This window comes from Triplophysa dalaica, chromosome 14, assembly GCF_015846415.1.
Source record: "Triplophysa dalaica isolate WHDGS20190420 chromosome 14, ASM1584641v1, whole genome shotgun sequence".
NCBI lineage: Eukaryota > Metazoa > Chordata > Actinopteri > Cypriniformes > Nemacheilidae > Triplophysa > Triplophysa dalaica.
Window position 1 is genome coordinate 21,646,336 of NC_079555.1, and position 144,179 is coordinate 21,790,514.

The 144,179-nt window shown below is 41.4% G+C and overlaps 5 protein-coding genes across 6 annotated transcripts in view; 3 read left to right on the forward strand and 2 right to left on the reverse strand.

The window, feature by feature from the left end:
* Nucleotides 1–25,318: 25,318 nt before the first annotated feature.
* On the forward strand, nt 25,319–69,326 carry dmxl2 (Dmx-like 2). 2 transcript variants are annotated; one of them, XM_056765615.1, is made up of 45 exons: nt 25,319–25,681; nt 34,371–34,496; nt 34,768–34,839; nt 38,746–38,824; nt 38,946–39,093; nt 39,679–39,745; nt 40,486–40,658; nt 40,744–40,918; nt 41,645–41,819; nt 41,891–42,085; nt 42,170–42,432; nt 42,601–43,306; nt 43,499–43,620; nt 43,709–43,798; nt 46,863–46,974; nt 47,083–47,202; nt 47,309–47,539; nt 47,798–49,474; nt 51,861–51,971; nt 52,282–52,451; nt 53,534–53,631; nt 53,724–53,889; nt 54,749–55,013; nt 55,194–55,930; nt 56,192–56,482; nt 56,562–56,753; nt 56,834–56,910; nt 57,003–57,133; nt 57,209–57,457; nt 58,967–59,160; nt 59,265–59,407; nt 59,504–59,589; nt 59,672–59,873; nt 59,957–60,074; nt 61,397–61,462; nt 61,775–61,861; nt 63,476–63,597; nt 63,674–63,812; nt 65,410–65,470; nt 65,555–65,682; nt 65,966–66,043; nt 66,806–66,897; nt 67,183–67,235; nt 67,459–67,676; nt 67,866–69,326. In XM_056765615.1, the coding sequence occupies exons 1-45, from the start codon at nt 25,595–25,597 to the stop codon at nt 68,073–68,075; spliced, it is 9,102 nt and encodes a 3,033-aa protein (XP_056621593.1). In that variant the 5' UTR covers nt 25,319–25,594; the 3' UTR covers nt 68,076–69,326. The 2 variants fall into 2 exon arrangements, with proteins under 2 accessions (XP_056621593.1, XP_056621594.1); XM_056765616.1 differs by lacking the exon at nt 61,397–61,462.
* Nucleotides 69,327–69,422: 96 nt separating this feature from the next.
* Nucleotides 69,423–74,992, reverse strand: gldn (gliomedin). The gene is made up of 10 exons (XM_056765617.1): nt 74,385–74,992; nt 73,877–73,928; nt 73,765–73,791; nt 73,406–73,504; nt 72,882–72,983; nt 72,634–72,753; nt 71,985–72,050; nt 71,776–71,901; nt 71,533–71,683; nt 69,423–70,986 (listed from the first exon to the last, which is right to left on the reverse strand). The coding sequence occupies exons 1-10, from the start codon at nt 74,832–74,834 to the stop codon at nt 70,521–70,523; spliced, it is 1,659 nt and encodes a 552-aa protein (XP_056621595.1). The 5' UTR covers nt 74,835–74,992; the 3' UTR covers nt 69,423–70,520.
* A 4,310-nt stretch (nt 74,993–79,302) lies between these two features.
* On the forward strand, nt 79,303–82,781 carry LOC130435397 (aromatase). Its single transcript, XM_056766004.1, has 9 exons — nt 79,303–79,510; nt 80,006–80,156; nt 80,436–80,590; nt 80,682–80,858; nt 80,939–81,053; nt 81,140–81,251; nt 81,332–81,494; nt 81,708–81,949; nt 82,545–82,781. The coding sequence occupies exons 1-9, from the start codon at nt 79,303–79,305 to the stop codon at nt 82,779–82,781; spliced, it is 1,560 nt and encodes a 519-aa protein (XP_056621982.1).
* Nucleotides 82,782–99,821: 17,040 nt separating this feature from the next.
* Nucleotides 99,822–118,445, forward strand: tnfaip8l3 (tumor necrosis factor, alpha-induced protein 8-like 3). The gene is made up of 2 exons (XM_056766263.1): nt 99,822–100,110; nt 117,238–118,445. Exons 1-2 carry the CDS (start codon nt 100,065–100,067, stop codon nt 117,792–117,794), a joined length of 603 nt encoding a protein of 200 aa, XP_056622241.1. The 5' UTR covers nt 99,822–100,064; the 3' UTR covers nt 117,795–118,445.
* Nucleotides 118,446–130,491: 12,046 nt separating this feature from the next.
* The window catches only part of acadl (acyl-CoA dehydrogenase long chain), a 28,772-nt gene continuing 15,084 nt past the window's right edge, over nt 130,492–144,179 (reverse strand). Inside the window, exons 9-12 of the mRNA XM_056766181.1 lie at nt 132,572–132,699; nt 131,947–132,033; nt 131,695–131,827; nt 130,492–131,486 (exon numbers count right to left, since the gene is read on the reverse strand). Coding sequence (XP_056622159.1) covers nt 131,734–131,827; nt 131,947–132,033; nt 132,572–132,699 — 309 coding nt within the window. The 3' untranslated portion in view covers nt 130,492–131,486; nt 131,695–131,733. The remainder of the gene's footprint in view (nt 131,487–131,694; nt 131,828–131,946; nt 132,034–132,571; nt 132,700–144,179) is intronic.

Genomic DNA, 144,179 nt, shown 5'->3' on the forward strand with positions numbered 1-144,179 from the left:
CCTGGTGGAACATTCTTCCATACTCGTTCCGGTCAACCACATCTATCACAACATTTAAAAAATACTAAAAACGCATCTCCTCTGTGAATACTTGAAAGATAAATGAGGGAATAAAAAAACACTAACCCTCTCTCTTTCTCTCAACAGGTATTGTTCTGGCTTTTGTTGAAACTAGTAACTTTGTAATAGAACCTATTGTATTATTGTTCCTGTAAGACATATCGCTTTTTGCTCCCTGAACTCTCTGTAAGTCACTTTGGATAAAAGCATCTGCTAAATGATTAAATGTAAATAAGAGGTCAGACTATATCAGAGAAAGCACTTCGGGGAGAAACCTCAAAAAGGTCCTTGATCAAATGACAGGAGAAAGTTTCCTTAGATTCTAGACAAAATTGGACTACACTGAAGATACTACTATATATAACAAGTTATATTTTTTGTGTACATTTGTTAGGCACAACTTAATTCTTATAGTTTTCTTTTCTTTTTCCACAGTTTTTATGAGCTTACTATTATTCTGAAGTGTGGGAAAAAGTCAGTAAATGTTCTAGAACCTTTGATGCTAATCAACATAAAACCCAGAATCGAGGCAGAAAGGCAGAATCGAGACATGAAAGTAAGCGTCCTTTAGGTTGTTTTTCATGAACCAATCCTGACATCTGATAGCACTTCTGCGTGAGCATCCTGAAAGGCAGCTTGTGTAGGTGCCTGTTCAGGGTACGCAGATCAAGGGTCGCAACCCCCCGCCTTTCTTGGGGACGATGAAGTACGGGCTGTAAAACCCGTTGTACGTCTCGGCTAGAGGGATGGGCTCAATCGCCTAACGGGATCATCCCTGCCTCTGCTGAGGTTGAGAGGATGCCTCGAAACTTGGGCGGAGGTCTGGCAAATTGGATCGAGTAGCCGAGACGGATCGTTTGCCGTAGCCACTGTGACGGTGTGGGAAGCTCGAGCCAAGTGCCCAGGGACCATGACAGGTGGACTAGAGGTATGATCTGCTTCATCTCCCCGCAGGAGGTGGTTCGATGGCTAACAGTGCGGATCCCTCACCGTGGGGAGGCCTCCGGGGAGGAGATTGGCTCTGCTCACGAGTACAAGTGATGAGTACATCCCAATGATCAAAACGGCACATATAATTATATATAATTTAATTTTAAACACATTCAATTCATTTGAGATTTAATCTGTGTGATAAAAATAAATGTTATGCATAATTTAAGTAATTTTCTATCCAACTTTGTATAATAATAATGTATAACGTTTAATAAAACTTAGCACAGCACTGTACATCAGCATTAGACATGCTATTTAGATACTGAAGTAAATTATATAAATAATCAAAGACTTCAACACAATTGGCTATTGAATTTTCAAGGCAGATTGTTATGGTCAGAGATGAATAAACATTATCTTTAAGCTTAACATTATATTCTCGTCATTAAAAAATCTGCATTCTCCACCAGTTGTGACGGGCAAAGCAAAGGCACGTACTCGGAAATAGAGTGTTTAACCCCCGAAGGGTATCTTTAATGAACAGAAAGCAAATGGCGGACTGTATCCCGTTTCCCTGTAGCTCAGCTCTCCTGTGGATAGGTGAAAGGCGTCCGTGTTCCTCCAGGAAATGTCTCGGTAAGCTTGCGTCTGTGATTGTTCCGGGTTGACAATGCGCGGTCCACACGGCCGTTTACTCGTCCGTGCCTAAGGGTACACAAGAGAGACAAACTCAGCATAAGAATATCTGAGGGAGTCGTAGCTCCCCGTATGATCTATGGCAGCGGCTTTTAAAGTCCTCATTACTTATCAACGACCGGCAGGTGTGCCGCTCTGATGACCTGTGTTTCCATGGCGACACTGATTGTGCCAGGGGTGACTCGTCACAAAACACTACTAGGAGCACATTTACACGCCTCTCTTATGTGAATGTGGCCTATACACGAGGAGGAACTGCATTCAGTAATAGAGAGTGCCATTTTGAGTTTGTGCTCGCTGTTATCCCTGTTTGGATTTCAGACGTTTCAGAACAGCTCATAGTTTCCTTTATTCGTGTTCTACCTAAAAAGAGAGATTACCCAGTTAATTTCTACAACTCTCCATGGCCTTTAAGGGGACTGTTTGAAGTGTTTTTTCAAATGTGATGTGGCAAAGCCTCAGCTCTCCCTTTTTCCTGTAGTGGTCCAAAGTTGTGTACAGTCAAGGTGGTGCTTTCATCTCGGGGAGAATACAAATTTATTGATATGTTCTTTAATATTTGGTTAAAGCCAATGTGGCTGTTGTGAAGAACTCAACGCGCAGTAGTGATCACATTGAGTGTGTGGTCAAAAACATTCACGGCTAGATTAAAACCACACTTTGCGCCCCAGCTGCTCCTAATGCAGATCATAATCTTTTGCAGGTAAATTTTTTAACTTGTCTTTCCTGGATATTTGGTGTAAACTTGCGAACGCCCCCAAAGAACATCTAAATGGCCCCCTTTCAAAGATCTTGCTTCCATAGCCCCCAGAACGTTCTCTGAATGCCCACTAAGCGTTCGATTTCTTGCAGCATGAGCAGACAGCGTAGCCTATGACATCACAAAATAGTTTTTTTTTTACGCTAAAGCTGTTAGTAAACTTGGGCCTTTATCTCGGTCTCTAAAAATGATTTTCACTGTTTAGGCTAATCTTCTAGAGAAATGCTAAGGTATTAAATATTTCAATATCTAAATGAGTTGTCATTCAGTAGACCCAGCTGACACCAGATACACACTCGAAGCTTTACTCCAGCTGTGTTAACGTAAACACACACAGTAATCTGTCTTTCACTCGCCAAGTGTTTTGAGGTCATTTCACATTTTAATCTCTGGACGGAAACAAGCATTTATGGCACAATTTAAAGACACGTAACACATGATTATTATCATCTGTGGGCTTGAATGAATACAACTGCAGGCAATCCTTGGTAAAAAAAAATCCTGAGCTTTCAGAGTGCCTTAAAATTAGCTTTTGTTTGGAAACAGTTCTAAAAGTGTAATTATAGAGTGTGTTTGGCCCAAGGCTGCAGGTTAATGTAAAACAGCGAATGACCCTGACTTGCCCTGCAATTTTATTAACCACCCCTCCCCAAAGCCCTCTCATGGCCTGCTTACACCTCTGAAGCCCTCTGAAATCCATTTACCCTGCTTCATATAGCACTATGCACTACATTCACACCACCGTCTGCACGAGATGCACGAGATGCACACGAGATGCTCATGTGTTTCTGATTACACAAACCCTGTATGTGTGCGTGTGATTTCAAAGGTGTTCAAATAATGGGCTCTTGCTCTACAAAAAGAGTGTAAAATTGCAAATAGCATAAAAGAGCCGAGGGCTTGTTGAGGTGAGGTCTGCGATCACACATACAGTTTCACGTGCTGGATGACAAAACAGGCACAAAATTCCCTTAGATATACATGTTCCAATTCAACTCAATGACCTCCGAGCTGGTATTCATCTCTGCTCTGAACTTTGCTGTTCCGCCTCACATTTGTCCCATGTGTGTCCTGCTTCTCTCCCCCGGGGTCCTGTGACCCGCCCTAATTGTCTCCACCTGTGCCTTGTTTCCCCTGATTGGTTGTCTGTATTTATAGTCCTTGGCTGAGAAGTGCGCCACTATATCTTATTAAAGTGCACTATTCGATTGGGTGTTGTCTGAATTTATTGAGTGCACTTTTTCAATCCCATGATTCATTGCAATAAAGAGTGTGCACTGCTTCCGGAGGGTCGAATTTCACTCGCTCATTTTCATTTGCTTCTTCAAGGAGAGTGACACCTTACACAAAAAGACATCCATGATCATTTAAATCCAAATCGTCAATCATTTGTCTGCAAATCTGACCATGATACACTCCCTATGGTGTGCAACTGACCTAAACTAATGATCAAAATCTCACAAAGCATTCTCCCTTTTAGATGTCCTCAGGGAAACACTTTCTGTTGACCCAAGGACAACATATTTAAAGATAAACCTAAACCTACCCCAAACCCTAACCATCACTTCACTTTATTGGTGGAGAGTTGCCATCTTGGATGAGGCATGACATTTGTCTCTACACACAGACTGTTACACAAGTATCACCACGTGCTGCTTAAATCGGGTTCTTTCAGACATTATTCAGATGCTGGATGAGAGCGACAGGTCTGAGCTCTGACCCACAGAAAAGAATTGATTCTTCTGCTGTTTAGCCTGTATGTAAAATTTTTGATTTTAGTCAAAGCCTGAGATCCCATGGCCAACACGACTGTAAATGAGAGAGAAAGAACTGTTCAGAATTGACTGAGGAAAATGCAGGTTGTGGGGGGGGGCATATTGCCAGATGGGCATGGTTCCTTGCATCATATTTTGTGTTAGTTTTGGCAGAATTGAAAGTGAGTTTGACTGTAACCTCAGAATACCATAAGAGTGTCTTTGGTATAATTTCAGAATCTGAATGAGTATTGTGACGTCTGTCTGTAGCTGTACAACTCAAGAGTGTCCAGTCATCCTTAGATTGTAGTCAGAGTATATGTGCATTACACACACCACAGGGAGCTGGAGGGAGAAGAGAAATCTTGCCACCTGCTCAACTCTCTGTTTCAGGATAAGATGAGATGACATCATGCTGGTTGACCCGCGATGAATCCATGCCATTCCTCAAAATGAAAAAAGCTGTGAAGTTGAGTGCATTGCGTTGTAGGATACAATATACAATACAAAGTGTTCTGTGTTTCACACACAAATCATGTTTTTAACACACAGAAATATTTTTTTAATGAAATATTCTTTTATGAAATCCTGATGCAATATTTCCCCATTCCTCCGCCTCAGGCTCAGCTCACTGCTTATCATTATCTTTTCATGATGTTTGAGTTATGATCTGTCTTCCCTCATAAACAGACACAGATCTATTACATACACAAGAGATGAACAGTGAATCAGAATAGAAAAAATCACGTGTTAACACAGACAAATGATTCCGATGTTGAATGTATTATGCGTATTGTTCACGTAATATTATTGTATTATTGGCGATGAATGCAGATGAAAGAACATTTGAGTGCTTGATTGTGGGCGTGTAGAGAGATGGAAATGTCAGAGTGCTTAATGTATCCTCTATGACCTCTGATCTGACTCTCATTAAAGCTGCTGGACTTTTAACTATTAATATGGAAATGAGGGCAGAGGTGGATATCTGATGTCCTTCTGTGTGTACATCAGCGTTTCTGGACATCTATCTGATCACAAGCTAAACAAGGCAGAACAATGCAGCGTTCAGACAGAGACAAACTGCTCTTTTCAACACAAAAGCTCTTTCTGCACTCACGTGTCCATGAGATGAGCTCTAGACATGGGTGGAGGGAGTGTGTAATGAAGTGTGATCTTTTACATGTTTCTGTGGTTTGTGAGTGATCATTGAGATCCTAGTAGCACAGGATAGCACTGCTCTTAAAATACTTGAATGTTGATCTGTACAGCACCGGATGAAGTCAAACGCTAAGAGGTAGGAAGTACCACTAGGTAAAACTTCTCTGGATTTAAAGATTGTTTACATATGACATACTTGTGCCTTTAATTGTGCCTCCTAGTTCTCAGCAATCTCTCAAACTGTGCTCGAATGTCTCTTCATTGCACAGAAATAGAATAAGAGCAGAGAAGCAGCAAATGGGGAGGAGGAGGAATGCTGGAAGAGCTGATGCTGGGGCGGCATGAATAGTTACGCTTAATTACTTAATTTATTTGACTCCTAAATTTGACTAAATGAGCATCCATGCTCCTCCAACAAAGATAACACTGAAATGACCTGATAACAGAATTAAAATTTGAAACATTTACAATTGTCTTGAACTCTGTCTCACGCTCGACCACACCCCCTGTACCAGAGCTCTCCACTAGCTACCCACAATCACACTCACCAGCTTTCTAATTACACCTGCACCTGTTCCACATTACCAGAAGTCTATATAGACTCACCTCACGCCACACTCTGTTGTCAGGTCTGGTTGTTGCTTGCTGTTGTTTTCAAGCTAGTACCCAATTGTTAACTAACTGTTTACCTGTGGATGATAACGAATCAGCTGGCTTCTCATTCAATTGCTTTTCTCTGCCGGTTCCTGTTTGTAACAGACAAGCTGACCGACAAACCATGAGCACTGAGGGTCTCCATCATCCTCTGACCCTTTCGCAGAACTGGTTTTAATCCTCCATCAACAGCTTACACCCTCTGCACATCTGGTTCATAATGTCACCACCGGTCTCCTATTGCCATACCCAACAAGTTCTCAGGATCGGCCGTGTAATGTAAAAGGTTTATTCTTCAATGCAAATTATACTTTGAGATGACATCAAAGGTGTCATCTCCTTGTTGTCCGGTCAAGCCCTGCAATAGGCGCATATGGGATAACGGCTGGAGGGCCGGTGACTAAATGGAGTCTGTGACACGGTTGCTCTCAACCATGCCCAATCACGATAGAGTACGATTCTACCTCCTGCTGCTGTTTCTCGATCTTATAGTACTCACTGATGTTAAGGTAATTTCTCCTTCAACGTCTGTTTCAGGGAACAGGGAGTTACTGGCCATGAAGCTGGCCCTTAGACAATTGGCGTCATTGGCTGGATGGCGCAAAGTTTGCTTTCACTGTCATTACTAACACAGAAACCTTGAGTGTCTGAGCGATGTTTAACATCTAAACTCCAGACAGGCCAGGTGGGCAGTGTTTTTAATCACTTTAATTTCTCTAACTTATCAACTAAGATCACAGAATGTGATGGCAGAAGCCTTATCACGAGTTCACACCTTTAACCCTGAAGCATCCAAGACTGAGCCTGTGGATGTTTACGAATAAACTGTCGTCTCACTCTCTGCTCTCCTCCGGTTCCTTTTTGTAACAATTAAAGGCCATCGTGATTAGAAACACATTTGCCAAATGTGTTTGGAAACACATACTCAAGAACGCAATGAGCAAAATGTAATGCAACAGATGGCAGCAACAGCAATGATGGAGAAGACAGACTCACACACACACACACACACACACACATCTTTCTACATACGAGGAGCTTCTTGTATTTAAATGTCCTACTTCTCTTGAAGGTAAAACAAACAATCTGGAAGACAAAGAAAGCATGAGACTCCTGTTTAGCCAGACAGAAATAGAAGTTCATGGAGATGTAATTAAACACAAGTAATACATAATGTCTTAGCAGTTTACAAGACCAAATAAATTGTGTGTGTGTGAGGTAAATGGACAGATTCTCAAAGTAGCAATAGTACAGATAGTGGCATCTTACACTAAAGTAAAACAGTGGCATGACATCAGGTGCAGACCAGCTATAAAGTGCATTATCAATGGCTTTAAATCATGTGCTGTGAATGGCCACGCCCTGTTTCATTCACCTTGGGCAGGTTCAAGCTCAAACCGGTGCGTAACGTTTTGCTATGGTTTCCGGATTGAACAACATGTTTCCTGGAAACGGTGTGCAACTGGGTTTGAGATGTGGTTTCTCTAGTTTGGGGGGTGTGTCAAGAATGTCAGCCCAATCAGCAGCAACATGTACATAACCCAAGCGGTTAGTGTGTTAACCTGTTTAGCGTCTCAGTTGATGTACAGTAATATAACATCAGTGTAATTCAGATATTAGTGTATTCCCAGTACTACACACCTGTAAAATTACTGGAGAAATGAAGAACAGAAACAATGATCATCTGACCACTAGTAAATAAAGACAAATCAGTTTTTCTAAAAGCATCTCATGAATTTGTGTTTCATGGAGAGAAGAGATTGACAAGTGATGTGAGAAAGAGAGAGACAAGTATTGAGCTCTTTATCTCTCACACTGACAGAACTGATATTCTGATGGATGTGTGTGTGTGTGTGTGTGTGTGTGTGTGTGTGTGTGTGTGCATGCGCTGTACACAACTGGAGCTGTTTCTGCGTTCTCATTCTCTACGGTAGATTAAGGAAAAGAGTTAGACAGGCAGAAATGAATAATGACAATGTCAGCAAGACTGAATTCAGTGTCTCACTGCACTGTTCACAAACACACAACATTCACAATCAATAGAAATGAGAATATGAGAATTGTGCTGTGTCCTGCTGTAACGCCTGTTCTTTACTCTGTCTGAGTGTGTGTGTGTGTGTGTGTGTTCATGGTAAACTGTCACTGTACAGGGTGGTTCAGAACCCAAGCGCAGGCAGGTGAATGTTAAACAAAATACTTTATTTAAAGAACACAAAAACAAACACCCTCGATGGGGAAGAAGCACGAAACATAATAAAAAACTTAAAACTGAAAAGCTCCTGCAAGGGGAACAAAACAAACCAGGCAAAAATGGTAATCCAACTGATAAGTCCAAAAACACGAAGGCAACAATAAACAGGAACAATGTAATCCGACACGAAGAGACAATGTGAAACAAACAATGAACCGACGATACGAATAGTGAAACGGAGGTGCTTTGTCTTTAACATTTTCATATCAGCTTGGATGCACGTCCATTAATTCTTATAAGTTCTGCGTTATGTTCTATGTTGTGCTGAATGAAGGAAGGACCCGGACTACGACCAGCTGCTGGTTGCTCTTTTAATGGAGGCAGAATGGTTGATTGTCTTTATAGATTAACAGAAAAACACATGAGGCGCTGTAACATGCGGTCTCCTCCACACAGCACAGAGGAATCAAGCTCCTCTCAGCTAGTCTGGCGCGGACTGCACATACATACATGACTCATAAAACTTAGTAGTAACAACAAAAATACTTTTAAATAAAAATGTGAAAATGAATTACATAAACACTAACATTTTACATGCATAAAACAAGGTTTAAATAGTCCAAAAACCAAAATAAATGTTCAAAAATGACAAGCAAAATAATACATTACCTCCTCTCAGCTAGACTGGCACGGACTGAGAGAAGCATCTAAAATGACGGCATAAAGCCTGCTACCTCTTAAAGTGACAGTACAGGTATTAACACTTGGCTCTGAATACAACATTCAGGCATAAATATCGGCAATAGAACACATTTTAAACATATAGAAAACAATATTCATCAGGATCTGGTGACATTTCAACTGTTAAAGTAAAGATATAATTTCAACCCGGTAACATTCACAGGAAGTCGCAGGACTGCAAGGAGCTTAATACGGAGCCTGATACGCAACACAACACTTGGCCCAAAAAAACCTTATCCGATAAAAACCTGATATCCTTAGGACTCAGTCCTAAGTAGAACAAAAAGCATGTCCTAATAACTTTCTTAACATTAATGAACGCTGATCTCTGCAAAACAAGTAGAGTTATCATGAAGGCTCCCAAATAAAACGTTTGAACACCTCGAAAATGGTTTCTGAACTATGGATTCTATCAGTCTGTTCACCGATTTCACTACTCTCCCTGCACATGTTCTAACATGACCATCAGCTGCAGTGTGTGCATGCGGGTCAGTGTGAACCAAGGCGCCAGCATATGGTGATTATGAAGTATCTGATTGTGGTGCAGGTGAGATGGATGGACAGTCAGCAACGGCACCAACAGGACTGTGCACTGGACTAGACTGGACCAGCTCTTGTGAATCAGTCTCAGAGTCAGATTCAGGTGGGAATTTAGGTTACAAAACTGCAAGGCTATCACCACCTCTGGAATTTAATAGGTTCTGTGCACTGTCATCTTGAGTCAATAACTCGGATGCAGAAACTGTATCATCACAACAGTCACAGTCTTCCCGATCAGACTCCTCGTTGGTCAAAGACTGATCATTTGCATGGGCATTCTGGCTCTCATCCATCCCAGAGAGTGGAAAGAAGTCACGAGAGACGTGGCGTTCAGGAGTATACAAGAAAGAATCTTCGACCAAGAATCGAGTGAAAGTTTATGTTGTTAATACGGGGCCTGTTGCTGTTGCTCAGTGGAAGAATGTTTCAGGAAACCAGGGACTTGGCATACGAGTTATGGTCAACAACTCCTGGGTCGCTCAAAACCTGCTTAAACAGAATATCCACCGGCAATCTAGGAACGCGCTTAAATATCAAGTCCAAAGGTCAAATACCAAAGATGTCCTCCGCCGAGCAAAAATCGATGCACAATAACTCTATTGGGGAAGAGCTCTTGATGCTTTCCAAGGGCTCACGAGCTGCGGGTTCAGGCGATTTCCCAAACACCCATCTTTGACAGCATCTGACATATGCCCTCACATCCCTATCCATATCAGGCCAGTAAAATCGCTGCCTTGCCAGTGAGTGTACACAGTTGCTGGTAATATCCCAATATCCATGTCTACAAAATACAGGATGCAGAGGGACACACAAGAGTTGTGCACAGGAATCTTTTGTTGGAGGTCAACAGTGCCCAACAATGCCTTTTCCTTTAGACCCAGAGGCAACACATACTAAGATCTTCTCCGCTTTGACACGGGATCTCTCGTCACCTGATATAACATCCCGTCATGGACTTCCAACTTGTCCCATTGCTTAAACAATCTGAGGACCTTCGAGTCAGCACCATGCCTTTCACGCCTAGAAGGTCACTTCCTTGCTGCAATGAAGGGCAACACCGTTGAGATGCAGGGGTCTTGCTCTTGACTCAACTGCAGTTCCTGGGCGGAGAACATGGGCGGAGCATCCTGACCACTCGACAGCTGTTGTACATTTTGGGCAAGACAGAGTGCTCTGGATTCTGCTCCATCAATCCAGTAACAGTGTGCCTGACAAAGAGCTCTGATCTCGGCTGGATCACACGCCACCTTGGATGTTGGATGGTTCCCTGATCTGTAGCTTTGAGACTGGCAGCTGACCCTGAAAACATCCTGCACTGAATCCTCCTCTATCCCCTTAGCTTCCTGAATCAGGGTGGGATATGGTTCCCTCAACAGTCTCTGAAAAATGGGCTTTGCGAAGAGGTCACGACTCAAGGCATCAACCACCACTTTCCTTTACTCGGGCAGGTGTCTGAGATCAAATGAGAAAGATGCAAGCTTAGACACCCAGCGGATTTCACATACGTCAAGCTTTGGCTTTGTCGGAAGGTAAGTAAGTGGAAATTCATCGTCCCACATGAGGTTTCATACCGTCATCTTGTTGATGACCTCCCCTTTGGCAGGATCGACAGCCACACCCTCACCATTAATGACATGGCAAAGGAATCCGACTTGTTTTCAAAACAGATGGCACTTCTTCTGAGACAGTTTCAAGTTGTTCTCTTGCAACCTCTGGAACACTGTGCGGAGTCTGGACAGGGCCTCATCCTCTGACGATGCAAAGACAAGAACATCGTCAAGATAACATAAGAGTTTTGTGAAGTTCATGTCCCAAAGATCCCAATCATCATCCTCATGAAGGACGCTGGACTGTTACACAGTCCCTGTGGCATGCGATTATATTCATGCAGTCCAAGGGGGGCCGTGAAAGCTGTGTACTTCTTGTCGTCTTTGTGCATTGGGATGTTGAAGAAGCCAGAAGTGAGGTCTATCGTGCTAAAGAGGCAATTGCCACCAAGAGCAGCTAAACAGTCAGACTGGTGTGGCAAAGGGTGGGCGTCCTTTAAGGTTCGGGCATTCAGCCATCTGAAATCAGTGCAAATCCGCAACCCACCGTCTTTCTTCCACACCATCACCAGTGGCGAAGCTTAAAGTCTTCCTGCTAATCCCCTTTTCCTCCATGTCAGTGAGAACCTGCCTCAACTTCTGATAGTGGGCAGGGTGGACTCTTCTGTACGGCAAGCGAAAAGGTCGATCATCGGTGAGATGATCACCACAGTCCAATGCGTGCTTGGAGAAGATGTCTTGATATTCAATTAGTAGCTGTGTGAGCCTAGATTTTCAATCTTCACTGACCTGAAATGAGTCTATGTTAACGTCACTAAGGCCCATCTCTGTCAGGCTTTTAGCCAACAATTCGGCAAAATAGGCAGTGGGTGAGGTGTCAGGTTGTTTGTTGTCCGTGTCTGGTAGTTTCTCTGAAGCCACATGTAGACCCTGAAAAACATCTAGATCCTCGATGGCCAAACATGGAAACACATCAGCCAACTTGCAATTTCTCTTCAGTGTGATAGCTTTGTCAGATGGGTTCACAACCGTCATCGGCACCCATCTATCACCCCATAGAGGTGTAACAAGACGGCCCACTAGAACACCTCGTGGCATGGCTTTGGAGTTGGTTGACTCTACAACAACGTTGCTTCCAAGTGACAGCGGCACGCTAGCAGGGAGTCTACCCCAAACTAAGTGTTCATGCCTGGGTATAAGTGTCACTGCTTGTGTCAGCTTGACAGTGCCTATTTTGTCAGGAACCTCAATCCCTCTCCAACACTCGACATTAGTGAACATCGACAAGAACTGTTCAATATCGGGGTCAGACCGATGCTTAGGTCTGGATGCCATCTTACAATAGTCATTATCACCCTTCAGGACACGAATCACGTGTTTGATGACATTTGAGCCCAAGATGAGATTGTCATGCTGACCAGAAACAACCAAGGTAGGTAGGATACAGCGAGTGCCGTAAAGATGTATTTCCAAGTCATAAAAACCCTCAGGTCGGGTCTGCAGACCACCACAGCAAATCAAAACAATATTTTCCTCAGGTTGCTGCTTTTAATGCAAAACACCAGCAGAGCTGAGTTTCTCTACTGCATGTTCACTGATGCTACATGCCATAGAGCCAGAATCCAACATGCCTTTAAGCTGCAAAGTGTGATTGACAAGGACAGGGGCATAAAACAACTCACTGAAAGCTTCAATCTTCTGCGTGGCTTGAATGACTATTCGGGTCCTTTTAGGTGCTTTGGAACAGCAATCCTCATATAAACGAGCTGGATCATGTGTATCAAAGAGGGATTCATCCACAATACCCACACCGCCCCTCCCAGGAAGCGGGTTTTCTAGTTTAACTGTATGTTCTGTCCACCAGCGCTGTCAGCAGGTTGAGGGCTGCGCTGGTTGGTCTGATCAGGGCAGTCCCTCTTCCAGGGACTGAAACAGAAACACCTGTTCTCTCGCTTGCAGTGAGACAATGTGGAATGATGAGAAGCCCCACAAACCCTGCACACCTTTTGTGAAGAGTGTGGCACCGTTGCTTGAGCCCTGGGGTTAGCTGGCACTTGTGTATGCTGTGTTACGAGTCAGTCTAAGAAGTTCACCAAACTCCTCATGCAGAAATTGTCAACACTCGCAGTAGTCATGGGTACCGGAGATGGCACAGACGGTGCAGTGGTGTTTGGGACTGGTGTATTATCAGCTATAGGCGCATGACACTGGCAATGGATTTTGTGCTCTACTGTGCTCCGCTTAAATGACCTAACAGTTATAGCTTGGGCTTTCTGTCCCTGCATGTGCTCATCAATTCTCTCTTGGATCTCACATGCCGACCATTTCTTTGCAGACTTAAGCCTGAAAACACTTGCAAGAGACTGGTCTGGGCAGTGTTTGATAAACATCATACTGACTTCATGGCCTGGGTCATCGATGCTTCGGCCTTGCCTTTTTAGATATTCATCCGTAACGTCAACTGTTTTATTTAGCCTTATCCAGTATTCCATAGCATCTTCACCTGGTATGGGCAGCGTATTTTGAAAAGTCTGCTAAAGGCATGCTTGAGTATGTCAGTTGGCTAAAGTGTTGTTTCCGAATATCTGCACACACACACATTTGTTTGTCACCAGCACAGTAAGCTAAATCTTACAAAACTTCAGATGGGGGACATCTGTACCTCCTCGTTTAGACAAATGGATTGGATTAATTGTTTACTTGTTGTTGTTTTCTGCAAAACATGTTTATTTTAGGGGTGTGGCAGGACTATTGTAGTGTTTTAATATTCAGTATACATCTAGGTGATTAATATCACATATGCCCTCATTTCAGTAGCTAAATAAATGTGTGTTTGAATTAAAGTTTTATCTACATTGTTTGAACCAAAATGTCCCAGGGAGGATATTAAAACCTTAAATCACGCTCAACAACCCTCACAAGCAAACCACTGTCATAAACAGAGAGAATAATGCCTTCATGAAGAGTCACCGATACAAAAAGGTTTGTGTGAGGACAAGAGATCATTAGCTCCATCATTGAGCTAGACCAGAGGGACCAGACGTCAAGCAGGGTCACATCTTAAATGTCTTACATTATGGGGATCAGTCACCAGCCTCTATGAGGAAAACAGACGAATAAATCTAAAATACAAAAGGACAGGTTTATTCTCTGTTAAGGAAAGAGGAGAGAAAATATCAATGTAAAAACAATAAGCCAATCGAAAATATGCGTATGTGTGTGTTTGGTGCTTAGCACTTTATGTTGCAGCTCTTACAGAAATCGTTCTGTTACTGTATCTAGAGACTGTTTCTGTTGGCTTGTGCTGCCCCCTGTCTGTTATTCAGAAACACACACGCTTAGCCTACTTAACTATCAAATGAAGACTATGCCTTAGACATTTATTGTTTTTATACACAGCTAGAAAAATAAAACTTTCCACATTTTCACACATTTGGAAAAGCTATATTTATTCTGTTTTTATAGTGTTGTATAGCCTGGTGCAGCTGCTGTAATGTAACTTTAGAAAAGGACTGATGCTCAAAGCAGCTAAAGGAGAAAATCTCTCCATCTTCACCTCGGGTATTTCTTTTCAAGTCCAAACAAATTCCAGTGTCAGTGTAATATATAGCTGTTTAATGTTAATGTATGGGTTCTTTCGGGGCCGCAGGGATGCATTTATCTCTGCTGTGTCTCCACTGCTATTGTGTGAATTGTGTGAGGCAGAGATAAGCCAGCCTGTGGCTCTGTGCATGAGATGAAGAACCGCAAAATTCAGTGAAAATGATCAGATCTATCTGCTATTTAAAGCCTGAAATCACATTGCTCTTGAAAACACATACACAGGCCTCTATACAAAGATAGTAAAATAAACAACAGTACACGTTCTCAATTAAAAATGTAACTCTTTGAACAAACAAAAATGTGTGTGTGTGTGGCCATGTTTTTAGATCCCGGTGGGGACCCAAACCTAAATGCACACCAACACATGGGCATTTGTGTCACAGTGGGGACCTAAGATTGAGGTTCCCGTTCGCAAAATAGTATATAAATCGTACAGAATAATCATTTTTTTAAATCTAAAAAAACTGAAGGTTCTCTATGATCTTTATGTTAAGTGGTTGGGGATAAAGTATACAGTTTGTACAGTATAAAAATCATTACGTCTATGGATTTGTTATGACATAAACTCACTGATGTCGGCACATTTTCTCTGTTGGACTTCTTTCCTGAACATTCATAAGTAAACAGAATATTCATGACTAACATGTATAAAAGTCCCATATAAATGCTCTGAACTTATAACTTACGCCCTTCGTGAACAACTACGTTTTCTAAAACAAAATAAAAAATTCAAATGTCTATAAAGAAAACAGTATGACAGTCACATCTGAGCTAAGTGACTCTCTGAGTGAGTTTGGAATTAATGGTGTTGTTCTTCCCTCTGGTGGCAAACGGCATACAGCACAATCTATAAAAACAGGAATTTACTGTTACCCTGAGCCATGCCATCTGAAAATAAACCTTTGAATTATTATTCACTCTTAATACCGAACTGACACACAAATGCGTCAGAACGATCTTGCAGGTATTTCAGAGACACAGAAGCTATTTATTTGAATGTGACCTGCTGTGCTCCATAGAGAACACTGAATCAAATATAAGAAAGATTTCAGTCAGTAGTTTTGAGCAGCTCTTAACACACACAGACAGGTTATAACCACTGCTTTTAAACACAGAAGTGGGTCACAAATGGACTTTTGTTGAAAATGATGCTTTTAACATCTTTATAGAAGCTTTTACATTTGCTCTGTCATTGTTCAGAATATAGACACACATGAATCATATGGAATTTGTTGTATGTTCTTTTTAAGCTTGAAAGCCATATAGGTATGAACGGCTGTCTATAAAAGAACAATAACTGTATTCCCATTTTATTCATCATACTAATAAAACCATACAAATGAAACTTCCTAAATCACAACTCATAAACTCTTTCTTTTCTTTATAAACGTTTACTGAATAACTTTCAATCATAGTCACTGACTGTAACAGGTCAGAGTAGATCTGGTCCTCCCGGCTGATACTGATGTCTCCCAAGTCCCAAGTTTTTTTTCTCCATTTATTTCTCATTGGAGTTTGGGTTTCTCGCCACAGGGTCGCGTTGGCTTCCTCATGGGGAAACTACATTTATTATCTATCATTTATTATTTATAAGAATGATTTCCTTGTTCTATAAACACCATGCCCTGTGCTGTATTTGACCTTTTCTGTGTTTTTCTGTTTTTCTTATTTTTTCCTGTAAAGCTGCTTTAGAACAAAAAAAGGGGATTGTCATTTTTGGCTGACTATGTTGTTGCAGAAATGTATCAAATGTTTTCGACCTTTGGCCTCCTCAGGTGCTCCTTGGCCAGAGGTCATTTGATCATGAGGATTTCAAACTGGAGGGTATTGGGCTTTATCTTTTGTGCTTTTATCTACTCAAGCAGTAGTTCTTTAATGGGATTAAATCATATGACAGGACAGCAGGTCAACTCTGATGACACACTCATGAATGGTGTGAGGATCCTGACATCATCATCATCACCATCACACAAGCACGCACACACAATCTTCTGTTACCATCCACGCCGAGCGAGTTAATAGCATTTTCCCACCTTTCTTTAAGATTACAAGTCATAGACTGCAATACTCTTACACCAGTGCATGGGTTTCACGTGTGAATAATTCACAGGTGCTGTCGCTGTATGCCCTGAGTTTAAAGGTAAAGCGGTTAGTGGTTATACTGGTTTAATATGATCTCTCTGGCTTCATGTAGGACACTGAGGGCTAAGAATGAACCCTGCTTCAATCATTGAAATATTTATTAACCATGAGAGCGCAGACATCTCTGACAGCCGCCCATCTGTCTTCACACATGCAGACAGAGAGAGAGAGAGAGAGGGAACATTATTGCGCTTTTCTATCAGGATGATGTGACCTGTGATGTGATGAGAGCTGGGGGAGACGATGATAATTAACTTTTATTCTGTTATGACTGATGTGCAGGTAAGAGACGAGAAATAAATCCTCAAAATGAGAAAACAACCCTATAGGCAGCACACTCGTCTTACACACTAAACAAAAGAGAAATGTGAACGTCTGCACTGACATCAGAACGTGAGATGTGAGGAAAGAAAATCATCCACATGTGCAACAAACACATCCCAGATGAAAGTGTTCACTGCTCTGAGGTTTAGTGCTGTTTGTAGCTCGGCAGAGGTTACATTTCATCTCCTCAATCTCTTAGAAAAATAAAACAGACCTACCGTATAAGCAAGCGAATGGTGCTATCAAACGGAAAAGATAATTTTATCTTGAAACTCTTGGTGAAATCTTGTTGAACTCGTCAAATTGGTCAAGCAAAGCTCAAGACATTGTTGAGATCACTGAGGCATTGGAGAAGAGAGTGGTTTCTATGGTTGTCCAACCAAAAAGGAAATGTGTACATCAGACTTCTCAATAGAAAGTGTTATCTCTTGCATTACAATACAACATCAGTTAGTCTACATTACTCCAGCCATAGGTCTTCTGAAGCGAAGTGATGCGCTTGTTGAAGAGGAATATCCATATTGACCAAATTGTTGAAAGCTCCCACACAGAGGAGACTGTCTCCTTATCTACCGCTTGGAAGAAAACATATAGGTGGTTTTATAACTCCGACTGCATTATTATTCAAAAATAAAGTTATATTCAGTCAGCATGCCTTGAGGGAGAGTAAAACATGGGGACATTTTGATTCATGGCTGAAATATCCCTTAATGACACAACCTCGATTGCGAACACACAATTTGTTTAATCATTTGTAAATATAATGTCATGTTTTTGAAAGACATACTTATATTGTGTAATATGAAACTGTGCCTGTCAAAATGATTTGCAGCATCTGGGTTGCACACGATATGAGTTTTGAGGACGTTGTTATCTAGGAATATCAGACCTTGGAATGTAGCGATTGGCCAATCAGAATCAAGTATTAGGGTACTGGAGAGGAGAATCCGCCCAATGGTAGAACCTCGGATTCAGGAGGAACAGTGTGGTTTCCGTCCTGGTCGTGGAACACTGGACCAGCTCTATACCCTCTCCAGAGTTATGGAGGGTTCATGGGAGTTTGCCCAACCAATCCACATGTGTTTTGTGGATTTGGAGAAGGCATTCGACTGTGTCCCTCACGGCATCTTGTGGAGGGTGCTCCGGGAGAATGGGATTCAGGACCCTTTGCTAAGGGCTATCCGGTCCCTGTACGATCGGAGCAGGAGCTTGGTTCGCATTGCCGGCAGTAAGTCAGACTTGTTTCCGGTGCATGTTGGACTCCGGCAGGGCTGCCCTTTGTCGCCGGTTCTGTTCATAATTTTTACGGACAGAATTTCTAGGAGCAGCCAGGGGCCGGAGGGCATTGGGTTTGGAGACCACACGATTTCATCTCTGCTCTTTGCGGATGATGTCATTGTGCTGGCCCCATCAGACAGCACCTTCAGCATGCACTGGGACAGTTGGAAGCCGCGTGCGAAGCAGCTGGGATGAGAATCAGCACCTCCAAATCTGAGGCCATGGTTCTCAGTCGGAAAACGGTGGCTTGCTCACTTCAGGTAGGTGGAGAGTTCCTGCCTCAAGTGGAGAAGTTCAAGTATCTGGGGGTCTTGTTCACGAGTGAGTGAAGGATGGAACGGGAGATTTACAGACGGATCGGTGCAGCTTCTGCAGTAATGCGGTCGCTGTACCGGTCTGTCGTGGTGAAGAAGGAGCTGAGCCACAAGGCGAAGCTCTCGATTTACAGGTCAATCTACGTTCCTACTCTCACCTATGGTCATGAGCTGTGGGTCATAACCGAAAGGACAAGATCCCGGATACAGGCGGCCGAAATGAGCTTTCTCCGCAGGGTGGCTGGGCGATCCCTTAGAGATAGGGTGAGAAGCTCGGTCACTCGGGAGGAGGTCAGAGTAGATCCGCTGCTCCTCCACATCGAGAGGGGCCAGCTGAGGTGGCTCGGGCATCTTTTCCGGATGCCCCCTGGACGCCTTCCCGGGAAGGTGTTCCAGGCATGTCCCACCGGGAGGAGACCCCGGGGAAGACGTAGGACACGCTGGAGGGACTATGTCTCCCGGCTGGCCTGGGAACGCCTTGGGTGTCCCCCCTGAAGAGCTGGAGGAAGTGTCTAGGGAGAGGGAAGTCTGGGCATCCCTGCTTAGACTGCTGCCCCCGCGACCCGGCCCCGGATAAGCGGTAGAAAATGGATGGATGGAATCAAGTATTCCAGAGCACCACATCATAAAAGGAAAGAAATCCCCACTGTACTCCATGATGTATGCCTATATGTATTCAAGCTTTATTCATTTTAGAAGCTAGAAAGTTAAATATATATTTTAATAACATGACATTATTTTACAAATGATTAAACAAAGTTGCCTGATTGTGACATTTGAACGTCATTTCTTACATTAAAACCAAACTTTTCCTCACTGAAAGTCTGCATTCATTAAAAATTAGTTAATAAAATATTTCAAATTCACATTTCATGTCCAGTTCTTTTCATATGTGGCAAGTAGCTGTGTAATAATCAGGATAATGACAAGCAGCCTCCACTTTGCATTGGGTCCTGATCACACTGTCGGGGCTTATTTCTGACTGTACATTATCCCTTACTTATTCATTTATTAGACACTTTTATCCAAAATGACTTACAATACAAATGAAAGAGCAATTCATATTTTGTCAATGAGCCATGAACAAAAACTGTAGTTTACCAAGCCATGTCTATAAGAAGGATAATGGCTGATGAACAACAAGAAAAAAGGAAAATGTTTAGAAAGTAGACAGTTAGTGGTGGATTGTGAACAGGTATGTTTTCCGGTGTTTTTGAGGGTTGTGATGGATTCTGCACCTCATTCCTCATTCCACCAGAGAGGAACAGAGTGAAAGTAAGTGATTTGGTCTCTCATCTTATGGGAAATAATGGCTTATCTGTTCACACGGCACATCATTATTTCTAACATTCATTTGCACTTGTAAACATTAAGCTCCTCTTTCCTTCTCAAAAACATCTCTTAATATAATACTCAGAAAAGGGCTGAAATACTGAGTGTTCAGTGCGAACCGGTAGTGTGTGACACCGCGTGTCCAATGGGATTGTCGTGCCAAATTGTCGTGAGGAGAACACAAAAGACTGTAAACTGGCATTCATTCATACAGGGTATCTGCAGGTTTCTGAGAGTTATATTTATGACATTTTGAGACCCTTTTAATACCATGCAGAATGAAATTCAAGACCAATTCATAGCAACAAATTTGCACTTCACCATGGCTAAAGCTCTAACTTTTCTCCATGTGGAAATGTCCAGTCCACTCATCTAACAAACCCCTGCGAACATGTTATTTGTTAGTTTGTTCCACCTATTTTGTTCTGCGTGACGAATAGACGTACATGATTCGATTAAATGGAGGGCAAAGACATAGGAAATGCGGATTTAAGACATTTTAATCCCAATTAAGTTCATATATGCCTCCTTTTTGTTAGCAAGAGCCAATTTACAACAATTTAATCGATGAGGGAACACCAAAATGAATAATATGAAAAGAAGACAATCACAACTTCTGTTTCATTGTAAATGTAATAGGTTTATGGAATGAACGCGTAAAATAGCGCTAAACCATGATGCGTGTCACGCAGAGACAAAACGTGAGAAGTCACAATAGATTTTTCTTAATTGTGATGTGAAACATTTTCAGTCTTCGAAAGGATCACAGATTTTCACATAACATAAGGGGCTTAGGTCCCACCCCTCGTAAAATACCAATGACCAGACATGCAGTATATCGTTCTATGTCCTTTTCCTACAAAACACAAACTCTGTCAATTCCTGCTGGAATTAGAAAATTATTTCAGGTGAATGTTCTGTTTTTTGGCATGTAGGCCTAAAAACTTTTCTCTAACCTCATTTGTACAATATACAGCAGTTGTGTAATGTAATGCATTTGTCATTGTATCTATTCTGCACATCTCAACCACACATCAGCAGGAGACAGGAGACTGTGTGTGTGTGTTCTGGAAACAAAAGCCTCAAAAACACGAACGTGTGATAGGTGACGTGTGATAGGATGTCAGACAGATCTTCATCAACACAACAAACCAGCACAGTCATTCCTCTCATCTCTGAGCTTGTGTGTGTGTGTGTGTGTGTGTGTCAAATGACTGTGATCCTTGTCACATGACTGTCAGTAATCACTTCACATCATGTGTGTGGCGTATAAGCAGGTCCGGCCCAGCATCTGTTGGTGCCCTAGGCAAGATTTTAGATTGCGCCCCTACTATTCAAAATAAATAAATAAATCTAAATATTTATAATATTTATGAAAATAGTTATATATAAAAAAAATCTTAAAAGCAAAATTCATATTTTATTTTAATATAACATGAATTGTGATCAACATAAAAGGAAGTAAATAATTAACAACAAATTACGGTACGTGCTCATTGTTTGAACGCTTAGTTTGAGAAAACTAAATACAGGAACAAGGACTCACTTAACACTAGACTAACAAACACTTGACAAAGACTAAACTGACAAACTACTGGCAAGGCAAGGCAAGGCAAGGCAAGGCAAGGCAAGGCAAGGCAAGGCAAGGCAAGGCAAGGCAAGGCAAGGCAAGGCAAGGCAAGGCAAGGCAAGGCAAGGCAAGGCAAGGCAAGGCAAGGCAAGGCAAGGCAAGGCAAGGCAAGGCAAGGCAAGGCAAGGCAAGGCAAGGCAAGGCAAGGCAAGGCAAGGCAAGGCAAGGCAAGGCAAGGCAAGGCAAGGCAAGGCAAGGCAAGGCAAGGCAAGGCAAGGCAAGGCAAGGCAAGGCAAGGCAAGGCAAGGCAAGGCAAGGCAAGGCAAGGTCACAAGACACGGGCAAGGCAACACTTACATACACACGGGTATCATATACAATGAACGAGCACAGGACAATGAAACATGAGGACTATAAATAGGGAGACAAACACAGGATAATTGATTGGGGGCCAGGTGAAACAGATCAAACACTAAGGGGAAGCTAATGATACGGAAAGGGCGGGAACACAGACGAGACTCGGGGAGAGTATGGAAGACCACAAGGTCAAAAAACATCTCTCCCCACATGAAACAAAGGATTCTGTATGATTCCACCTCTAAACCAAGAAATACCTGACCAGGAGAGGTGAAACCATGACACACTATTAACATACATGATGTAATTTGTAGTGCATGGACTATTACTAAAATCATTTCAATCAAAATTGAACATATCTGATAATGTTTTATCTCCATATTAGTCGATATTGCACACACACAATACATTAACATTCTATTATTTAATATATACAGTAACAGCATTTACCTAAAGAGCTAAGGAATTGCAATGTTAGCTTGCAAATCACAATCCAGCACAATGCAGGAATTTTATTGGAATACTATCAGATCATGTCACTGTGTAATGCTTACTCCCTTAATATTATTGATATATGGTTGAATAAGGACAATTAAGCAGTTAAACTGTAAAAAAGGTGATAGAAAAGCACAAACTGACCTTAGCATGCTCTCATTAAAACAGTATTTAAATCAACTCCATCTGCAGGCTGACATGTGTAACTGCATGTGCATGAGCAGTCACAACATTAATTATAGGTTTGCCGAAAAAAGTTGTCATTGCTTAGATAAATTGACAAGAGGCTTGTCTTTCCCGCAAAGAGTAGACAGCATCCTACTGACGACACACCTGCATCATTTGCTGGAAAAACAAGCCTCTGGTTCACACACAGCCGAGGGATAATGGAAGGTAGATATTAACATAAATAGCGCTGTCAACATGGATATTTCTCTTAATCAAACACATCGATTCGCTTCAGAAGATCTTTGATAATACCCCGGAGCCGTGTCGAGCAGTTCTTTAAAATATGTTTGGACTTTTTGGAGCTTCAAAAAATTGCCCCCCATTCACTCCCATCTTACCACTTGGAACAGAAATGATACGTGGTATTATAACTCCGACTGCATTATTCTTCAAGAAGAAAGTCATATTCTGATAGGATGCCTTGAGGGGGAGTAAAACATGGGGGAATTTTGTTTCCCCTCTGAAATATCCCTTTAAGGTGACCATGAAACAGAAGTTGCGATTGACTCCTTCTTCTGAAAAGATGTAGAGCAGGGCTTTATTTTGCCCTTCCTTTTTGATTGGTTTGTTGAAATTTGGGCCTGGAGGGTAGGGATAAAATCCCTGGCCATTGGACAGTCAGTATAGTCCTACCTCTTTTTTTTTTGCTGTTGTCATGTGCTGAAGCTTTGAGAGGGGGCGAGGAGCTTATTGTTTCTGATTAAAGATTACAAGTGCAAATTAATTAAAAAATAATAATAGTGTGCGCGTATAAATCATTTATAATAATCACTGCAATACTGTATAATTTCATGGTGACTGTAAGGATGAATAAATAAACTGTGAGTTAATATGGCAATTTATAACTGCTTATTAATTGTTTACCAAACATTTGTAAATAACGTTATTATGCATTTATAAATTAGATACAAAGGGAACCTGTAGTAGAGTAGGCGGGGCGAGACCGTGGTTCGAGTCCGGTGAGTAATTGTGAATGAGCGCCAGCTGTGCGCACACCGGCCTCGAATCACGTAGGAGATTGGGAGCATATAAAAGAACGAGCGACCGGACCGTCGAGGAGAGAGGACCGGGCCCAAACATATGTTAAGTTTGTATTTATATTTATATTTATGTTTTGTTCGCCGGCGGTCGTCCGTGAGGGGCCGCCGGCTGTTATATTACTTTATTAAATGTTTAAATGTTTGCCGGTTCCCGCCTCCTTCCTTCCCTTTTATGGAGGTGTATTACAGAACCTAAACGTAAAGTGTTACTATGAGCAAATTTTCACTCTAGTTTGAACCGGCCCTTTAAAATCACATGATACAGACAAACAATTTAGCTGAACAAACCACATTCCTGAAATAACACAAAGATCCATTGAGGACATTCAGCACAAGTCAATGAATAACACAGATAAGAGTGTTGTGTGATACATATAACTGTGTTTGTGGGGATGGGTTTGTGTTGTCTATGAGTGACCTCCACACTCACAATCTGGGACACAGAGATCACATGATCATCAGCCCAGGGGTGTAGCTTTGATTTGAACATCATTAGGGATATGTTCATGTCATTCACACTGTACAGATGCACACATACATGTACAACATAAGACAAACACATTGACAAACATTTACAAAAGAAATAAATGAGATGGTTGCTATATACACAATAGTCATTGTAGTGCTCTTCACAACATAACACGCTATTATTGTATCTACAAAATGAACATTTTCGTTCCCCAAAATTACACATTTCTGGTGAAGCTTTTGAGTGTGAAGTGATGTCATTAATGCCTTTTATCATAATAGTTAAGTAGGCTACTATCACACACGAATGCGATATCTTATTGTTAATGTCATGCTTCATTCTGAATGTCATGAAATGTTATGAATGTCACGTAATCTCGTTTCAGGATACACCACAGCAGCGCGTGCGGGGGTCGGGATTCCCTGCACGTGACAAGTTTTAGGACCGAGTGTGTTCAAATGAACGGTAGTTTGTGACGTCAGATACAATAACACAGTTTCTTCATGACTGACCTGTGCTCAGTGTGATCTGTACCGAGCGGGACTACACCGAACACCCCCGCGCTTCTCTTTGCTTACCGAGCAATGACAGCGTGCAGCAGCAGACGCGTCATGCGCGCACTCGTTGAACAAGGCCCTAGATGTACACACGGTAGACGAAGGGCGGATACATTTTTAAATTAAATAAAAGAGCAATCTGTATAAAAACAGAGCGACAGAATTGTTTCCTCTGTATCAATAAAACAAAAACTGCGTATATGAAAATCCTTTAATTTTTTTTTCAATTAACCAAATTTGATTAAAACGATATGACTGGCTACTGCCTCAAAGTAGAAACACGCATAACGCGACGCACGTTTGTTTGACAGTAACAAACAAAACAGAAAATAGCAATACAAATTATTTGTTAAATGAAATATGGGTTATTTTAAAACACCTCTTTATTACTATTATAGGCACACCCTTTTGAAATAACTGTGATACAAGGACGCAAATAAATTATTTAAAACTTTTTATCAATTCCACTTTTGTAGCTGGTCAATCATATGATCTAGTCTATAATTTCTAAACCCCGCTGTCGTGAGGTCACGCGCACAGAGAGCACGAGCGCCGCCGCAGTGATCGTGCCGCGCGCTCCCGTCTCAGCACCAGCAGCAGCGGGAAGAGAGACGCATAATCCGCTGTTAATGTCGACAGCGAGGCGACACGACCGATTTTAACCGACATATGCAGTGAATTGGTGACCGTGACACATTAATTGCCCGGTAGCGTGTTTGTTTAGCGCGCGGTGTGTTTAGAGTCGGATGAACGGCGGACGGGCCGGACGCGGACGCGCACGGATGGGATTCCCGGTGTAGATGGAGAGAAGCCGAGCGTCGCTGCTGTAAATAATTCATCATTCAACGACAATGCATCTACACCAGGTGCTAACGGGTGCCGTTAACCCGGGGGATTGCTGCTACTCCGTGGGAAGCGTCCACGACATCCCGTTCACGGTGGGTGAGATAAACCTTTTATCACGCCTGTGCACGAGAAGGTGATCGATGATCGAGCGTGATGCTTTGTGCACGACACCGTGGGCATCATCATCTTCTTGATCCGTGCACGGGCTCAGTGTGCCATCTGTCATCTCCTCAAGGTTATCAGATGTATGTGTGTTGATCCAGATCAAGAGCGCGCACGCACGCACGCACGCACACAATCACACTGTCCTGCAGTGTGTCAATGTGTAGATATACACGGCTGTGTGTCACGCACTCACGCTTGTTGTGTGTTTTAATGATTCGACATGATCACTTTTGCGTGGTGATGGGTGACCTACTGTCGGTGTCTCATCTGCCCTCCTAGACAGCAATACAGTTGCATTTATGACGCAGAAGATTCCTGTGATGCTCAAATATTCCCTTCTATTTAGGTAGGTTAGTACGTAGGCAGCTTACTCAATTTTGACACACAGCCCTTGTGTTAGCATGTGATCACCATCGGCTGTGCATACCGTTGATGTAAAGAGTTCATCACTTACAGTATGTCAGCCACTGACAAGTGAACGGAACTGGATTTATAAAAACTAGTCACATCATTGAATAGCTAAATGCCACTGTTTAAATGGATACTTCACCCAGAAATGAAATTCTGTCATCGTTTATTCACCTTCCAGTTGTTCCGAATGTGTATAAATGTCTTTGTTCTGATGAACACAGAGAAAGATATTTGGAAGAATGCTTATAACCAGACCGATTTTTACCCCCATTGACTCCCATACTAGGAAAAAAACAATGGTAGTGAAAAGTGCCCAAAACAGTTTGCTGTCCTATATTCTTCAAATTGTCGTCTTTTGTGTTCAACGGAACAAAAAAAATGATATAATTTTTCCTAATATGTTGAGATCTGTTTGATTATAAGCATTCTTCCAAATATCTTTCTCTATGTTCATCAGAACAAAGACATTTATACACATTTGGAACAACTGAATGATGACAGAATCTTCATTTTTTGGTGAAGTATCCCTTTAAGTGTAGCGAGCTAAAATATCAAAATCTGCACGTGCATGCATGACTGTGTGAATCACACGCAGTCTATGTTTATAGCTGAGCTTTAATGCTCACTCATGATGACTCGAGACCTCTCAGCTGTCTGTTTTCTGTGAGTGCACCTACAGTCTTTTACACCACCTCAAAGTCTGCTTTATTGTCAATTCTGTCGAAGGTACAGTACAAGCATATAAGGATTGAAATTGCGTTACTCTCAGACCCTTGGTGCATACAAGTAATACTACACAGAATAAATATGTATGATGTATCTCCATAAAATGGAAGGAAGGAGGCGGGAACCGGCAAACATTTAAACATTTAATAACAGAAATAAAAACAGCCGGCGGCCCCTCACGGACGACCGCCGGCGAACAAAACATAAATATAAATACAAATACAAACTTAACATATGTTCGGGCCCAGTCCTCTCTCTTCGACGGTCCGGTCGCTCGTTCCTTTTATATGCTCCCAACCTCCTACGTGATGCGAGGCCGGTGTGCGCACAGCTGGCACTTATTCACAATTACTCACCGGACTCGAACCACGGTCTCGCCCCGCCTACTCTACTACATATATATATATATATAAAAATACAGAATATTACCTATAAATGCTTTCTGTGTAGAAAGGTTTTTGGACACAGCCGTTGTGGTTTGGCTGCTGAATGCATCAGCTTTACACACATGCATACACAGACACGCAGTGACATCAGAGAGTACATTGAACCGGTCAGATGATGTTCTTCTCATAACCTGATTCCATCTATCGCACATGTATGTAAAAAGAAACAGCTTATCCAAAAATTCAATCGTTTACTCAACTTCATGTCATCGTAGGTGTACATGACCTCCTTTCTTCAGCTAAACACATTTGTGGTATTTTTAAATACTGCCGCCGTGTTGGATCATCATTATATAGTGCCCCATTTTTGAAGCTCAAAAAGCTCATCAGTCATCACAAAAGTAATCCGCACAACTGCAGGGGGTTAATACATGTCTTATGAAGCAAAACTATGTGCTTCTGAGTAAATATTTCCTGCTTATTTTGTAACATGTGGATCGAAACATAATAGGCTACATCACATCTCACACAAAATGGCCGCACACCAGTTCTCAACCTTTGTGTTAATGCTGCCTTTATTTGAAATTCATGTCATCCAGGAGGTGTTCATGATGACGACATGTAACATGTTCAAGTGGAAAATTACTAAGAAAGTAGGCTAAACCTAACAAATATGCCACATTCAATTTATACATCTTTAACGTGACCTGACAGGTATCACTCTACAATAGACAGTATTTTTTAATGATTGTTTTGCCCACGTATACATTGGTATCCAATAAAAATATTTAGTTTATGGCACATTTGATGATTTAAATGCTGCTTTTAGAATTTAAATAACCATTGAAAACAGTTGGCTTTCGTCGTTTTGGATATCAAACTTTCACACTAGAGAAGGTGATGTCAAATTGAATGATAAAATATAGATAGAATGAAGTTATTGGAGGTAAAAGCAGAGAAAATATGTTTGAAGGAAATGATCAACAGAATTTAACCCACACATTGTGTGGCCTGAGCGAATGATGCATCAGGTTCTTTTGCCAGCGCTGCTGTTTTCATCTCATTGAGATCATGATGCTGTTTAGTGAAGATCAGTGCAGGAATTAAACTGCATCCTCAAGAGGGTCACTCACTGAAGAATGTTTTTATATCAAAACCTGACGGACCTGTCTTAATGTGACGTCAGATGATCATAACCGTGATGTTACGATGCATAAAATGAGAAGTGAAACCGGCAATTCAGTCTGATTGCTTCTCTTTGGTTTATCCCCAGACGCACACACACACACACACTTTCACATTAGATCATGTGGGCAAGGATTTCTCTTTAAATTTTCTTTCACTTTCACAATATGTGTGAATGTTTTTGTGTTTGTGAGTGTGTCATAGAAGAATATGAACGCTGTCTGTTGTTGTGTAGGAGGGAAGTTGAAATACTTTTGGAATGTTGACATGTCCTTACCTCCTATACTCACTCTTGCTAGTTGTAGCCTTTTGTTAAAGGAGTCATATGATGAGGCTAAAACGAATGTTATGGTTTGTTTTAGATGTTATGCAATGTGTGTACATGATTTAAGGTTCAAAAACATGTTTGTATCTCCTCTTTGCTCTCTGAAACGCGCAGAATTTTTACAAAGCTCATGGCTGTGAAAAGCGAGGTGTGCTCTGATTGGCCAGTTAACCAGTGCGTAGTGATTGGTCGAATACGGCAAGCTAGTGTTGGAAATGTAACGCCGCTTACCATATTTGGAACATCAGGTTCCTCTTCAGTTGTACTGACAGGTACACCTACCTTACTTGTACATTTGGGCGGTCTTAGTCAAATCAGACCACCACCTGATGTAGATTTGTGGGGGTGTGGTTACATGAGGTGTTTCAGGCAGGTCTGGGAGAGCATTCGCTTTTAGATAGAATGCATCTTTTGTTCCCACACTTTAATTTCTGCAATTCTATGTGTCTAATACATGCATGACACAGAAAAACATGTTTTCGCGGCACCATATGACCCCTTTAAAAACAAAATATCCTGTTTGTGATGTTAACATGCTATAATGTGGGTTTTTATGACAGATCAAAAATTACAGAAGTTCTCCCAATATATTTTCTAAACGTATACTCATCTCGTTAATAATAAAGCCCTGCTGCAGTCCATCGCTTTCCTAAACGGTGTTTATTTCATAAACTTTAACTACAACAAATTACACCAAACATTTATTGTTAAAAGTTCTATGTGGATTTTACATTAATGTTGCAATGTGGGTTTTGTAGAGGCGACTAGTGGTGAGTTTGAGAATTTCAACTTAATCTCTCAGTCCTCCGCTCACCCCCCACCCTTTCGAAGCATGACTGTGACCGCCACAGTACAAGAAGATGTCATCAGCTGAGACAGCAGATAGTAGCTATTCAAGCAAAGATGTTTCTTTAAAAAGGTAAATGAAGAGTTTGGTTCCAAAACACTATAAATCCATTTGATTAATTTGAGTAAAAATTTGTTTTCTTGACAAAGAAAGTGGCAAGATAAAAAACACTCTCTTCTGTTTTAAAGTTTCAAATAACATCTTTAGGTTCTAGTAACATAAAAAATTCAAATCCAGATTTTGATTTTAAAAGATTTATTATAAGATAAGATATTATATAAAGATAATTTTTCCCCTGAGTGCAATCCATCCATGAGAATAAAAAAATGTAATAAATCCATTGAATCAATATAGAAGTTATTTCTAATATTGAAACTGTTGAAAATACACAACAACGTGAGATGATCCACTTATGACAGCCTCTGAACTCAATACAATACTAATCTTACATACAGGCACTGGACTGTAACACTGGACTGTAGCATTCATCAATGGTGTCAAAATCATTCATTTTGTGTTGTTTGTTGAACACGAAGTACAAAGTACATAAAGTTGATTTGATAAACTGAGGTACACAATGAAATGACTCTATCTGTGTGAGTGTGTCAAGAACACAAACACTTAGCAGAACATAACCTGAAGTATTGTCTGAATAACTGAATTAGTGATGGTTGGTTTATGTGCGTATGTTTATGGACAGATCTGAGTTCAGTTAAAGCTGTAGTGTTTCAATGATACATTATTGTGTTAGCAGCACAAAGGTCAAGGGGTTTAATCTGCACACGTACTGATGTCAATGTATAGCTCTGGAAGTGTCTGCCCATGCCTGGCGCATGAATATAAATGTACATTTGAAGATGTTGAACAGTTTATGTTATATTGTTGTTTAGGGCTAGTTGCTTCACACTGTGTCCTTTATGAGCTCAAAGCTTCGATCTGTGAGGAGTGTATTAAAACACTGAAGACACTGACAGACAGCATGAGTCATTGTGTGTGTCCGTATATCTATTAATGATGTCTCACTACACGCAAGCATGCACACACGTAACGGTCAGTGTGTGTGAGCTGTGTACCTCTGACCTCAAGAGAAGCTCTAGTGACAGACGCTGGAGGCCGTGGCCTTTATCCGCCCTGTTACAGCATCTGTCACTCATGTTGTACAGATCGCTGGTTTGAGTCCCACTCAGAGCAAGTTCAGATAAGACTGGTTACACACACAAATAAACTGTTGTGTCACACAGGGTTTGGGTTTCTTTTTTTTTAGAATAGTTTTCTACACTTTTCAATGTAAGCACATTTAATACTAGACCAGTTTATGAGTTTAGTTCAATGCAGATGTAAACAAATAAAGAAAAGAAAAAAAATGACATGAAAATCATACACGTGTAGTATAGGTTTACACTATGAAGATACATGGTATTAGTGCAAATATTCTCAAAGGTGTAATGATGGAACTAATAAAGATAAAAAAACATGTTGGAAGTAAAAAACAGAACTAAAACATTTATATTAGTCTTCACATTGTGTCGTGTTGTGTTGTGTGTGTGTGTTTGTCCAGTCATGTCTATAATGGGAATGAGAGTCATTTTAGGCTTGTTTGCTTTCAGTGGCTGTCTGCTCTCTTCACATTAATAAATCATTAAGAGGAAGAGAACGCACACACAGAACAACAGGTGCAGCATTCAGTTCTTCATTCTGGATTGAGTCTTAGATCGTTTACATTGTGTCAGAACATCAGCGTTATAGTAAGGATGTAGACACAAGCTGTATTTGTTAGTATGCAATGATATTTAAAAAAAACAACATTATTTAACATGTCATATGACCTAAGTACATTGCATAATTCATTGTTTACCCAGAAATGTTGTTATTGTGATGCACATTTTTCTAAATTTTGTTTAAAAGCATTATGCTGTAGCGAAATTATTTCTCAAGTAATAGTTCCCTAGATGCATATTACTATAAACTTCATCATGATATTGATGTCTAGCCAAAGAAAATAGATATTTACAAGACAGGGCTCACTCACTATGGCCGCTCTGGTGAAGGAAGTCCTGCGTCCCAATAAAAAGAGCACATAAAATCAATCCATAAAGACTCTGGGGCAAGGCTGCCAACCTGGGAACTTCAGCACTATTTTAGATTAGGAAACGAAGGGTTATGGTACATTTGATGTCAGGTTTAATGGATGGTAGATAGGAATGTGGAAATGAAGGCTGAAGTCATGCACATTACATTGTGGGATACAGTATGCTCTGACCACAGACTGTATAAAACATGGACATAGTTTCCGTGATGTCAGCCGTAGGTTTGTGAAGAGCAATTTTGAAGCCTTAAGTGGGCGGAGCCGGTCGTCGCCATCTTGGCAACGCATCACTCCCTGACAATCAAAAATGGGCAAAGAGGCGGGACGTGGGTGGATGTAATGACCAAAGATCAACGATCCACCTGTCACTCAAGTGGCCACAACCTTAATTATGCAGAATTTTAAGGCCTAATATCATTTAAACAGAAAATTCACCCCTTTACAGTTGTCATGAAGGGTAAAATGAGCTATATAGACCATGATGGGTTTTGGTACGAGGCTGTAAACATGTTTTCTTTGCTATAAAGTTGGGCATTTTAACATCAGGCTCAATGAGATTCTGCTCTCATTGACCAGTCTCTATCGCCCAGTCACTAAAAATAATCAGAGATCGCACCGGTTCGACCAGCTGTTCTAGGGAGAAAAAAAGTCTACGCAACTCTGAAAGTCTCCCTGTGATTCAACAAGAGACACACATTAGGCCCATATCGTGGTCTAAACCAATCAGATATAGTGAAGGGTGGACCCCCTCTGATTGGCCGTGGTCCAGATATTCCTTTACATGTGTGTCCCAAGGTCGCCTAACCAAAAATTCTCTGTCATTGCTAGATTTTTTTACCAGTGACAGAAAAATTTGAAGGCCGCCCGTCATTCTGGCGGACTACAATGAGGGCAATTTGTAAATCCCCGTTTCCCTTCAGCGTGATATGCTCGCGAAGTGACTTGCGTGTCTTCACCTGTCATTGGTACTGACTAGACGTATGTTATGTGATTTGGGAAAACCCATCGGATGTCGCACTGGGCGACATCTGTTTATCAATGTAAACCACATAACATGAAGAATGAAGGAGTATCAATGCACATTTCCCGCCAGTCCTGTGTCAACTATGGCATGCAAAGTTTTTTTATACAATGTTTTCGTGAGATGACAGAGCTCCCAGTCTGCAGCACCGGGAGTTATCCCCGCTCCGCTGCTCATGCGAGCCGGACATACAAGAGATGATCAAAAGTCAAGACACCATGCACATGATAAACAACGTAAAACTTGCTTTACTGCCTATTAGTTGTTGTCTGTAATGTTTGTTTGTTTCCTTTTGTAAATAAGCACAGCGTGATGACGTCACGAACATACTAATTACCACCTAACGCCACCTTTCACCATAGTGACGGGTAATAATAGATAATGACAGATTTTTTACCAGCCTGTCAGTCAAAATGACGGACAATAAAAAATTGTAGCCATATTGTTAGATAATCGTTTACAAGTAAATTTTGCCTATATGGACATTTAAAAAAAACAGTGAACTGGTAAAACCAGCTAATGTTAAATGCGATGCGGTCGAAAATTCAGGTGCACCTAACTTTTGTGCTGGTGCACCTAAGAAAAAAAGTTATATGTAAAAGTGCAACCAGTGCAAAAAGTTAGTCTAGAGCCCTGAAGTCCGTTTACGGAAGTCATGCCACTCGGCGGCCATGTTTGCAACGCCTTATGGGCAGTTAATAGCAAGTCCACAATCTACTTGAATGGGGGAAGGCTGATATTTTTTAAATCGCTGGCAAAAATCACAATTACACAGCATATGTCCTATCAATAATTTAACCTGATATGCACTGAACCATAACTTGGGTTTGTTAAGCTTAAATTGCGCTAAAAATCACCTTCATATAGATTGCTTCATATACTGTGCATGCCCACATGCTGGCAAGTGCCTCACGAGAGCCCCGCCCCAGAGAATCCTCAGTCAATACTGATTGACGATTGGCTCATTTCACTGGAATGCGGGACTTCCTTCCCTAGAGCAGCCATATTGAGAATTGCATTCCTCCCCATTCATTGTAATGGTATTGGTGCATCTTGTTAATATTTATATATTTGGTTGCAGAAAAACTGTAGTATGCTAGCATGGCATTCTAAACACAGTCAGAAAACTGAACTGAGCACCTGCAGTAGATCTAACCCAGAAAAACACAAGATGCTTTACTAAATGAATTTATATAATCATCTGGCCACATCTGTTTACAGACTGACAGCATACTTCTGTGTGTGTGTGTTAACTTATCTGTAGAAGAGAACTACACTATGTTGGTATTGGTGTTTGTTTTGTAAACACATTATGAGCCTGAGTGAGTGAACGGACATATCGGCATTCTGACTCATTTCTCTCATGTCATGTCTCAGTTGTGTTATTGATGTGACTCTTGTTGCTACATTTGTTCCTGTTCAACTGTGGTCACTCACTGCAAAAATGTTGTTAAGGAAAAAGAAAACGATATTAAGGAAGTGAAATCAGTGTAATCCAGTATTATAGTTGTTGAGTGTGTGGACTGTTTTCTTTTCCCTTAACTTGAGTAGCCTGTAAGGGGTGATAGTAAATGTAAGAGTTGTCTGTGTAGTCTCAACAGTTGTGTCTCTGTGCTTCTCTCTCTTCAGGCGTACGGTTCAGGCTGTGATATCGTGATTCTGGCCAGTGATTTTGAGTGTGTTCAGATTATTCCCGGAGCTCAGAATGGAAACATACAGGTGGGCTGTGTGGAGTGCTCTCAGCAGCTGGGCCGGGTAAGAGCACATACTACATCCTGACTTAGACATTCACCATCATACTCTCCTAATTAAATGACAAATACTACAAACACAAGTGATTCATCATAGTGAGACAGAAAGATTATATCTGCCATATTAAACTCTAGATATATATTTGTTTTTGTAGATTGTAGTGGTTGTTAGTAGTCGACTCTTAAATTGAATTCAGATAGTTCATGATGAAGTGATTTCATTGGTTTAGTCTCTGGTACAGTGAATCTACAGTTGTGTTGATGTGTTTTGACAGATTGCTGCATCTTATGGAAATACAGTGTGTATTTTTGAACCAATTGTTTCCAACCCAAACAAACGTCACAAGGTAAGTTCCGTTCTATACGACACAGTATGTTGTCTTGTCTATGTTGTTTGCGTTCTGGGGATTTTAACAGTTTTGTTTTTCTTTACAACTACATGTCATGAATAAATGTGTATTGCATGTCATGTTTACTGTGTGAATGCTGTCTGATCTCTTTCACACATTAGAAGACTTCTTGTGAAAGTGGTGTTCATGAGATATAAACTGTTCATTTCTACTATTCGGTGATATTTCAGAGCAGTAACTTATGATCCAGACTTTAACTTAAGCAGTTTAAATCAGTGGTGATCTTTATCGATCGCATTTTCACATGGAACAATTCATGTGCACTCTTATTTCTGTCATTACGGTAATATGGGTCAATGAAAGAGTATTCGGCCCTTATCATGCTTAAACAACAAAGTTGCGCTAGTTTTGAGCTATCAGCATAACAACATGTTATATATTCAGGTTATCTAAACTGTTATAGATGAGAGTAAATCACGGTGGTTTGTTTGTTACTAGTATCATCTTTGAGCCATCTGTTACACAAAAGGTAGCCTTAAGTCTTTCTTTCTGTAGATTTCTAATTGTAAGCGCCACTGTATGGATCTGTTATACGGTAGCAAGGTTTCATAAATATACCAAACTATTAGAAAATTTATAATTAATTATAAATAACTTTGCTCTTCAGGTAAACCCTTTTGAAAGTAGTTAACCATGGTTTTACTAAGTGAAGACCTATACATTTGTGAAGTATATCTTATGTTAACATTTTAATATGGCGCATTTTAACTGGCTGTAAAAATTACAATAATTAAGAATTGATTCAGTAACTGATAAGATCAGAACAACAATTAATAAACTTAACAACAATGGAACAAATAACAAAAGCTATAACAAATACCGTCATTCAGAACAAAAAGGAACAGTAATTTAAAGATACAGTGTGTTGGAATTTGAAGGATTTATTCACCAAAATGTAATATATAATACAAAAATATGTTGTGAGTGGTGAATAAATACCTTACAAAATGAAGCGAAATGTTTATATTATCTTACAATGAGCCATTTTATGTATATACACCGCGGGCACACCCTTACATGTAATTTATCAAATTGCACAGCCATGTTTCTATAGTAGCACTACACGGACAAACTGAGCACGTTTCGTAAAACGAAGGATGCACGGGACTATGTTCTTCTTCGCCTGTGTTTTGAGGCAGCTTGCCACGCCACTACATAGAAGGATTGGCAGAAGAAGAGGAAGAACAATAACAAAATTCACTCGTCATGTTTTTTATTAGAAATAGAATCGGTTCTTTTGTTGGGGTTAGAAGGGAAATTTGCGCTAAGGGCGGACCACACGAGAGAGCGTCAATCTGTTTCGTCAAAAAAGAGAAAATACGATGCAGCAAGGAAGTCGAGACAAAAACACGAAATAAAACCCGAATAAAGATCAGTGTGGCTTTTCCCAAATGGAGGGCACTGAAGCAGGAAACAGCTTTGCTAAGCGACGCCGCAGTTGCCAGCTTTCTGCTGGACCGGTAAGTTTGTCTAATTTCCACAATGTAACTGAACTGTTTGTTTGATAGCTTTAGCTAATAGATGAGCTGATCATCAAGAGAAGTAGCGTTTCTCCTTGTACATTTTTAGCACTTTGTAATTGTAGTAGAAGTCCTTGTTGCATGGCCGTGTGCAAATCAAGTTAGAAATCATGTTTACAATCATAATTTGCACAAATCGGGTTTAAGTTATATTATAATACTGCTTAGCTTTCACATCCTCTCTTGTGCGGTCCTCCCGGGTAACGTTAGGTCCTCTGCTTCTCCTCGCCCTGCCTGCATCTCCAACACCCCTACCTCTCCGCCCTCTTCCTCTCCCTCTTACTACCCGTGTTAAGTCCTCTGATTGACTCTGTGATGATGAGAAAAACGTCTGCTAAGACTTTCGCGGTTAGATTACATGCCTTTTGCATTAGCAAGCCGTTTCAATAGGCTGTAAATTACGAACCAAGTTACCGTGCCAAAAAATGCTTTGTATAATAAGCGAAAAAATCACTGACACAATGTTAAACAGTAAATGATGAATTAAGTAACCTTTATTTATTTATTTTTCTTTGAAAATAAGCCTCGTCACTTGACTTGCAAAGGTTACTCTCTGCTGTCTCAGACGACGACATCTCTGTCCTGTGTCCGTAACTTCAGTCTGGTGTTCGCCTGCGAGACGTAGATTGCAATTATCAACACCACCGATAATGGCCGCTATCATTTACGGAACCCTTTTGTCCTTTGACGGCAACCGTAGCTTCTCTTATGGGAGGGAGAGGGGGGTAGCGGAGCTTTAGGTTGCAATTTCCTACATCGCCAATAGTGGCCTCTGAAACTTACACACAGAACCTTTAATAAGAAAGAAAACAAAAAGTAAAATGGGCTACGCAGTTTTCACTTCTCCCTTACTGCAGCCGCCTACTCTCGTCCTCCTTTCAGACGAGGCAAGGTGCATCTCAAACAAGCCTAATGTGAGACGGGGCATGAATGATTTGATTGGATTGTTGGAAGCTTGATTATTGGACAGTCATTCATATTTCCCACAGGATTTCCAGAGACACACTAATTAGCATATTTGTGACATCATCATGTCATGTTTGCGTTTAGTGTGTAGCCACTTGAAATCTGTTTCAAATTATATTGTATTTTAACTAGGGCTGTCAATAGATTAACATTTTTAATTGCGATTAATCGCTCTCTTTTAATTCATTTAGTCCGTTTAGCACATGTATAGTGAAATTAAACAAACACTATTTACTGTGTTTAGCATGATTATTTAAGTGCTGTCAATTGATTAAAAAAATGAACTAACTAATCAAACACAGCTTTTATGTTTTTAAATATGCTTTTACATTCTACTAATTTCACATTTTATCTCCAAATGAATGTAGAAACAACACATTTCTTTAACAGCATCACTTTATGAATGAAAGCTAACATTCTAATACTGTTTGCTTTGCAATGATGGCTTTATTTAATATATATTTTTTTCTACTAATCAAACCCATTTTGAAAAGTGTGGCCCTGTCTAATAGGTAGGAAATATACAGAAAATAGTGTGACTGTGATGGCTGTGATTGGTCAGATGGTCTAGTCTGCTGTGATTGGTCTACTGCGGATGAGGTTCACTAGCTACAGTGTTTTGGGGAGAAGAGTGAAGTTTTGGCAGGCAGTCCTAGCAAAACGCAAGCAGGACTATATTTAGTGACGTAAATCTGCGGCGGTTGACGAACCGGACTAGTGACGACTCGTTTGTGTGATTCAGAGTCGACTGACTTTTTTCCATCTCTATAACTTTGTTATTCATTCACCTTCAGATTTACAATTTAGCAGACTGCTTACTTTCAAACACGCCAACATTACAGACTTCAATCATCTCATGTTATGTACTGTTTAACTCTTTCACCGCCATTGACGTGTTATCCCGCCAAAGACGAGTTATTACGGCAATCAGTGTTTGTACTGTTTTACAGCAGGTGGTGCTATTACACCCCTTTGGGGAAAAAGTACAGAATCCCAGAACCTAGAACGTATATGTTTTAGCGGTTTTAATGATTATTATGAGTGTTTTCTGGGAGGAATCTTTGAAAAAAACGTTAATTATCTGTTTAATCAAAATGATGCATTTTTGAAGAAACCTACCCACATCTAGGGAGTGATAAAAAGCGAACAAATGAAGATAGAAGAATACGGTTTCTTTTGTTTGAAAGCTGCGACTCTGTTCTTTCATTTGACAAATAGATTGTCCGTATATTCTTTACAAAAACTTTACTGTGAGCCATTATAGTTTGGTGAAAATGTTAAAAAACACAACTTTTTTTTAAAGAGGCTGGCGGCGAATGAGTTAATGGTGACTTTAATTGTCTGTTTTGTTTTAAAGCAACTGAATTATCAATGGCAGAAGACCGGACAGTTTTTCCTCAGTGCTATAACCTACAATCTGTCCTGGGACCCCCAAGGTGTGTGTGACATATCTCCCTCCACAGATGGATGAAGGGAACACTCTGACCTTTTTTATTGGCATGATTTGAATATTGTAATGTCATAGAGTCCATCAGTATCTGCGTGTGTGTGTGTCAGGTGATCGTATCCTGGCGGCCACCGAACGTCTGCAGTTATGGGCTCCACCGAACACTGATGTTCTGATCGAGGAGGAGGATGGTCAGCTGAGCGATGACAGAGCTCATGAACTCATCCTCAATGACTGGAAATGTGTCTGGCAGTGCAAGTCAGTTCACTCGTATTAACATATGAAAACCATCTGCTTAATTCATATAGACATCAAAATATCTTATCATTCAACGGTAGATGGGTGTGTGTTCAGGAAAACAATTCATTTTGCAATTAAACTTGTCTCAGTAAGCCTGTCACAGTATACAAAGCTAAGTACCGACATTTTCTTTTTAGGAAAGCAAAAGTTATAACATTATAGGCATTTGGCAGACGCTTTTATCCAAAGCGACTTACATTGCTTTATCCTATACAGTTTACAAAGGTATTTGCAATCCCCTGGGATCAAACCCACAACCTTGCATTGTTAACGCAATGCTCTCACCACTGAGCTACAGGAAAGCTAGTGATCACATAATAAAGAAATAGAAGTGTGTATTAATGGGTCAGGTGGAAGAGATGTGTTTTAGCCCATTCTTAAAGCTAGACTAACATCGTCCTCTGCGTGTATTATGTGATTCAGATAAACAGAGCCAGAGATCTCTCATGACTGATATCCTTTATGAAGAGTCACTGTGTGTTTTTTCATGAATCTCGCAGACTGACGTTGTGTGTGTGTTTGTGTGTGTGTGTTTAATCTCAGGACGGCTGCTGCTGTACACATCACTAAATGGTCTCCTGATGGAGAATACTTTGCCACGTCTGGGAAGGTATTGACACCACACAGAGACATACTGGAGTGTTGTATATCAGTGCCCTGTCCCAGCATGATTTCTTACATGAAACTGAATGTAAAACAACGTTAGCAATGACAAGCGAAACCACATTGCTTTTTAAACTGCTAATAAGCAGTCAGGTGACTTAAAGGGATACTTGACCCAAAAATGAAATTTCTGTCATCATTTACTCACCTTCAAGTTCCAAATGTGTATAAATGTCTTTGTTCTGATGAACACGGAGAAAGATATTTGGAAGAATGCTTATAATCAAACAGATCTCAATACTCATTGACTCCCATAGTAGGAAAAATTACTTTATTGTTCGGTTGAACACAAAAGACGACATTTTGAAGAATATAGGACAGCAAACTGTTTTGGGCACTTTTGACTACAAATCTGTCTGGTTATAAGCATTCTTCCAAATATCTTTCTCTGTGTTCATCAGAACAAAGACATTTATACACATTTGGAACAACTCGAAGGTGAATAAATGATGACAGAATTTCATTTCTGGGTGAAGTATCCATTTAAATTTAACTCTAATTTCAGTTCATAACTCGCTGGTCTTAAAGGAATATTTCAACTAGAAATTTCAATGATCATTCGCTTTGTGTTCAGCTGTAGCAATGAAGTCACATACATCTGTGACTTCAGTATTTTTGATCAAGAAAAGAGCGCGTTTTACACATTTCTGCAAGTGTGAAAACACCACTTCTCTGTCTGTCTCTCAGGATGACTCTCTGCTGAAGGTGTGGTACCCGACCACATCCTGGAAGTCAGCTGTGGTGATGCCAGACGTGTCTGATAAAAAAGCTCCGGAGGTTCATTTCTCATTCGTCTATCTGGCTCATCCGCGGACGGTCACAGGTTTCTCCTGGAGGAAGACTAGTAAATACATGCCCAGGTGCGTCAGACACTGATGATTTCTATCATGATGTCTTATGTCATGACTCTCGTCTCTGATCTTTGCGCGATTGTGTGTGTTGCAGGGGCTCGGTGTGTAACGTGTTGTTGACGTCGTGTGCAGACGGTATCTGTCGAGTGTGGAGCGAGACTCTTCTCCCTGAGGACAGTCTGCTGGGAGGACAGATCTCAGAGAACAGCACCAGCTGTTCATCACTGCCAAACTTCGCTCAGAAAGACAAGATACAGCATGCTCTGGAGGTCAGCAACACAAGAGAGAGGTGTCCCCGTAACAGTAAAACCATAGACTGTTTAAAACATGGACGTGGTGTCCGTGACGTCACCCGTAGGTTTGTGAAAAGCAATTCTGAAGCCTGAAAGTGGGCGGAGCCAGTCTGAGCCATCTTGACATTCCCAGATAAACGAAAATGAGTAGGTGGAGCTGAGGTGCCTGTTGGTGAAACCAAGTGTCACTCAAGTGGCCACGCCCTTAATGCGGAATTTTAAGGCTTAATATAATTTAAATGGATGAGTTATAAAAAAAATTGCCCCCTCACAGTTGTCATAAAGGGCAAAATGAGCCACATAGACTATATTGTGTTTTTTCTCCCAAAAAAGTTTAACATGGGGCTCAATGAATTCTGCTCTGTTTTGGAGCCAGTCAATGAATTGCAGACTTCCGTGTTGGCTTCATGAGCGAGAATGGAAGGTTGCCTCTTGATCAAAACACATGTTCAAACAATTGTGCTTCAAAACATTGACAACAGTCACATATAGAATATATAAATATTCAAAAGTTAAAGTCTGTCACATTAGCCAATACTGAATTTAAAGATCTTTCTGAGGTTAACCAAGTGCTTTTGGCTATTTTAAAATGGTGTGGAGTCATGGAATGTGTCCTGTTTTTATAAAGTGGCAGAAAGCTTTTCACTGTAGCTGTTCGTGAATTCTGGAGTGTTAGTGATAACGGTTTGCGTCTGTGTTCAGTCGATCCATCACCTCAAGCATCTGCGCAGGGGCCGGAGGAGATCATCCGCCCTGGTCGCCCACACCGAGCTTCTGCCGAGTCAGCTGGGGTCTCACGAAACCCACCGGCACATCTCACACCTCGCCAACGCCCTCTGCCACTTCCACATCTCAGCCAGCATCAACCCAAACACAGGTGCGTACGCACAGACACACACGCGTGTGCGCACGCACAGACAGCGTGGTGACGGTTCACTCTGTCATCAGATATCCCAGCAGCCCTGGCTGGATCCGGACTCTTCTCTGAGGACGGCTTTGTGGTTCACTGGTTGAATAATAAAGATCTGAGCTTCACGACCTCCATGGACCTGTTCATGCAACAACTGCGCAAACTCTCCGAGCAGCACCTGGAACAGAGCGCAGATGACTTCGAGCAGGACGCCAGCGGCAAGTTTGACTTTGGTACGGACACTTGACCAGTTATGTGTGCCGCAATCTGACTGACGGTGTAGCATGTTTAATAGGATGTGATGTGGTCTGTGTTAGATCTGGATGAGATGTCTGAAAAAGGCTCATCGGAGCACGAGGAGGGCGATCAGGAGGACAGTACTAAAGCCTCGTCTCCCGGTTCCAGCAGCAGTGTTCCTCTTCCCTCTGTGCTGCTGGATCGTAAGCTGGAGGCTCTCATCCTGGAGTGGAACAAGAGTCCCGACATGCTCTTCACCATCCACCCCAACGACGGATCCTTTCTCGTCTGGCACGTCAAGTATCTGGATGAGTTCATCCCCGGCATCTTCAGACAGGTTCAGGTAGGACTCGAGCCAGATGGTCAGACGACACTTTTGGAACCTTTCTAACTGTAAACTGCACAAAACACAGCAGGTCAAATGGATGTAAAATAGTGAGTGACATAACGGGTGTTGTTACCCTAAAATGTTGCGACATTTGTAACAATGCTGTTTGACGCTGTTTTCCAGGTATCGTTCTCCTCTCGTATCCCGGTGGCATTCCCCACAGGTGATGCCAACTCTCTAAGTAAGAACATCATGATGTACGCGTGCACGTTCACGGAGCGAGACAGCTGTGCTGCTGTGGAGGAGAAGAGAAGTGAGCGGCGTGTTCCTCAGAGCGCGTCAGTGTCCGCCGGCCTCGCTGCTCTCGGACATTCTCTCGCCGCTGTCATCGGCCCTGCCGTCATGATGGTGTCCAAACACGTGGATGGATCGCTCAACCAGTGGGCCGTCACGTTTGCCGAGAAGTCCGCCTTTTCCAACGTGCTCACGGTCTCGCACAAGTTCCGGTACTGCGGACACCGTTTCCACCTCAACGATTTGGCATGTCACACCGTGCTTCCCCTGCTGCTGACTTCTTCGCATCACAACGCGCTGTTGACTCCACTCTCTGGGCCTGGAAGCGCGGATTGCGATCAGTATGAGGGCGTGGCTCTGCAGCCTACCCGGCCAATGAGAGGCTTCCCGCGGAAACAGCTGCGAAACGCCGCCACGCGCACGTTCCACGACCCGAACGCCATTTACAGCGAGCTGATCTTGTGGAGGGTTGATCACATCGGGCCGCTGTCCTGCACGGGGGGCGTGTCTGAACTGGCACGCATAAACTCGCTCCACACCTCCGCCTTCTCCAACGTGGCCTGGCTGCCAACTCTCATCCCCAGCTCAGTGCTCGGTCAGTTGAACATCAGCTGAGAGACATACAGATTAGTGAAACTAAAGTCACATTTAATCAAGCCATGGTTGAGAATAAATTAACAATTACAAATCTCTGTTGATGTGATCGGTCAGTGCATTATATGGATTTGCTGGTATTATAGCAGTGGCCTATTAACTATGAATAAATGTTTGTGTGTTTCTCTATCAGGAACGTACTGTAACTCGGCAAGCGCATGCTTCGTGGCGTCTGACGGTAAGAATCTGCGTCTGTATCAGGCCGTGGTGGACGCCCGTAAACTGTTGGATGAGTTGTCAGATCCAGAGACGTCTGTAAGATGTTCTGAAAAACACTGACCTGTAATGACATGTTTCAGCGTGATGAAACGTCTCATTTGTGTTGCCGTCTGGTTTCTTGTAGAAACTGGTGGGTGAAGTGTTCAATATCGTGAGTCAGCAGTCCACCGCCCGACCCGGCTGCATCATAGAGCTGGACATCATCACCAACCAGGTCACACCTACACCTCTCAGTCTCTCCTAAAAACACACTGGGCCTCATTCATGAAACATTCATAAATATATGAGTAATTTGCAGTTAAAGGGCCACAATTCCAGGTGTAATGTAAAAATGGTCAAAGGTATCCCCAGAAGGTCTCTGTAAAGTTTCAGCTCACAATACACTTTCATTATAATATGTTGAACATGTTGAGCATGGCCATTTGTGGCTGCAATCGAAAACATGCCGTTTTTGTGTGTGTCTCTTTAAATGCAAATGAGCTTCTGCTCCCCTCCCCGAATGCAAAATAGGAGGTAGAGCACTTAAACATGTGCTTTGGATGACATTAAAAAAATATATATGGGTGAAAGCACAATTACGTATGTAATGCCCTATCCAACCAAAACCATACACTAACTGCAATAAAAATCACCTTGATGCCTTGTTCATAAATACGAATTAAATGGAAAAACACAGATAGAACAACATATGCTGTATGAAATGTTGGCCATTGATGATTAATTATGTGCGTGCATATTACTAACAGACATAAACACAGATACAGGCATATTTATGCTATCAGAGTTCTTGTATATGACAGACAGGTTTGTAAAGATCAGCAATCAGGTTGTCTTGCAAATGCACACTCTGTTTCTATCCTCTCTAAGTCTTATCGGACTTAGGACATAAGAGAAAACACTGAACTCACCGAGAAAGACACTGCCATAACTTTCTTTTGTTGTAATGAATAAGCTTTACAGAAATGATGATGGTCACAAGTCTTCTGCACCGTTGGGCGCGACGAGTTAAACCACTAACATTATGACACAACTCATGTCTTTGGACCAATGTAAAATCTCAGGTTTAGCCGGAAACATGTAAAAAAAAAAAAGACCGCTAATATGCTAAACACTTATTTATGAAAGACGATTTAAAAACGATGTGTAATACTCACTTCTTATGGAGATGAAGCTTGATCGCGAAAAGCTGGTACTGATCCACTTTTGAGATTTTTTTTGGTGAAACCCATGATATACTCACAGACCACCGTGTCCCGGAGCTTAGATTTTTCAACCTTTCCTGGTACCGGGATCTCTAGCTCTCGACCTAGGGGTTGCATCGACTCGCGGTAAGCATCGTTTGTATGCCCCAGTGGAGAAATTTCCAACAAGTCCTGGCTCGTTTCTCTAAGTCTTTCCGGACCGGAGATATGGACCGGTGAATGTTGGTTTGTCCATCTGAAAAAAGTAAATTCTTCCAAAAAGTCATCATCGTCCTGCCTGTGACTTTCGATAGTTATAACTCCGGCCCGCGAGGTCGCAGAGGATGAACCCAGGCTTGTTGGATAGGTCTCCTCCCGGCCTCCTTCTTTATTCCAAATTACCTCCAACAACAGCACACATTTGTTGTTTCTAAGACATTTTTGTAGCTGGCTAGTGGCTTCATCTGCTCTTGCCTGAGAATGGCTGAAAGGGTGTCTCTGGCTGAAATTGGACCTAAACCCTCATAAGGTGGAGTCTGCGAGCGGTCATGGCGTGACACTGTTGTGGTTTAAAGGAGTTTACAATAAGAAGAATAGATGGATTTGTATAGTTACAGGGTGTTTCTGCACACACGCTAGCGACTTAATTTCAGGTAGATAAACATTTGAAAGTGCATTTTCTGAGATTGCGGCCCTTTAAAAAACTTTCCTCAGGATTCACAAATACTTTGTGAATGTCAGATTTGAAAGTCAAATGTGTGTATGTATATACACAAATTTAGAGTTTCTGATTTTTTTTTTTTTGCTCATATTATTTTTATATATGCTTTCCTGTAGCTCAGTGGTAAGAGCATTGCGTTAACATCGCAAGTTTGAGGGTTCGATCCCAGGGGATTGCAAATACCTATGTAAAATGTATAAGATAAAGCAATGTAAGTCGGATAAAAGCGGTGTAAAGCAATGTAAGTCGGATAAAAGCGGTGTAAAGCAATGTAAGTCGGATAAAAGCGGTGTAAAGCAATGTAAGTCGGATAAAAGCGGTGTAAAGCAATGTAAGTCGGATAAAAGCGGTGTAAAGCAATGTAAGTCGGATAAAAGCGGTGTAAAGCAATGTAAGTCGGATAAAAGCGTTTGCCAAATGCATAAATGTTAATGTAAACATAATACACACTCACATTTTTAATCAATTTTAGCGCTGTTTTATTGTTTTTTAAAATCTAAAGTATTTGTGATCTTAAATCATTTGCATTTTAAAGATACATCTTCTTTCTCTCTGTCAATCATTTTATGCAAAGCACTTTGAATTGCCCTTGTATAAAGAAACTCGCCTTGCCTTACATAAATAAGATATGTAGGAATGCTGGAATCCTCTGGACTTCATTCTGTGGTTTGGCTACATTATATTGCTTAAATGCATAACGGACTAACAGACGAAATGCTTACCAATAAATGAATCAATTAAACTATGTCCTCCAAGTGTTTTTAACCAGCTAAAGTATAATAACTGGTGATCTTCTGAAAACGATCAGCTGGTGGCGCTTGAGAACTCTTTGGAGGCACTGCGCGTTACTCCTTATTTTAAAGAATATTACTGAATATGAAAGTGCAGGAACCATTAATATTAACTTGGTGTATGATGGTTGGTCAATGTAGAGTTTGTCCCTACTTTTCTCCACTGTGATTGGACGGCTGTGTAAAAAGGACAATGACAAGCTCTGTGTTTCACCCAAAGTTTCACCCAAAGTTAAAAAGTATAAAATGATTAAAGAAAGAGCAAAAGAACTCCTGAAATATCATTATGAGACGTCTCAAAATGCAGTAATTAGTCATGTTATGTGTGGTTTTACGCACTATGGAGCAGGCGCACATTTCTTCGGTACCAACTAACATTTTGAAAATACAAAGATTTTCATGAATTCGAAAACTAGTGTTAGAATGATTTAAGAACGATTTACCCAAAAACATCTTTCTACTTGTGTTTCATGAATGAGTTTACTGGATATTTGTCTTGTGTGTGTCTGCTTTTGTGTGTAGGTCTTTTATATACGTGCATGTGTGAACACTGGTGTAGTAAATGTTATGTGTTTGTTTCTGCAGTGTGGGTCCAACACACAGCTGCTTCACGTGTTCCAGGAGGATTTTATTCTGGGATATAAACCACATGAAGACATTCCCGACTTCAACACTAACACTTTCCCCTCTGCAGAAGGTTACAGAAACTCTGCTTCTTAACTCTCTTGAATGTTAAACACATGAAGTCTGGTGTGATTGTAGAGTATCTGGGAGAAGTTTTTGATTTTCATGTTTTGTGTTGTAGAGTATGAGCCTCCTCCCTTCTCAGAGAAGTTCTTTCTGGTGGTGATAGAGAAGGATGCGAGTGGTAACTCTGTGTTACAGATGTGGCATCTTCATCTGCGCTCTGTGCAGGCGTGTGTGGGTGAGGATCAAGATTATGGCAGATCTCTTAGTCTGTTGGATTGTGTGTGATCTGAACTCAATTCTTTAATGAACTGTAATATAATGATAATTGCTGTCCACTGCAGATGAGCCGGTGAGTGACAGCTTCTTCAAGAGTCAGCTGACGGTTCCTGTGAGTCAGATGAACGCTGACTCGTCTCCTGACATCAGTCCAGGTCATAGTGCGCTGCCCCGCTCCTCATCCTCTGCCAATCTGCAGTCCGCAAGCAAACTCATCCTGACCTCGCAACTGGTTTACAGTCAGCGGTTAGACCTGCCCCCAGGGGTGGAGCTTATCAGAGCCACGCCCTCTGCTGGTATGACTTCACACGCATGTTACCTTTGTCAGAGTGTCAATAAACATAACTTATATTAAAGGAACAGAACGTGAGTTACTTGCTGGCTGAAATCCCAGTGCTCTGATGTTCTAGAGATGAGTAATTGATATTTGTCTGGTCGTGTGACCTTAACATGAGGGCAGAGTTTTTGGTTATTGTCTTTATTGCCAATGAAACATTGCGTGTACTGTTGTGCTGTTTGATAAAAGTTGTGCGTGTTGGTGTGTGTTTTCAAAGGTCATCTGAGCTCCTCGTCCATCTACCCGGTGTGTTTGGCGCCATACCTGTTCGTGACTACCTGTTCTGATGGGCGTGTCAGATTCTGGCACTGTGGTGTGGAAGTGGATCAGTCAGCACCAAACCCAGAGGAAGCGCGTTCATATCGCTGGGAGCCCTGGAGTTTGTTGAAAGAGGAAGATGACAACGACAGCTCTGTGTCCGTCGCTGGCCGACCTGTAGCGGTCAGCTGTTCCTACACAGGCAGACTCGCCATATCGTTCATACAGATGTCGTCTGGAAACGAAGGAGGGGCGTGTCACGACTTTTCTATGCTCGTGTCGATCTACGAGTGCGAGTCGACAGGTGGATCCGAGTGGGTCCTGGAACAGACCATTCACCTTGACGATTTCAGCAAACCTGCTAAAATGCTTGACCCACGTGTCAGCGTCGACAGCAACTTGGTCGTGTACACCAAGTCAGATCTGTTCGTGAGAAAAGACAGCCCAAATATCAAACACTTTGTGCATCTGGACTGGCTGTCGAAGGAAGATGGGTCCCACATCCTGACGGTAGGGGTGGGATCAAACATCCTCATGTACGGACGCATTTCGGGGGTGGTCACCGAGCAGACCGGGGTCAAGGACGGCATGGCGGTCACGCTGCCTCTGGGCGGCAGCATAAAACAGGGCATTCGCTCTCGCTGGGTGCTGCTGAGGTCGGTACACCTCGTCTCCTCTGTGGATGGAACTCCGTCTCTTCCCGTGTCCCTTTCTTGGGTACGAGATGGCATCCTGGTGGTGAGCATGGACTGTGAGATGCAGGTCTACGCTCAGTGGAGGCAGGACGAGAAACCAGACAACTCTGAGAATGACGGAATCTTCTCGCCAGACGCGGTTGGAGGTCGTTCGGTCTCTGTGTCGAACGAGGGTCGAGGGCGATCCAAGAGCGTGTTTGAGGGCGGCGCCGGAATCGAGGATGCGTTGCGTCCCCCGGCAGTGATTCAGGATGGGGGCTTGTTCGAGGCGGCTCATTCGTTGTCGCCCACCCTCCCCCAGTACCATCCCACGCAGCTTCTGGAACTGATGGACCTGGGACGGGTCAAACGCGCCAAGGCCATCCTGGCTCACCTGGTGAAGTGCATCGCTGGCGAGGTTGCTGTTGTGAGAGACGTGGAGGCAGGTGAGGGGGGTGCCAGGAGACACCTTTCTAGAACCATTAGCGTGTCGGGCAGCACGGCAAAAGACACCATCGTTGCTGGGCGGGACGGGGGACGAGATTACACCGAAATCAACTCCATCCCCCCGCTTCCGCTGTACGCCCTTCTGTCCGCTGACCAGGATAACTCCTACAAGTCTGGAGAGGAGGCGGGAAAAGCCGGAAAGGGGGCGGAGCTTGAGAAACAGAAACCGTTGGAGGATCAGTATACAGATCTGTTTCAGGTTCAGACCGTCACCACCGATGACTTTGTGAGCTTTGCGGCAGAAAAACCGGAGAAGAAGTCTCGTGTGATTAACCTGTCGCAGTACGGGCCCACATACTTCGGGCCCGAGCACGCGCAAGTGCTGTCTTCGCATCTCATGCACTCCAGTCTGCCGGGTCTCACGCGTCTCGAGCAGATGTTCCTTGTGGCTCTCGCCGATACTGTTGCAACCACCAGTGCTGAAGTGACGGGATCCACAGATAAACAGTACTCAGGTGAGTTTACCGGCTCACACACGTGTGATGGTGGTCTAGTGGGTTAAACCACTGAACTGGTAAATCACAGGTTGCTGGTTCGATCCCAGCAGCCACCACCAGTGTGTCCTTGAGCGAGACGCTTTACTCCATGTTGCTCCAGGGGGATTGTCCCTGTAATAAGTGCACTGTAAGTCGCTTTGGATAAAAGCGTCTGCCAAATGACTAAATTATAAATTATAATTATATAAATTATACACAAAACCCAAAGCTGCTGAAGTGTGCCGCTAAATGAAATAATGATGGTTTTAAAACAGGTTTGCCAAGTCAGATTGGCATATCATGTCAAAGTAATCACAATCTGCACGGTACTGGAGAAAGATGCTTGCTTAAAAAACCATGTGTGATCATAAGCCAACCGCATGAACAGAGCAGGAGTGCAGCAATAATAATATAACAGTTTCTTAACAGAATTATTGTCAATAACGAGGATCAGTACCTGTCAAGGTGAGAAAATTGGTCAAATTAAGTATTCATAACAGGAAGAAATGAAAGTGACCCGATAGACAGTGAGATGATTAGGAGTTGGGGATGGAGGTGGGTTTTGTGCGTGGCAGCTGTAGAGGAGCTATAATAAGGCAAATAGAACACAGTTTAGTGTGTTGTATCACTATTGATTGACATTGAGTGCGTTTACATGCACAGTCTTACTCCGATTATGCTTAATAAGCTGATAACGTGTAAGTCATGTTTCTTTTATCGGGGAAAGCTCATAAACGGCATAAGCAAAACCCGATCGACAGAGGTAGTTTTTTGCCCATTACTCGATTTCGTGCTGCATGTTAACGCCTTTACTGGTGTTCTTTCATTTTAGTTTATGTGCGCATGTCTGACAGCGCAATGGTAAAAGTCCTAAACGAAAGTAATAGTAAATAACACATAAATGTCCACACTGGAATCATGCAGTTGATGTGGAAATGTCAAAATGAAAAAGTATTTTTGCATATGCAGGCACTGCGGACATGAGAAGAGACATAAAAATACAACTTCTGACCGTTTTCCCGCTGCATTTTTAATGACTTAACAGACTGTCGACGGTGACGTCACTGGATGCGAGAAACCCGGCAAGTTTTAAACTTCCATGTAAAGTCGGTTTTCTGCATAGCCGGTGCATGTAAACACATGAAAACAGGGTTCTTTTTAAGCTGATTTTAATAGATTTCCATTCATCTGTTCAAGCTGTACCTAACCGGCTGAGCAAGCTTGGCTTACCTGCAAGAAAGCTATATGCATGATAAAAAACTGAAAATTATATAATCAACATATAAGTTTCTCTTTCACACATCGGAGCACACCATCAGGGCCGGCACACACTCTGTTGGTGCCCTAGGCCCCTCCCTTACACAAAATAAATACAATAGTTGTTTGAAGCATTGCTTTTTCACCATAACAAATAACAGTGCGTTTAGTAAAGTTTGTTGGCCTGTATATTATTTTTTGAATACATGGCACAGGCTTGTCCCTGTTCATGTCAATACAATTTACATCATGGCTCACACACAGAAAGTCAATACTAAAATGATGTTGATTCGCTAGTTGCACAAGATGGCGCTGGTGAGCTTTTGGGACACCAGGGTTGGCAGACTAGAGTCCGGTCGTATAACACAACACAGTTGTATGGGAAAGGGAGAATTTTTGGCCAGCAAATATGGGTGTTTTTTAGATCAAAAAAAAGAAAGTAATACATCGGCGATCAGATTCTCTTTAGATTACTGAGCACTTTGTTAAGCCAAAACAACTCGATAGTGTGATACAACTGGAAATTAGTCTGCTGACCCTGCTGTTGCAAAAGCTCACCTGCGGCATCTGGCGCAGCTAGCCCATTAGCAGTGTCTGAGTCAAGGGGGGCACTCTTCACAAGAGGGGGTGCCCTCTTATGCGACTACATCAGGTGTTGTCTGAGGTCACCAGTCGCTCACATCTGTGTAGTCTCTTGAGAAGTAAAACGTTACACCGTGTACTCCATGAGAAATGTTCAGGGTCAGAGCAGCTGATATACATCTGTGTGAAGTTATGATTGATATAATTGAAGACCGTGGCTGTGCTAAACAAAATGAAAAGTCCTTGAATACTTTCAATACTTTAAAAGACTTCTTTGAGAATTGTGTCGTATGTGTGTGCTGTTAAATATCTTTAACAGGTGATGTTCACTGTGGTCTGAGATGATCTTTTTGAGCTTTTAAATCCAGTCAGCATCAGTGTGTAATAGTATTGTTTGTTGTTTGACTGTGCCATGTGATGGAGAGTTTGGAGAGTAATGGTGGGAAATTTTAGACATGTGGGCAGTTGACTGTGCTCACAGTGTTGACATTTTCTTGTTTAAAAACAATGTTGTGTGTTTGTGCAGGTGGGGATTCCTTAGATGAGTGTGGGTTACGTTACCTGCTGGCCATGAGGTTACACACCTGTCTGTTGACATCACTGCCTCCCCTTTACAGGCTACAGCTACTTCATCAAGGTAACACACACACCTATGTTTTATTATCTCCGTGGGGACAGTCCGTAGGCGTAATGAGTTGTATAGTGTATAAACTGTATATGTTACCCTCTAACCCAACCCCTAAAGATCGTAGAAAACTTTTTGCATTTTTAGATTTTCAAAAATTATTGTTCTGTACAATTTATAACGTTTGTGCCCGTTGGGACCTCAATTTTGGTTTCCAGGGTGACACGAGTCCCCATGAGTTGGTGTGCAATCAAGTTTAGGTCCCCACCAACATATACACACATGCACTTGGACACACGTGATGCCGTTTTACACCTTATAGGTGTGTCAACGTGTCACTTTGCGTGGGCATTCCACTCGGAGGCGGAGGAGGAGATGTTGAACATGATTCCCGCTATGCAGAGGGGAGATCCGCAGTGGTCCGAGCTGCGAGCGGTGGGCGTCGGCTGGTGGATCCGAAACATTAACACACTGAGACGCATTGTGGAGAAGGTGAGGCACACACACATTCAACACAACACAAAACAAACATGACAAAAGTGATTACTTTCAGAATAACTTTGAAATGGTGCGACGTGACCAAACTAAATCACTCCAAATATGCCAACACTGAAACTGAGTTGAATCATTGGTAACACTGACTTTAGCTGCTCTCTGTGCACTTACTGTCTTCTGCCTTTCCATGGCAGTGTTCTGCAAGACATCCATAAGACTTCAAGTGTGTATGATGAAGTTTGAGCTGAAGACTCATTCTTCATTTAAAGTGTGCATCTGATTCAAGAATAACACATGAAAGACGTTAGACTGTCTTTTCGAAAAGCAGTGTGATGTCATGTCTTTGGGCTGTCACATGGTTTAGTGACCTCATTATTATGAATCCAAAATGAGCCAAATAATTTTTTTATCTCCTATTTATTTCATTCATTCTGTTCAAGTCACATTTACTACACATTCATGTGTGTGTTTCAGTTCAGTTGACTTTAATCAGCTTGGAATTAAATTTCACTTCACTCAATTTTGGTAAAATTTTTCTTTCTTTTAATACGATTACTGTTAAGTTTCAATTTTATTGTGCAAAACATGAAATGAAAGTGAAGCTTTTGTATTAATGTAAATGAGTCCGTACAGCTACTTTTTTCCAATAGTAAAGTATGTTTTTTTAGGGCTGTCAAGCGATTAATCGCATCCAAAATAAAAGTTTGTGTTTACACAATATATGTCTATGTACTGTGCATATTAGTTTTGTATTTATAAACATAAACACGTACACATACTTGTATATATATTTAGGAAATATAAAAATACATTTATTTATATTTACCAATAAATGAAACTCTATATCAACATTTATTAATAGTTATATTATTATTTTCCTTAAATATATGCATTTATGTGTATGTGTTCATGATTAAAAAATAAATATGCACAATACGCCGACATATATTACGTAAACACAAACTTGTATTCTGGATGCGATTATCCTCGAGAAAACAACGTTCTTTTATTATTAATTTATATTATCATTACCCTAAATGATGATCATAGTCTTTGATGAATATGCTTGTGTGTGTTAGGTGGCTAAAGTGGCGTTTCAGAGGAATAATGATCCGCTGGACGCAGCTCTCTTTTATCTGGCTATGAAGAAGAAAGCGGTGCTCTGGGGTTTGTTCAGGTACAGGTTTATTCTGTCAACACATGAACTGTATGCTGTTCTCATACACGGCGATGTTATTCAGCGTGTCTTGACTGATGTGTCGTGTGTAGGTCTCAGCACGATGAGAAGATGACTCAATTTTTCAGTCATAACTTCAGCGAGGACCGCTGGAGGAAAGCGGCTCTGAAGAATGCCTTTTCTCTTCTGGGGAAACAACGCTTTGAGCAGTCGGCCGCCTTCTTTCTGCTGGCGGGATCCCTGAAAGATGCCATCGAGGTCTCTGCTGTTTTTGTTTTAGTAGTGACCGTGTGGAAGTTGATGAGTCTACTGCTGGTTTGAGTGTGACGTCAGGAGTGTGTGAGCCCTGAGCGCTTCAATTCAGACTAAACATGACAGATAAACTCCAGATGGTCCAAACACACCGATAACAGCACTTGACTTCTGACCAGACCTCGTATACTTCTGATTTTAGTATTATTCATCTTCTAAATAAGCTTTTATTTTTAAATTATTAGTCTTTCGTGTACATTTTACTTGAAGTTTTAACAAATATTGATATATGTTTTTGTCATTTTAAAATGTGTTTGTTTATTTATTATGTTGCTATATTATAAGAAGAATAAATAAGTATTTTTAGTTTTTATTTGTTATTATTATAGTATTATTATATTTTGAGGCAACATTTAAAATTTTCATTTAGTTAAGTTTTTCCAAATGTTTTGGTCAATATTGGATTTGATTTCAATGAACGGTAACGTTTGCAAACATACAAATTTAGAAAATTAAAATGAAAACGATACACATCTCTGAAATATTCACAAGCTTCACTACGAGAAACTGTATGTGCAGTTTTATTTTAAATAGAGAGTATTACCTGAGGTCATAATGTTTGATTATAATGACTATAATATGTCTTTAACAATGATGAAGTGTAGGGTCGTTAAAGGGTTTTCCTTCTGTGTATGAAATGTTGTTTTATAGACAACATTCATTTTTATTACAAAATATAAATGTATAATATTATAATGCATGAAGTCATCGTTGTCCTGACAAAGGTTTAGTTTTCTTTATACTTGATGGGATTGATTTCTCTCGAGCGTTTCTGGGCTTGATCTCTGTGTGTCATGTCCTGTAGGTGTGTCTGGAGAAGATGGAGGACATTCAGCTGGCGATGATAGTGGCTCGTCTATATGAGGCGGACTACGAGAGCTCTTCCACCTGTAAAGGAATCCTGTATGAGAAAGTTCTGGGCTGTGACCGAGATGGCAGCGGTTTCTCCTGCACCAGACTCCATCCCGACCCGTTCCTGAGGAGCATCGCTTACTGGATCATGAAGGATTACACCAGAGCTCTGGATACATTGCTGGAGCAGATCTATAAAGAAGACGATGAGAACCCTGGTTAGATTTATCATCTCAAATGCAAAATTACTTTGCGTCACACTCGCTAACTGTGCTGTTGCTGCTAAACATTTATAGTTCTTTACCGTTCTTCACACAACAATGGCCATACTGTCGTGTTTATATCTTACATCAGTCCTGTCTGTGTATGATCGAGTTTGTGCCTTCTCTGTCTTTCAGACGTCTTGATAAAATCCTGCAACCCCGTCGTGTTTAGTTTCTACAACTTCTTACGCACACATCCTCTTATCATTCGCCGGCATCTGGCCATGCCTGAGTCATCTCTGGCGGCAGTCGCTCCAACATCTGAACGCAGCAGCTCCTACAAGATCAACCTGATCGAGCGCAAGCTCTTCTTCACCACCGCTAACGCTCACTTTAAAGTGGGCTGCCCGCTCCTGGCCCTCGAGGTCCTATCCAAGATCCCCAATGTCACCAAGAAGGCGTCTTCTCTGAGTAAAGGCTCGTCCGTGGCTAACGTCAGTGGCGGGCAGCCGCAGGAGAACGGAAGCAAGCCTGCAGAAGCGGACTGGAGCGCTCCAGCCTGGGGAGTGGAATCGTCCGCCGGTCTGGACTGGAGTCAGCCGCTGGTTAAATTGGAGGATGACGGTCTGCAGCTGGACTGGGGGATCCATAACGAGGACGATGAGGATGAGGAGGATGGGCTGACGATGAAGAAGCCAGAGGAAGAGGAAGTTAAAAAAGCCTCGGGCCTGCAACGCGACGAGTTGGCGGGCGAGTCGGAGGTGGACGTGATAGCAGAACAGCTGAAGTTCAGAGCCTGTCTGAAGATCCTCATGACAGAACTGAGGACTCTGGCCACAGGATACGAGGTGGACGGAGGAAAGCTGCGTTTTCAGCTCTATAACTGGCTGGAGAAAGAGATTGAAGCCATGCATCACATCTGTAACTACAAGGTTTGTTTGATGCTGCAGAAACATTTTTGAAACATCGGTGCATGAATCTCCAAATCTAAATGTTTTATTGACTCTTTTTGATCTAAATGAGGCTACCACTTTCTTGACAAGAAACGTGACCCAAGATATTTTGTCTTGTTTTATAAAAAATAGCATAAGAATTAGGGAAGTTCATGGTAAAAACTAGCAAAAAAATCTGCCAATAACGATAGGGAGTTAAAATGAGGTCATGAATGTGTTGTTTACGTTATGAAATGTCAGTTTGAAGGGAAGACGGCTGTGGGTCAGTTGGAGAAGTGGGGTGGAGATGGATCTCTTGATCTGGACGACACACAGTTTCGGGGTGAAGCAGGAGCGTACGAGCGACATCAGGTGGAGCGACGGCGTCTGCAGGCCAAACAGATCCATGCGGAGCGGAGAAAAGCCTGGCTGAGGAAGAACCAGGCTCTCCTCAGAGTCTTCCTCAGTTACTGCAGTCTGCACGGAGCCAAAGGTGGAGGAGTGACGTCGGTCAGGATGGAGCTTCTCTTCCTCCTGCAGGAATCACAGCAGGTGTGTCGGTGCTTGGGTCTGGCTCTTGTGTGCTCTTGTGTCTGTGTTTATTGTAACGGGTTTGTTTGCGTGTTTACAGGAAATGACAGTGAAGCAGCTTCAGTCGCCCCTGCCTCTCCCCACCACTCTGCCCCTGCTGTCGGCCAGCATCGCAACCACCAAAACCGTCATTGCCAACCCCGTCTTGCATCTCAGCAACCACATACACGACATCCTCTACACCATCGTCCAGATGGAGGCTCCGCCACACCCAGATGTACTGGATGACCGGGTGAGACACACACAATTTCTAAACTAACTGAGTGTGTGTGTGTTCCTCTGCTTATACATGTGTGTGTGTGTCTTCTTCAGGTGGTCGCTTTACACACTCTTGCGGCGTCATTGTCAGCTTGTATCTACCAATCACTGTGTGACAGCCACAGCTACAGGTACATTCACGTACACACGCACACACGCACACAAACACACACACAAACACAATCTCTCACTGACTCACTCTCTTCTGCTGATGTGTGTTTAGCAGTCAGTCGGAGACCAATCAGTTCACAGGGATGGTGTATCAGGGGCTGTTACTAAGCGACAGGCGGAGACTGCGCACTGAGAGTATTGAGGAACATGCCACGCCCACTTCTGCTCCCTCACAGTGGCCAGGTATCCATCATTCACAAACAATCGTCTCCAGCTAAGACTAAAGGAAGTCACTGACACTCGTGTGTGTTTGCGCAGGTGTGTCGTCTCTGCTCAGTTTGTTAGCCTGTGCTCAGGGAGATGATCATGTGCGCCTGAACGTCATGTTGTGTGAGGCGGTGGTGGCGGTGTACCTCAGTCTGCTGATCCACGGCTTGGGCACACACTCCGGTAATGAGCTCTTCCGGCTGGCCGCTCATCCTCTCAACAACCGCATGTGGGCTGCAGTGTTCGGGGGCGGGGCCAAACTCATCATCAAACCCAAGAGGCCACCTGACATCACTCCGGGTGAGTCTACGGCGCAGTTTGAAAGGTCACGTTTAAACAGAACACTGTGTCAACGTTCACAACAATTGTTTACGTTGATAACTCGAATTTTTTAACAAATTAATTTTCCGCTTCGTTATTTTCATGGTATTCATTTAAAGAAATGAATCTATCAATACTTTTTTGGTTGCCATTTTGGGCAAATTGGTTTATTTTGCGTCTCTGTGACCGTGCTGATCGTCAGATGTCTTGTTTTGTTAGCTGCTCTCAGGGCATCGGGGTCAGAGGAGGTCAAGGTCACGACCTCTGAACCCCCGACCTTGACCGTCAGTCAAAGTCCGCCTCACACTGAGGCAGGTAACCATGGTAATGTCCTCGTGGAAACAGCACAGCGGGACAGCTGTGAGTAACGTGAGGCACGTCCTCCACACAGGAACAGGAAATGATGCAGACATGATGCACTTCCTGTGCTGTCACATGACAGTCCCTGTTAGTGTGTGGAGAGCTGCTGTGTGTGTGTGCAGTGCGGTTTGCCTCTATTTCTATCTTTGTGTCTATGTTTGGTTGGTAGTGTGTGGGTGCACATTTGGATTTTGATGTTGTGATATGAATGTGACAGAGAGTAAATCAGGGACACACAGACAGACGTGTCTCAGTGTGTGTAGATGTGACCGAGGTGTGTGATCTCTCAGCTCTCTGTGTGCTCTCGTCGCGAAACTATAAAGCCAGAAATAAAAAGCCAAAGGCTGGAGCTGCTCTGTATCTCATCAGAATCGCCGACTTAGACAACTTATCGGCTCTATTAATACATATTTTGATATGGCAGACTAGAGGCGGAGCTTCAGCTGTAGCCACTCCCACTCATGAATCAGCTGTGCTGAGGGTGTAGTTGTGGGTCAACGGTGCTGCTGCTCTGCAGAGGGCAAGACTGCCCAACACATGCATGTAAACCTGTAGAAACACATACATGTGAACGCGATGAACTCGGTAATTTTCACATTACACAGAGATGAAAAACATTCAGTCTGCACTCATCGGAAGGCACTTTCAACAAGTTGATATGATTATTAGGGTCCTCATGAAGTGTCTGGAACTTATTTTGCTAAAAAACACTCTGTGTAATGGCTGTGTAAACAAAACCCTTCTTGCCTCATCAAAAACAGCTCTGCTCACAGCAACCCTTTCAGGTGCATGTCTGTTTAAATGCTAATGGCTAACAGTGAACCCCACCCCCCTCGGTCCGGAGTGTCAGCACAACACACGTGTAGTACATGGTTTAGCTAAATTATGTTTCCTGATCTCCTCTGCAGTTAGTTTGAAGTGAAACGGTATGCTGGGGAAGGTGTGTGTGTGTGTGTTGGACATCTTTCTGTCTGTAATGATACTGAATGAAGTAATGGAGATGTGTTTAGATTTCACTATTTATATCAGTTTGTGTGTCTTAGACATAATGTTGAATTCATTTGCTGTTTTGTTCTTTATTTACTCTTTTAGATAAACAGGTATTGACATGTCTCTCTCTCTCTCCAGCGGCCCCGCCTCCAACGCCCCCCGCTGAGGATGTGGACCGGCAGCGGCGCAGGTTTAACATGCGTATGCTGGTTCCGGGACGTCCGGTTAAAGAGACTCCGGCCACGCCTCCGCCCATTCCTGTTGCACGTCCCACATACAAAGAGAAGTTCATCCCACCTGAGCTCAGCATGTGGGATTATTTTGTGGCCAAAGTGAGAGCGCATGAGTGATGTTTTTATGGCTCGGGTGTGTTTGTGAAGTCACAGCTCGCTGGTGTTAACTCTGTGTGTGTGTGTGTGTGTGTGTGTGTGCGCAGCCCTTCCTCCCGCTGTCTGACAGCGGTGCTCTGTATGACTCGGATGAGAGCGGTGCTAGTGATAATGAAGATGATGATGATGATGATGATGCCTTCTTCTCTGACACAAAGATCACAGAACACTCCAATTCAAACTCGTACAGGTCTGACCACACACACACACAAACACACACACACGCGCGCACACTGTAGATGAAATCATCTGAGCTGTTAATCTGAATGAGATTGTGTGTTTGTAGTTGGTGTCTGATCCGTCTGGCGATGGTGAAACTGGCTGTGAATAATGTCAAGATGTTCCTGCCACTCACAGGACTGGACTTCACAGGTACGTTAACACTTGAGTCTTGTCATACAGACACACACATGAGCAGAAGAGATGTCATAATGTTTGCTGTGTGTCATCTCAGAGCTGCCGGTGACGTCTCCTCTGGCAAACGCTGTTCTCAAGACGCTGGAAAACTGGGAGCAGATTATACTGGAGAGCATGAATAAATTTGACGGACCTCCACCCAACTACATCAACACTTACCCCACAGACTTGAGCGCTGGTGGAGGACCGGCTATACTGCGACACAAAGCCATGCTGGAGCCCGAGAACACACCCTTCAAGTGAGTGATCGGCACGTGTGTTCAGCCAGCGGTGTAATGTGTGTGTGTGCACTGAAGAATAAGTATGTGTGTTTTCTCGTCAGGTCGAAGCATCATCCCTCCTTCCCCGCCCGCCGTCTCTGGCACTTCCTGGTCAAACAGGAAGGGCTTCAGGAGACTTTCATTCGCTACATCTTCACCAAGAAGAGGAAGCAGAGTGAGGTAATAACACAGGGGGAGGAGTTTTGCAAATGCACGGCTGGGGAAGAGGTCATCGAGAGGGCGGGGTCAATCCCAGAGCAGGAATTATTTAAGGCAGTGGTACTCCAACTGGGGGCCCAAAGATGGAACCAGGGGTCACAGATTTCAGAAAAAGAAGACCCCCAACCAAAAGAATTGCTGTTTCAGTATTGTATAACTGAATATGTTTTTGGTTTTATTAAAATGTAAGATTCTTTATTTGGGGGGCTGCAAAGCGATGCACCTTACTGAAAGGGGGCCTTACAAAGAAAAAGTTTGAGAACCACTGATTTAAGGTGTGAGTAAAGTATAAAGTGAGGCACACAAGCGTGGTGAAGTCATTAAAGGGGTGTGGCCAGTACACACTAAAAGTGAGCGGGTCTAAAGCAGAACACACAGCTGTAAGTACTGTCTCTCTCCCCTCTCTCTCTCTCTCTCTCTCTCTCTCTCTCTCTCTCTCTCTCTCCTCTCTCTCTCTCTCTCTCTCTCTCTCTCTCTCTCTCCCCTCTCTCTCTCTCTCTCTCCCCTCTCTCTCTCTCTCTCTCTCTCCCCTCTCTCTCTCCCTCTCTCTCTCTCTCTCTCTCTCTCTCTCTCTCTCTCTCTCTCTCTCTCTCTCTCTCTCCTCTCTCTCTCTCTCTCTCTCTCCTCTCTCTCTCTCTCTCTCTCTCCCCTCTCTCTCTCCCCTCTCTCTCCTCTCTCTCTCTCTCTCTCTCTCTCTCCCCTCTCTCTCTCTCTCTCTCCCCTCTCTCTCTCCCCTCTCTCTCTCTCTCTCTCTCTCTCTCCTCTCTCTCTCTCTCTCTCTGTCTCTCTCTCTCTCTCCCCTCTCTCTCTCTCTCTCTCTCTCTCTCTCTCTCTCTGTCTCTCTCTCTCTTTCTATCTCTCTCTCCCTTTCTCCCCTCTCTCTCTCTCCTCTCTCTCTCTGTCTCTCTCCCTCTCTCTCTCTCTGTCTCTCTCTCCCTCTCTCTGTCTCTCTCTCTCTCTCTCCCTCTCTCTCTCTCTGTCTCTCTCTCTCTTTCTATCTCTCTCTCCCTTTCTCCCCTCTCTCTCTCTCTCTCTCTCTCTCTCCTCTCTCTCTCCCCTCTCTCTCTCTCTCTCTCTCTCTCTCCCCTCTCTCTCTCTCCCCTCTCTCTCTCTCTCTCTCTCTCTGTATCCCTCTCTCTCTTTTTTTATCTCTCTCTCTCTGAGCTCCAATTGCGTTTGATTTTGTTCTTCATCATTTTAATTTTTTCCCCCATCTGTTTGTGCATGTGTCTTGTGCTGTGCCCGTGTTTGTTAATGTGTGTGTTGTGGTGTGTATTGTGTAGTCTTTAGATAATCATGTGGACAACCTCATACAAAACTGGGTTACTGGAGCTCGCAAAACCAACAAGGTACTGAGACACAGAACGAGAGCCGTCTCTCTGTGAAACCCCCGTCACAGCTTGTGTCCTCTGTTATCCCGCTCTCATCGCACACACACACACACACGAGTCCTAACTCTGCACTGCCGTCCCTCACTAATCGTCAGCGGTTAACCAGTCACTCCAGCGTTAAATGAAAGCAGTGCTCTGTCCTGTGAGGAGGTGTGGACATGATCTGACCTGCATGACAATAAACCTCTCGCTCGCTCTGTGTGTGTGATTGTGACATGACTCACAGCAATATGACACTGTGTGTGTGTGTGTGTGTGTGTTGTGTTACAGGTGGAGGCTGACATGGGTTACCCAGGAGGAAAAGCCAAAATCATCCACAAAGAGTCAGACATCATCATGGCTTTTGCCATTAACAAGGTCAGAAGACATGTGTCTGTATTTGTGTGTCTGAGAGAGAGACGTCCGCTCATTACATTCCTTCAAGCTCAATTGATCAGTGAAGAGTTTTTGTGTTTTTCTCTCTGTACCTTTCTAAATGAAGATTTCTTAAAGTAAGATTTATTTCAGATTTAATTCCTCATCTTGTTCAATAGAGTTTAAGGTCAGAATAGACAGAACCGCTGGTCTGCTGATGATATCTTCAGTAGATCATCATACCTTCCCTGAAACACAAAGCCAATGCAGGTGCACTTATGTGTCATAATGAGAATGAACCTGTTTTCCAGGTCTGGATTATTATGGAAAAAAGATAATTTAGTATGGAAAAATGTATGATATTCCAGACATTTGCCTTATTCAGTTTTCTTAAATATAAAATTAAGAATTTCTGATAACAAATTCAATTTTAGGATGTTTCGAGCACTGCCAGAAGATCGGCGCTAGACCAAATCTGCTTTATGTGAAAGAGCGCGTAGCTAAATGTTTAATGATTTATCTTAGAAATGTTAGGGGCCATTCAGACGTCACATCGGAAAACACCTGCAAAATACTGGACACATCGTTTTTCTCTCTTTTTCTAGAGAGCTCGGGTGATTGCGATCCAAATTTGAGCGCGCTTGACGCTCATCAACATTTCAATAATGAACCTGACTGAATGGCCGAGTTTAATATCCAATAATGCAAACTACAAAATGCTGAAATGAGACAAAAACATGACCAGACCTTCACAAGTTCATCCTAAACAGCATGTCTTTGACAATGTTTATAGGTTGTGTTTAGCATAATAAAACAAAAATATAATTTGTAAATATTTCAAACGCATTAATGAATTCTTGTTCTTTAATTCTCTTTCTGTATTATTTGAACTATTTTTATGAAAAAAAAACAAGTGTCTGCAACTTTTGTAATTTGATGTCTTTGTCTGTAGCATTTGAAATTCCAGACCCAAATGCACTTGAAGATTAATTGTATTTCAATTTGGCAATAATTGAATAAAAATATAAATTGGCCATGTGTTTACTCATCACTGATGAACATCAAAAGACAGACATGGCCTTAACTATTGTTATCTAATATACACTCCAATTCTTCTAAAATGCACACATGTAGCTCAAACTTTTTGGACCTCGATATTCATAAAATCATGCGTACAGCCCGGATTGATGTCGTCAAATTTTGAAATACAAGTTTATGGACTTTGATTATCTTTTCATGTTCATTAATGAATTCTATTCCACAATCCTTCGGTTGCTGTGGGATGAAGGTTTACAGTTATTTCATTTGACAGATGATTATCATTGCACTATATTGTTCTGCGTTGAACATGTCTTGGTTTGGTGTTAATAACAGTATAACAGTCCACTGATTATTTGGCAAGATTTTATAATAATATACATGAGAACAGCTTGATTTAAAAATCATGGTCTGAAAAATCTATGTATGTATGTAAGTATGGAATTTCGAAATAGAAAATGTGTAGGAACTCTGACCTTTAACACTGTCCTAATTTTAAATTCATGATGAACTCTTGGTGACCTTAGACATACTTCATAAGGACACTGTTTGTAAAGTCGTGCGTGTTGTTTCTCTCAGGCGAACACAAATGAAATCGTGCTGGCGTCCACTCATGATGTTCAGGAAGTGGACGTGTCGACGCTGCTCGCGGCTCAACCTTTCACCTGGATCGGAGAAGACTTTGACAAGGAGTCTCGTAGGTCCGTCTGTGTGTGTTTGTGGTGTCATTGAGTTCATTGGGATGTGTTATATGAACGTGTGTGTTTGTGTGTTTAGCTCTGATGATGTGGATTATCGTTCGTCTCACACTAACATCGCTCAGGCCAGCGGCGGTCCCTTCACTCCTCAGCAGATGGCAGCGTCCTCCTCTATGCCCTGGCTGGGCAGTGGACAGACCAGCATGGGTGCAAGCGTGGTATGTTTGTCACGCACAAACTTGTGTATCGCGTGTGTCTTTCTGAATAGATTGGATGAGCAGAGATCTGGCACAAACAGTTCTGCTCAAAACTTCACTTACAGAATCTTGAGAAGTAGAAAAGTGTGTTTTTTAAATTGGTGCATTTAGATTTTTAAGGACTGCCCTGAATGAACATGAATATTTTGACATAACTGATGTTTACATAAGCACACACTAATAACAGAAGTTTCCGTGAGCTAGATTCTACATGGACAATCAGTGACTGCTGTTATTTTGGAAAAATCCTCCAGGTCCTAAACAATGTTCTGTATATTTGAGCCCTGGGAGTGGAGGATGTTGAGACGCTTATAGACCCAACACAACACAATTCATTGACAATTCTTATTTTGTTCATAAGAAACATAAGTAATAAAAATAAAAAATAAACTTTATCAGTGGTAGGATTAAGTAACACTTGTATTTGTTAACACTAGTATATATAGGTATTGCATTAGCTAGCATGTACTAACAATAAACAATAATTCTGCAGTATTTATTCACCTTAGTTGACATTAACTTTAACATTTACTAATATATTTAAAAAAATATATATATGTTACCATTAGTTAAAGCACCGTGAACTTACATGAAGAATTGTATTGCAAGTGATATTATCAGTGATCAATAAATACTATAAGACAATATTGCTCATTGTTAGTTTATGTTCGCAACGCAGTAACAAAAACAACTTAACTGTAAATTTTAAGCAAAATATCAAAGCAGCATTTATCAGCAAACCAGCTGTTGGGATAATATTGATATCGATCAGTTGAAACAAGACTCTTGCTATTAGAGTGTCCAGTCAGATGTCAATAATGTGCGTAATGAATACACACAAGTTTACTTTCATATCTTTCTGGGCACTTGTCATAGATGTGTATTGTTTGTATACCGGACTATTCACCAAAACCACAACATCACACCTTTCCACATTTTCGAACAGATGTGGTTCAGTTAGTCTCATAATGAGTTTCCATCTGACGAAGCGCTGACTGAGCGCGGGCGGACACACAATGAATGATGTCAGGTTTTGCTATCCTTGTGTAGACATTTGGTGTAGTAGTGAATGTGATGCTGACGAAGAGTCTTATCATGCGAAGACAAACACACAGACAGCTGTGGTCTCAACAGAGCTCATGATGAGTCTGTATTGAGCTGATAACAGCGTTTGGAAGTAGTGAAGTCGACCGCAGACAGTCCCACAAAGCCAAGGCACAGACCTGCGTCATCACGATTGATAAAGACCTGTTATAATTTTATCCAAGCCGTGAGCTGAATCGCAGGAGAGAATGAAGCTTGAATGTCTGCTGACATGAACTTCATATGTATCAACATGAATCATGTGATCTCAGCATCCTCTTTGCTTCACTGAAGACAAGAAATATGATTGACAGTGAATCGATTCTTACATAAATAACTATTTTACTATGATGAATGTGCTATAGAACTTCAAGAAGGATATATATCAATATTTGCAGTGGATGGGTGCTGTTAATGCTGAACGGTTACAGTCATATACAGTTGTGTTGATTTATTGATGGTGTGTGTGTGTCAGATCATGAAGAGGAATCTGAACAATGTGAAGAGAATGACATCTCACCCCATCTATCAATACTGTGAGTGTCATCCACACAAACACTGTTACACACACAACTATAACTAAAGCTGTGAACTGCACACTGATGTGTGTGTGTATGTAGATATGACAGGGGCTCAGGATGGCAGTGTGAGGATGTTCGAGTGGAATCGTCCACAGCAGCTCATTTGTTTCAGACAGGCGGGAAACGCTCGAGTCACGCGTCTCTATTTCAACTCACAGGGAAACAAGGTACTTAAACACTCTTGTTAACATAAACTCTCAGAAAATCTATTACCCGCCGTTACTAAAGCCCTGAAGATCCAGTCCAGACATCAGAAACACATCAGTCTATACGCACAAAGACTTATAAACATGTGTGCTCCAAATACTTGACATTAGAACCATCAGTATGATAAAAACGTGACTTTTTCCACGATGTTTTCATCTTCTCAACAGAAGTAAAATGTCATGTGGAAGAAGAATGGAATATGTATGTTTCAGTGAGATATATTTGATATCTTGTGTGTGTCAGTGTGGTGTTGCAGATGGAGAGGGATTTCTGAGCCTCTGGCAGGTCAATCAGACATCTTCAAACCCAAAACCATATTTGGTAAGAACCTTGATTTTTCCTCAAAAGTAAATCTGTCGTTGTGTGTCTGTAGCGGAGTAGATGGGGTGAGGCCGTGAGTAGAGGCCGGTGAGTGAGTGATAATGAGTGTCAGCTGTACGTGCACCAGTCTCGTATCACAGAGGAGATCTGGAGCATAAGAGGACGAGCGACCGGACCGCCGATGAGAGAGGACCAGGCCTGGGTTTATGTTGTGGTTTGTTTTATTCGCCGGCAGTCGACCGTGAGGTGGCTGCCGGCATTTTACTTCCTGTATTTGTTTGTTTGTTTATTTTATTACAATTTTATTTAAAATAAACAAATACAGGAAGTACAGCCCCTCACTGATGACTGCCGGCGAATATAACAAACCCAGACCTGGTCCTCTCTCATCGACGGTCCGGTCGCTCATCGTCTATATCCAGATCTCCTCCGTGATACGAGACTGGTGTGCGCACAGCTGACACTCATTAACACTCACTCACCGGCCTCTACTCACGGTCTCACCCCATCTACTCCACTACAATGTCCTATATGAATGCTTCAGTCAAAACACTTTCAAAAGCATTAATAACATTATTTTAAATGTAATGACATTCAGATATTTCAGACAAAAGCAGCATGTGCTGTCTGTCTTTGTGTAGAATGTACAGACGTGTACTCTTGTCATTTTGTCAGTCGATTCTGAACACTTATTCATATTAAAATTAGTTTACAAACAATTTCCTGAAATGAAACAATAACGGGTGTGTGTGTATGTGTCAGAGTTGGCAGTGTCACAGTAAAAGCTGTGGAGATTTTGCCTTCATCACGTCCTCCAGTCTGATCGCAACAGCAGGACAGTCCAATGATGGCAGGTCAGAGACATCATTCACTGGAAACAAAGTGACCTACAAAACTTTACTTGACCTCACTGTACATTTCAAGTCAACTTCAAACACAATAAAAGTTTGTTTCACATTAGTTTCAAAGTTTGTCAAACTTTTTCACACGTTTCGAACAAACACCAATCCAAACAACTGTCGAGTATGAAACCTCTTCAGTATACACAAAACATTAAATGTGCTTTAGCTACTAAAAATCTACCTTGTTTTTATTTGACTTTATTACCTGATATGACAATCTGTCTCTTTCCTCTTCAGAAATGTTTGTTTATGGGACACTCTGGTCTCGCCCAGTAACACTATGATACACGGTGAGTTCACAAACTCTTCAATGTGCTTTCCAACATGTCAATCGTCATACCATTGTTCATCATGAATGTCGAGGTGTAAACATGGACAAGCAAACGTTCATCAAGATTTCTGAGGGCGGTCTGACGGAGAGATGAAATACATCTTTTTCACGTGACGTGATGCGTTGACAGATGTTGTCATTGGGTTATGATAGCACTCTCTCTCGTTCTATGTTTTTTTTAGCGTTCCAGTGCCACGAGAACGGAGCGACGGTTCTTCAGTACGCTCCTAAACAGCAGCTCATCATCACGGGCGGCAGGAAAGGCTTCGTGTGTATCTTCGATATCCGTCAGAGACAGCTGCTTCACACGTTTCAGGCGCACGATTCAGCCATCAAAGCTCTGGCCATGGACTCAACAGAGGACTTCTTCGTCACCGGCTCGGCCGAGGGAAACATGAAGGTACATTGAACCCATGTGGATACATGACCATGATATAACCATAGTTTCACCAAACATATGGTATCTGTGGAACCTTGGGTTATTTTTGTTTGACTACAAGTAATGGTAAAAAATGATGGCTGCTGTAGTTTTTGTACTGAAGGCTTTAGGTTGTATGCATTTCATTAACCAGTTGTGTTCCTGGTCCAGGTGTGGAAGTTAGCGGGTCACGGCCTCATGCACTCCTTCAGCGCCGAGCACGCTAAACAGTCCATCTTCAGAAACATTGGCGCTGGCGTGATGCAGGTGGAAACTTGCCCAGGGAATCGGATCTTCACCTGCGGAGCCGATGGAACGCTGAAGATGCGAGTGCTTCCCGACCGCTACAACATTCCAGCCAGTATATTCCAGATCCTCTAATAGCGCGGCGGACAGGAACGCTTTCATCGGCACCTCCGCGTTTCAGTGAACCGTAGGAATCTCACGCTGCTGAACATCTTTACCCCGTCCCATGATAGACGCAGAGAAAGGAGCGTGCAGGAGGTCTCTGGGCTGCTGTCATTCCCAGAGTCTGACGCTCCGTACGTAACATGTCGGTAGGAAAGCTGTTTGCATGAGCCGTGTCAATCAAGGCACTTCATTCCCGGGTTATTGGTTGTGTCGTGTAAACGTGCTCAAAGCTTCATTTTTAATGTGTGTGTGTGTTTTTATTTCAAACGACCAGCACTGTGCTTCTGCTCTCAGTGTCAGAGTCCAGCTGTCGGGGTCTGGTTTTTTACTGTATCTTTTCTCATTGGCTGCTGATGTGTTTGTGGAGTGTAAAATGGCACAGTACCCTGGCGGTCCGGTGCGTCGCTGCGGCCCCAGAGACCCCCCAACCATCACCACCCGTCCACACACACACATACAGGCTTGTTTCTGTAGCAGCCAAACTGCAAAACATTTCATGTGAGGCTATGACGTGTTTCACCTCTTCAAGCTTTCAAAAGAAAACTTTTGTTTTGCACATAATGTATATTCTTTGTTTTTTGTGTTCCTTGTATTTATATTTAACGTTAGGAATGTCTGGTATGTTTTAGATGTCTGGGACAAAGTGCAACACTGAATAGCTTTTTGTTTTATTTTATTGACGTATTTATTTTGTTCATGTTTTATCTATTCAGAATATTTGCACTGAGAACTGAGGAAACAATAAAGTCTTGTGCTGAAAAGCTCGATTAGAGAAAACTGTTGTAAACACATGAATGTCTGGCTGTGTGTGGCCGAGTAGCTAAAAGTGGAAATAGTTTGAAATGAGTATATATATAATATAAATAAATCTATATATATATACATAGATGAATATTAAAATGACCTTGCTTGTACAAACACGAGGATGCTTTTAGTTCTTATTCTGCTGGATTTGATCTTAGCTGCTGGAATAGTACTACAGTATATTTGCTTGGATGTATGTGATGTATTTCTTCAAGTCATCTTTGTGTTTCTGTCTGATTTGCTGGCCATCCTGTCGACTGTACGTGTTTAAATGTGTATTTATTGAACGGCCTGATCTGTCTGCGTGTGTAAAAAGCCTCAAACCACTGACTGATGTTTCTGAAGGAACAGCTACTTCTGTCGTGCTCAAAGTTTGACCTTTGTAAACTCAATAAATTCTTTGTTTTTTGAAGAGGATCATTTCAAAGCCGCTTTCATTTCATCTACATCATCTTCACATTGACATGTTTCGGGATGTATTGCTTTCCAAGCATTTGTAGTTACATGCTTACAATATCAAGCATTTTCAATTGTATTTATTTACGGAGCCCTTTTTCACCACATGCATTGTTCCAAAGCAGCTTTACAGGAGAAAAACACAGAAAAGGTGTAACCACAAGCAAGATCATTCTAATCAATAATATCTCATAAAAGTGAGCAACAGTATTTGATGAATATATTTTGACTGACAACACTTGAGCCCATTCACATTCTTACTGCCCACAGTTCAGTTCATCAGTCCGTGTTAGCATTCTTTTATCGTAATGTAAAAAACACGTTTCTTTTGGCCCGATGTCAGGCATGAGTTAATGTGAAGTGGTTCTCGAGGCAGTGTTTTCTAGTGTGCTCTAAAGTCTTCCTAATCTAATCCAAAAATAAAAGTCCTTCACAATCCCATACATGCTACGGTATGGCCACTCTTCACCATCCATTCCCAACAGATGAAGTCCTGTCTCACGTGTTTCCAAACATTCAGTGTGTTGTGAGCGCTGCTGACTTTAAGAACTTTTAACAACATCAAACTGGAGTTTGGGTATTGTAAATAAAATCACAAAAAGTTCAATTGACACAGATTCATTGTTGAGAGACACAACGCACTATATTGATAAGAGGAATGTTTACTTCAAACTGTTAATGGTATCAATAAATAAATACAGTGGCCATAAAAAAAGTGTTTGGAAATGCATGATTGCTATTGCATTAGATAACATTTTTATATAAAGACAGAACAAGGACAAAATGTTTGGGTTTCAAATGATCAAACAATAGACAGTATTCAAAATAAAAAGAACCTTGAGCATCATCATTTTAATGTAATGAATTGACATGTAGACATTTGAAGGCCGGGTAAGCCATGTTGCTCTCTTCTCATCCTACAAGCAATGGCAGAATAATGTGGTCTGGCATGCTGTCGGTAGCCTCCCTGAAACTGACGTTCCTTCGTTTAAATATATATTTTGTCATCACTGTATACTGTACGGCCAGTTTAAAACACTCGATCCACCGGAGAAAGGAAGGAGGATTGGTTAAGCGCATGGAAGCAACTGAAGCATGCATGATTATTTGTCATAACATGACACGACAGAAAGATGACGTGATGGACGGATTGGGTTATTCATCAGAGAGAAACTGAACCTGGTAGGATTTGACGTATCTGCTTTCCCATATGTACAGGTGTTTATCTCGGGGGTTGTATGAGATCATGGACAGAAGTCCATCAGATGCTCTCAGGTCTAAAGCCACACTGAGCGGTTTCCCCTTCAGGAGGTCAAAGGCGTGGGTCACCCGCGTGTCTTTAGTGTCGGTGATGTAGAGGATCCCGCAGGCGATGAAAGCGTTTCCGGCTTTGCTCCTGGGGTAGGTGGTGTTGATGTAGCTGCTGATGGAGAATGTTTTCTCATGTAGTCGCGCCACCACGATGCTGTCGTCCGTGTCTGAGGCAAATATGATCCACAGGCCGTTCTCATCCGCTGCCAGTTTGAAATAAGTCTTGGAGTTATGAAGCAGGTACGAGCGGTTGTGGTAGAGAGCGTTCTCGATGCTCAGCGTTTGTAACATCTTGCTGCGAAGGTCAAACCTGGACATACAACACTTTTCATTTATACAAGATCATTTTAGTTACAACATGATACCTATTCCAGATGCGCCGATAGTTTGAAAACAGAGGATGATCAGGGCCGTTAGTCAAAAGAGGACTGGAAAATTAGATGAATCTGTATCTAGAACATGTTTAGAAACATCAGCAGTTTGATGTTCAATATTAATACTCATTATATGAATTATTAATATTCAGAAAGAAACAGAATTTAATCTTCAGATTCGGCATCAGCAGATATAAGGCTGAGTGGAGAATTCTCAGTGGAGAATTGTAGTGACGGTGCATCTCTAAATCCTATACTACTGTTTGGGATATTTGGTAGTTTTGATGAGTTTACCATTACTCTAAAATGTGGGAGAAAATACAAATATTGATTATAACCGCTCCAAACACTCATTCATTCAGTACATCTGATCTGGTTTAATATATATTTTATGATGAACTCATAGGGGTAGGAATTTTAAAAAACTTGATATTTATGTCAGTGTTGGGTATCTAAAAAAAACATCAAGTCAAGAAGTTTACTTTGCGATATTGGATGTCCCAGCGATGTGGTAGAATATGGAGGCGTTGTATACAGCGTGACCACATCCTTGGAAAACCTTCTTGACGTCAATGGATTGAAAGGTGCTGTTCTGGAACGCTGCGATGCTGTTGTACTCCTTCATGATACGACCTGTAGAAGCGGATGTGAAAGGTTTGTCAACTCTTTCAAACATCAGTGTGGCGTCATTCTTCTCTCTCTCTCTCTCTCTCTCTCTTCAGTACCTGAGAAATGTTCTGCCACCCAGATTCTCTCGTCATCCTGAGCGGCTGTGTCCATCATCCACGCTCCAAACGTGTCGCTCATTTTCATTAGATGTCTGGGGTTCAGCACCGACTTTATCACACAATCTGACAAACACAAACACGCGCATTGACATCACGTGTACTGTTCATGTCATGTGAACTGTGATGAGGAGTACACGTTACTGTACCGTTGATCTTCCGTGCTGGCAGTTTCTGACCGATGATGTCATCGTTTGGAACTGAATTGAGGAGACCTAAAGAAAACCAGAGGGCTCACATTTTAAAGCTAGACACGAAAAACGTCGTTTCACAGATAGATTAATGTTCAGTTATTTCACACCCAAATTCTGCATAAAAAAAATATCACATTTTATGTGTATCACATTAAGGTATTTTGGTCATTGTTATATTACTGAAAACCATGATCGTATTTATGTTTCAAATTCAAAACAACAGTCAATAAATATAATCGTTCTTAGAGGAAAATGTTACAGGACGTTTAAGTAAAATGTAAGCTGAACATCCTCGTACTGTATAACACTGTTGCTTAAAATCCTTGATATCTTTCATGCTCATTCTCTAAATTGTCATGTGATTTCCTTCAATACGTCTGTATGTCTGAAGTACACACATAGTACATTTTACATGATCACACTATATATGAAACCCACTGCCCTCACTTCACAATTTAAATAATAACAAAGAAATTGATAATCATTTATTTAATGGGGAAATTCTTTCGTTTAACAATCGAGTCGACATTAAACCGTTCATCTTTGCTATCGTGGAATTTATTATCTCATTTATTAATAACCCATATGATTTGGCAGGACTCACCCATAGACTCTTTCCCCATATGAGGATGTGATCTGTGATTCCTGTGTCTCAGTGGTCCCTGGGGTCCGGGTGGACCTGGAGGACCGGGTGGTCCAGCAATGCCTGGAGGTCCCGGTGGCCCTACAGATTGAATGAATTCATGTCTCACACACATAAATACTGTAACAGACACATTCAGAAGTTTTCTTGATTCTTTTTACAGTCTTAAACAGATGCTGAAATACGCAACGGCGTACTGAGCTCTTTACCCTCTTTGAGGACATCATTTGACTCTTCACCCTTCACTCCAGGAGGTCCCGAGGGTCCAGGATCTCCTTTCTCTCCAGGGTCACCCTTCTCCCCCGGAGGACCTGCACACACCAAACACAAAATCATACTAAGTCAGCCCATTACAGGTGCTGGAGATGTCGGGTGGTGTTCTGAAAACCTAAAAGATGTACGCTGTGTATTAGTAACGCTTGACTTTAAAGACCAACCAATGAGTCATGACCACTGGGTTTCAAAATAGTCTTACTGTATCATGTCTCAAATCAACAAATATTTTCCAATACTTTTTGTCACCACGTTACAAAGAGCTCCTTTCAGAGTTTATTCATGAGGTGCGTGTGTGTGGGCATCTCTCTGTCTGCTGTCAGACGCAGCTCATATCTCTCTGAATAGATAAAATCCTCCTCCTCGTCCTCAGGAAATGAAGAAAGATGCCTTTGAAAAGAGCGCATTTACATCCATTCATTCATGTGTATGGTGTTGTTCTTCATGTACAGTAGCTGACCTCTTTTGCCCCGTTTCCCATGTGCTCCAGGATCTCCTGGTAACCCTGGAATTCCATCCGTTCCGTTATTCCCCGGCGTTCCGTCCACACCCGGAAAACCTACAGTTCCAGCCGTACACAGAAAAATCACTCAAAAACACCACAATTATACACCTCATATGTTATGAATACGTTGGATCTCATATTCATCACAAACATGTGTCTGTGCATCACATTTAGCCTTTCGTGTACTTTGATACTCACTGCATTTTATACACTGTGATATTTTCTATTCCTGAATCACATAAGGCACATTCCTTTTTGTGTTATATTTGAAATAATGTGTTTATTATGTGTGATTTATGATTAAAGTGTTCTACCTGGCAGTCCCTGTGGTCCTGGTGGTCCTGTGGAAGCCAAAAGTAAATGAAACTCATCAGAGAACAGTAGATGTAAATATCAGTCATATCATAAGAAGGTGCTGAGGCTCACCGGTCAGACAGACTCCTTTAGAACTGTTGCAAATATCCAGAAGAATTTTCACCTGAAACATAATTGAGATATTACTGTGACACTGCCGTCATACTTCACTCTGCATGCACCAATGAACTAGCACATACAATGTCACCAATTAAAGACATATCCAAAACTGAACAAACAATAAATCATCTTATTTGAAATTCATGTGCGATTGGAAGACTGATGGAAGGTTGTCAGGGCATTACTATAGACCACTTCAGATGACATAAACAACGCTCATCCAACACTGCTCCAGAAGAACAAATGTACGAACAAAATACGAAAAAACAGAACATCTATAATTGAATCAAAAGGTTAAACGCATATCTCAAAGGTTTATTAGTGTTTATATCTTGTGAAGTGGCCTATAAATTCACTGAGGTGTTCTGAACACACAATATTATTCAGTTGCTAGGGTGTTTTGACGGGTTGCTAGGTGCCCTTTGGTTAGGAATGGTCACATTGAACAGGAATGTCTTACTGGCACCATGGAGTAGGTCATCATCATCATCATGCCATCCTGCTCCTCTGTTTTGTGCTGGACAAGCTGCTCAGGTTCCCGGTGATGCTGATACTGAACATCTCTCATGAGTTCCTCGTCCGGACCGGCCTCGTCTTCTGTTATGGGCCTCGTCCCTCGATGCTGCCGACTGCGCTTGTTCCTGGAATATTGATACTTGGCTTCATCTTCGTTCACCGTTGTCAGAAACTCCACCACAGAGCTCTGAGAGATGTCCACCATCTGTCTCTCCACCTCAGTCACATGAGTCCACATCTCTGTGTGCTGAATCAGGAGCAGTACCAGACCGGCCGAGTTCATCAGCGTCAGAACACACACGCTGTACAGCACCAAACGCACCTGCCAGGACAAGTGACCACCACATCGTCTGAAGCCTCCGCTTCTCCTCAACTCATCCAACGGATCCAGCATCCTTTCCCCAAACTGAAAAACTGTCCGTTGCACAATCTGAAGGCTTCTCGCTGACTCCAAAAAACAGACAATTCCCCAAAGAGACTGAGAAGAAATGATGTTTCAGGACAATCGAAGTGGTTGTTGTGAGCACGGTCTGAGAGATTTGTGTTGTTCTGAGGCGCTACTGGAGGAGAAGAAGAAGGCATCGCCTGTGAGGTCACCTGATTTATATGCAGTCAAGTTCATTCTTCAGCATGACCGTGGGCTGTCCATAATCTTCCACATCAGCCAATGACTGAGAGCCACTGACTTCAGATGTCAACAGTCCACTGTTTGATAAGTCATCTGGAATCTTCATAAAAAAAAATCTTCAATTGCAAATGTGTGTTGCAAGCTATACAGAGATGTACAATGATACTGAAATCTGGGGTAAGAAAGTATAAAATCATGTACAGTACAGTGACAAAGGTTACAAACAGGTAACAGAAAACAGACCTTTCAATACAAAAATGAGAACTTCATTTATTTATGACAGCGCTGCTTATAAAATCTTTTTTTTAACATGAAACCATGGTAAATTTGAAAATATGCAATAAAAACAATGACAAAATGGAACAAGACAGACCAACAAAAAAGGGTTTCAGCTCCAAGGTGATTTCATGTCACAGTGAGTAAATGTCAGTGGTTAAGAGAACGGTGTGTGCACTCAAATTCAGATACTGTTGATATCATTTGATCTCCTGAAATGCAAAGGCTGGTAACTCCAGGATTTCTTCTTTCCTTCATGGCAGTGTTTGATAAATATTTCATATTATTACAATAAAATCAGTGTGGTTTTGTCATGCATAAGCAGACGTGCATAAAGAGAAGTGAGAATCCCCTCTAATCTCTGATACATTTTAGTAGTCTGTTGTGTTTTGCCCTGCAGCTGTAGGTCAGTGCCAAATAAAACATCCAAGCCGACCCGAGAGCTCATTGGTTGGGATTGTGTGAGCACGCAAGCGAGAAACTAAACATTTTCTGTAGTGTGTGGTTATGTTGAGAGGGGGGGGGCGGGGGGGTTGTAGAGGTCGTTTGACTTCAGAAAGGATTTTTTCAGGAAGATAATTATGTCTGGATAGGTCAAAATAAATAATTCTTCAAGACATGCACATGTTACCTATGTGCTGTGTAAGAGACACTATTTCACCTGAAACCCTTTATGTCCTTAGCTTATTTTAAGTCAGCCTAGTGTAGATACTGAGTGTCCTTACATCAAAGTTCCGAAGTTTAAGCATAAGCTTATTATAACATGAAAAATCCATTTAAATAAGGGTTAAGACATGTCTAAAACCTTGCATGCTCATGGATTAAAAATGAGAAGCAAAATGAATTCACACTAGTTGACGATCATCTTGATTTTACTATGAAAATGAAAAGTTTTTTCATCAAAATTGATGCCATAGCAATCAGACTCTAGGATTTTTTTGGTTGAATTAAATGAACTTTTTCTTTGTGTTAAGCAGAAGAAAAAAATATGAATTCGGAGCAAGTTTTTCTATTTTCAGGAAACGTTTTCTTTAAGGGTGAATGTACCAGGAGAATGAAAGAGGGCCCAAATCTGAGCCTTTTGGTACATCCATTCTCCAGAAGCTTTAAAGAATATCATCTTTTGTGTTATCACTAGGATTCTCAAATATAAATAAAAATATGCTAATTGTATTATTGCAGCATAAAAAAAATGTTTTGACCTTTCAAAATGAATCCACACAAGATTTATTATACAGTTTAATGGAAATGTGATAACTGCTATATTTGCAGAGATTTTTATGTAACAGGCACTCAGAGGGTCAGTCCATTGGACATTACTTGTTTTAGATAAGAGGATGTGGTTTGGCTTCTCTCCCTGTTCACCACATCTCAAACATTGCAGTCATTCTCTGTCATTTGGCACTACTCGTGAGAAACCGAACAGACATCCACCCACAACGGCTATGCTGCATCACACAAGTGGACCTCAACACGTTTTTTTCTCCGAATGCTGGTGTATAACAGCAAACAGACAATCTGACCAGACAATGAACGAAAGAAAAACATGAGACATTCTCACAAAACTGCTGTTATACTGTTCCTCAATACTGATTTTCATTTCTTAGACATTTACCGGTCATAACTGTCACGGTTTTTCTCAACACAACTTTCTTGGAAGTCCTGACACAAAAATACATTTAAGTGATCTCTAAATTTATTGTTGGAAAATATGCACATCTCCCCCTTCTCGTGCCCCTTGCCCACAGTTTTGCCATAAGGGACAAACAACTTATCTGTAGAATTTCAAAACCCGAGGATCACAAAGACCGTATTCAAGTGACACATTTAAGTGACGTGGCCTTCAGTGTGCGGAGGGACATTTTGTTCTCTGATGAATTAAAGATTGCTTGTTTCTCTCAGTGAGACATTCCTTCCTCATAAAATGATGTCTTCTTCATCATGAGAGGCCCTGGATTTCCAAAGAGTCCTGATTTGCTAATGTGTTTTGTGACTGCATGTTCAAAGCGTTTAAAGTCTTTATGAAAGGGTCAAAGAGTTGAAGCGGACCACCAAGAGATTTGGTAGCTTTCCTGTGCCTCAGTGGTAAGAGCAAGGCGCTAGCAACACCAGGGTCATGGGTTAGATCCCAGCTATTGCACATTCTCAGATACAAATGAATAATATAAAGCAATGTATGTCACTTTGGATATAGGCTTCTGCTAAATGCATTAAAGTAAATGATTCTCTTCTGAACAACCGTAATTATTAAAGCAATAAGCCCGTGAAGCAGTGGATTACAGTGCATTTTATAACAGCTGAGGGCGTTGTTGCACGACACGAAGCGTTATAAAATGCACTGTAACCCACTGCTTCACGGGCTTATTGCATTTATAAAATAAAATAAAGTAAATAAAATGATGTTTAGGCAAAGTAATGCGGTCAGCCATTATAAATCAGGGTATTTTATAACGGCTTAGAACTCGGCTCAGCCAATCAGAATCAAGGACCAGAACTGACTGTTTTTTTAATATGCATTTGTTGTTTGGCAGATGTTTTCAAAGTGATTTATAGTACAGTAAAGTCATGCTAGAGTTACCCGAGGTTCAGTTTCAACTCAAGGGGAATACAGTAACCAACAACATCTAGTTAACTAGTCTCGCGCTTTAACCACATGTTTAGCACCATAAAGTATTGGCCAATCTGTCATTCTTCTGTAATACAGTCTATCAAATGCATGTGATGGAAACACATAACGTGGGTGAAATATGATCATAATATTCCTATATCATATGTATTTCAATTCTCATGAATGTGCAGTGGACATTATCCAGATGTACACATACTGTATGAGACACACACACTCGTCTCTCTTCACACAGAGCTCCATGCATCTGCACTGACGGCGCTCACACATGTCTGCTTGTTTCCAGAAATTCTTCACAAATGAAAGTGGGCGTTCTGTGAATTCATAACATCTTGGATTCTGAAGAAGACACACAACGGCAAAACTGAAGAGACACAAAATAGCTTCAGTGTTCACTGAAACAATTTGTTGTTGTGTTAAATCTAATGGTGCAAACACATCAAATGCCTGCAGTGAATAATGTACATGCTAACAGACTCACACATCAAAAACATTCAGAAAGAAAAGAGTTACACATATTACACTTAAGTAAACATCTCAAGATGGTTGTGCATAAAGTCACTCACACCCACGAAACAGTTTACAGAACATAACAAAAGATGAAGCAATGTAAAGTAGTCAGAGCTTTTCTTTCGAAGGGATGGATCACAATAAAATGAAACTTTTATCATTTCAGACCTATATGAGTTTATTTCTTCTCCAGAACATAAGAAGAAGAAATTTTGAGGAATGTTAATTGCCGGACAACATTGAACCCCACTGACGTCCACAGTACAAACAGAAAACCAGTCAATGGGTACTGCCGTTGTTCGGTTGTATGAAGATGTAGATTGGAAATGATGAGAAATGTTTGATTGTATATTTTCAATAATATTCACCAATCTGAGCTCAGTTTGACACATTGTTGACATCTCTTCTGAAACTCTAACATTTGTGACCATTCTGACTCTTTTTCTCAGGAGGAGAATTACTTTAAGCAAAAGTTTCCATTTGCTCACCATTTGATGGAATGATCTGCTGCAATGAAGAGTGAAATGATGGCCTCTGTGTAGTGTTTGTTGAGCAGGAGGGGCGGCAGGATGACTCAAGGACATGAAGCAGATGTGTTTCTCATCTCTGCTCTTTGATGTCTTAATGAGTTGAGCACAGTTGAGGGTTGACGGTGTTTTGGAAACACTGTGATGCTGAAGGCCACGCTCACAGAGCAAGGTCACGCTCAAGTTTTATTTTGACTTTTGAATGATCCCGATCACACCCCATGTGAGCGTTCCGATATAAAAGTCTATGTGTGCTCTCCAGACACGTTACTCTCTTCTTCACACACGTGTTCTGATGTCAGCCAAACTGCTCCAGCTCTGCGGAATGAAACCTTTGCGTCTCGACGGTGAGGCCGTGGTGGATTTTCTGATTCACGGGGCTCGTAACGGCACTGACAGAGCCGCCGGACCCCTGCCTGGATCCACAGTCACGTTACTGCTGCTGTTTATCTTCCTGCTGCTGGCCATCAGACATCACCAGACAGACACGTCTCATATACCCGGTGAGTAACTTCTGCTTCATCTCCACACGTGCACACCGTACACGCTTCCTTTACCTTATTGTGGAGATAATAGGAACAGTTGCTCTGCTGATGGGTGTGAAAGGTTTCACACATCTGTGACGGCAAGTCATGTTTGCTCTTGCTTTTTAAGTTTTGTTATAGAAAAAATTTCATTCTTTTGTAATAAAATCCCATATTTCAAAAGGCATAGTTCTGATTCTGAATTCTGTCTGTAAGCACACCTCTGCTACATTCATTCATTGTTTGCAAACAGTATAGACTAATTACTTTTAATAGTCATCTCCAGTGTAGAATTTACCGAAATGTTGCAAGTCCCTTTCTAGACATCTCAACCTGTTGTGTTCTGAACTCTTATTGGCTGATTTTCCTCATTCATATCCAAGCAGTGCATAAAGGACCTCTAAATGAATTTGTATTGTATACATCCAGTACATGTATATAACCAGCCGGTTTTCTGTGACGTGTTTCATTCAGGTCCTTGTTTTCTTCTGGGTCTGGGGCCTCTGTTGTCTTACTGTCGGTTCATCTGGTGCGGGATCGGAACAGCCAGCAACTACTACAACTCCAGATATGGAGACATGGTGCGGGTGTGGATCAACGGTGAGGAGACTCTCATCCTGAGCAGGCAAGTCCTGACGCTTCATTTCACCACACTCAGATAGCGCAGGTACGTCTGTTCAAGATCTGGAAAACATCTGCTCAACGTCACTTTTACATCCGTTCTCAATCATACACATCTTACAGGCGTCTTCTAGACGAGCGAACAACGTCTTGCAGATGTCAATGCAGACATCAAATAGACGTCTGCCAGGTGTATGTGTGCTATCAGGGCATTCTCTCACTCGACAAGCTTCATTTGTGATCATCACGTCAGGAGAACTGACTCTGTTCATCATCATCACAGGTGCTCTGCTGTGTACCATGTGCTGAAGAGATCTGTGTACACCTCGCGCTTCGGCAGTAAACTGGGTCTGCAGTGTATCGGGATGCACGAACAGGGCATCATATTCAACTCCAATGTCACACTCTGGAGGAAGATACGCACCTTCTACGCCAAAGGTTTCTACACCTTTAAGTTGAAATGATTCTTTTTATTACTTAAGGATCCTAAAGTTCTTTTAATGCACCCGTGTAAGTGTTTGTGTGTCAGCTCTAACAGGTCCGGGTCTTCAGAGGACTTTGGAGATCTGTACATCTTCCACAAACACACACCTGGATGATCTGTCTCAGCTGACAGATGCTCACGGACGGGTGGACATTCTGAATTTGCTTCGCTGTATTGTGGTGGACATCTCTAACAGACTCTTCCTGGGAGTTTCTCTCGACGGTCAGTCCTGCATCAAACGTTCGTCGCTCAAGTGAAACGTCTGGTTATTCCTGAATATTTACTATGCCATTGTGTTACAGAGCGAGATCTGCTTCAGAAGATCCAAAACTATTTCGACACCTGGCAGAGGGTTCTTATCAAACCTGACGCGTACTTCAGACTGGACTGGCTGCACAGAAAACACACACATGAAGCGTGAGTTCAGTGAAGCCCTATCATCACAATACCACAGCCTCGGACCGCCAGCATCAGTGATAGTGTGTTTCTGTTTTGTGTGTCAGTCAGGAGCTGCAGGATGCCATCGCGGCACTAATAGAAAAGAAAAGATGTCAGCTGTCACAGGCCGAGAAACTCGAGCACCTGGACTTCACTGCAGAGCTGATATTCGCTCAGGTCAGTATCACACACACACACACATTACAAATCACATCCCGTACACGATAACAAGAATGTGTGTGTGTGTTTGTGTGTAGAGTCACGGCGAGCTGAGCGCGGAGAACGTCAGACAGTGTGTGTTGGAGATGGTGATCGCGGCTCCAGATACTCTGTCGGTCAGTTTATTCTTTATGCTGCTGTTACTCAAGCAGAATCCAGACGTCGAGCTGAAGATCCTGGAGGAAATACACACCGTTTTAGGTCTGAACACACACACACGTGCATCTGATGAATGAATCCTGAAATCCTGTCATTATTTACACACCTGCTTGTATTATTGCTTTTATATTCATTGTTTTATATCCACCTGTCAAGCCTATTGTGCGGAACTAAACTGTGACATTTCTCAGAATATCTTCATTTGATTGTTGAATGACTTGAGAGTGAGATTATTTGAATCTTTGTGTTTTGTAGCTGACAGAAGCCTTCAGCACTCAGATCTCTCCAGGTTTCATGTTCTGGAGCGTTTTATCAACGAGTCTCTTCGGTTTCATCCGGTCGTGGACTTCACCATGCGGCGAGCGCTGGCTGATGATGTCATTGAGGGTTACAGAGTGAAGAAAGGGACAAACATCATATTAAACACGGGCCGGATGCACAGATCTGAATTCTTCCCCAAACCAAACCAGTTCAGTCTGGACAACTTCCAGAAAAATGTGAGTGTCTTCTGTTTTAGACATGATAGTCTATCAAAGCATTGATTTATTTTTTGTTTACAATGTAGACTTACTTTAAAAAGAACACTTTGGATTGACTTTATATGTTATTTACTTGCGCTTAACGCGACTCATGCAAACTTCGTGTTTAGTGTGAAAGTAGTGTAACTAAGGTGACCACCACCCAACAAACCAAATGTGGGACAGGTAATCTGTTTGTGTGGGAGAATGTGAGACAACATTGAAAATGCGTAAAACTGTGACAGAATAACAGAATGAATTTTTAGCTTATAAAAATAATTGAACTAAATAACGTGCGTCCTAATGTTGACAACTTAAAATTTCTAGCTTTGGTTGTCCTAGTAAAAATCCCTCCAGGAAGTGAAGAGAGATGGATGTCGCTCATCATTTGCATAAAGTAGAAACATTCTCAACTTTTGTCGCACTCCCGTCGCTGGACTTTCTGTCGCCGACGGTCACTGTCGCTCGTGTCGCCAGCTCTCTATTGAAATGAATGAGATTGCGTCGCTCTGCCGCTGTCCATTTCTGGGTGTCTGAATGGGACTTAACAGTCTCTCTCTCTCTTTGTGAAAAGGTGCCGAGTCGTTTCTTTCAACCATTCGGTTCAGGCCCTCGTTCTTGTGTGGGAAAACACATCGCCATGGTGATGATGAAGTCGATTCTGGTGACGCTGTTGTCACGGTTCTCTGTGTGTCCTGTGAAGGGCTGTACTGTTGACAACATCCCTCAAACCAACAACCTCTCCCAACAGCCGGTGGAGGAGACGCCTTCAGCTCTCAGTGTTCAGCTCATCCTGAGAAACTCTGTCTGATTCATCTCATCATCTATTTATCAAACACCTTGTTTTATTACATTTGTATGCTCACATTTGTTTGCAATAATTGTGTATGTATTTGAGATATTATGATGTCATTTTGTGTATTATTATTTCATACGGCTTATATTCATAAATAAAACTACTGTATAATGTATTTGGAATTGATTGTATGGAAAGCAGAAATCAGGTTGGCTGGTCAACAGTGATTGAAGTACTAAATCAAACTTCATTCATATCGTTATATATTTATTGTGATATAAATTTAGGGGTTTTGTAGAGATTAGGAAGGCCTATAGGAGATGTGTGTGTGCATGTACCACCACTTCAAACATAGATGCAGTTCTTCATCAAGAGTCTTCAAAAGTGTGTGTTGTGTGATAAAGTTTTATTTCTCTACAGTATGCAGCAATGTTTACATTTCTCACTACACAATAATCTTTGTAACTTTCTGTTGGTTAAGAAAAAAATCTTTATAGTCAATGCAAAATAATACCTTAAAAACTCCACTCAACAAGCTAACAAATATTTGCTAACATTACTGTACAGAAATTGAACGATATAATATACTACTGTATGAACACAATAAGAAAGTAATTTAAGTATAAACACAAAAAACTAAATGATACCGTTAGATCACCAAATCCCTCTCGAAAATGAGCTGACTAACTTCATAGTCAGGGAGCTGTCAATCCAAATCTCATTAGCCAATGAGAGTAATATGTCACTAAGACCCGCCCACATGTGAGGTTTATTCATAAAATGAGAGCGTAAACTTGAGAGGCGTGAACTAAAACTCTAAAAGGTCAAATGAAAACTAGCAGCGACTTCCTAAAACATGGATTGCAAAAATGGAAATTAGAAAGCAGTTTATTTGTAAACCATTTTACATTCTTACAATTGATGGTTTTCATTATCAGAGTGTTTCTCAAGAGTTTGCGTTCAAATCAATATTTACCGAATGTCCACTTCTTTACCCTTCTGGCAGTAAGTCAAGGTGTATTTAAAAACAATGTCTGGATGTCGGCCTGCATATTCCCCTCACAGCTCGTCTGTTTTGAGCATTCTGTCAGTAATAATATTACCAGCAGAGGTTGCTGTCGCTCTACATCAAGAGTACTGCAGCATCTCAATAATCTCCACAGCACATCTGATAGATATTATTGAGTGTTTAGAGCTGTCAAATGAGCTCAGTGTGTGAAGTGAAAACTAGTTGAAGTCAACAGATGTTGAACAGACGCTCTTATAGATGTGTAGCTCCTGTGTGTGGCTGGCAGGCAGCATCTCAGGGTCCATTAGATTTCAGGGACCATTTCTTCCATATGGGTCTCATGACGCCTTCAGCCAACACGTACAGCCTGTGATTAGACACACACAAACAAACATACACACTTTGGGTTTCCATGTTTTATGGGGACTTTTCATAGACATACACTGTGTCTCAATCAACTCCCTAGGTAGTGAATACAGGTTCCTGCACTGGTAAGGGGCCTGACTCACATTGGGACACTGATGGCTTTTTTCCTGTTACATGACTGCTTGAGCACATTGTGAAACGTCAACAAAAAGCAGAACCCTGCCACTTTATTTCTTTAATACTGGTTAAAGTACATTCAATTCAGCCAAAATGAAAATTTTAATTTAAAGAGCCATTGACTTGGTTAAAGTCATCTTTATATAGAGGGTAGAGTAGCTTTCCTTCTATGTTAACCATCTGAAAAGTTGTTGATCAAAAACGTCCATGAAAAACAAAGATATTGTTTCTCAAAATAGTCAACTGTGAATAACCTGAACGAGTTGTTATATTTTCAAAACTCAGGCCTGTAACTTTCAGACGTAATAACGTTTTCTATGTTTACCTGTGGGTCCAGTTAGCTCGCATAAATATAAAAATGTGTTGAAAGTTGTCTGTTGTCATTACTTGGATGAACAAATAGGCTAGAGAAGGATGTAGAAAAATCAGTCAGTCATGTTAGCACTTGGCTAACGCATTAATGTTAGGTCTTGCATTGTGGGAATCTCTAGGGAACAAATGTTTCTGTACACTGGAAGGATTTTGCGAATGAGACAGCCCTAAATAGGGCCGACTCCCTGATCAAAGATAATTTTTTGATGTTTTCAAAATGTTTTCAAAAAAACATTTGCATAGGCCTACACTTCAAAGAAAACATATAGATATACACAGTATATATAAGATATATCCAGTAAACACAGTACGTTCTCATGACGTCGACAGTTTGTCTTCATTTTGTCACCGTGACATTACTTTGTGACCATGTTCTGAGGACGTTTTGGCCTCAAATAACGTTGTGAAGGAATCCCATGGAGAACGTTGTAGCGACGTGATGTGCTGGTCTTCAGGTAACCTGGACACTGGTCATTTGATTACTAAATCTGGTCATTTCGATTTATTATGTTATTATTTGGAAAATGTATGATCATAGAAAAATCTGTTATAATGTCAAGACGAATGCTATTAATCTGACAGCTATTAAACTGGAGTTTAATTCGATACCACGATTAAAACTCATTTATCAAACACATATTTTTGTGATTTTCGATCGATTTGGCAAGTTTAAATGAACGGAACCTGATGTTTGTGAGTGTGGCTAAAGAAGCTTTTGCTTTTTTGATTTCTAAAAACGGACAACCTGCTAAACTATTGTGGTGTAATGTGAGTGTTTGAAGTTGTGATCAGTTGATATTCGTGTCAGTCAAGCTGATCTGTGTTGTTTTTTGTGAGAATCACTCTAGTCAACACTCAGATGGAGATGAATATGACGCATTTTATTGCCGTGGTAACCTGTGCAGCTGTGCGCACACCAGAGAAGACACTGACGACAAATGCACATTGTAATACAGAAACAAAAAAGCATACACCTGTCTGATACTCACATCTCCATGTCAATGGTCTCTAAACACCCACACATTTATGAGCAAATACATACAGATGGCTGTGTTCATGCCTACAGAGCCGAGAGAGAGGTTTTGAGATACTTCAGCTTTTGTTAACTTAAAGAACATTTAGCATGATGGAAACAAAGCCTAAAAGCAGACAGTAGTCAGAACAGTGGAAGTAGTTACACGTGCCATGGGCTGCTCCTTTCATACCACAGACAAACAAAGTCATCATTCACTATTGTTTCTGTCATCCATTAGATTTTCTGACACAATGTGTGTAATGCCAGACAAAACCAGCTGGTATGATGTGATATTGTATGTGAATGCTTGTTTTGCTTCGTTGTAGATGAGATGACATTATTCAATGTCTCATTCATATCTGAAGTACTAAATTACTAGGCACCAATGTTTATAACTTGGTGTTAAAGGTTTGTTTAAATCCTCCATTATGCGCGAAAGTGATGCTCCCTTAAGCAAACAGAATTACCATAAAACCTGTTTATTTGTTTTATATTGTGTACTTTAATTCTGGGAAAACTGATGAAGAGAAATTGTGTGAAGTTTAAATGTACTATGGGCATAAACATACACAAATAATGAAACGCACACACCCGTATGCACGCACACACACACACACACACACAAGTTTGTACAGCTATCTTAATGAGGACATAAATTGACGCAATGCATTCTCTAGCCCCTTACCCTAACCATCAGAACTGAGTACCTGACCCTATCCCTCACCTTAACCTAATTATAACATAAACCCTAAAACCAGGTCTTGACCCTCAAACAGCACTTTAAAGGGGTCTCAGGACGTGAGGACCGGCCAAAAAGTTCCTCACTTTATTCTCTTAGTCCTCACTCTGCTGGTCTAAAACTCAAACTGGTCCTCATAAACATTGATGTACAAGTACAAGTACACACACACAAGTGTCTATACACAGGCATATTGATTTTTATACTGTACAAACTGCATATTCTATTGCCTTCCCCTAACAAACCCCAAAACCTAAACACTACACAAAACTTTCTGCATTTTTACATTTTCAAATAAACATCATATAGTATGTTTAATAATACATTTGAATTGTGTAATGTCATTGTGGGGACATTTGGACAAACACACAGACGAGACTGCCCTGTACCTTGACTCTCTCTTTGTATTAATACAATACTTTACGAATGTATGCACTGCAGATGGATGTTAGCGCTGGTTACCATGGAGAGCATAAGTTTCAGTGAATACCGGTAATCCTGTAAAATTATAAATCGTTATGTATTTGGGTTGAGGTAGAACATTCATCGTACACTTCGTACACAAAATTTAGGGGTTTTGAAGGGTTCTTGTGCAGGGATGCAATTTTGGGTCTCCAAAGAACCGTTCAGTCTAAAGTTCCTAAAAAGAACCCTTCCTTATATATTTTACTAGTTTCTAGAAGAATCACAATATTTCAAAATTCATCACATAGCCTTATTGCAAGATTTGTACAATAACATTACCTGTTGAAAAAAACTGTTGTTTATTGACACAAATGTATATGAATTGATGTAAATTGTTCTTGCTGTGTCTATATTCAAGATGTATTACTAAATATACATTACTAAGTGACACCACTAGGTGGTATGTTCCATGGTGTTAAGCTTCTGTTATACTGAAGAAGTGATCCCCCACAAGGCAGCATGAGCGGAGTATCTTGTGACCTGTTCGGCACACACGTGCCCTCTTTTCTCAGTCAGCTAAAGAAAAAGGCATAAACCTTAAATACTAGTTATTGTTCTCTAATAAAGCTTGTTATTATAAACATGAGCCTTGTCTAACAGGAAGAGGGGTGGGGATGTCGCTGCACTTCACAATAACACTTTTATAATTTCCCAGAAGTCTAATTTTAAATACAATTCTTTTGAAGTCATGGTACTTCATGTAATAACACCTAATACTCAGGATAAATCATTTACAAAAACTATTCTGGCTATTGTATATAGTCCTCCAGGGCACAACACTGATTTTATTAAAGAATTGTTTAGTTCTTATCAGAAGTAGAACTGGCCGCAGACAGAGTCCTTGTCGTTGGTTACTTTAACATCCATGTAGATAATGATACAGATGTTTTAGAAATGGCTTTCAAAGACACTCTTAACTCCATGAACATTATACAACACCTTCATAATCATACCTTAGATTTAAGACTGTCTAACAGTACAAATGTGGACAGTGTTAAAAAATTTCAGCAGAGCAAAGCCATTTCAGATCATTAACTAGTACTGTGTTTGCTTCACTTGCCTTTGTCTGCAAATCATACTCCTTGTAAGAAATATGGTAGAACAATAACTTTATCTACCAAAGATTTGTTTCTCGATAATCTGCCTGAATCGTCTCAATTCCCTAGCATGAGTAATAACGTAGAAGATCTTGACATTACCACCGAAACGTTTAACTCCACCTTCCCCGAAACAATATACAAAGTTGCTCCTCTGCGCTTAAAGAAGATTAAAGATAGCAGGCCAACACCATGGTACAATGAACACACTCAGGCTCTAAAGAAAGCAGTCCAAAAGATTTAGCATATCTTTAACCAAATTAGAGGTATTTCGTACAGCATGGAAGGATAGTACAGGAAATACAGGAGAGCCCTAAAACACTAGATGATCAAACAACTAACTACAGCTCTCCTATGGAGCAATTGCAAACATTTACTACTGTAGATCACGATGAACTGATCTAAAATCATTAGGTCAACCACATGCATGCTAGACCCTATACCTACAAATCTACTGAAAGAGATACTCCCAGAAATGATAGATCCTCTGCCTTAAGCATCTAAGGTGGGTGTTTTAAGGCCCCTTGTCATTTCTTAAGTACTTGAAAAAGTAGTTTGTTACTTCTTCCACAGGAATGACATCAATGAAGAATTCCAGTCTGGATTTAGAGCAGGGTGGGGGGTATGCAGCGACGAGACGAGACAACGGAGACGGGAGCCCTCGGAGCGACTGGAAAGAGAGAGGGGAGAGGAAAAAAATAAAATTATAGTCCAGTTCCCTGACATGCTGCCACTCATTCCTCAACCAGCCAGAGTACTCTCTTTCGCGGTGCCTTGCGGTGGCCCTGGGGCTTCGGTGGACGGCTCCCCCTGGCGGCCGGCGGTGGCTCCTCCTTTATCTGGGAGTCGGGTTCCCCGGGTTCCCCGGCGGATTCCCCGTCCCCTGCTCCTCCCCCTTGGACGCAGGCTCCGGCCTCTGGCAGGCGGTGGCCGCACCCGGTACTTCCGCCCCCTGCTCCTCCCCCTTGGGGGACGGACGCAGGCTCCGGCTCCCAGGGGTGCGGCAGCAAAGGTCGCCGTTCCACCGAACTGTGCAGTTCCGTTTCCCAGAGCCACCGCTTCGGGCAGCCAATGGCGGACGCCCTTCCTCCGCGCTGCCCGAACTCTCCGGCACCGCGAGGCCACTCGGCGGAGAGGACTCTCCTACAGCATGTCTCTCCTTCCTCCCGGGTTTTGGCACCAATGTAACAAGATTCAAGTAGGGAAGGAAGGAGGCGGGAACCGCAGACATTTAAATAAAGTTTTAATATAAATAATAACAGCCGGCGGCCCCTCAAGGACGACCGCCGGTGAAATAACATAAACATAAACATAAATACAAATATAAATACAAACGTAACACAAGTTCGGGCCCGGTCGCTCGTTCCTTTTATATGCTCCCAATCTCCTACGTGATTCAAGCCCGGTGTGTGCACAGCTGGCGCTAATTCACAATTACTCACCGGACTCGAACCACGGTCTCGCCCCGCCTACTCTACTAAATAGAGATTATGTAATATTGCCAGGTCTCAATAGCTTACATAGCATGATCGTGCCTCGTCACAAATTGAGTGTTGTGCTTGTAAAAGATGACTTCCAAACCACAATAAATGTTTTATGGTCAGAAGATGCTGATTCCTTAGTACATGCACGTAGACTAATTTTATTGGTATCTATAGTTAGTATGATAGGCACTATTCCCATAGCAAATTGAGTGTTTCCAAAATTATAACAACAGAAAATTATTAGAGTTGGTTACTAAACACATTCACATCCATGCGATGTGTTTTGTGTGACTGCAAATGTCGCTAACGGCTAACAACCAGCTGCAACCTCAGAATCTTGTTTGAGCTATTAGTATAGCCCAGTATTATACCCCGTGGCAGCCAAAAGAGTGCTTTAGTACATGTTTATGAAGTGACATGATGTAACAGCGGTTTCTGCCTAGTCAACAATCATGTGTCTTGCATTGCCCACGTGTGCTTAGACAGTGACAGTATTTACAACTTTGAAAACAGACTATTGCTCTTATAAAGCACATGGGGGAACCATACACCAAAGTTCTCTGTTGTTGCTTTAATGCTGAAATGTTTTTGATGCAAGGAATATTTCCACTTAATATGATTTGGAAATTGTGAGTTCTACGAAATATAAACAAATCCAATTTGTGGTGTAAATGTAAATATTATGAGCACTGCATTGTATGTGCTTTTTAGTGTAATTATAAGGAGCAGTTCACACAGCATATGTTTTTCCATTTTGCTGCGTCTCTTTTTCATTGTTTTTTTATGTAAACACCAACTAGAAAAACTTGTTTGACACCTACATGTCTTTTGTCAATTAGACCTTTTGTGGCCTCTCGCGCTCAGGTGCCATGTTACATTTTTACTTGCAGTGGAGCTCATCAATGTCAGTTCCACAGCGGTGGACCAATCGGAAGACCCCAAAGGTGGGCTAAGCATTGTAAGCTTTTGTTTATAATAGCAAGTTGTTTACAGTGGCAGTTCATGTTATCAAAAGAGCGCCTCAACACCTTTGCAGTTTGCGCTGTGCTTTTTAAAACCATTGCGTTTTTACACACAAAGAAGTATTCTGTGTGAACCTCCCAATGTCCTGTATGATGAGCCATACTGTTGGTGCAACATGTTGTCAAAAAAATATGTGATAGCAAGGGAGCCATTGAAACATCTGTGCCCAGAGCACATCAAAGTCATAATCCATCCCTGTATATTTTCTGACTCGAATTTAACAATACAAAACAGGATATGTGTATTCAGTCAAGGTGTGATGTAAATGAGCTGAGATCTGTATGTGAATAAACAGGAAATAAATCTGCTGTAATAATAGTCCTAAACTCACACACGTACAAGACCTATTTCATCCACATCCACGTTCCATTGACATTTAGCAGAAAGTGCAGTTTGTGGTTTGGCTGAAGTCAGGTTTGAATTGTAGTTTTCAGGGAATGTTTTTGGCAGAAACTGCTGGAGTGTGCTGTTCACTCTCTGGGGTTTAATCTGAGAGTGAATTAGACAGCAATTAACTGCCATTATAGTCTGCTTCATCTCTCTCTCTCTCTCTCTCTCTCTCTCTCTCTCTCGCTGTGTGTATGTGTACAACAGACAGTATTTATGTGTAGAGGATTAATGTTTATTAAAGCATGTTGTTAGACATGTCACACAAAGCAGCGACCTTGGCGATGTTTGTAATGGAACACAAACATAGCGTTTACTGTGTGTGCGCTGTACTTATATCATGTACAGTACAGTCATGCTGGGGTATGGAAATACAAACTAAACATGGACCAGTACATTCAAAATATTGCCCCAAAAACTCTTCCAATTAACAGTGAAATGACTCCAACAGAAATATTTGATCAGAGTTTTAAAGTTTTATGGTATGTTGGTTAAACAAAATGTCAGAGTAGAGGTATAGTATATGCCCACAGTAAGGTTAAAATTACATTCAGAAAGCACTTTAATATCATTTTCGCCAGCTAACAGAGAATCACTGTTGCACATGAGCTGATACACAATACCTGAGGACAAGTACAATACCCAGCAAACACAGTACGTTCTGATGATGTCGCCAGTTCATCTTCATTTGGTCACCAAGACACTACTCATGTCTGAGGATGTCTAGGCAACATTCCTTTTCTAAGAATTTTTGCTGACGTTCAAGAAACACCCAAGCCACGACCTCAAATAAAGTTGTGAATTAATCCTGTGGAGAATGTTGTAGCAACGTGATGTACTGGTCTTCAGATGACCTGGACACTGGTCATTTTATTAATGTTAAAATCTTTTATAATATCAAGTCAAATGTTATAAATCCGACTTCGGACAGTTATTGAACAGTTATTCGATATCACAATTAAAACTTTTTATTATCTTTTTATTTAAAGCGCGCACGCGCCTTCTCTGTTCTGCAAATTATGTTTTATTATTAGTGGTGGGTTTAGATTATTTTTTTTAATCTTGATTAATCTAGATTAATTCCAAGATTAATCTAGATTAATCTAGATTAAAATGGCTCATTTGAATTCTGCCTAAGCCATTCAGAATATGTGTGCTACCCAAACAATGACTAAAAGTAAGTCTTTGAGAACGGGTTTCTCAAGCCAGGTGGCGCATTAGACCAGGGGCTCATCTCCTGTTTCCAAAATGCATCACAAACTGCTTGAGAAAGCTGTTCTACTATGATAATTGGTGATGAAAATCTGGGCCTCTTCTACTACCCCGAGACACAGTGCCACACAGTCACCACTGCCTTCCAGGCAGGCATCGACGTCCCCAGCTTCCTGCTATGCGTCCATCCTCCCCTCCGTCCCACCTATCGAGATGTGGACGGTTATAGGATTACGGCAAGTGCTTATTAAAGCAGACGTCCACTTTTCGCGGGGGATGAACAAGGCCGAACTGTACGGCTTGTACTCCTCCCTCTAGCCGGATTCCCTGGCTGCACTAACCGTCATTCCGAGCTCCAGCAGGCAGCATCCCCAGGCACCATTCAAGCCCGCCACACATCGAGCCACCCCAGCAGCGTGAGCATGGCTCCGCAAGCGGCCCCAGCTCACCCACACATCCTCGCAATCTCCTCCTCCAATCCCTTTCCAAGTCAATGGCCCGCTTCCCCGCCGTCGAACTCCAGTGCGAGGCTGCATCCACTGGCAACGCAGGCTCAGGCTCACGACTTCCCCGCCTTCCCTCTGGTCTCTGGCCCAGGCAACGACAGTAGCTTGAGAATGGCCCCGCAAACAGCCCCAGCGGCGCTATTCCCGCTCTCATGTCTCTCCCTCAGGCTCGTCCCTCCTTCTCACTGTCATCGGCAGCAGCGATGCCGGTCCCGCACCTCCCGTGACAGCTAGCATAGGGTCTGAGATTCTGGCAGGTGCGGACGTAGACCTCTTCTCTCTTTTTATCCCCACTCTCACCTCCGTCAGCAGATCACCAAATCGCCAACGGCAAGCTCTCACTCACTCTAAAAAACACAACACACAGCAGTTCACGCACCTTAACATTTCCTGAATTCACCATAGCCTTTTCACGCTACCTCAAGGTAATCAGCACGGCATTCCCTCATAGGAGGCGCGAGCTCAGCGACTACCTTGCCATAGTCGCGGAGCTCGTGCTCTCTTACGGGGAACCCATTTCTACACCTATCATTGTCTATTTTCTGCCAAGTTCATTTCATGCGCGGTCTGCAGATCCATCACTCATCCTCCCCCCCCGCCCGGACTCACCTCACATCAAATCCACAGGCTACGTCCCACGCTTCCCATCATATCCCGCCAACCCACCTCTGCCCGATTCTAATCGCCAGCAGGCATCAAGCGGCGAAACATGCAGGAAGTTCAACATCGGCGCTTGCTCACGCCAGCGGTGCCGCTTCCTGCACGTTTACAGCTTCTGCTGTGGCGCGCACACCCACATTGTCTGTCAAGTCTCTAAAGCTTCAAATAAAAGTCGTAAACAGTATTTATCGACTCCCGTGAATGTTTTAAGTTTGTCTGTTGAATTGTCTCTTCACCCCGACACGCGCTTTAGTGATTACGTTCTGTCGGGTCCCTCAAACGGCTTCAACCCCGGTATCGAGAGTCTACCTTCCGTGAGCCTAGTCTGCCCCAACCTTCAGTCTGCGCTTGCCGAACCCGAAACGGTCGATCTTCTAATTAAAAATGAAATCGACTCAAACTTCATGATCGGCCCCTTCGCCGCTCCCCCCTTTAAAACCTTTCATATCAGCCCCATCAGCGTAGCTACCAGAAAATTTGGACTTTTGGCATCTGTTCGGCATTCGCATGCGCAATCAATTCTATTTTTCCGTTCGCCTCACTTTCGGTTTGCGGAAGCAGCCCAAAAATTTTCGACATGTTGTCACAGGCAATCTGTTGGATTCTCTCTAACAACTACTTCATTCGTACCTCATTCACCTTCTAGACTCTACTAGACATTTTCTAGTTATCTCGCACCCAGACTCAGTCCCAGCCGCGCATTTCTCGATAGTCCAAAAAGTTTTGCCAAGCTCGGCATTCCACACGCCCAAGATAAAACCTCGGGTCCGAGCACGTCAATCGAATTCTTGGGCATCAATCTGGACTCGCTGAACTTTCAGGCATCCTTGCCCAAAGAAAAAATCGATAGATCAATTCTGATCGCTTCCACTCTCCTAAACAACCCCCATTGTTCCAAACGCAAATTATTATCCGTTCTCGGCCACCTCAATTTCGCGATGCGTATCATCCCCCAAGGACGCCCGTTCGTGTCGCACCTCCTCTCCCTCGCTTCCTCAGCTCACGCCCTACAGGACTTAATAACCCTAACCAGCGCATGCCATGACGAGCTCGGTTTATGGATAAAATTCCTTAATCAATGAAACGGTTTGTCCTTCTTTTACAAGGACATGCGCGCTCTCCCCGTCGACAGTCAATTGTTCACCGACGCCGCCCCCTCCATTGGTTTCGGAGGATATTACCAAGGACGCTGGTTCGCCTCCATGTGCCCCCCCAGCTCCTATAATTACCGCAGTCACTATCGTCCTCCACCTTATTCGAGCTGTACCCTCTCGTAGTCACGGCTTTTTTGTGGGGGAAGGAGTGGTCCGCTTTAAGCATTACCATTCATTGCTACAACGAAGCGACAGTGCACTGAATCAATAAATGCCGTTCACATTGTTCCGCACTGATGCCTTTCCTTAGACGCCTTCACTTGGATATTGGCTAGCGATCAGTTCATTGTTACTGCTCAACATGTTCCTGGTTCTGCAAACCAAACAGCCGACGCTCTTTCCCGTTTTGCCTGGATGGCACCAGACGCAGACCCCCTACCAACACCAGTACCTCCTTATTCGGAACTGATATTCCCGTAAATCACCCACTATGAACTCTCCTAGACTTTTCATTCAATTCTATCATCCAAGCCGTTTCACTCAGGACCCTTCAGTTGTAACTAACCGCGTGGAGGAGTTTTAAGAAATTCCACCAAACATACAACATGTCTTTTCCCGAGTTCTCTTTGCTTACCATCACCTCATTCATATCCTTCCTGAATATCAACAAAAACCTGGAAGCCAGCTCAATTAAAGGGAACCTAAGCGGAAATCAATTTTTCCAAAAACTAATTTTTAACTCAACCTGCCTAGCTATACCCAGTCCTCAAGCCTTCTTGCTCATCATAGGAATACAAAGAGCTCAACCCGCCTGCCCGGACACAAGACAACCTATAACTTTGGATCTATTGACCTAATGCATTTCTACCCTCCGCAGAGGTTAACACTCCATGCACATCGCCCGCACACTCTACGCCATGTTCACTCTGGCCTTTTTGTGGATTTCTCAGATGCTCTGAAATGACCACTACATCCAGCTTCAACCCTACAGTCCACCCCACCATCGCTGACTTAGCAGTGCTTGATGCAGAAAAAATCTCTTTCCACATCAAGCAAAGTAAGACGGATCAATTCAAAAGAGGCCATTTCATCTACATTTTCAACCTTCAATCACCCATCCAGCCTTACCAAACCCTCCTTGCCTACCTACACTTCAGGAGATCACAGGCAAAATCCCCATCCGATCCTCTCTTCATAGATGACTCCAGTTGTCCAGTCTCATGTTTTTGGTTCCAAAATCATCTTGCGCCAATCATCAAAACAGTCTTGCAGTCTAGTCGGCAAAGAACATTTCTCGAGCCATTCCTTTGGCATCGGCGCAGCTACCACAGCCGCCCAAAAAGGTCTCTCCCAGCCTGAGATCCAAGCTCTTGGTCGCTGGACATCAGAGGCCTTAAAAAGCCATATCCGGTCGGAACACTCCCTCATCAAAGAAGCCCACCGGACCCTAATCTCCCAGATCATCTAGCATCAACCTACCCTCATCCCATAAACTCCGGAAGAACTTCTTCATTTCAGATCATTCCCTTAGAGGCCAGCATCGCAGCAGGGACTGCCCCACAAGGGCCCGCGCCTCCATCTATGTTCTGCAGCAGAAGACATACCCCCTCTTAGAGCATAGCATCGCAGCAGCAACCGCCCCCACACCGGCCTGTGTCTCCATCTATGTTCTGGAGCAGCAGACATCAGTCTCCAAGACTAGGAAGCAGATCCTTGAGAGGCTGGGAAACGTGGTAGACGGAAATCCCTCCAGAGCCGTCCGACCCACCAGCCAGTGTCTGACGCTGCAGGCAGACAATAAGACACCACGTGGCAAACACAGCTCAGGGAGCCTGGTCGAAAAAGAGGTGATTAACACGAGACCCAAGACTAGAAAAACGACCCCTAAGTCGCCGGAAAAAACACTGACGATCTGACACAGGACAGAGGTACAAGGGGATTTAAAAAGGAAATGAATCACGGGAGAGAATGAGAAACCAGGAGGGGAGCGAGAGAATGGAAGTCTGAGATCACAGACGGGCCCAGAATGTCCCGGGATAGTCCCAACATCTCTCCTCTGAGCCATAGCCTTCCCAGTCCACAAGGTACTGAACACCCCTGTCCCGGCAACGAACGTTCAGCAACTTCCTCATCGTGTTGGTGGGGAAGCCATCCACTAGACATGGGGGAGGGGGAACGGGGCGATTACTGGCAAGGTGAAGGGGGGAGGAGAGCACCGGCTTAACCCTGGACACTTGAAACACAGGGTGGACCCGCCCAAGGCAAGTGGAAGCTTGAGTCTGACGGCCACCAGGATAACCACCTTAGTGATGCGGTATGGACCAATGAACTTGGGTGGCAGCTTGCGAGAGGGTGCCCGGAGAGGCAGGTCCTTGATAGAGAGCCATACCCTCTGACCACAAATATAGGTAGGAGGAGAGACCCGGTGGCGGTAAGCCCTGCCTCCACTACTCGCCGTTCGATGGAAGCGATGGAAGAAGAAGGAATAAGGGTGCACCTTCCCGTCACCAGCAGAGCATTGGGACAAAACTGCGCCGACCCCGACATCTGATGCATTGACCTCAACAATAAACTGGAGAGAGGGATCTGGAACAGACAGAACAGGTGCAGAGACTAAGCAAGACTTTTGGTGGAGAAGTGCCTGGGAGAAGGATGATGGCGCAGTCGAAGGATCGATGTGGAGGTAAGGAGGTAGCCTGGGACATACTGAACACCGCACTGAGATCCCGGGTACTCCACCGGGACGCCTGTTAGATCTGCTTCTAGCAGGCGGTGAAGTACCTTGGGTATGGCGTTGTTGCTTCAGAGAGGTGAGGTGAAGGCGCCCGATCTGAATGGGCTTGGTCTCGTGAGTGAGGCGACAAGGGAAGCAGAAGAAGGAGCTGTTGCAAATGGCGGTGAGCCATGCGGTCTTCCACCCGTACTGACAAGTTAATGAGGGAATCTAGTTCACTTGGTAGGTCAATGGGTGCCACTTCGTCGACAATGTTCGGGTTGAGTCCATCAAGAAACCGAGCATGGAGGGAACTGGGGTTCTAGTCAGTTGAAACAGCAAGAAACTTAAGACGAATGATGTACTCTGTAACAGAGCTTCTTTTCTGCAAAGTCAGGCTAGTTGGGCGGACGCTTTATCCACCTGGGCCATACGGTCATTTAAGCTGAGCATCTCCTTACAAAAGGCCTCAAATGAAGGGCAGCAGGGGGCCTTAGTGTCAGCAACAGCAACTGCCCAATCTGTGGCTGATCCAGAGAGGAGCACAATGACACAGGCTACTTTGGAGGCTTCGGTGACATAATGTCGGGGCTGGAGTGAAAACAAAAGGGAGCACCCGGAAAGGAAGGCTCGACAGGAGTTAGGATCTCCACAGTAGACCGGTGCATTGAGGACTCCGATCTCTTGGGTGGCGGCATTGGGACAGGTGGATTGTTGCCCTAATAGTATTCCCTGTTCGGTGAGGGCTGCGTTTAGAGGGTTGGATCCTGCTGATTCCATGTTGGTCAGATTGTTCTGTTAGGGTTCTGTTAGGGAAGATCGATAGTAAGAAGCAGGGTAGTAAGAATCTTTAATAAGCACCTCACTCAGCAAATACAAAGGGAATAATCACAGAACTATTTTTTTTTATTTTACTATTGAAATCATCTTAATTCATTGTAGAGTTACAAACGCTCAGTGTCATTCTCTCTCTCTCTCTCTCTCTCTCTCTCTCTCTCTCCTCAACAGGCTGTGCGCTGCATGAGACAAACAAGTAGGCTAATATAACCAAAATCACCACATATTTCTGCTCTTTAATGTACATGTATGGTGACTTTGTCATACGATGCTGCGTTTATAAATCAGGATTTTTGTTAAAGCAACAGCTGGTTGGATTAAATATGTGGTGTTATTGGGTCGGGTTTAGTCACTATAGTTGTCAGCCCCACAGTATCTCAAAATCCTGTGGGAAACACTGCATGGTGACAAGAGCCGAACCCGCTCCCCCATCTCAACCCAATGCTTTCCTGTCAGCTCTCCACCAAACTGGCACATTAAAGGCATGAAAAGCTGCTAAAACATGACTTAAATAACATACTTACATTACATAACATGGGTGTACGTGTGAATGAACTTTCTTACATAACTTTCAAGTTTCAATATGGTGTTAACACATAATAATTATACATAAAGATAGTAAATAAACTTACAGGCATATCTTTCTCCGAGGCTATCGAGTCTCTCGATCGCGTGCTTAAGTTAATAGAAATTGCAGAACTACAGTAAACAAGCGAATGTTTACATGAAAAACCAATGGAAAGTGCCGCAGTGCAATGGGATTAACACATTCTCTGTGAGCTGCCTTCTACAGCCTCTCTGTTTTATTCACACGCACACCCTGCCTCGTTATTTCTCACTACATTTTACATGTATGCATTTGGCAGAGGCTTTTATCCAAAGTGACTCACATTGCATTGTATTTTACATTTGTTTTGGACTATGTGCAATCTCCCCTGGGATCAAACCCATGACCTTGGCATTGCTTGTCATGCTCTAACCACTGACCTATAGGAAAGCACTAATAACATGATGTCTTCAGATATCTGTTAGCGCTGTCATGTGTCTGCTTAAACTGTGATGAAGGTTTTGTGTTGTGGTCGGTGTTGGTTTTGTGTGGGACGTGGTGTGATCTCCCCTCGCCAGCACTGGGTTTATCAAATGAAGAAACAAATGTCATAAAACAGAAACCACTACGTCTGACCAAATAAAGATAAGACTATGACTGTGAAAGAGTACTCGTGCGATGAACTAGAAATGCACCATCTTGACCTACAGTGTTGTTTCTCCATGAATCTTTCGGCTGCACTTTAGCAGGAGTGGATTGAGATGACTGACTGCTCAACTGGGCTGAACTGGGACATACACTGGACCCAGACAGAGAAAGTTCACCACCATCTGTCTTTTAGGATGTGACAGCTGACCACACACACGCACCCCTCAGCCCGCGGGACCTTCATCCCATCTGTCACCACACCGACCCTGCTGAGAGCCACGAGCTATCAGACACTCCTAAAGGACAAACCCATCACAGACAGACACAACAGCACACAGGAACATTGCCCATACTGCCTTATTTTCGGCTTTAAGTTCGGGAGAATATTGAAAAGTGTCCACAGAGCCATTAAATAAACCAATTGAAACAAACACCTGGAGATAAAAATAATATGCACATGAAGCATGTTTTTCAGAACAACTTCTACACTAAAATAACAATTCCAAAAATTCTGTTTACACAGTATTGTTTTGGTAAAACAGATCCTTGTATCAAGAAAAGTGTCTTGAAAATACCACCAAGTGATGGAAAAAATAGGCGTGAGATCAACTCCCAGAGAGAGAGAGAGAGAGAGAGATAGATGGTGGTGGTGGTACAGAAGCACAGAGTTTCCACTCTTAATGTTTTTGTAGGCATCACAATGTCTGAGCTGAGGATAGAGGGGGAGGAGAGAAAGAGAGAGAGAGAGAGAGAGAGAGAGAGAGGGGAAGGAAGCGAGCGAAAGGAGAAAGTGGAAGAGCCGTAGTGTGTGTCAGTAAAAGAAGGCAGTCTCACTGCACAGGGGGAAAAGAGGAGCTGGCCAAACAGTGCCCTCTCATTGTGCCTCTTATATTCTGAACACGGACGGCTGGTGCTGGAGAAAACACTTTTCACACGAGAGCAGAGAGATGGACTCGGATTCTGGAGATCAGAGTGAGGGAGAACTCTCTCCAGGTAAGACATAAATTCAGTGTTTCTCTCTCTGTGTCTCTCTCATTAACACATCCGAGGACTTGATCTGGATGAGATGTCAAGCACAATGCTGAGATTCCAAAGGTTCACAGATTTGAGCTGATAATGATACGACTCGACTGTCGGTGGTAAAAGCAAAGTGACAGGTGATAGAGGTAAAGAAAGAAGCAGACCGTTTGCTTGTGATTATAAAATACAGCGGTCACGCCGAAAGACTTTTAGTCAAATGACAGATCTCAGCTGTTTCTTCCGGACGCCAATGTAATGCCATTCTCGTATTTGCCTGCTAGAAGAGATTTCAATAATGTCTGCGATCAGAATACTGAGATTTCCCTTTTAACTCAGTTTTCTGTGATGCACGGTCATTTGATACACTTTCTGTATGTCCACAACCATCTCAGCTTTGTTTAGTTTTGCTTCTCCTAAGGAGTTTTTCGAGAAGTGAAAGTAAATTGACATTTCAAAGAAACATAACTAGAAACGTCTGACCTATCAAGGAAGCAGGTCGTTGGCAATACAATTTGGCTCTGGTTGATAACATTCTGATTAAGGAAATTGCAGACAACATTTAGTCGTTGGTTTAGTATTTTCAAGAGAGCCTTGGAGGAACAAAAAGTTTCCATCAAAACGATTAAACGTCTTTAAAGAGCCTTATGTGACTTAGAAAGGTTTCACCTCAAATCATTCTTAAAGAAGCCATTTTCCTGAGAATGATCGAGGTTTTTCCTTAAGTCGCTCCAAAACCTTTTCCTTTAAAACACAAACAGCTGTTTGAAAGTCTCTTTCCCTCACGCTGAAAGATCTCCCGTCATATTAGCCGAGCTTAAAGTTTATTCACTGCTGATGAAACATGGGTGTCAGTTGTGTGTGTGTGTGTGTCTTGGGTTTTTAAAGCCACTCTGTGAATGAGGCTCTGAGGGAAGGTTGGAGGTTTTCAGCTACTGTGAGATTTGGCTCAAGATCTTCAGAGAGCCTCTTTCATCTTTCTGTTCTTCCACTGGCTGATCTACTTTATTCTTCTAGTTTTAGACTCAGACGACAGACCACCCAACACAAGTCCATCCACCGACCATCTGATTTAAACTGCACACACAAACCCTGATAACGATATTATCTGTTTCTGTTCCACTGGCTGTTAATATAGATATCTCAACCCAACCGTTGGGTTATAAATTAAGTTAATTAACCTAAGTTGGGTTTGTCCATATTTGACCTAACGATGGATTAAAATAACCCAACATTTTTTTTGTAGCGAGTGTACACACATACTGTACTGTCTGAGAGGACTGCTGTTGTGCGAAGAGAATTTGACTAGTATTTCTTCACATCAGCTGCATGCCTTGTCGGTTTTCCATATTTATGTGTATAGTATAACCATTTCATGCATATTGTATGTTTTCTCGCAATGAAAATAGCACATTTTTGACTGAAATTGTTAGCAAGCTGTCTATCTATAGTGTGGTCACAGTATACAGCAGATGATGCATTTGAGCCAAAATCCAAAGGGAACCTCACGTTGACCACATTTTGACTTCCTTCATGTTGTCCATCATTCTTTATTCTTTACGCTACGTGAATGCGGTCAGACTCCAGAGGAGGGCAGCAGGAAGTTTCCAGCATAAGTGAAGGGAACTTTATGCAAATAGACAAATCATGAGATAAGCTTGCATGAGAGTCAGGAATAAAGAATGTGTGTTTGGCAGTAGGATGAAAGATGGACGCATCTTTTCCATCCTACACACACACGGTTCCATGTTTTATGGGGACGTTCCATAGACACAATTGTATTTATACTGTACAAACTGTATATCATATTCTCTAACACTCCTAAACCTAACAATCACACAAAACTTTCTTCTCTTTTAGATTTAAAAAACATTTATGATTTAGAAGCTTGTTTCCTCATGGGGACCAAAAAAATTTCATTTTGTCCCCATACCGTAGGGTTTACCCTTCCCACACACACACATGGTCTACTCATAATGACAATCTGCACAATAGATTAAAGACATGACACAGAGCCACATTTGAAATGAAACAGAACTTGCTCTTTCATAGCATATGACAAGATTTTGAGTTTTTAGATCTGTCTCCTTTAATTATTAACTTAGTTGCAGATGTTTGTCCTCAAATTATGGAAATAAAAAGTACAGGGGAAAAAGTACAGACAAGTAAAGCGTGAGAGATAAAATGTGGTAGTCTCGTTCAGATACAGTAGGAGATTTTCATGGGAATGTGCAGTTGAGTTTCAGACATGTTTGATGAGAGATTGAACTGAAGAAGCAGGTGATTGAATATCATCACTGTCTGGTGAATCTGTCTGTGCGTGTTAACAGAAGTCAGCAGGGAATATTCAAAGCTGCACACACAGAATGTCTGTTTTTTCCAGAAGCCAGCAGTTTTCTGTGGATTATGCTGAAATGTTTGCTTTGCCTCATGTGTGTGTGTGTTTTAGTAATCAAAGCTCTTTCCTTGGACTTGTGTCCATCTTTACGCTCTATTCCTGGAGAAATGACACAGGTTTGTGTGAGTGTTTGTCGTGTCAGCAAGCCTTGGTCTTTATCTTTAAAAACATAAACGCTGCCGTTTTAGGAGAAATAAGTGTGCGTGAGAGAGGGATGAGTGATAATTGAAGCCAGACTTCATTACACTTACAATGTTCATATAAAGAACAACACGAGTGCCTTTGCAGGACTGACCTGAGCCGTCTGTAATGGCGGGTACATCACGAGGAAAGCAACCAGAAACAGTCCATTGACTAGCACACATGTGTTTGAGGGGATAGCGAACATCCTTCTGATTCATAAAATAACAAACAGAAGCCATTAGGTCATCAAGTAGTATCTGCCATAGCCTATAGATCTCTTAGGAACATTGAAACCCATGGAAGCGCACTGCAGAGAGAGAAAGAGAGACCATCTGCAGACTGGCATGAAGAAAAAACCTCTCTGTTTCTGCTTCCAAACCCTGCCAGAGGAAAATGAACCCCACCAAAAGATAAAAGACCAGAGATTCCAGCGCCGAGAGAGTTTTCTCCTCCTCGCAGCATGAGTGTGTGTGTGGAAGTGCAGAAAAGAACTCTGCAAACGCTCTTCTGAGTTTCCTGGCACCCAAACACAATCATCTTTTGAACTTTCATGCAGCGGCGAGAGGAGCGAGGGAGAATTTGTGCTGAAACAGGGGAATATTTTTCCACTTTCACATTTAATAATGGATAAAAGCATTAGTGACTGTATACGTTATTTTCCCTTCAGCGTTCTCTCATTTAGCAGAGGAATGATATACAGCAGACTGCTCAAATCAAGTAAACACTGTCTGTTCGGCCTTTAACTGGGAGTCACCACAAAGTATTCAGATAACACAGTATGCCAGAACCAGAACCTATCATGTTTCCAGTTCTGATAACAATATTTAAAATAATAACATACCTAAATTAAATGAGATCCCTATTATTTTAAAATACATTTATTTCATACTAATAACATATTGTGACAAACATATTAACTGGCACGATTGACTGATATGAAATATAATTCAACTTTATTTGGAGTACTACTTATACACAAAGCACATTCCTTCATATCAAGCCCGTGTTTTCATAAAAATGTGTTCTAATGTCACCTTTGACATCAAATCAGTCTTTCAATGCCAGACATTTAGTGTACCTGAAGTATATTTGCACTAGTTTCACTCTAATTTGACTTATTTCTGCACAATATAAGTATATTAACTACAAAATTAGTTTTTCCCATTTAGCAGACTTTAAGTTGACCAATTTACTATACCACAAATACAATCGAAGTGTATTTTTATTAAGTACTTACGATGTAAATGGACTTGCAGTATACTTAGCGTGAAATACATTTCAGTAACTTTATTTTCTCTAGGGACACTTATACTTCAATTTAATAATTGACAGTTTCTGAAAATCCAGCATAGCATTTATATTTAGTTAGAAAAAGTAGGAGAAAACGTAGGAGATTGGGAGCATATAAAAGGAACGAGCGACCAGACCGTCGAAGAGAGAGGACGGGGCCCGAACTTATGTTTTGTGAGGTGCCGCCGGCTGTTATTATTTATATTAAAACTTGTTAAATGTTTGCCGGTTCCCGACTCCTTCCTTCCCTTTTATAGAGATGTATTACAGTATCCTAATACTGTACAGCTGATTTTCAAGAATGAAAATTGTGAAAATCAGAATAACAGTCGTAATAACTAGATAATCTATGTGTTGATTGGAAAGATTAAGAGTTAAGGAATTGTAGAAGTGTAGGTTTGCCTTTTTGAAGGAATTGGGCTCTCTGTCCACAGTAGAGAGGTCAGATTTAAAACTTTATTAAATATAAATAACATTACACATAAACAGTGATGCTAAGTTCTACAATTTTAGATGTTTACTATAGTATACTTTAGTGGAGAAGCGAATTGTCGTCACAAGGCTACAGTTGTGAATGAGACTGCTAGTTACCTTGTTTTTAACTGTTGAACTGGACTGTTGCCTGTTATATTTACAATTATTTGAGCTTGTTTATTTAATTATTCGTTGACTGATTGCTAAGATGTTAGCGTTTTTGTTCCGTTGGTATTGAAGTCACATTAAGTTTTGCCGTAAGCCGCTCATTACGGCTTGACATTATAATTTTGCACTTAAAAGCACCAAGCTAGTTGATCGCTGTTTGATCCGTGGCCCATTCAAGTCGTTTAAGCCAAGGCAGAATCTAAATCCTCGGTTCTGATTCTGCTAGACCTTTCTGCAGCGTTTGACACTGTCAATCACCAGATACTGCTAGCAACCCTGTCATCGCTAGGAATCTCCTCTTCGCTACTTCAAATCCAACCTCTCCAGCAGATCCTCCAGGGTGTCATGAAGGGGCTCGCTGTCCACTGCTCATCACTGGGTTCCCTCAGGGATCAGTGCTTGGATCACTGCTTTTTCCATATTCAGTACATCCTTGGGACCCATCATACGGGCACATGGCTTCTCGTATCACTGTTTTGCTGATGACACCCAGATCTACATCTTGTTTCACCCAGAAACTTGTGTTTCCAGCACACCCCACGGTGCAACACGATCTCACCATCCATCTTGGCAATACCACAATCACTTCTTCCAAAACAGCCAGGAACCTCAGAGTCATATTTGAAGACCAGCTGTTCTTCAATGATCACATTGCAAAGACAACACGGTCATGCCGATATGCCTTATTCAACATTAGAAAGATCAGACCCTATCTCACTGAGCATGCGGCACATCTCCTTGTCCAGGCCCTGATGATCTCAAGGTTGGACTACTGCAATGCTCTCCTTGCTGGTCTTCCTGCAAAGGCTATCAAACCACTTCAGCTGGTTCGGAACGCAGCAGCATGCCTTGTCTTCCAACAGCTCAAAAGGGCTCATGTGACTCCCCTTTTCATCTCTCTCCACTGGCTACCGGTTGAAGCCAGTATCAGTTTCAAGTCATGAATGCTTGCCTACAGGACTCTGGTCTTGGTCTTTTCTTGGTCTCCGTTTTGGTGGTCTCGACTACAACACTAGTATAGAGATTGGTTAGATGAAATGAACATAGTTCTCACAAACGTTTGTGTATTTCGACACACACATACAGTAAGCAGTCTGTTTGAAGAACATTTGTGCAGCTTTAGAAACACTGCAGTGCTCATGGCAACATTCATGGTCACACAACCCCTCACTGGTACCCTATGACTGTAAATACTCCTGCAGGGTGTTCAGTGTAATATGTCAATTTAATATGCTAACATTAAAATAACATTAAAAACGAATTTTTTAAATGAAATGTGCATGTAATGATGTTCTGTGGCTATAATGTGGCATACAACCGTTTGAAATGCTTTGTTTTGTCACATGCAAGTGTGTGTTGTTGTTCCAGTGCTATCATAACCCTTCTTTGTGTGTGTCTGTGTGTGTTGCTGATCCTAATGTAACGGAGTCCATCTAGTGTGAGAGCTGTGCAGGTAAACCTCACTCCCCGACCTCAAGAGATGCTCTAGCAACAGATGCTAGAGGTCGTGGCCTTTATCCTCCCTGTTAGGGCATCTGTCTCACATGCCGAATCGAGCACAGGTTGGAGGCCCACTCCGAGCGTGTGCAAGTAGGTCCGCCGGTTACACTTACATCTTGTCAACTTTAAAATCTTTATTTTAAGAGTCTGTAAAAATGAAAAAAGAAGACACACGCACTCATCACAGCTTCACTCTCTAAATGCATATGCTGAATTCATATTCTATATGGGCTCTGTAATTATAAAAGCAACCATTTGGAGAGCTGTGAGTGAAATTGAGCCAACAGTGAAACACACACACACACATACACACAGTGTAATGGGAAAACTGGCAGGGCCAATGGGGAATGAGAAATTTTCTGGACAGGATCTTACTCAATGCGGTCAGCTTCACTTCTGCACAAACTGTCTGTACCCTCACAGTAAATGTGATTTTTAAAAAATGTGTTTTTATATGCAGCAGCACAAAACTGAACTTGAAAGACCTGCTTTTAGGGATGGCCTCAAGAGAACAAATGGAATATATGGGAGTGAAAAAATCCTCCTAGAAATACCCAAACTTTAATTTGCCACATCATGTTTGACATTCAATCTAATCTTGTAAACAGGTTTGTGTGAGGTTAAGGACCAATAATAAAGGTTTACATAAACACAATGAAGGTCTGTTGGATCTCTTCACTAGTATATGACTGCTGTGCACGTGACAGAGAGGTGCAGATGTCGTTATTTTCATCTAAAAAGAGAACCGTGACTTCTGGCAGATCAGATAAACGGCTTCAAAGTTTGTTTCTCGCTGAAGTGAGTCAGATGTCCATCCGCACTGAAGCAGAACATTTGAGTATCAGGGTTCACATAGCAAAGATCTGTTGGGCTGGATGCAAAACCATTTAAAAATCAGCTGCCGGGTGCAAAACCAGCTGCAGTTTGTGCTGAGTCTGGGAAACGCACACATATGCCAGACCAAGGTGGCTCTTAAATCCATATAATCAGCCTTCTTCTACTGCTTTTCTGGAGGACGACACATCAGTCAACCACTCATTCATCTGCTCTTTCTGTCTTTACACTGACCAAGCTAAGAAAAATCCCAGAGGAGACTGTCACTGACACATCTCACGTCAGCAGATGAATGGGGCGTCAATGAATAGTGTTTGTTTCCCAAATGAGATAACTCTGTTTCAAAAAAAAAAATGTATTGTGTTAGTTAGCTTTATTTTTGTGTTGTTATGGCTATAATCAAAACAAACCAAATGTAGTTTGATTGATTTAGGAACCCGACTCTTCATTTACACAGCGCCCTGCGTTGTATTGACATATCTTCTGTAGTTCATCTTGACCAGCTTCTAGAGTTACCCACAGCATTAACTCTCTAATGAGGACAGTGTCATGTTTGAGAGTCATTCAGATTTTATGTTGTACAGTTTCAGTGAAGTATACCGGATAGTTGGTCATCTATTGCATCCCAGAAAAAATATGAATTCATTTATTAATTCACCAAATTTCATTTCATGTAGAGAATCACGAGCACACGGATCAATGTAGTCATGAATTAAATTCCCTCATTATATTCCAGTTTAGGAACACATGAAAATCGAAGATAAAATCCAAATGCTGATGGCAAGACAAAACATACAGTTTGGGTGATTTATACTGTACAGACACAAGCAGATCAATATTTACAGACGCTTAAGAACAAAACATAGTTGAGCGAGTTTGCTGTAGAACTAAAATTATGAGATTTGTGTTTTAGAAAGAAGGCAGCATGCTTTGTAAAATAAGATTCCCTTCGCCTTTATCTCTCTGGATGAAAACACATGAACATCCCAACACGCCTGACCTGAAAACACCTTATCTGGACTGATTTTACCACATGACCTTTATTCAGTCAGTCAATCAGTGATATCTGCGCTATAAATTGATTTCAACAAATCACCACAGGGCAAAATCCAGCGTTTCACAGACAGATCTGACCTTTGTGTCATAAACACAACACAACACACGCACACACGCACACACACACACACACACACACACACGCACACACACTTTAACCTACATACGATATAATCAGACAAAGTCTTCACGAGGCTGGAGTGATCTCAGATCAGATCACAATGAAATATGTGATGATATCATGTGAGCTGCCTCACTGTCTACATAGACAGCTTCTAAGTCAGCTGCCTAATCACAGATCTGAACACACGTGAATCACCTGAGAGAACAGACACTCTTCTGCGGTACAAATAAATTGAATTAAACAGAAGTGTGGTAAGTCTGAGCAGCAGGTATTGATTAAAATCAGAGTTTCTGTTAATGTGTGAGAGTACATGGTAAACCCTACGGTATGGGGATAAATGTCCCCACAAAGATGGAAATATCCAAATTCCTTGTCCTTGTGGGGACATTTTTTGGTCCCCATGAGTAAACAAGCTTATAAATCATACAGAATATTTTTTTATGAAAATCTTAAAGAGCAGTGTGATTGTTAGGTTTAGGGGTGGGGAATATGATATACAGTTTGTACAGTATAAAAACCATCACGTCTATGGAATGTCTCTTTTTAAAACATGGAAACCGTGTGTGTTTGCATTTGCGAATAGTCCACAATCCACATCATCTGTGTGTCCTGCAAGGACAAAAAAACAGGAGCTTCATTTTTGCCTCACTGGTCACATCATCAGCTGTTGTCACATAAAGTTTGTGACTTGTGAATTGTTTAGGGAAAAATAGAGTCGATGGAAAATGAAACAAATGTTGAGATTAAGGATGAAAAAAGCTTTAAAATGAAAGTGGATGGCGTACTTGACACCATTTGATCTGGAAACTATTGAGAACAACAGAGATCTTATTATTTTTCAATTATTACATCTAGACTTATGAGTCTGTCTTTTATTGGGTTCCATTGCATAAGAAGCTTTGCTCTTTCATCAGGCCAGAAGCTGAGCAGGTCAATCATTTTTTCCAACTCTCTCTCTCTCTCTTCATCATGGCTCACTCTTTCCCCTGCTCTCTTTTCCTTTCAGATTTGACTCATTTTCTATCCCATCATTGTTGGCGGTATGGAAAGAATGAAGTGTGTTGTTGAGTGTGTGTGTCTTTTGAATGTTGACAGCTCTTCACAGGAGTAATGGGTTGATGCTGATCCCACCACACACAACCGATGACGTCCACACACTTTATCACAGCACACGTGTTCTCTTTTAAACCCTAAATAATGAAGTTATACAGTTATATAATACAGTTATATCAGCTTTGTCATCTCCATTCAGGATAAATCACCAAATGATGTCACATTGGGGAGCCACTCCTACCATGAAATCTCATTGGTCCAATATCTTCCTCCTCATTACACTACAGAAAACATCAAACACGACGTGATTCTTTGTGATCGCATCACACGACACACAGAATTGAATTTGGTCCACTGTCTTCTATCAGTGTGTAAACTGAATTGTGATTGGTCTCTTCTATGTCGCATATGTTTAACCATGTACTGTACAGACATGTGATGTGTCAACAGTGACGTCACATTGGGGAGGAATGGGGGAGCGCAATAATGTTTACATTTCACAGCTCATCTCAAAGTCCCTTATGACAAAAGATTTGACAATAAAAAGTAGATCGTGACAGCATTTGTACTCCAGGATAGTCCATTGAGATTGAAATCTGTTGAGAAATTAATTGTGCAGTTTCGCTGTTGATTTGTAAGTGTTTACAAGCCAGTCTTACCCTGTCCATGATGGTGGCATTGTCTCTATAACACACAATCATTTTCATGAACATTTTGTAATAGAGAATACTCTTGTTTGTTTTACTGACTGTAAAACCCACATGAATGAGTTTCCAAACTAAAACTATGACTGGGATTCCAGCTTTCAAAATCAGTTTGTGTGTGTTTTTATGGTTTAGGGTGTGTTGTGAATTAGAGGCTGATTTGATGTTCTTAAAGTCCTTCAGGAGGCCACACTGAAGGTGCTTTCAGACATCAGAGAGAGAGCGAGAGAACTGACCGTGTGTCTTCTTTTCTGAAAAACGTTCTGAATTCTTATTGTGTACGGAGTGCTCTTATCTTCTCTTATACATGTTTGCTTTTATCTTTGCTTGCTTTAAAAATAACACTTCCTGTCTAAACACCTGAAACACCAACTCTTATCTCCCAACTAGTTTAACTGTTTATTCCTCTGACAACATGATGTTGTATTTCCTCATTCATTGGCGAGCTTATGGGACATGCACAACCACATCATTTGTAAACATTAGACCGAGAGCAACATTCAAAATATTCATAATCCAAACAAAACACCACCCACACACATTCACAACAATATTTGTTTATGTAAAATAAAAAAAAATTGTGTTAAAATTAGTTTTTTTTGGGGGGGGGGTGGTGTTCACATGTGTTTGTGTCCAGTGTTGTGTGTTTTCAACACCTTTTTAATGAATCCTTCAGCGTTTGAGAAAGATCACAGCTGACAACTTCACACCCTCACACATGCACACACACACACACACACACGCATACACACGAAGTAAAAATAGAATAAAGAAGGTCACAAGTCAATACATCAGGGCTGAATCAAAGAGTGAAAAATGAAAAAGATTGTGGAGGAGGAGGTTTGTACTGTCCCAGAGAAACACTGAATCACACACACATCAGGAATTCACATCCAGACCATGATAGAAACATCATCTTAGACCAGCAGTAAAGTTCACGATTATGAGTTCTCTGTATGAGCTGCATTACACAACACAGACTAATATAACCCAAATTATGTCAACTGGACAGAAATACAAATATCCATGCCTTCATCACCGTATAAGGTGAACGTATCTGCGCTTACGTTCACAGTCCCTGAGAGCCTTATCAGTCAGGATTGATTTTTATTTCCCTGTCTGAGTAATAAAATGTGTCTTTAAGTCGTGTCGTTCTTTTTCCTACTGAAAACAAAGTTTGATTTGTTTAACGTTTAACTGTCCCTTTAATCCAGCTGGAAGTGTATCAACAGCTATAAACAGAAGTTAAAGCGTGAATCTGTGATTATCGGTGCGAGTGGGCAAAGAGAAACACTTAATAAAAGTGTCATAGATAATAACTCGGCAAATGATAATGTCTACACTAGCATTAAAGTAAACAATCATAGAAGTTGTTGAGGTTGAGTTTCATGAATGTATTTTGACACGAGAGCATTTGAGTTTGATCTCGTGAGTAAACACAAACAGCTGCACTGTTGCTCAAATCCGTTGGGTTATTTGGAAAAGCAAAGAAAAAGGAAAGCAGTCTTCATTTAACCGCAATTACATGCTGAAAGACCTCTGAAATCTGATTTCTAACAGAAGATTAGATTAGATTCAACTTTATTGTCATTACACATATACAAGTACAGTGTAACGAAATGTAGTTTAGGTCTAACCAGAAGTGCAATTAGCAAGTGCAGGATATACAGTGTAAATAATACAGAATACAATATTAGGAAAATACTATAAAATGGGCATGTACTATGAAAATGTGACAGTCGGTATGTACTATGAACAATATAAACAGAGACTATATACTGTGAAAATGAATGTACAGGTGGTTATGAACAGATAACAATATAGACTATACAGTAGTGCAGGTGACTTGAGTGTGCATTAGTTACAGACATTAGCTATTAAAGTTACAGTGCAGTAGATGAGTTGATGCGGTTATTAAAGGTACAGTGCAGTAGATGAGTTAATGCAGTTATTGAAGTTACAGTGCAGTAGATGAGTTAGTGCAGATATTGAAGTTACAGTGCAGTAGATGAGTTAGTGCAGATATTGAAGTTACAGTGCAGTAGATGAGTTAGTGCAGATATTGAAGTTACAGTGCAGTAGATGAGTTAATGCAGTTATTGAAGTTATAGTGCAATACATGAGTAGATGCAGTTATACATTTACAGTGCAGTAGATGAGTTGATGCGGTTATTAAAGGTACAGTGCAGTAGATGAGTTAATGCAGTTATTGAAGTTACAGTGCAGTAGATGAGTTAATGCAGTTATTGAAGTTACAGTGCAGTAGATGAGTTAGTGCAGTTATTGAAATTACAGTGCAGTAGATGAGTTAATGCAGTTATTGAAGTTATAGTGCAATAGATGAGTAGATGCAGTTAGTTGTGCAATAGATGCAGTTATGCAATAGATGAGTTACAGTGCAGTAGAGAAGTTGGTGCAGTTATTGAAGTTACAGTGCAGTAGAGAAGTTGGTGCAGTTATTGAAGTTACAGTGCAGTAGATGAGTTAATGCAGTTATGAAAGTTACAGTGCAGTAGATGAGTTAATGCAGTTATGAAAGTTACAGTGCAGTAGATGCGTTAATGCAGTTATGAAAGTTACAGTGCAGTAGATGAGTTAATGCAGTTATGAAAGTTACAGTGCAGTAGATGAGTTAATGCAGTTATGAAAGTTACAGTGCAGTAGATGCGTTAATGCAGTTATGAAAGTTACAGTGCAGTAGATGAGTTAATGCAGTTATGAAAGTTACAGTGCAGTAGATGAGTTAATGCAGTTATGAAAGTTACAGTGCAGTAGATGAGGTAATGCAGTTATGAAAGTTACAGTGCAGTAGATGCGTTAATGCAGTTATGAAAGTTACAGTGCAGTAGATGAGTTAATGCAGTTATGAAAGTTACAGTGCAGTAGATGAGTTAGTGCAGATATTGAAATTACAGTGCAGTAGATGAGTTAATGCAGTTATTGAAGTTATAGTGCAATAGATGAGTAGATGCAGTTAGTTGTGCAATAGATGCAGTTATGCAATAGATGAGTTACAGTGCAGTAGAGAAGTTGGTGCAGTTATTGAAGTTACAGTGCAGTAGATGAGTTAATGCAGTTATGAAAGTTACAGTGCAGTAGATGAGTTAATGCAGTTATGAAAGTTACAGTGCAGTAGATGCGTTAATGCAGTTATGAAAGTTACAGTGCAGTAGATGAGTTAATGCAGTTATGAAAGTTACAGTGCAGTAGATGAGTTAATGCAGTTATGAAAGTTACAGTGCAGTAGATGCGTTAATGCAGTTATGAAAGTTACAGTGCAGTAGATGAGTTAATGCAGTTATGAAAGTTACAGTGCAGTAGATGAGTTAATGCAGTTATGAAAGTTACAGTGCAGTAGATGAGGTAATGCAGTTATGAAAGTTACAGTGCAGTAGATGAGTTAATGCAGTTATGAAAGTTACAGTGCAGTAGATGCGTTAATGCAGTTATGAAAGTTACAGTGCAGTAGATGAGTTAATGCAGTTATGAAAGTTACAGTGCAGTAGATGAGTTAATGCAGTTATGAAAGTTACAGTGCAGTAGATGAGTTAATGCAGTTATGAAAGTTACAGTGCAGTAGATGCGTTAATGCGGTTATTAAGGTTACAGTGCAGTAGAACCATAGTAAGGTCAACTAAATTACATGAACATGATATATTATATAGTTTCTCCTGGCTGGTCTGTTCATTGGTCAGATGTTTAATGTGACGACACAGACTTTGCTGATTAAATTTACAGAAAACTCTCTAGAGACACAACACACATCACTATAAGACTCAAATCAACCTAGAATGATGTCTGTCTTACACTCGCACGTGTGTTCTATAGGGAATTTTTATACAGTACAAACTGTACATTGTCAAATATAAATGATCAAATAAACATCCTTTTGAGTGATTAATGATGAATGTGCATCAATGTGTATGAGAGTTTTCTCATCCTCATGAGGACTTGTCAAGTTAAATAGATAAACCTGAACACACACATCTCCCTGTGAGGCTGTCAGGTGAATTTAAGTGTGATGTTGTGACAGTCATTAGCAGTTCTCTCACTGTCACCATCACATAACACCCCTTTGACAGGAGGATTATGGGTGCAGGATCCCCCGGGGATCACTACTTTCGTTATTATTCACATTATCAGCCATGTGTTCGCTCTATGAAACCAACACAAATATGACATTACTTTTAAACATGGACGTAACAATAATGCAAGTTTATCCATTACAGCGCAGGTCAAATGAGAATAACACCATTGTGTCTCTCAGGCAGTAATGAGATGATGTTGTTTGCTCACGTCCCCGTTAAGTTCTTTGTATCGTTAAAAATATTCAAAACATTTTTCGAGTGAAAAAGGAAACGTGTGTCCTTTATCTTAGATCAGCCACATCATTTTCATCCTGAGGTGCATTTAAATGAGAACATGTATTCACACATGGAGGTAACAGTGACTTCATCTACTGTACAAACACCTTCTTTAAAAGGTTTATTTGTCTTTACAGTTTATTTGTGAAATGTTTGTACTAAAAAAGACATTTGACAAAAGTGTGTCTGTGTCATTTAAATGAATACAATTTAGATGTGTTAGAGCCCTGACATCATTTTTTTGCAGATTCCTCTTCACTTGGTACATTGTGATGTAATGTAAGAACATTTATTCATTTTTAAGAGTGTCTTAAGTGCCATCACACTTCTGAAGATCACAACCTCGCCTTACAGCACATGGACATAACAACAAACACACACAGTCTGCAGAGAATACAAGAGAACACAGTGAGCTCAAAACAAACTAAACACAGGGAACACAGTGTCTAATATACACACACAGTCATCATCTGTCCATAAATGCATTTCATATATTGAGAACACGGCTTTGTCATTCCCTCTGTTGGTGATCTTCATGATCCTGATAACACAGGCGCGTGTGCAGCGGGTCAGTAGATCAGGTGGCACAGGTTTACATCATTAGAGAAAGAGAGAGAGAGAGAGAGAGAGAGAGAGATGCTAAACAAAGCCCTGAGGACCTCATTTGGACAACTTTAAATCAGATTTTTTTGCACCCTCAGCTTCAAGAGTTTTAAATATTGTCCAATCCTAACAAACTATACATCAATAGAAAGTTATTTATTCAGCTGTCATAGGTGACATATCAATCTTTTTTTCTTAAATTGACCCAAAAGACCAGGGTCACATTTTTAAATAAAATGATTGGCAATGTATTTGTTGACATTAGTTAACAACGGGGACTAACAATAAACAAAACATTTATAAAATGTGTTCATCTTAATTCCTCTTATTTTACTAAAAAGGTTTCAAATCAAACGTCGTATACGTATTACTGTAATTTACATAAACAAAGATGCTGTAAAAATGTGTTTTTAGTTCATCTTGCTAATGCATTAATGTAAATACACAGCTCTCTGAATACTCGGTTGTAAAAAAGGGCTTTATATATTATATAATGAAAAAAATAGAGCAGTTCTAGATCAGTGGTCAGTCACTGATGGCCTCTGTCGGTTGAACAAACACATCCAGTGGCTTCACCTCATGCCGGTGGTTATGCACAATATTGATTCCCCTCTACACTTTTAATTTAAAGTATAAAAAATGTAACTAAATACCTTACATAACAACCACATAGTAAAAAAACAACTTAAGAAATCACATACAGAATGATACTATGATGTTTAGATAGGTAGCTTTTGATAAAACCTCCTGAAGTGCATAACTCATGAGAAAATATACATCAACAATTCAATGAAAACCAAAAAGAGGAAGATTTCCACGAGCATAAAGCGCTCTCTTAGAAGAGTCCAAAACTGAATGTGTGTGTTCTTCCTGAGGACGCAGTGTAGTGTACTCACAAAAACACACAGCGATTGTTTTCTGGGTCTATTTACAGTAACATCAATGTACGGTGTGATGTTTAGCCAAGTAAAGATTCAGAGGAGAACTGTGCTAAATGTGACTCTTCAGTCAGAGCAAACAGCTTGTGTTTATATTAGCACAATCCATTAGGCAGTGAGCCACCATGTATTACATTACAAAACAAAACAAACCAAACACAATGACGCTCAGCACTAACATCATATTTTTGTGCTGTTTGTGTGACTTCTTTGAAGCAAAATTTAAGTTCATTACAGTAGAGTGACTGAGTGAAGGGAACAACACTGTTCATCACATTTACTAGCCATGTAAAACTAACTAGCAAATAAACGAATGTGAACTTATAAACCACTGGCATTTTTTCACTTACAAACCAACAAACCTAAAGTAGTGTCTTGGAAAAACATCTGGAACACTTTTGTCTAATATTGCATTTTTACTTTACATATGTGGGTAGTAGATGACCACAGGTTTCATGAAATAAAGTACAAATGTTGCATTCCATTCTAAGCGCATTGTCTGAAGCGCACAGCACAGGTGCACAAAGGGCATGTGCGAATCCACTTCGGCGTACCCGAGTACCATGGTCTAAATGGTTTGTCCCGATTCCCTTAATGAGTAATGGGTGTTTTTGGGGCGTAACGTGCAGTAAACCAATCAGAGTCTCATCTCTCATTCCCTTTATGTGCCAGTTGCGCTTGCACCATGCCGGCTTCCTTATTTACACGGCGGAATCTGCAAGAGGAAAGACTGGACACTTCTCCCGAGAGGAAACGTATCTGCTCTTGCATGAGGTTAAAGTGCACAAGCAGACCATCTGCAGGACCAGCCGGATTTTTTTCTTTATGTACACAATAATCATCTTTTACATTGTAATCCATTTATTTTTATATTTGGCATGTTAGTGAGCTGCTCCACTTCCCTTTGTGTAATAAATAAAGTGTTAACATGTTGTGGACCTGCCCAGAGGCGCATTTTCTACTAACGCGCTCCGTAAAAAAAAAAATATATATATATATATATAGGTTTGAGTTTAGTTTGTTTTCAGTTCCTCAAAATAGCAACGGCAACATTTTTACACTTTTTTATCCCAGCACGCCCATGGGTGCACAAATGAGCGCAAATGCATTTGCTATTTAAACAACACAGCACAGGACGGGAAAATGGGAACTGCATCGGTCTGAAACTTTCAAAAATACTTGAGTGTACGATGGGGCCCTAAATGTGTCTGAGGAAGGAGAAATGAGCAGCAAAGGGATGCAACTTCTAGATATGTTTCAAGTAAAGCTTTAAATCTTTTATATCAGAAAGATTTTTATCCCTTCAGTTCTGCATTCCATTTGATGACTACATCATTTATTTTGTTTTATTTTAAAAGCACAAGTGTTTACTTGGAAAAACAAATCTATTGACTTTGCATTCTTCTCTTCAAAGGTCAGGAGAGTTTCAACTCCAAGAGTTTGGCGCTTCAGGCCCAAAAGAAGATCTTGAGTAAGATGGCCACTGTGGCAAACCTCCTCACTGACGACACCAGCAGTGAGATTCTGGACGAACTCTACAAGGCCAGTCGTGAGTACACCAAGAGCAAAAAGGAGGCCCACAAGATCATTAAAGACGTCATCAAGATCGCTCTAAAGATCGGCATTCTCTACCGTAATCACCAGTTCAGCCATGAGGAGATGGAGACTGTGGAGCGCTTCAAGAAAAAGATGAACCAGGCGGCCATGACGGTGGTGAGCTTTTACGAGGTGGAGTACACATTTGACCGCGGCATTCTTTCCGACTTGCTGATGGAGTGTAGGGACCATCTCCACGAGCTGGTGGAGCATCACTTGACGACGCGCTCCCACGGCCGCATCGACCACGTTTTCAACCACTTTGCACACGTGGATTTCCTCACCGAGCTGTACGGCCCTTCTGAAGACTACAGACTCAACCTCAGGAAGATCTGCGACGGGATAAACAAACTCCTGGATGAGGGCGTACTTTAACCCAGCCTCCGGTTCACGCTTTCTCAGATCAGCTCCATCGGCCTTCTGAGAGTTGAACTGATGGCTTTTATGAAACTTTTGTGTGTTTTATGTTTATTGTGGGAATGATCGGTTTTTCATGATAACTTGATCATGTGATTGTAACCCAACCTGTAGGGATGGGCACCAAGACGCTAGTTAAAATCCCACCCTGGTCAAGAAACACTGCATACCGGGTGATCGTCTGAGGTAAATCCCTTAAGGTGCCCGGTAGACCTGCCCTTTTGTGAGCATCTGCAGGAACGTTTTAAATGACAATGCACTGTATGAAAATCAGCCTACCCACCCTTTAAGAATGGCCTAGCAATTCAAGCCTAGGGTTTCTGTAAGAGCCGGCGAAGATTGGAACAGTTAAGCGGCACGTATCTTTGTTGAACGGAACGCAAGCCAAAATCAATACGTACGTGAAGTGCAGTCGTACGATTGTGAATAAACTTTGGGGTTTTGGTCGTCTTTGGTCTTATGTCTTTTTGTATCGACTTAGATGTCCCATGATCCTGTGCTTGGACTTTACAGATCCTGTTTCTGAGCATGTATAGGTTTGATCATACAGGAGAAAAATGTGACCCCAGAGTGTAGCACTATTCTCTGTCATTAAACATTCCTTATCAACTCCCTCGAGTGTCCTTTTGTCATTTGAACTTACTCTGACTGGTCCGTGTTTGACTGGAGGTCGTTGGTTCTCTAAAGACTTCTGGTGTTAAACAGACAGTACCATTGTATGAACGAGGGGAATGCAATGTTCAATATGACCGATCTAGCGACAGGAATAACTGAAAAAGGTTGATGATGGTCAGCGGGAGGGGCTTTGTGCAGAGAGATACTTGCCAGTCTGCATGTGCAACAATCTGCTAAAAAGGTGTTTTTCATTGCAAACTGTCTTTTGAGCTAAATAAGGAATATCCATGGAATTGAAGTCGGAAAAGTTTAATTTTGACATTGTCAAGCAATTTTAGAAATATTAAATAGAAGGATTCAATTACTTTGATATGTTCTAAAAGCGTATAATTTGATGACTTTAAGATTGTCTAATTTAGTCCGTTGATTTTCAACAAGATGATTTTGAATAGCCTGTGTGTGCTAGCGATCCCACACCATCGCCTTTACGGTTCAAATATGGCTGCAGAAGACGGCAAAGATATAGTAAAGAAAATAGACAAAGATGAGAAAATCCCCAACACACGCAGTGTGTACAGAAGAGAGAACCACATCCAGACCAATGACAGACAAATGTAAGGGCACATCACATCCAAGCCTCTTACCGGTCAGCACACTATAACATTCTCATCTGTAATGATTTACCAAACTGTTTGCCTCATCCTTGGATTAAATCATTAAAGAGAAGGGCTTCAAAAGAAAGATTTGTTCATTTCATGTGGAAGAAGAACTCTGGACCAGCGGTCGAACTCCTTTTTGATCTCCTCTGTCTGTGATATATAATAGTTACCCTCACCTCTCATCACGTGCTGGATTTGAATAGCTTTGAATAAAAGAGAAATGGCTGTATAATTATAAGCACTACAGAAAGAGGGCTCGGGTATGAGTCTCTTTATAACACCCACCGTATAACTCTCTGAGACCACCCACCTCTCTAGTCCATGACTCACCAGAAGAGAGTCAGAAAACACATGCTCTCTCCTTGTGACACGGCATGATCAACTTCTTATTTTAAAACAAACTGCTTATGTTTTGTAAAGGAGTTATCCTCAGAGCGGCTGTAAAAGATTTATAGAGCTTTTTACAGACTTTTGTTTCAATTTGTTCATACAATTAGGCAAATATATCTCTCGAGAAATATACAGCTCCAAAACTTTCCCCGGTTGTGAAGTGGTGCGATCGTTCATCTGGGTTGACGTCTCCATACATTCACACAAACAGAGAGATGTTTTCTCTTTAGACATCATGTGATATCATACACACACTGTCACATGATGGGTTAATGTTAAATATGTGCTCGATAACTCACTTTACATTTCATAACTGACTAAAAAGCTCTTTCAATTCTTTAGAAACCTGCTCCAAATGAAAACCTTTACTATTTCATCGCTCTTTTATTTACGTGCGATGAGGCTCTTCTTGATCCCGCTGGTTCCTCCATAGACAGATGAAACTATGAAAGCCCTGAAACCCCTGCAGAGAATCCCTCCTGAATCACTCTTCTCTACTGCCTCTTACTGTATTGAAGTCCAACTGAATCACAACCTTTCAAATGAGGTTTTTTGCCATTTTTAATAGATTGTCTTCCTTCATGTGGTGTTTTTAAAATACAACAATAAAGGCAGAACGACCAATATTAATCAAAATGTCACAAAATATATGAATCCGAATACCACTGTTGACCAATCAGAATCAGGGTTCTCAGAGAGACGTAAGAGCGGGGATGTGTTGTGAGAATCACTTCATGTTATTTAAAAGTCAGCCTCCTTTCAACAGCTATGGGCTGAAAAATGCCTAAACATGAAAGATTGTGCCCGAAAAAAATACATATACATCAGGAGTGTTCCTTGGGCTCAGTGGTCGAGCATTGCCTTTGAAGCACAAAGGTTGTAGGATGGATTTCCCAGAGAACACACATCTGTATAAGATGTATAGATTGAATGCACTGTAAGTTGCTTTGGATAAAAGTGTCTGCTGGATGCATTCATGTAAATAAAAAACAAGAGATCAACCTTTGTTATGCCTGATGACGGTGTAGTCAAATTCAAGCTTCCACAAAAAGAATATTTGAATATGACTTATGACAACACACGATCTCTAAAAAGGACTTCCAATGAACTCCAGCTCTATTTCTGGAGATCCGAGGTGGCAGTCCTGGGAGAAATACGCCCCCCTCCTGGCTGATATAATGTTACAGACAAGAATAGAGAGAGGAATAAGATTTCACACAATTCAGATATTGACAATAATCAAGCTAGGGCTGAAACGATTAGTCGACACAATAAAAATTGTCGACAAATATTCTTGTTGTCGAGTAGTCGTTTGATTACGGGACCTAATTTAAGGGCCTGCAGTATCTCAATCTGACCGCTACGGCACTGTAGCGCTAGAGTGTAATGCAGCCTTCCCAAATGCTATCGCAGTAGAAGGACACACAGCGTGAATTATGGGGAAGTGTCGCTACCCGATCCGTCCCGGAAACACGATTTGTTCCGCGCATGCGCGAAAGTGCATCTACTTCCGGCATAAACAATTTACGGCAGTTAAAAAAAAGTAGTTTGACACAACTCGTTCCAATATATATTTTTATAAACTCTTTATTGAAAATTGCACGTAACATCAAAAGACAATAAACGAATTACAATTTTATTTTTACGGTTAATATGTGGCACAAAGTGTTACCCCAATTGAATAATAAAAAAAATCTAACTTAATAGTTTACATGTGTTAGATACCATTTAGTAAAGTGTGTGTTTTATTATGTAAAGTAAAGTTATGCTGTACATACTTTAGCGTACTTTAACAAATGTCTATATTTGTATTCTGTCAACACACAGAATTTTCTAAATTCATTCAATTTACTTATAATAGTCAAACAAATGTAAACTATTAAGTTAGATTTTTTAAATTATTCAATTGGGGTAACAATTTGTGCCACATATTAACCGTGACATATTTTACCAAAAAAGAGAATCGCTAATAAAAACTATTGTCTCTTCGTTTTTCTATTATAAAAAATATTTGATAAATAAAAAATATTTCTCACTCATTACACATATCATTTTTTTATAATTTATTTTCAATGGTATTCAAAAATAAAATAGTATCAAAATTATTTAAAAAAAAGACTATTTCCGCTCTTAAAAGGGTAGTGTAGCCTATCCCTCGTTCAGTACATTTCTCAAAACTATTACAAATTGTAATTTGTTTAATGTCTTTTGATGTTAAGTGAAATTTTCAGTTTATTAAACAATTGTATCAAACTCCTTTCTTTTTAAAACTGCCGTAAATTGTTTTGGCCGGAAGTAGACGCACTTTCGTGCATGCAAATCGTGTTTCCGGAACGTATTAACCGTGAGAATATTGTATATTCGTTTTTCTATATTCCATTCCATTTTCTACCGCTTATCCGAACTACCTCGGGTCACGGGGAGCCTGCGCCTATCTCAGGAGTCATCGGGCATCAAGGCAGGATACACCCTGGATGGAGTGCCAACCCATCGCAGGGCACACACACTCACTCATTCACACACTCACACTCACACCCTACGGACAATTTTTCCAGAGATGCCAATCAACCTACCATGCATGTCTTTGGACCAGGGGAGGAAACCGGAGTACCCGGAGGAAACCCCCGAGGCACGGGGAGAACATGCAAACTCCACACACACAAGTCGGAAGCGGGAATCGAACCCGCAACCCTGGAGGTGTGAGGCGAACGTGCTAACCACTAAGCCACCGTGCCCCCCACTCGTTTTTCTATATATATAAAAATATTTATAAATAAAAAATATTTCTCATGATGACACATATCAGGTTATATTGTATTTTCATTGGTATTAAAAATGAAAATAAAAAAGTATCAAAAGTAATAAAAAAAATTACTATTTTCCGCTCTTAAAAGAGCAGTGTAGCCTATCCCTCTTCATTTATTCACATTTCTCCAAACCATTACAAATTGTATTTTTTTTATTGTCTTTTGATGTTAAGTGCAATTTTCAATTAAGTGTTTATTAAAAAAATTATTTCCTGTTTGATACGAGTTGTGTAACTACTTTTCTTTTTTTTAACTGCCGTAAATTGTTTCGGCCAAAAGTAGACGCACTTTTGCGCATGCGCGGAACAAATCGTGTTTCCGGGACAGATCGGGTAGGGACAAGCTTTACCAAATTGAAAACAAAAATGAGGTTGTGTGCAATGCATACAAGATGAAACTTTCACGGCAGCACAACCTGCGTGCTGGAGCATTTATAAAGAAAACATCCCGGAGCAGGAGAGAGGTGACTGTTCTCCATCTAGAGCTAACTAACTAACTTAGCGGTAAATCTTTTTATGAGAGAAGGCAATAATAACAGTAATGATAATAACAACAATAATCATATAATTACAGTTATGTTATTATTTGTTTTGCAAATTATAAAGCTTTGATCAAGCTTAGGAGTCAAGCCTGTTTTGATTATTATAACACTATTAGGTATTACATGAGAGGAAAATGATTATAAGAGAGGGACGTTAAGTGATAGGAGTCGTATATCCTGCCTTTATTTTTTTAAATATTTTCTTCTGTTACTTGTTCTTTTTACATTAACTCTTTCACCGCCATTGACGAGTTATCTCGTCATTTAAAAAAAAAAAACGGTTCCCCGCCAAAGACAAGTTATTACGGCAATCAGTGTTTGTAGTGTTGTACAGCAGGTGGCGCTGTTACACACCTTTGGGAAAAAGTACAGAATCCCAGAACCTAGAACGTATATTTCTTATCTTTTTTTAATGATTGTTCTGAGTGTAATCTGGGCGGAATCTTTAACAAAAAATGTTAATTATCTGTTTAATCAATCTGATGCATTTTTGAAGAAACCTACCCACATCTACGGATTTATAAAAAAAGAACAAATGAAGATCGAAGAATACGGTTTCTTTTGTTTAAAAGCTGAGACTCTGTTCTTTGATTGGACATATTGCTTGTCCATATATTCTTTACAGAAAATGTACTGTGAGCCATTAAAGTTTGGTGAAAATGTTATTTTTATTTGTATAAAAGTATAAAAGTTTGTATAGAGTATTTGTGTGATTCGAGTTGGACAGAATCAGCAAACCAGTTGGTTCAAATTCATTAAAACAAATTTCAAAAGCTGAATTAATTTTATTCATTACATAAATTATGAACAATTCAATGTTTTAACTAGTTGCAAAAGCTGAACAGATTAGTAATTGAAATAGTAAACGCTTTGTCGATTAATCGGTCTAATAATCGTTAGATTATTCTAGTATACTAAAAAGAAATGGTCATTTACATTCACTTATGTTGTCCCAAACCACTATAACTTACTTTTCTTACCTCAGTGAAAATCAAAAGAATAAGTTTGAAACAATATTCAGTACAACGATTAGAACTAGGCCTCTCAATCCCCAAAACTGGTTCAAATGATTGGAATAAAAAATGTTTTGAATGACTTTAGTAGGCCTACTGTAAAATGAGGGCTGTACTTTGGCCTTAGCCGGGATTCCATCCAAAGTTGCGAATTTAGCATATGCGCAAAATTGGAATATTGCATTTAAATTTGCGAATTAGCACCATTTCCACCCAACTAGTCAACCGTTACTTTCTAATAAACTGGCACTAAATATCAGTAAGAAAAGTAAGAGAAGCCACCGAATATAATAATTTTCATATATAATAATAATTGCGTAAGCAGACGATTAAGAAACACTATAAATGAGGTGCTTTAGAGGAGGCCCACTGTTTGGGACAGTCGTGACAGTTCTAAAAGGTAATTACAGAAATCCTTTGACTACTTTGCTCAGGCATTTTAGAATGACCATAACAACATTTCTGATGCTTTGTCACAAGATCGGTACTCTGGTTAGTCAGGTTACTCCTAGTCTCAGCCTCAGACGTTACACCGACGGTTCGTCAGCTGGATCTCATGTACATCCATAACTGCACCACAGACAACATTCAAGTCACACCTCTTCACACTTCTGACCACTTCTTCATCACTTTCAACCTGCTCCTTCCTAAATGCACTACACCAATACCACCACCAGTTTATTTTAGACAGAACCTTCACTCTCTCTCACCTAGCACCCTCTCTGCTAAAGTGACATCCTCTCTTCCCTTCAACTTTGCATCTCTTGATGCTGACACATCCACCTTCTGCTCAACACTTACATCCTGTCTAGATAACCTTTGTCCTCTGTCCTCCAGACCAGCTCGCCCCATCCCCTCCTGCCACTGGCTGTCTGACATCATCTGTGAACAACGGAGTACACTCAGGGCAGCTGAAAGGAAATGGCTCAAGATCAAGCGCCTGCTGACTTAAGGGACTACCAGTCACTACTCTCCTCTTTCTCAGCTAGTGTTACCAAAGCTAAAACGTCTTTCTATACCACCAAGGTGAGCCATGCACCTAGCTGCACATAACCTAAAATACAAGTAAAACAGATAAAGTCATACACCTGTAAAATCAAGAAAAAGGTGAAAACACAAAAGACAAACATACAAATGCTCCACACACACAATATGCATACATACTTACAAACATCGGACACACCCAAACACACTCGCACACATGCACAGTGAAAGCACACATTTGAGATAAAGCAGAGAGAACCACAGGTCAAATATTAAACGGAAAGAGAGTTCTTTAAAGGAATTATACATTCCTGTATGCAATATTAATCATGTAAAACTTCTGAATTCTAAAGCAGCCCCCCCGGCCAGGCAAATAGTGCAAAACAATATGCAAACGGTGGAACCCAAAACTCCAATGGAGAAAAAAAAACTCAGGAGAACCCAGGCCCAACCAGGGGATTCCAGTTCCCCTCTGGCAAAAGCTGCTGCCTCTGCACAAGCTCAACAGTGCTTGCACAACAAGGCTAAATAAAAAAAAACTTACTAATAAGGCAAATTATAGATTTAAGATTATCATTAACAACCTAATAGCATTTGAAATTTTGTAGTGAAATCGTGTCAAGTCACCGTGTCCTTTATCCAGCTTTATCATCTCAGCTCTTGTCAGGTCACCGCTTCCCATTCTCAGCTCTGCCATCAGGTCTGGCCATGAACTGCATCCTGCGGTAACCTTGGAACAAAGAGACAAGACTGACTGAGAGTAAAGTTCATTTAAATACTGCGGAGTTAGACCATGTAGGGCTTTATAGGTAATAAGCAAGATCTTAAAGTTAATGCGATGCTTTATAGGTAACCAGTGCAAGGTTGACAGAACCGGGGTTATGTGCTCATACTAAGAACTCAAGCTGCCGCATTTTGAATCAGTTGGAGTTTTTGTAATAGGCCTGATCTGAGAAGTAAGCTAAATGCTTAATTCTTAAAAGTAAGCCAGGTTTGCGGCATAAATTTATAATCATGTTGTTGCTGTTAACTTTTGACATGTACGTGAATTTAAAACGGTCTGTTACTGCAGGGACATTTCGACGGCTCTAAATATTAATGCGGCTCAAGACGAAACGTGAATGATTGCTTCCTATCAGTCAGATGGCCTTTTGGGCGGGCCTTGGCCAAGGAAAGCAGCAATGGTCTGGCTACGCAAAACTAGGTTACTCCTGACGTAGTGCAGTTACGTGAATTTATTTGGTAAATACGTTTCTATCTCCCATTATTCGAATTAATCCTTTTTGGAACAAATGAAAAACACCTCAAGCGAGCCCCAATTTTTTTTGCTAATATTTTTTTTTTTTAAATGTAGCGTTTTCATCTCGTTTCTAATGCAAAACTTAAAAATGTTTATAAAACCAGAGTGATGGAAGCCCTGCGAGTCTTAACGAGATGAGAGAATCAGTGATCTCGTTCACTAATGAGATGAATGAGAGGAGAGGTCCTCAATACATCCAATATTTATATAAAAGATAACTTCATGACAAAGGGGTCTTGTCATAGTCCACCAGTCTTTATTTGTCATGTACTCTTGCATGCCTAAACTGAACACACCTGACATCGCAGATTTCACAATGGATTGTGTTTTTGTAGTTTACGGAGAGACAATAACAGTATGGTTTTCAATAAACCGTTTTTTAAAAGTTTCAGCTTTGTATTTAAGGGGGTGATGCACAACACCCTTTTAAATGTAAGACTTTCACACGACGACAGAGGGCCTCATTTATAAAACGTGTGTGCGCACAGATTTCATCGTAAAGCGTGCGTATGCAAAAATCCACGGAAACGTTCATATTAATAAAAAAGGTCTTTGACCTGAAAAACTGCTTAGTGCCACGTCAGGGTCTGAGCTGACAAACACACTTTTGCTTGTCCGAGTGCTTAAGGTTTTTGGAAATATAGGCCATTCTTGCCGCTCGTAAAGGATTTGGATGTTGACAGGTGCTCTTTCATATATCAGTAACATTAATTAGACATCATTAAAAGGCGGAAATCTGAAACTTTCCAGCTATGGGCAATTTCATGATCATTTGCAATTTATAGATTTCACATCTGATAGAGAGGCGTAAACGCGTTTGCTTTCATTCATTCAGTGAATCACTTTGAGAAATTATCATAAAAACACACTTTGTGGATCACCCCCTTAGCTGACACATTACATTATGTACTGTAATTGGCAATAACATTTAGACATGAGATCATGTGTGTTATTATCCGGCTGTTTGAATGAAATAAGTCAACCTTAAATGTTTGTGGTTGGCAGGTTTGCTCAATGAGAGACTCACCAGTATTTGGCCATAGACGCCGTTCTTGAGTCCAGCTTTCTCTCAGTGTGGAGCTAAAGACAGCTGTCAACAAACACTCATCCGACTCAGATCTCTGTCTTCAACTCCGACAGTCTGTGCTGCACCGTCTGACAGAGAGAGAAAGAGAGAGAGAATGCCAGAGCACTTCTGTAACAGATGATGATAAGCCGTTATTTGCCCAAACCCGATTTAGATCTCACTGATTCTACTCATCAATATGTACAAGTGAAGAGTATAATGGAGTTGATTTAATTTCTCTGAGCATCAGTCTTCATCTGCAGGGATACAGTTACAGAGGGAGCACGCGCCCGTGACCTTACATGAGGTTAAAAGCACACTAAACAAATGTCAGAGAAACCGGAGAGGACTGGAGAGTTCTTTAATCTTTAAGGTACCTGCAGATCAGCAACGATCTTGCCAAAAGCTCTCCTCTGTCTCGTCAAACATGAACTCAATGCAAGCAAGAGTCAAGACTGATACAATGAGGTGCTCCTGCAGAATGAGAAAGAGATGTCTTCTCATGCAAATCCGCCTTGTTTTGATACTTTTACTGGAAATCCCAGCATCCCTCTAGCACCCCGGCTCCTCTCCTCAAGCCCGCTTCTCCTGCAGGGCCCCGGAGGGATTCGCTCTGGGTTCGGGCCGGTTCCAATCTCAGTGCACTCGCCCCGACTGGGTGGGCCAGCATGGTGCGACTAACAAGGATTGCACCTTTTCATCCATGACTTTGCACAGTGTCTGTGCAATTAGATTCACTGGGAAAACATCTGGAGAAAACCTGGCCCGAGGCCAGCTGTGCACTAGGACATCCATGCTGAGAGGACTCGACTCCAGATCTGGTGGACCACCTGAAGTCTTCACTCCTCAAATGTAATCTGTGACGAGAATCCACCAGTTGTGCATCTGATGTGAATGGTGTTGCAGATATTTCAGTGTCTGCTGACTCTATAACATCATGGTGATGGGTCATTGTGAGACACACTACTGTGCAAAAGTATTTTTACACCAATAAAATGATTATAGTAATATGTACATCTTTTACTTCCCACAACAAGCTTTTTGATATATATTTGAACATCATGTCTATTCCTTTTTATTATATTCTATTTGTCCGTTTTTAAGATATATTGTGAAATCCATGATCTCAAAGTTTTTTTCTCCATTTCTATACTGTACATCATTGGAGTTTTGGTTCCTTGGCGCTGTCAGCCGCTGTGTGCATGCTCCCTGTAAGCCTGCTGACATCAGGTTAAAGAATTTGTCCTTGAATTTAGCTTTTAACGTATTAGTCAGACTAAAATCGTAAAGATAATCCATGAAACTATTGCAAATTCTCTTTGACCTGTTGATAATACTGGATATCTAAAGAACCTCTAGCTCATCTGTAAGACTAGCAATATTACCATAAGTGTTGTTCAATGTATATAATTCCTATATATGTGTTTGCATGCATTTGTGTCTGTGTATGCATTTGATTTTCCCTGACCTTCTCTTTTTCATGTTTATCTTATTTTTTATTCATCATTATTATTATTATTGTTGTTCGTGTGTTTTTAACTTTTCTTTGTTTTGGTTTTGTTGTACAGCTGCTTCGATGCAATGCAAATTGTAAAAGCGCTATAAAAATCAGGTATTTGTGATAGAGTACAAACAGTGGCATCACCACCTGCTGATATAGATGCAGTGAAAATGCATACAGCTATACCGACACTTTTCCCAAGCACATTATGAGTTTATTGATGTCACAGACTCTCAACCAATCACATAAGTACTGCAATAAAAGCTTATGCCACTAATAGGAAGATATAAATCAATCGCTAACGACTTATGACACTTTTCTTCTCCTTGAGTCTACTGCAAATTGACAGCATAATATAAATGTTCTCTAAACCAATGCTTTGCATTCTAAAAGGTCCACTGACTGCCACCTACTGTTAGGATGGAATATTGACACTAAATCACTTTGTTTCCATCTAATATCTTGATGCTGATACAAATGTTATTAACAGCGCTAAGGGTTCATCTCTAAGTGGTCTGTCGAAAAAAGTGCTCTGGACAAAATCCCCCTTTTTTTAGAGTGGGGGACATATCCCCTGTGTATTCTATGCCCATGGTGTGCTCCTTTATGCCTGTTTTTTATGCTTACCAGGGTCACCAAATCTACATGACAAAACTAGCCCAACATCACCATCCCGAACACCAAAACTCAACAAAATGCCAATACTATACCTTAAATTCATATTTTACCAACCTACATTTTGTTCATACAATTTTTTTTAAAAACAAGATTTCTACTTTGACACTGTAAGTATAACTGTAAGTTATAAACAAAGCCTGTTTTCATAATTTAATTAGACTTAAATCTTACTTGAGCATGGAAAATGACCACTGTTAAACAAAATCCTTCCACTTTCACCTACTAAAATAAAAAACATCCCACGGCAGCTGTTTAAAAGAAGCCCAGTTCCAAGGGAAAGCGTGGACCTGGCAACCCTTATAAATACCAATGATGATTTTTGGTAGTGTGCTTAAGTAGTAAATGTGAAAAATCTGTTTCCCAATGTGTAGTGAGCCAGGGTGCTTCCCAGTGCCGGAACCCATGCACACAATACTGATCTTTGACCAAGGTCAGTGTTTCCCAATCTCAGTCCTTGGGGCACCTCTCCCAGAATGTTTAAGATGTCTCCATATATAAAACACCTGGTTCAACTCATCAGAATGTTTGAAATGGCTCCCTCATTTACACACAAGTTGATTAGTTAAAGAATAAAAAACTTCCAAGAACTATTGAGAGGCTACACAATCTTCTAGCGTGGTTACCTAACAGGCCAACGGTTCAAAAAGTTCTTCTGTTTCACAAAAGCTTCTTTGTTGCCAAAAAAAGGTTCTTCAGATTATAAAAAAGATAAGAAAGAGATGGTTATTTAATGAACCTTTGACTGAATGGTTCTTTGTGGAATCGCTGTGAAGAACCTTTATTTTTAAGAGTATAAGGCCCATGAAAATTGCACATATTTGATTAATTTCAGTGTTTTTATTGTTATTCATGTCCCCATCTCCGGATTTACTGCAGACAGGTGGGCAGATAGACAGATGATGTTATTAGTGTGCACTGTAGTTATCTTGTATGTAATGCTGAATATAGCCTTTTTCCAAAATGAAGACATCAGGGAGATCTGCTGGACACTCATATTCATGACACACACACACCTACTTTTCCAGTCTCAAATGCATTATTATTATTATGTGTTAAACAGCATTTTTAAATACAATTACAGACACAGACAATAAACAAATACAAAATTCAAGAACTTTTTTATACTATCTTACAGTCAAACATCAACTGTAAATAACAGAATAAATCTGTTAAGAGCTCACCAGAAGAGAATGAAACACAAACACTATGACGGCCATCTAAATCGTCTTTTTAGAGATTAATTTGTTCATAGACTTTTAAATCCATTCATTTAAAAAATATACATGTACATTTCTACAAAAATATCTGAACTTAACAAAATATTTATGTTTTAAGTGGTGAAAATAGTTTGTCTGGCACAAAGCTGAACAGAGAGACATTCTTCTTTGCAGACACCCAATAGGTGTACTGTATAAAATACCAGCAAATTTATTCGAAAATCTGATCGAAGTCCTGAGTGATGATCACTGTCACAACAACCTTCCTCTAACTTGGCATCTTATTATCCACTAATAAATGTACATTAAGAAAAGCTATGACAGTATTACAATTAAACCAAAGGTAAAGAGCTTAACTAAACCAGACCTTGATCAGAGCGCTATAATGGTGATTTTAAATAAAAGAAGAGATCAACATCTCAACCGATGTTAATTGTCAACAAGAGCTTTTGTAGATTTAAGGGTTGGCATTACATGGGTGAGATAAAATACAAAGAAATAAATGTAAATGCAGAAAACAGCAATCAAACCGCTGTCATAAGTCAGACAGTCAAGTGCTCTGAGGTGTGTTTGTGTGGGTGACTGTTGTGTTGAAGAGTAGAGATTGAAGTCAGAGACAGGCAGAGATGTTAGCCTGCACTGGGTTCTCTTGTGAACTTTATACATTCAAACCCAAATCTCATCCAGTGCATCATTAACAACAATTAACAGTAAATTGCTATAACAGAATTTGTTTGCAGTTTATAATAAAAATAATTATTGTTACTTTTTGTCCCTAAACGTGCATAAACGAGCGCTCACATCATGACAAAATTGTAAAAGGAGTGTCCATGTGCTTATTACACCTCTGAAGTTTCTGAGAGCTCTGACTTGTACCACCTGGGAACAATAATAAATAGCGCTTTTAACCACTGTCAAATCTAACTTCAAATAAGTGTTTTTGATCAGAACCATTCAACTTGATTTTGTTTACGTTCCTGATTTTGTTCTGTTTTAATTCCTTAAACCAGATCAGAGCCCTGGATATATCACACATACTCTCATATATAGAGTAGATATATATTATATTTGTGGTTTTATTACTTACAAACTATTAATATCATTTGGAGGCACCAGACACACAGGTTTATTTTTGACTAACAATATTGCGTGCGATGAGTTCCTTCATGATCTCGTTGGTTCCTCCGTAGATGGGCTGCACTCGAGAGTCCACAAAAGCCCTGAAACAAACCCAGAGAGCCATATAAATAACTGTTCAATATCACGACTGACCAATCAGAGTCAAGTATTCCAGAGAGCAGCTCGTGTTAATAATTTGGATATAGCGACTGTCACTCACTTGGCTATTGGATATTCCCACATGTATCCCCATCCACCGTGAAGCTGCAGGCACTGAGAGGCAACTTTATTCTGTAAATCTGAAGCCCTGTACAGAGATAAGGATGATATCACTTCTCATTTTTGACATGTATCTCCAGTCCTCCTCAAGGCAAAATGACTGACTTTTCTCTCAGCCCATTTGCACATATTAACAGTTTTGCCCATCATGATCCAGTCGTTATATAATACTCTTCATAATGCACACTTTTAACTAATGATTTACCTGCGCGGGTCATTCCATTTTACACATTCATGTGCTCTCGTTATCTTCAATTAAAATCAGAAACTTCCTCTTTAATTGTAATCTCTTATTTGCATGACATAAATCTCGGCCCAAGGGTTGCATTACACTGACTGTTTATCTTGAAGGACCGAAAGAAAACACCATCACACTTTCCATTACATGACGACTTTAAGGCATTTTCAGAGTCAGAGTAACATTTTGTACTTTACATCCCTCTATACATGCAGTACCATACAATTTGTAATTGGAAATAACTCGCACACGTAGACATGAGATTGTGTGTATGGTGATTGGCTGACATCTGCTTGCTTGAATGCAACTTTCTCTATGAGAGTCTCACCAGTATTTGGCCATAGACGCCGTGCTTGAGTCCAGCTTTCTCTCACTGTGGAGCTGAAGACAGCTGTCAACAAATGCTCGACCAACACAGATCTCTGTCTTCAACTCTGCCAGTCTGTGCTGCACCGTCTGACAGAGAGAGAGAGTCAGTCAATACAAAGGCATTTCAAATGTCATTGATTCTGCACATCTATATCCGGAAGAATGAACTGTTTTTTCATGGCAAAGAGAATTTCAACACAAATCCAAGACAATTCTACTTATCAAGCAGCAGAAGCGTGTAACATGTTTCATTGGTTTTAGCACAGATGTTTTCGTACCATGTTGCATGGATTTAGCCCTTTTGTTTTTCTAAACTGTAGAGCTTCCTGCACACCTGCAGAAAGACGTCATCTCATTCAAATTTCAGTGAAATTTCAGATTTGTCTGCTCACTTGCATAAATGCATAATACATTAAACTCCATTCCATGTTTTAGCTGGAGCCTTGACTTCCACTCAGTTGCTTCCTCAAATCCATTCCACATAAATTTAAATCCATTACCGTGTTTTCAGATATCCCTCGGCACAGCAAGGTGGTCTGAATGTGTGAGCACATACTGTCACTAAACAAACTGATATTAAAGTAAGGAATAATGTACAGACAGCCAGTTGTTATTGCAGATATAAGCCCCGACAGTGTGATCAGGACCCGACGTGTAGCGGAGGCTGCTTGTACATTATCCCACTTATTACACGGCTACATGAGAAACAAATGGGATATGAAATGTGAATTTTAAATATGTTATTAGCGCAATTTTTACCAAATGCAGACCTTCTGCAAGGAAAAGCTGTTTAGTTTCCGTTTCAAAGTAAGAAACGACATTTAAACGTCATGAACGGGCAAATTGGTTTAATCATTTACATTAATGCTTTTACCAGACACTTTTATCCAAAGCGAATTACATTGCATTATCCTATACATTAATACTTATGTATATGCAATCCCCTGGGATCAAACCCACAACCTTGCGTTGTTAACGCAATGCTATTACCAATGAGCTACAGGAAATATAAATTTGTAAATATAATGTCATATATGTTATTAAGACATATTAATAATTCATTTTTGTGTTATATTAAACTGCCACTCTCAGAATGATTTGCAGAATCTGGGTTACAGGGTGTTATTAGTTTTGAGCGGTTGTTATATGAAAAGAAAAACCCTTGGAATGTCACGACTGGCCAATCAGAATCAAGCATTCAAATGAGCCGTGTAATAAGTAAGGAATAAACTGTAGATCGCAAAGTAGTCATGTATTTAGCGGTATAATGTACAAGCAGACAGTTGTTATTGCGAATTAATCTCCTTCGGTGTGATGGAAGACCCTCCCCATCGGGTCCTAATCACATGCTGGCCATTACTTATTGAACATGAAATGTTGATGTAACAGAGACAGGGGTGCCACAATGAGGCCACAACAGTAGCAGCACCACTGCTCTGAATGTACCGGCAGATGGAGGCGAAAAAAAATGAAGTGACGTGCTGATGAGGTCAAAAGTTCAGTCTTTAATCTAATACCTGCAACTGGTATTTACAATGAAGATCCAAAAAAGAAAGTAAAAATTAAACAAACAAATAACATAAACTGTTCACGGTTATCTGCTAACATCATTTAGCTATACCAAAAAATTGGCCCAAAATCAGAGCAATAACCTCCAACCACTCACTCTAAGAGCCTATCCCCCCTTTACCACACTTAGGCGCCTTCTTAAAAAGGCTAAACCCCTCCTACTTGGATTAATCCATTTGTTAATTAAAGATAATAAAGAAATCTAAAGACAAAATCAAAATATATTTAACAGTAACAAAGAGATACACAATTAGAATAATATAAAAATTGACAACAAAACAACTATTAATTATTAATGTCGAACAAAATTTAACAAAGAATCACACAGAAGTCCAATCTCCCCCTCACACATGACAACAATTAACTGTGCCTACTGTCGGCGGGAAAAAGGCATTCAAAATGGTGGCAATTACGGTGACCGGGTTTTGTCCGTTTGGTGAGGTAAAATGTTCCTGTACGTAAGTATGACAATTTTATTATTATGTAAGTGGTTAATTGAAATCAATAAACATATAACATGGTTACCGGTCTTGTCTGAGTTCTTAACAAAACATAAATCAACAAAGAGAAATTAATAACTAAGTAAATGCAAAAAGGGCATGGTGAAGACAAGTACACTGTGAAACAATGCACAATCAGTGACATAATAAGAGTCTACTCCTAAATAAGAGAGTCTAGTCACAGATCTTCACTGTGACATTTCCCCCTCCCTCTCCAGACACCGCCTATGGTGTCCTCGAAAGAAAGTCTGCAGTGTAATTTTGTGGCCCTGATCTGTACAGCACTTCAAAGTCAAACGGTTGCATGGCCAGAAACCACCTAGTAATGCGAGCATTTGTGTCTCTCATGCGGCCTAACCAGGCCAAAGCTCGGTGGTCAGTTTCCAACCGAAATTTACGTCCAAGCAAATAATACTTTAAAGAGTCCAAAGCCCACTTAACAGCAAGGCACTCCTTTTCAATAGTGGAATAATTTACCTCTCTTGGCAGGAGTTTCCTACTGATGTATACAACTGGCTTGAGTTGACCTTGTTCCTCTTGAAGAAGTACAGCACCGATGCCCTGTTGTGAGGCATCAGTCTGTACTGTGAACAGTTTCCCAAAATTAGGACTCTGAAGAACTGGTTCCTGGCATAGTGCATCCTTTAAGTCTTTAAAGGCCTTTTCGCAGTCCTCAGTCCATACTACATTGTTGGGCTGGCTCTTTTTTGTCAAGTTTGTTAGGGTTATTGCCCTGGCTGAGAAATTTGGAATAAATTTCCTATACCAGCCCACAAGTCCAAGAAAAGCTCTAACCTGTTTCTTTGTCACAGGCCGTCCTGCTCCTTTAACGGCCTCCACCTTCCCCACCTGAGGTCGGATGACCCCGTGACCCAGTACAAATCCAAGGTATTGGGTTTCTGGTTTGGCAAGGGCACATTTATCAGAGCGGATGGTTAGTCCTGCAGCCTTGATGCGTTTCAACACCCCCTCAAGGTGCTTCAGATGTTCTTCCCAGCTTTGGCTGAATATTATGATGTCGTCAAGGTAAGCTGCAGCATAGTCCTCTGTACCATGGAGGATTTTATCCATCATCCTTTGAAATGTTGCCGCGGCCCCATGGAGCCCGAAAGGAAGGACTCGGAACTGAAAGTGGCCAAAGGGGGTCCTGAAGGCAGTAAGCTCCTTACATGCTGGTTTCAGCGGTACCTGCCAGTATCCCTTGCAGAGATCCAGCGTACTCAGGTACTTCGCCCTTCCCAGCCTCTCCACCAGTTCATCCACCCTTGGCATTGGATAAGGATCAAATTTACTAACGCTGTTCAGCTTCCTGAAGTCTAAGCAGAACCGCAGAGTACCATCTTTTTTCGGCACCAGCACTATGGGACTGCTCCATTCACTTGATGATGGCTCAATAACCCCCAGTTGTTTCATGGTCTGTAATTCCTCTTTCATAACAGATAGTAGTTTCTCTGGGACACGATACACCGACTGACGGACAGGTTTAGGGTCCGTGAGGATGATAGAATGTTCAACCAAGTCTGTTCTGCCAGGAGTATCCATGAACAGCTGTTCAGGTATACAGTCCCATAGTTGATGTCGTTGCTCTTCACTCAGGTGCTGCAAATTCAATTTGCCGTCACTGCGAGAGGTCGGTATATACTGTTCTTCTACTTCTTCTTCACCCTCTATGGCTCTCACCAGCATAGCAATGTCATTGCTCTCTTCTGCTTGGCCTGGAGTCTGATGTGTATGCCATTTTTTCAGCATGTTCACATGAAATGTTTGTAGAGGCTGGTTTCTTGAGGGAATTTCGATCTGATAGGTCACTGGACCTACCTTCTTCTTTATCTGGTATGGGCCTTGCCATTTTGCTAACAGCTTATTGTCAGAGGTTGGAAGCAACAACAGGACTTCGTCCCCTGGTTCAAAGCTTCGAGATCTTGCCGTCTTGTCATACCAGTGTTTTTGCTGTGCTTGTGACCTTAACAGGTTTTCTCGTGCCAAGGCAGTACTCTGTTGAAGTTTCTCCCTCATTTTCATCACGTAGGTGAGGATGTTCGTTCTCTTTGGATTGTCTGTCGCCTCCCAGCTCTCTTTCAGGACATCTAGAGGACCTCTTACTTGGTAGGCGTATAGCAATTCAAATGGAGAGAATCCTGTAGAAGCCTGTGGTACTTCACGGTAGGCGAAAAGGAGGTACGGCAGCCATTTATCCCAGTCTTTGCCAGAGTCTGAAACAAACTTTTTTAACATATTCTTTAGAGTCTGATTGAATCTCTCAACAAGACCATCAGTCTGAGGGTGATATGGGGTCGTTCGTACTCTCCTAATGCCCAATAGCTGATAAACTTGTTGTAATGTATGACTCATAAAGTTAGTGCCCTGGTCTGTCAGAACCTCTTTTGGTATGCCTACTTGCGAAAAGAATTTCAACAAGGCTGAAGCTATCTGCTTAGCAGTAACCTCTCTCAAGGGATATGCTTCAGGGTATCTCGTGGCATAATCTGAGATTACTAGAATAAACCGGTTTCCTGCCTGGCTTCTCTCAACTGGTCCAACAACATCCACTCCTATTCTTTCAAAAGGTACATCAATCACAGGCAAAGGGATTAGTGGTGCATATGCTGGAGTCCGACCAGTAGAGAGTTGGCATTCAGGGCATTTTTGGCAATATTCTTTAATGTCTGTGTACATTCTGGGCCAATAAAATCTTTTAGAGATTCTCCAACCTGTCTTTGCGAACCCCAAATGACCTGACCATGGAATGGAATGACCTAACTGTAACACCTCACTTCTTTGTGCTTTAGGTACAACAAGTCGAAGATCTCCCTCTTTAGTCTGCTTATACAGGATTTCATGTTTCAACACAAAAGCATCTTCAAGTAATACATCAGAGTTTTTCTTCTGCTTAACCTGATCAAAACATGTGGCTAGGGTTGTGTCTTCCCTCTGCAACTGGGCTAAACCATTCGGAATCACAATGTCTGACTCACATAACTCAGGTTCAGCAATATCTTCGTTAGCCTGTTCTGAGGTGTTCATCAAGTCTGTTACCCAATCCCTACGCTGTTGCAACCTGTTGTCTTCTGTTGGTCCTGACTCAGTCTCAATATCAGCTGAACAAAAAGGCAAGGTTTGTAAGGGATCATTTGGGTCTTGGTTGAATGTTGTTTGCACTGCCTGCTTTGACTGAGCCCTTGTCACTACCCCACACCATTCTGTGTCCTGCAACAATTCAGTCAACACTGGCATATCCGTGCCAAGTAGGATGGGATAGGGAAGAGTCTCCGCAATTCCAACCTTCATCAGATAAGACTGATTCAATACTTCAATATACACTTCCGCAGTAGGCAGTGGAGTGTTGTCCCCATGTACACAACAAACAGTAACAGTCTCTGTGTCACTCCAGTCTTGTCTGGGAACATATCTGCTCTGTACTAGTGTATATGTACAACCAGTATCTACCAAGGCTAAAACTGGCCTACCATTTAACAAGACAGACCTAATCGGCTGTGAGTTGCATTTCATGGGGGATGACTGAACTGAGTGAGGAACATAACAAAGGCTTGCCTTTTTGGGTTTCTTCAAGGGGCAAAGAGGTCTTGTATGCCCTGGTTGACCACAATGATAACAGACCACATCCTCCTTAACTACATTCTGCAAAGTTACCTGCGGAGTAGTGGTTTTACTTTGTGTGAGTCTTAGGATTCTATCTTGAGAGTTTGAACCGCCCCCAAATCCCTCAGACTTACCTCTGGCCAAAGGGAGGATTCCTGCATAGCGGAAGTTTCCTGCTCCTTTCCGGGCTGTGATATATGCCTCTGCGAGTTTGGCAGCCTCAGCAGCCTCGTTGGATCGCGCTCCTTGACCCAAGTCCTCAAGTCTGGATACAAGACTCGTAGGAACTGCTCCAGAACCAGGGCCTCCATAATATCCTCTTTAGTGCTGCTGGAGTAGCACACCCACTTGCAAAAGAGGTCCTTCAGTCTGATGTACAGCTCCTGTGGCGACTCATCGGCAGGGGTATTTAGGTTACGGAACCTCAGCCTATAAGTCTCTGTATTGATTTCATACTTTTTCAATATTGCTCCCTTAACAACCTCATAGTCTTGTGTATGTAAAGGGTCCATTGCAACAAACGCAGATCTGGCCTTACCAGTTAGCAACGGTATAAGGTGAATGGCCCAGTCTTCTTTAGGCCACTGGTACACCTCTGCCAGTCTCTCAAATGTCAGCAAATAGTGCTCAATATCATCAGAGTCCTCCAGTCTCGCAAGCCGTGGCTCACGGTCTCTCACCCTTGGTGCTGGTCTGTCGGAAACTGCCCCATGACTGATATGTTCCATGTCAAGTTGCATTTGCGTGACATGGTGACTGAGTACTTTAACATTTTGTTCTCGGCGGACTGTCTCTCTCTCTTGACGTTCGTCTCGATCCTTTTGATATTCCATAAAGGACTTGAACATCTGTGCCAGAGCAGTAACAGCCGTATCAGCTCCAGCCCCAGAAATCATTGTAGACTGCCCTCCTTCATCTGGATCCTCCTCGACTTCACTCTGGTCCCCATCTGGCCTTGTGCTTTGATCAGTCTGTTTCCTTGTCTTTGGTGGCATTGCGAAAAACAAGAATGACCACGTCACCTCAGCGGTACAAAAACTTCTGACACCAACTGTAACAGAGACAGGGGTGCCACAATGAGGCCACAACAGTAGCAGCACCACTGCTCTGAATGTACCGGCAGATGGAGGCGAAAAAAAATGAAGTGACGTGCTGATGAGGTCAAAAGTTCAGTCTTTAATCTAATACCTGCAACTGGTATTTACAATGAAGATCCAAAAAAGAAAGTAAAAATTAAACAAACAAATAACATAAACTGTTCACGGTTATCTGCTAACATCATTTAGCTATACCAAAAAATTGGCCCAAAATCAGAGCAATAACCTCCAACCACTCACTCTAAGAGCCTATCCCCCCTTTACCACACTTAGGCGCCTTCTTAAAAAGGCTAAACCCCTCCTACTTGGATTAATCCATTTGTTAATTAAAGATAATAAAGAAATCTAAAGACAAAATCAAAATATATTTAACATTAACAAAGAGATACACAATTAGAATAATATAAAAATTGACAACAAAACAACTATTAATTATTAATGTCGAACAAAATTTAACAAAGAATCACACAGAAGTCCAATCTCCCCCTCACACATGACAACAATTAACTGTGCCTACTGTCGGCGGGAAAAAGGCATTCAAAATGGTGGCAATTACGGTGACCGGGTTTTGTCCGTTTGGTGAGGTAAAATGTTCCTGTACGTAAGTATGACAATTTTATTATTATGTAAGTGGTTAATTGAAATCAATAAACATATAACATGGTTACCGGTCTTGTCTGAGTTCTTAACAAAACATAAATCAACAAAGAGAAATTAATAACTAAGTAAATGCAAAAAGGGCATGGTGAAGACAAGTACACTGTGAAACAATGCACAATCAGTGACATAATAAGAGTCTACTCCTAAATAAGAGAGTCTAGTCACAGATCTTCACTGTGACAGTTGATTTGAAATATTCAGTCACCCTCATATTTAACAAATGCAGATCTTTTGCAAGGAAACCCCCTGTACTTTTGGTTTTAAGTGAAGACTCGCAGTTCAAACGAGACAAACACGCAATTTGGTTAAATGATTTTTAAATATAATCTTATATATGTTTTTAAAAATGCATATTTATATTTACTTTGCGTGTAATATTAAATTGCGCCGGTCAAAATGTGTGTGTGTGTGTGTGTGTGCGTGCGTGCAGCCAGCCAACCAACCATCATGGCAGACATCAGACATGTTTAGTGGACCGAAAACAAAGTAAGAACCATATAGCCAGTTATCTATTAAAAAATAAACTGAAAATAAAGAATGTCAACCAAAATAATTGTAATACACTAATACAGAAAAATAGCATTATCGTTAGGCCGCAGAGCAGAAGCCAAGTAGCACACAAACAGATGGTGACAGACAGGGAGTCTTAGAAAAGTTAAAAAAATTACAACATCATGAAAGATTCTCTATCTCAACTTAAAATGATTTGATGTGTGAGTGTTGGGCAATTTACTCAATAATTTACTTTTTACTTACTAATTCTTTATGAAAGCAATTGCTTATTGCTTTTTCCATACAGTTACCACACAATACACATATTAAAGAGAAAAATATTAGTTATTTTCCAATTTCATGAAATTAAATCACTTAAAGGCCTCCTTCTGTTAGAAAAACAGTAACATAATGTTCCGTTTACTTTGCTTTGGATGCTGCAAATCACGAATAAAGAACAGCTATTAACCAAACAGAATTGAAGAGCTATGTTGTCAGGGGCTATATGCCCCTGGTAGGGTCTCCCAAGGCAAACAGGTCCTAGGCGACAGGTCAGACTAAGAGCGGTTCAAAAACCCTTATGATGCCAATTAATTGGAGGACCGTGACGTCGCCCGGCATGGCGCAGCCGGGGCCCCACCCTGGAGCCAGGCCCGGGGTTTGGGCTTGTATGCGAGCGCCTGGTGGTCGGGCCCCCAATGGGGTCCGGCTGGGCTTAGCCCGAAGGAACAATGTGGGGCCAACCTCCCGTGGACCCACCACCTGCAGGAGGGACTGTAAGGGGCCGGTGCTTAGTGGATCGGATGGCAGTCGAAGGCGGGGTCCTCGACAACCCGATCCCTGGACATGGAATCTAGCTCTAGGGACATGGAATGTCACCTCTCGGGCGGGAAAGGAGCCTGAGATTGTGCGCGAGGTTCAGAGATTCCAACTAGAGGTAGTTGGGATCACCTCTACGCACAGCTTGGGCTCTGGAACCACACTCCTCGAGAGAGGAAGGACTCTTCACCACTCTGGAGTTGCCCATGGTGAGAGGCGGCGGGCTGGTGTGGGTTTGCTTATAGCCCCCCAGCTCAGCCGCCATGTGTTGGAGTTTACCCCGGTGAACGAGAGGGTCGCTTCCCTGCGTCTTCGGGTCGGGGATAGGTCTCTCACTGTCGTGTGCGTCTATGGGCTAAACGGCAGTGTAGAGTACCCGGCCTTCTTGGAGACTGTGGGAGGGGTGCTGGAAAGCACTCCAACTGGGGACTCCATCGTTCTGCTGGGGGACTTCAACGCCTACGTGGGCAACGACAGTGAGACCTGGAGGGGCGTGATAGGGAGGAATGGCCCCCCTGATCTGAACCCGAGTGGTGTTCTGTTATTGGACTTCTGTGCTAGTTACAGCTTGTCCATAACGAACACCATGTTCAGTCATAAGGGTATCCAAAAGTGCACGTGGCACCAGGACACCCTTGGCCGGAGGTTGATGATCGACTTTGTGGTTGTTTCATCCGGCCTTATGTCTTGTACTGCTACCTATGACCGATGCCTGTATAATGTACAATTATGTTAATAAACCAGTATCTTACTGGTATTTTTTTTATTTTCTTTTTAGGTCTATTTTACTAGCACATTTACTTCAGTTTGATAAAGTAAACAATATATTCTGTGGTCAAATTTAAAAAAAATTAAGGGGGATAGTGTGGTAAAATGTGAGTGTATTATAACTTGTTCAATTCAACCAGACTTTTATTATAACTTGGCGCAGCAAAGAGTGTTTGTTTAAGTTAACCGCATTTTTATTTTGACGTATCTCCGCAAATGGTTTTTGTTTATGTGTTTGTGTCCTCTTGCAGTGAAACGCTGCCTCTGAAACCTTCACAAGCACAATGTGTTCAGGTTCAGTTCACGCAACCACACCACTCTTTCACACACAGTCATGCAAAACAAGCAGAATACATATTTAAACAGTATCTGAATATTTTGTTAGCTGTTACGTTAGCTGTTCAGCGCTAATTTCTTGTTAGGAAATAGTACATTTGCCAGATTCCTGGATTCCTCGATTCCGTCCGTGTTTTCCACATTGCGGAAATCAAAGGGCTTTATGTATATCACGTGAGGAATCGGTCATTAGTATCGGTTTGTCATTGCGAGTACGAGTACATGAGCTTGGTATCGGGCCGATACCGATACTGGTATCGGTCCATCCCTATTTGCATTACTCATTACTTCACTGTTACTTAAAACTAATCACATTCTGGTCGCATTCATGGTCACCTTTTTGCTTGTCGCATTACTTTTTTTTTAGGAGCCAGTGTCAAAGAAAGTGCCAGGGAGTGAGAAAGAAAAAGAAGAAGACACAAGATTAGGCAGGGAAGAGAGTGAGAGCCAGTGTGAGATTTATAACAAGCCAAATCAGCCTGACCCAAGAGTCAATCCAAACCAGCAACTTTAAAATAAGACATCAGGTTTCAGAGCAGCACTCTAGCGAAACACAGGGATCAAGCTTTAGTCTCAACTGATTTTCGAAAATTGGTAAAGAGCCGTTGACAAAATTTCAACTCACAAGCTGAGTCAAAGTAGCGATATCAACCTATGTTTCAAAAGAGACCCACAAGCGGCGCTTCGCTAAAGATAGGTGCCTAGTCTATTTTTGCCGAACTGGAGCAAGACCAAGCAATCACTCCGGCCTGTAATGAAAACCTGTTCCACGCTCCGACTATATTTTGCACGCTCCGCTCCCCGCTCGCTCACATGCTCTGCAGTCTTAGAATAAAGCTGCAAACATGGCTGGCCAAAGCAAAGAAGTTCTGGCAGTGCACCGAGAGAAGCAGCCTTTTGCTTTGTATGTCCACTGGTGTCCTCATTTTATTAATCTTGTGACTCAGAGAGACTGTGGCTCATCCCCTGTTCTGTATGATGCACTGAATTTGGGACTCTTTACCACTAATCTGGAAAATACAAAACCATTTATATGAGAAAAATTGTCCAGTCTGAAGCTGGGAGCCGCTGAGTGGCTTCAGAGGATGGGGCCCGTCCAGGCATTCATAAGACAGTATGAAGAGGTATTGCTTAGTCTAAAAGACATGTCTGCGTCTGGCTTCTTTGACACCTGTCAAAGGTGGAATGCTTTCAGAAGAATCAGACTTTGGTTTGTCTTCTTCCAGCCTCTGAAGCCCTCAAAGAACTAGAGTCCCTCCACCAATCCCTTCAGAGGAATACTGTAAATGTCACAGGGATGCTTGCAGCAGTTGACTGTGCAAAAAACAGTTAAGGCGAAAAGGTCTGGTGAAAACTACCATCGGATTTATACAACGACATGATCACGGACCATCCAGATGCCGCATATCCGGAGACATCCTCAGCGTTACACAGGAAATGCAGCAGTGTTCACGCCACTGTCCACTGAAGAGTACTATAGAGTGAAATAATTTAAAGTATTAGGTACTGTTGATGTAAAGTTAGCCGAGTGCTTTGACCTGACCAGCTTTGATTCCCTTAACAAATTTGAAAGGGTGCTAGTCTAGGGAAAGGAGGAAGAAGATATTGCCAGTCTTTCCCCAAAAATTAACTGCCATTCCTTGGAGGTATAGCTGGCAAAGTTTAAATTACAGTATCAATCCAACACCATCACCGATGCAGTAAACAGTCTCAGAGCTATGCTAGC

What these genes read in the sequence shown, in the direction of transcription:
- dmxl2 (XM_056765615.1), top strand. Translation starts at nt 25,595, where the DNA reads ATGCATCTACACCAGGTGCTAACGGGTGCCGTTAACCCGGGGGATTGC. An exon ending in TGTCAGATCCAGAGACGTCT is followed by an intron (nt 43,621 to 43,708) that starts GTAAGATGTTCT and finishes GGTTTCTTGTAG; the next exon opens with AAACTGGTGGGTGAAGTGTT. An exon ending in CACAGGACTGGACTTCACAG is followed by an intron (nt 59,590 to 59,671) that starts GTACGTTAACAC and finishes GTGTCATCTCAG; the next exon opens with AGCTGCCGGTGACGTCTCCT.
- tnfaip8l3 (XM_056766263.1), top strand. Translation starts at nt 100,065, where the DNA reads ATGGACTCGGATTCTGGAGATCAGAGTGAGGGAGAACTCTCTCCAG. An exon ending in TGAGGGAGAACTCTCTCCAG is followed by an intron (nt 100,111 to 117,237) that starts GTAAGACATAAA and finishes TTCTCTTCAAAG; the next exon opens with GTCAGGAGAGTTTCAACTCC.
- LOC130435397 (XM_056766004.1), top strand. Translation starts at nt 79,303, where the DNA reads ATGTCAGCCAAACTGCTCCAGCTCTGCGGAATGAAACCTTTGCGTCTC. An exon ending in AGACACGTCTCATATACCCG is followed by an intron (nt 79,511 to 80,005) that starts GTGAGTAACTTC and finishes TGTTTCATTCAG; the next exon opens with GTCCTTGTTTTCTTCTGGGT. An exon ending in GGAAATACACACCGTTTTAG is followed by an intron (nt 81,495 to 81,707) that starts GTCTGAACACAC and finishes TGTGTTTTGTAG; the next exon opens with CTGACAGAAGCCTTCAGCAC.
- gldn (XM_056765617.1), bottom strand. Translation starts at nt 74,834, where the DNA reads ATGCTGGATCCGTTGGATGAGTTGAGGAGAAGCGGAGGCTTCAGACGA. An exon ending in AAATGATGTCCTCAAAGAGG is followed by an intron (nt 72,754 to 72,881) that starts GTAAAGAGCTCA and finishes TTCAATCTGTAG; the next exon opens with GGCCACCGGGACCTCCAGGC. An exon ending in TATGGGGAAAGAGTCTATGG is followed by an intron (nt 72,051 to 72,633) that starts GTGAGTCCTGCC and finishes GGTTTTCTTTAG; the next exon opens with GTCTCCTCAATTCAGTTCCA.